Here is a 143,754-nt window from a genome sequence, read left to right on the forward strand (position 1 = left end):
TTTAAGACCACGTGACTTCCTTATTTTAGTTCTCTCGCTTGCTATTGGCGGATGTTAATCTCCACGCCCATTCCACGCATGCATCTCTTTCCCGCGAAGTGGATCACCTCGCGCGAGCCGAGCGTGTCTGTTTGGGTGAGCTGCCAGGTGATGCTACGAGATACGACATCGTCTGGATTATCTCTAAATAGACACAGAATAGCCTTCCTTTCAGACAAATGGCTAAGCAAAGCTCAATTTTCAAATTTTTCACCAAGTCTCCACCACCGGTTTCCAAGCCGAAGCCCAGTCCTTCTCCTACCGAAGCAGACCTGCCGTCCTCCGTGCAGAAGTCCAACTCTTCCCCGAAAGAGGAAGCTAAACATGAATCGCAACAACAATCCACCAAAAACACCAAGGCTAAGCCAAAAAGTACTTCAAAGTCTGTGAAAGGGGGATTCAACAAACTCTTTGGCGACAAGGCCCCAACAACAAAAGAAAGGTAAGGGTGATGATATGTTGGAGCGGTGTAGCCTAATTGCTGGAGTCATTGTTTTTGCATCGTGCTCCTTCCCTCTGCTGCAGGATATCTGCAAGGCCCGACAAAGACTTTAGTGTCTTAAATTAACTAGATACAAAGCATTGGAAATACTTCAATACTATGAAACATAGCCATTAAGTCATATATTGCGTTTTGGATATCTGAAAAAAATGCTGCGGTTTGATTTGTTGTTCTATTTACACGTTCACTTCACTGGCGAAATTGCTCATGTATTTCATGTATTCAACCTGGCATTAAAAGGGTCTTAAAAAGTCTCAGTTTCAACTTGATGAAACTTGCAGACAGACTGTTATGTGCCAAGCTAGTCTAGCGTGGCCAGACCATAGGGCCAGCCCCGTGCTGAACCGTCCTCCTTAAGCATGTGAAATGCTTTGGTTCAGAATGTAAACAAGCAGTCATTCAAATGTCATGACTGTTATGTTAATGTCTGTTAATTTTGTCATATTTTTAGACGACCTGGGCTATTTCCCATGGCCGCCCCATTTGCCTGCGTGGTGATGGCTGTGGTAGTAGCTTGTGTGGTTTTGAGCATGGCACCAATACAGTCAGGGGGGTTCCAGTTCCCACTCGCTCCACCCATGATAAAAACGTATTCAAGTTAACAAATGGGATATGACCTGTCATGTTGTGGGCCAGGAAATAGCAAAGTAGCCGGCAAATAGCCAACTGCTAATCTGGTACTCCATACTGTCCTGTCTCCTTTTGTTATGTGATAGGTGTCTCCTGTTTGTTTTTAATGATTATTTGTACATTTAATTGCAAAATGTCCATGTGGGTTAAATAAAGTTGTATTGAATTGACTATCAATTAAATATTAGGGATTTTGGATAGACAATTTTGGCAGCATAATCTTAAACCAGGTTATGACATTATTCAGACTCCTGAGTGTAACAGTAAGTATAAAGTTTGAGTGCTGCAGTATGATGCCATTTGAACAAAACATGCAATCTTTTTTCCCTAACCCCTGATACCAATGGGAAGACTGGCTAGCCATGGCAGGGAATATTTACTGTAGAAGAGTAGCAGAAATAAATCTCAACATCAGCCATTTCACATTGTACACAGAGGATGATGCACCTTTGATGACACTTTCACTGGTAATCTAGTGGTATTGCAAAATGTGTATTATTCAACAATTTGTAACATCCCAATGATAGTTCTTCTAGTTGGTGATATTTAAGATATAACACTGATCACTCAGTTATCAGTCCAACTCAATACATGACTTCCTAAATGTTTTGTTTTTGTTTTCCCACCAGCCCCCCATGCCCTTTCAGCGCCGGTGCCCTTGTGTGGGCAAAACTGGAGGGGCATCCTTGGTGGCCATGCATGGTTGTACCCCAACCTCTGAGTGGACAGCAGATGAGGGGCCGTGGTCGGGACCAACGCTTGCATGTTCATTTCTTTGATGAGCCTCCTACTAGGGGATGGGTTAGCACCAAATATGTTCGAGAATACCAAGGTGAGCTAGAATTAGTCACTCAGTAAATAATTTTAGTCATAATTTGTAGAAACAAATTGGCTATTTGTTATTGATTTGAAATGTTATGTGCATTGCCGTCACAGTAAGCTATATGACTGTTGATTATTATTTTTGTTTATTTTTGTTACACTTTAATGGTGTCTTCCCTTGTCTCCTTTGCCCTCTGTTGCAGGCTCTGACAGCAGTGATGCTAAAACTGGAGGCGTGTTCTTCAGTGGCAAGCCTGTAATTCGCCGTGCGATGGGGCTTGCTGATGGCTTCATGTCTGACAGCCCTGAGAAAAGACTGAAGATGCCTCTCTGCATGGATCCATCTGATGAGGAAGAGGAGGATGACGAAGAAATGGAGGTGAAAATGTTTATTATGTTGACAATGTGACCATTAAAAATGTCTGCATTTTACCAAAAATTCTTACCGTTGAGTAATTCTTTACACTTTTTTTCTTTCATTGTCATAGTAATAGAGTTCATGTTTGATGGATCTAGACAGGTCAATGATTGGTTTCATATTGTTTTTTCACGTTTGTATCCTTATTTGCGCTCTCTCAGCTTGACAAGTCAACAGTGACTGATGAAGAGGCCACTGATGAGGAAGAACAGGAAGTTAAGTCATCCAAGGTCAGTCGTCGTTCATCCCGTGCTTCAGCGGAAAATGGAAATAAGCCCAAGCGCCGTCGCATTATTGTAGCCTCAGACAGCGAAGGATCAGATGAGGAATTTAAACCAGAACATGCTACGGCCAGCAGTGAGGATGAAGAGGAAGACGAGGCGGTGTGCAGTGAAGAGGAGGAGGAGGAGGAGAGCGAGCAAGAGTCTGAAGTAGAAAGCCCAATCAAGCCTGTGAAACGCAAACGTCCTGCAGAGAAGTCTGCTAAACCAAAAGCCAAGATGCCTACTACCCCTGCTAATGCCCCTAAACGAGCTCCGCCTGCCATCGTAACTGACACCAAGTCTCGGCTGTCGGCCTTCTCTGCCCCAGACAGCTTTGAGAGCCAGGTGAATGGCTCAGGCGCCAGTGGAGGCGCCACAGTTTGGGACCACGAGAAGCTGGAGTGGCTGCAGGATGGCAGGAGGAAAGACAGCCGCAGGCGGCGACAGACAGAGGATGACTACGACCCTACCACCATCTATGTGCCAGAAGACTTCATTAACAGAAGCACTCCTGGTATGCGGCGCTGGTGGCAGCTCAAATCTCAGATGTTTGATACCGTGCTCTTCTACAAGGTGGGGAAGTTCTACGAACTCTACCACATGGATGCTGTGATTGGAGTCAACGAGCTGGGTCTGACCTTTATGAAGGGGACCTGGGCACACTCAGGCTTTCCAGAGATCGGATTCGGACGTTTTTCAGACGGACTGGTCCAGAAAGGCTACAAGGTGGCCCGGGTGGAGCAGACGGAGACCCCAGAGATGATGGAGGCGCGCTGTAAGACCATGGTTAAGCCCACTAAGTTTGACCGTGTGGTGAAGAGAGAGGTTTGCAGGATAATCACACGTGGCACCCAGACCTACAGCGTGTTGGACGGTGCTCCCTCAGAGAGTCACAGCAAGTTCCTACTGAGTTTAAAGGAAAAGGCTGAGGAGGAAAGCTCAGGTCGTTGCCGTACCTACGGGGTCAGCTTTGTTGACACCTCTGTGGGTTATTTTCATGTAGGTCAATTTCAAGATGACCGTCACTGCTCCCGCCTGCGCACCCTGGTGGCTCGCTTTGCCCCTGCCCAGGTGCTCTTTGAAAAGGGAAACCCATCTGTTGAAACACGCAAAATTCTGAAGGCCTCTCTGGCCTCTGCTATGCAGGAAGGGCTTAATGCAGGTACTCAGTTTTGGGATGCTCAAAAGACTCTTAAAACTCTTGCAGAAGAAGATTACTTCAGAGAGAGTGTTGGGAAGGATGAGGAGATGGGCAACAATCTCCTTCCCACTGTCCTGAAAAAGATGACCTCTGAGAGTGATTCACTGTGCCTTACCCCTAAGGAGTGCTATGAGCTGGCACTCTCAGCGCTGGGTGGATGCATTTTCTACCTGAAGAAGTGCCTAGTGGACCAGGAGCTGCTCTCCATGGCCAACTTTGAAGAGTACGTCCCTGTCGATGTCGAGATGGAGAAAGCAGCTGGCCCTATCAGCTTTTTTGCCCAGACTCGTCAGCGCATGGTCCTGGATGGAGTGACGCTGACAAACCTTGAAATCCTCCAGAATGGGTCAGGAGGAATAGAGGGGACACTGTTAGAGCGTCTGGACACCTGCTCTACCCCATTTGGCAAAAGGCTCCTCAAGCAGTGGCTCTGTGCCCCTCTCTGTAACCCCACATCCATTGGGGACAGATTGGATGCAGTGGAAGACCTGATGGGTGTTCAAGCCCAGGCTAGTGAGATTTCAGAGCTGCTGAAGAAGCTCCCGGATCTGGAGCGACTTCTGAGTAAGATCCACAGCATTGGCACTCCTCTGAAGGGCCAGGACCACCCAGACAGCAGAGCAGTTCTCTACGAGGAGGTCACCTACAGCAAGCGCAAGATAGCAGACTTCCTCTCGGCACTGGAGGGCTTCAAAACTATGCAGGAGATCATTTCTGTCCTTGCTCCAGTTTTAGGTGAATTTCGTTCCACATTGCTCCACCAGGTGGTCAATCTGAAAACTAACAGTAAGGACGGCCTCTTCCCCGACCTCTCTACTGAACTCAGGCGCTGGGAGACAGCCTTCGACCACCAGAAAGCCCGCACCACTGGCGTCATAACCCCCAAGGCTGGCTTTGACCCAGAGTACGATCAGGCTCTGACCGAAATCAAGAACTGTGAAAGAGAGCTGCAGGAGTATCTGGACAGACAGAAGAAGAGACTCGGCTGTAAGAACATGGCCTACTGGGGCACCGGGCGAAACCGCTACCAGATGGAGGTGCCTGAGAGCGTTTCAGAGAGGAATATTCCCGAGGAGTATGAGGTGAAGTCTACAAAGAAAGGCTGGAAGCGTTATGTGACCAGGGAGATTGAACGCCTGTTCTCAGAGCTACAAAGCTTCGAAGAGAAGAGAGACGCTGCCCTTAAAGACTGCATGAGGAGGCTCTTCTACAACTTCGACAAGAACTACAGAGACTGGCAGACTGGTGTAGAGTGCATGGCTGTGCTTGGTAATTATTAGAAATTTTATTATGCTTGTCGGTCAGAATTCATTCATGATTTTTAACAGCGAGCATGAAACAAATTTGGCAACAGTGAGGTAAAGTAGAATACAAAACAACAATGCTTTTTATCTGGTACTCAGAAGGCAGTTTCCTTAAAAAAACACTACAGAGAAATTTGTATGCTTTAATGTGCTAGTGAAAAAGAATTTAGGTTGCAGGTGTCTCCTTATCTGAATGCATTTCCTGCAGATGTTACTGATATACCTGCATAATGCATATTTAAGATTACTGCTTGTAAATGTCTTGATGTCATTGTTTTGAGTAATTATTCCACATAAAACCCTTAGTCTTGGATGATTAGTTATTTTTCACCATTATGAGAAGTGTGGTGCGCTGAACAGAGGGAGAGATAATTACATAGTTAATTACTGTTCTCTGCCGCAGTAACATAATGTGCCTATAATGTGTTTTTCTACCACTGGGCCATTCCTCAGCCAGGGATTATGTTTTGTTTTGTTTACAAGCCACACTGCAAAAAACACATATTAAATATTAACACTCAGAGAACAGGAAGCAGAGGATATATTTTCTACATTTTAGGATGTCAAAGGATGACCTCAAAAGTCTTAATAGTTTGATTGCTACACTATTTAATTACGCTTAATTTTTATAACCAGTGCAAACGTCACATCTTTGTTTTCAGATGTGCTGCTGAGCCTCTCGCGCTACAGTCAAGGTGGAGACGGCCCAATGGCCAGGCCACAGGTGCTGCTCCCTGAGGGAAATGACCAATCGGCACCCTTCCTAGATCTCACTGGATCCCGCCACCCGTGTGTCACCAAGACCTTCTTTGGAGATGACTTCATCCCTAATGACATCTTCATCGGCTGCCCCGGTAGCAGCGAAGAGGATGAGGAAAAGGGGCATGCCTCCTGTGTCCTCGTCACAGGGCCCAACATGGGTGGAAAGTCCACCCTCATGAGACAGGTGGGTAATTTATGGATGAATATTAATTGGACTGTTTTTTGTATTGAACATAACACCACAAAAACTGAAAGGAGTAAGTGAAGTGCTGGAAATCATTTCATTTTCACATAGACAATTCAGGTCAATTTCAAGCCTCGTTACTTCGCCCATGGTGTTGAGATACTGTACTGTTGTTTCTGCTGTCTGTGCAGTGTGGATTAGTGGTCATCCTGGCTCAGCTGGGTTGCTATGTTCCTGCTGAGAGCCTGCGCTTCACGCCAGTGGACAGGGTCTTCACCCGCCTGGGAGCCTCAGATCGGATTATGGCCGGTAACAACCCAAATACCCAAAACATATCTGTGAAGATGTCCTGAGCATCCACTTTGTGGCCTAAGCTTATATTACCTGACCTTGTCCAATGTGTCTTATCCAGGGGAGAGTACCTTCTTTGTGGAGCTAAGTGAGACTGCTAGTATCCTGCACCATGGCACTAAACACTCGCTCGTGCTCCTGGATGAACTAGGTAAGCCTTTGTTGCAGTTGCAACATGATGAGGCTTATTCATAGCTTCAATGATCTTCATATGCTGAGTGTAAATGCAGTACCTTCTTGTTCTTGTGGTGAAATGAGATTCAATTGTAACTCCTCTATTTGTAGGAAGGGGCACAGCCACATATGATGGCACAGCGATTGCCAGCGCTGTTGTGAAGGAGCTTGCCGAGAAGATCGGCTGTCGCACCCTCTTCTCTACACATTACCACTCGCTGGTGGAGGACTACGCCAACAACCCCGCTGTGCGGTTGGGCCACATGGTGAGTAACTTCATGCAACACATAGATGTGCCAATATACTGCCCTACAAAGGCAAACAGCAGTAACTAGTTTTGTTTATACTTTTAAAAGTCAAAGACCATGACTTTAGAATTTCAAATTGTCCATAAAAATATTTTGTTATGTTTGATTATTGCATCTTGTCTGTTTTAACTCTACTATAGTGGAGCCAGAGGCAAATTTCCATGTGTGGGAAATAGTTTCTATTCTGTTATACCCATAATTGCTATTCAATGATGCAGATTCCACTTCTGTACTAAGAATACTTTTGTTGGAGCAGGAGATTAATTTACATAGTCATACTGTATTTCTGTTTCACCCGTCACGCAGTTAATGCTCTTTAGCATTGTAGGGCAGTAGACCGTTTGTCCTAACTGCACCCCTACTTTTCAGGCAATTCTGCATATTTGCATTATATAGCGTGGTGTCCCAATAACTGGTATTTGCAGAGGTATAAACATGTCCCTGCTTTGTCTCCTTCAGGCATGCATGGTGGAGAATGAATGTGAGGACCCAAGTCAAGAGACCATCACCTTCCTCTACAAGTTCATTGCTGGGGCTTGTCCGAAGAGCTACGGCTTCAACGCCGCTCGACTCGCCAGCTTACCAGAGGAGGTCATCCAGTCAGGACACAGAAAGGCCAGAGAGTTTGAGCAGAGCACCATCAGCCTCAGAGTCTTCAAGTATGTATTAACATCGCATTGCATCAACAAAGCTTGCTGTGCAGCTCTTGGGTGAAAGACTTGCTTGCTGATAGTGTTTTTTTCCTCCTCTCACAGGAAGCTCTGCCAGTTTGCTGCAGACCCCACATTGGACAACACACACTTCGCCTCTCTTGTTCAGATGATCAACAACCTGTAAAAAAAAAAAAAAAAATGCTGTTCTTGCTTGTATTAGTGTATTTTTTGTAGTTCATTGTTCTCAGCACTAAAAAAAAACACTACTGTAATGATCTAATAAAGTTTATTTTTAAAAAATGACAATTTCTCATCTAGGAAATTAAACCCTTTTAATTCACGCTAGCGCCTACATAATGGTTATTGAATACTTCACAATATATTAAGTCTAGATGTTATGATACATGCATACATTTCAGTCTGTATGAGAACCCACAATCACCAGTACACATGAATGGGGGAGGGAGGGGGCAATGAAACCATATAGCGCTGTATAGATACTTGTCTCAGCTTCGGTAGAGTAAAAGCCTTTGAAATTCTCCAGCAACATTGGCAAACAAGGAAAGTTTCAGGTCATCAGAATTATGGGCAACTGAGCCAGAGATGCTTTCATAAGACTTGTCTCTTCTATTTCTTGTTAAATTTGAAAAATGATTCAACAGTCAGTATTATCTAAACAGAAAATGTGTATCTTTACAAGGCCAAGAAACAGCACTTGTCTTGACATTACCATATCATGGGGGGGGGGGAAGCTTACTAGGCTGTACATTCATTTAATACCAGATTTACATGGATTATGTAATCCACTTTGTTTTAATGGATTAGGCACAAAATGTAAAACAGAGCCCAGCCTGAGAAGGAAGAACTTAATTTTAGTGTCATTACAGTTCCATAACCGATGCATTAATACCCCAACCCTAACCTGACTACAACATTTTTTATGTAATGAGGAGGCAGAGTGTGTTCTGATTAGAGCAGCCTCTTTTGGGATCAAGAAATCATGGGTCACTTTGATATTGCTCATCTGTCACCTCCACTAACTACCAAAGGCTGAGTTCAAATTACAACCCCAATTTGTCATATTTCTCCAGCCTTGAGTTAATGATTGATCAGTCATTTAACCCTAATTCCTCCTCATTAGAACCTGCTGTAAGTGAAGTCTTCCTGGGTAGGTCAATATCATCAGCAAATGTATACAGACTATACAAAGATGTATGGAATGAAATTTCAGAAATGTTCATTTTCAGTTTCCTTACAAAGATAAACATTTGTATGATGCTACTCCAAACAGATAAAGCCATAGCAAGTCTTGTGAAAGCACAATATTAATATTTTTTTGTATTGCAAATGTAAATTAGTCAACATTGCTGGAGAAAATGTTTAGTGTTTCCTCTCTTTTCTCTGTTCTCTTTCACAGAAAGAAGTTAGATACTGCGACATGAGTACAATTACAGCAAGTCTAGGGTGTAATAACCAAAAAATAATAACACATTTAATAAAATAAAAAGACATTCAAGTACAGTAAGATTTTTGCATGAAAATACAAAACTACACAAAAAGCATTAAAATCAAATCTCAACAGTTTTCTTGAGAAAAAAAAAAAAAAGCTGAAGTGCTAGGTCATTTTTCCCGTACATAATATACGAGCGCATCGGTTGCCCAGTGATGGAAGCATTGTTGTATCGGGGCCTTTGCCTCCATTTGAGGACGTGGCGCCTCTTCTGACTGGGCGTCTGTCCACAATGGGTCTGTACACGACTGCAGTATATGATTCACCCACTTCTCAAAGGCAGATGAGCCCTGGTGGCTTGTGTCCATCTCTCCACAGCTTCACTTACCTGACCAACCCAACATATCCCCAAACCCTGAGTCTTCAACTGCTTTTCTGCTCTCTGTCCCATTGATGTCATCTTTTTGTCAATTGCAGGAAAAGGGGAAAAAAGCGAGGCATCCATAGCAGAACTTTTTTTTTTTCTTTTTTTAAATATGTCTCCTTTCAGCATATTCATGTCCAAGTCTTTTTTTTAAAAAGTCACTTTATATGCTCTGTCAAAGTGAATCTGTAATTTAAAGTTTGGATTTCTTCCTCCAACGTAGAACTGAATAAACAAAGTGTCTGTATCCATCACTGCTGAAGCGCAAAAGGACCCTGGGTCCCAAGCTCAGTTGTGCTGCAGTGTATTGGACTCTATAGGGGGAGCAGAGTCATACAGTGTGTCTGTGTCATGAGTCGGCTCTCCAGCTAATGTGCAAGGATTTGACAGTGTCCCAGCACCACAGTCACAGAAAAATCTGCAGGGGAGAGAAGAGAAAAACAAATTACTACTTTCAGCTGAACCTGACTGAACCAGAAAAGGGCAACAAGATTGGTACAATACCTTCTACATAGAATCACAGTATTCATATGAAATCACGTTATTTGATCAGGGTGTGTGGGTTGATAAGACTGACCTATCATGCCTGATGAACTCCACATCATGTCCTTGGTGGCACTTCTTGATGCAGTTCACACAGATGGCGTTGCGGTCTGTTGTGTTACAGGTGTGACACCTGTGGGAACCCAAGTGTGTCAGTCAGAATCACAGAACAGACGAGGAGTTGAGGACAGCTTGATGGTGAGGGTAAACAGATAATTTACCTGTAAAAATCGTGCATTGGGTAGCTGGTGTAACTTGAAATCTTGTACAGGCACTGACCTCTGCTCACAGCCTTTTCAATGGCATCTTGATTGTTCATTATTTTATTATCTGGAGGAAAAATTGCAATAATTGATAAGCTTGGTAAGCTATGGGTGGATCATTTACATTTTGGACATGGAGCAGGCAATTCAGGGTTTGTTTAAGAAATGTGTGTGAAAATACTTGTGATCAAGGAAATGGACACTGTTCATTAAGAGGGAGAGTACCTTTCATTGTAACATTGACACCAGATGCAAGAAACAACCCCCCAAAGCGGTTGTTGAAAATCTGATTGCCCTCTAGGGTCGCTGTGGCGTGATTTGTGATCTCGATACCTAGTAGAGAAAACCACAGTTCATTCACATAGTTCCTGGTTCCCATTAGAAATATATACCTCATTAGGCAAAGCAGTTTGTTTACACTGACACATTTGTACGACTGTCAAAAAGCCAGAGCAATTACATAATAACATCTAATTAGTTTCTAAGTCAAATAATGACAGATTACAGCCTATGTGCCGGCACTACCCACCTGCAGCGAAGCCGTCAAATATCCTGTTTTTCCGCAGTATGGGGTGGCTGTTGGTGCTAATGAGGACTCCAGCTTGGGCATTTCTGAAGATGTCATTTTCCTCTAGCAAACCTGAGGACAGACAAAAGACTTTGTCAACCCCACAATGAATGCTTACTTGTGTCACAAATGATAAAACAAGAATGACATTCTTCAATCAGTCTACAAATAGATATAATGCATAATAGACATAATTCATTCTGTGTCACGTTTTTTCTTTAAGGAATGTGCTGATATGCCAAACAACTGCTGTATTTCAGTAACACTTTACTAGCCTTTCAGTTGAAGAAGATAAACATGAACTGACAAATAGTAATGCCTTAAATTGAGATAAGTGATTTTCTATTTATATGTGCTTGAAGTTTGCTGCTTGAGAGGTTATTGGAATGAGCCAGGAAAGGCTTAACTTTGCTGGACTGTCAGTGAAACACAAGGAAAGGATTTACTGAAAACCAACTTCAATAGACCCTACAGAGGAAACACAGTGACCTGCTTCACTAGAAAACAGATATTTTTCAGTTTTTCTAGCCAATTATTTTCAGAAAGCTAGCTTCAGAAGTAAAAGAACAAATGTGGAAAAAATCCAAGTGTAGGATGTTATGAACACAACATATCAACCCAAACTAAAGTGCTGAAGAGTTTACAAATTAGTCCACCCCCTCCCAAAAATCCAGTCTCAATTCTACCATGAATACAACTTAATCCAATAGGTGTTACCTCTTCCTCCATTGAATATACAGATCCCGCCGTCTCTCCCGTCGTGGATTTTATTCCTCCGCAGTGTGGGGTTGCTGTCCGTCTTGATCCACACTCCTGCCATAGCATTGTCGAAGATCTCGTTGTCCTCGATAAAGCCTAAGCCTGAAAAACGTGAATTCATGTTTCAGCGTCGGGGGAAAAGGAGAATACTGTTACGTCATACTGTCAGAAGTGATATATTAGCAGATAACAGGGAGGCCAAGTGTCACTGTAGACAAAATGAAATAGAGAGAAGATAAAGTCTGCTTCTCACCTGAGTTGTAAACCAAAATGCCGCCATTTTGGCCTCCCCAGATCTTGTTCCGTCTGATTTTGGGATTGCTGCCAGTTCTGTCAAAAAAGGGCACATGAAGGATACTTGATTTTTAATGCAAATTCTGAATGTATTTCCCTAACCTGCCAAGAGGAAAACAACTGAGTCTGACTTAAGTCTGACTTTACCGTGACATGTTCAATGATTTTATTTATGCTTAATTAAGTCAGGTATTCACAAAACACAAATTTGAATGATTATTATTTCAAGGAATGCTGCGAAGATTTATATATTATTGTAATTTTTCACAAACCTAATTTGAACTCCAGAGTACATGTGATTGTAGATGTCATTGTCTTCCAGCACACCATGGCCATTGTCATAAAAGTAGACCCCAACCTGTTTAAATGGCAGCAAAAATGTGTTAGGTTAGTATGTTTGTTCAGTAACATGCATTGTGCACATTTCTCAGTTAATTTTGGTGACACCATGTCACCCCACTAAAGTCATGCATGGTATTAATTTATGCCCGTACAATGTCATTCCACACTTGACAGGTGTGACAAAGAAAACAATTTCTGTTCATGTGACCCAATTAGAGTAAAGTGATTGCTGTTGAACAAGTGATTGTTTCAAAATAGCTTATGGAACATTAAGCCTGTCTGAGTTTGCAATTTTTGTTTACATTTCACAAAATTACATCAGAAGTTTGGTTCTGCATAACACACCCAATCAAGAGACAAGTGCGCAAGTGGAAATTCACACCTGGGCAAGTAATTTCTCGCTCTCTAATTTCTCTTCCCTTCATCTTTGTACAACAATTAACAGAAATGTTAAGTTTGCATTTTGTAAGGGAACAAGCAATCACATTTTTTGTGTGGATACAGATGCACTTCTAATATATGTAATGTAGCTAAATCATATCAAAATACAATATGCATGTCATCAAGGTGTAAAGGGGGCTGATGACTTAGATTAGAGGCTAGATGATGAGAAATGAATGTCAACCTAGAAACTAAGTACCTGCTTCCCACTGTGTATCCTGTTCCTCCTCAACACCGGCGTGCTGCCTGTCGTCACCCACACTCCAGCCAGCGTGTTGCTGTACACCTCGTTCTCCTCTATCACACCTTGTCCCTTTTCATGCTGCATGAATGATACACAAGTGTCATACGTCACTACTGTGGGTCCAAATTATAGTGTGTGAATATTGAAAAAAAACGACACCGAGATATAATACTGTATTATTGTAATAAATTACAGTAAGAAAATACAGGTCAAACTCTACAATCTTCTCTTCAATTGACTATTAGCATAACTTATTTAATGGGTTTGGTGTGTGCATATGCCTTAATAAGTAAATATTCACCACATATATTCCGCCATGCTGGCCATCATGGATCTTGTTGTGTCTGACAATAGGGCAGCTGTTTGTCCTGATTTGGATTCCTGCCAAGGCATTACCGTAAATGTCGTTTCCTTCGATGAGGCCTCGGCCATCACCAAAAATGTAAACTCCACCTTGGTTACCATTAAAAATGGCATTGCCCCTGTATTTGGATAAAACAGAACATTTCAGCACCAGATGCACCTGTACACTGGCAAGCCTTCAATTCAATACCTTGACCCACACGGACCTTATTGTTGGGTCACTGTTAGACGTGATCCACACTCCAGCAAAGTTGTTTGCATAGATCTTGTTTTCGATGAACTGGCCGCGGCCCTTTTCGTGCACGTAGATGCCCCCGGTCTGGCCATGATGGATCTCACAGCGAACCACCGTGGGATTGGCGTATGCCTTCACCTCAAAGCCTGCTATACGGTTCCTATGGATGTTGCAGCTCTCAAAGTAACCCTGAAAATGGAGAGAAGAACAGACACTTATTTTCTACCAAATACCTATGAGTTCATGAGCGGTGACTGACTGACTGAAGTAGTAAAACCTTTAGACAATTTTCACTATATTCACTAGGGATGGGACGATATATCGAAATTCAATATATCGCAATACAAAAATGTGACAATACGTATCGCGGGGCAGAAAAATGAAACACGATATTAGCTACATTTTATTCTGCTGTAGTAATCAAAAATAAGTTCGCTTGACCATCACAATTTCACAAGCTGTCCATCCAAATTATATTATTTGTACTTTGTAATATAATGACATTTTTAAATTGCAGTTTACATTCTAGCAAGCCAGTGCTATCGCTAGAAAGATTTGTGGCTCAGAAATAAACATCATTCTGTAAAGTCATACTTTGTTGTTACTGAACTTTTATTTATTACATTGTATCGTGGTTGTATTGAATCATGAACCCCATATTGCGTATCAAATCATATCGTGTGATCATCCCATCCCTAGTATTCACCACACTGAAGAAGATGATTGGACACTTTTAAACCGACAAAAATCAAAAAGAAAGCAAGCAAATAACATCCCTAATGGATAAACAGGACAGGATATCTGTGGCTGACTCCTCACAAACTCTGCCAAAACTGCCAAAAACTACAAACCAAAGTAAAATTCTTAGACTTCAGGGGTTTAACCTGAATCTGCTGACAATACTCCAGCTGTCTGGAGAGCCAACAACACATATTTCAACAAAAACAGCTTAGACAAACACCAGTGAGTTTTAGCTTACCATGCCATGGTCAAACGTAAAAACACCCACGTCTCTGCCATGGTGGATGTGATTCCGTCTGATGATGGGGTTGCCATGGTTTTTCACCCAGATCCCAGCCAGCGCATTGTTTGAGATCTCATTGTCTTCGTATATTCCCTGAAAATGCACAGTATTCATGTTAGAAGCACAACGCGAATGTAGATGTACCAGCATGTAGCTTGTGTACATTTGAACAATTTTAAGCCTCTTATCATTTTCATGTCCACTTTCTTTTTCAAATTTTGCTTCAACAATTTGTTTTATTTAATCACAAGTTTGTTCTTACTTAACACTACATGTATACAGGCTGAGCCGAAGCTGCAGGGAGGCTAACTGCTAGTTACTTGGTACCAAAACAAAGCACAGAAATGCTAGAGATGGATTCTTTTGCTCCTGTTCAATTAGTTGCTGTGAAGGTGTGAGACTATTTAAAATAATACAAATGCAGACGTATCCCTTGAAGTGTTGATGCAATACCTAACTATCATGAAAGTAAGGTGTATGTCATGTTACCTGTGCATGGTCGGTGATGTAAAGGCCGACATTTTCACAGTCACTGATGTTGCAATGCTTGATTGTGGGACAAGCACCCTGGCCACTCACACACACAGCTGACCCAACTGAAACAAGCAGAACGATCAAGATTTAGTAATGCACCAATATCTGTTCCAAAATACTCATTCTTCACTGTAATATGATGGAAAAAGTCACCATCAGCATTGACACTTTCAGGAGTCAGAACATGGATTCTAGCTATGCCAAGATACAGAGCAAACAAAGGCAGCAGGTATCACTTTATTTTGATAGTCTACTGTTGATTCTCAAAACAGTGTATCACAGCAGTGCATCAGCTGACTGTCAACAAGAACTGTTTCAACAGACTATCCGCTTGGTATTTTCAGATGACCATCAACAAATGCTCAACAAACTATGTAATTTCTGTCAAGTACCTGTAAACTGATTGTCAGGTACACCTGCTCAAATTTCTATCAATAGACTGTTGGTAGACTGTCAACTTAAGGTTAGGCTTAAATTCAGGCACAAAACAGAAATGGGTGAGGATTAGGGCTAGGGATCTGAAAGAACTTTGTAAAGGTTAGGGTTAAGATTAGGATTAGGATTAGGTTTAAATTTAATCACATAAAAACTTGGTTAGTTAGGGTTATAGGACAGTAAGGCAATTGACTCATGAAACAATTCAGAATGTAGGAATGCGTTTCTTGCTAGCTGATAGTTGATGAAGTCTATTGATCAGCACTTGAGATGCCCCTTACAGTCTACTAGCGGGCGGTTGAATACATGTTACTTGTCTGTTGAGACAAACCTCGTTGACAATCAACTGACATGTCGTAGAGAGTCAAAAGAGGACTTCTGAAATAAAGTGTTACCGGTCAATACAAGCATTACCTGTGCAAGTGCTGCGTATGATGCAGTGATCAATGATGGGGCTGCAGTTGACTGTAATCTCCAAGCAGTGATGTGCATTGTGGTGCTGGGCGGATTTATCATCAGGATTGAACTACAGGAGACACATAAACATTTATCAATAATTGTGACAACAGTAATTACAACTACAACTACCAATAATTCTCCCCCAGACTGGGTGTGTGTGCAGGTAAACAATAGAGATGATTTGAAAACAGCAGGATATGCATGTGACCTATCAAAACAAAGAAAAAACAGAAGAGACTGGTCATCTCACCCGTATGGTCATATATCCCACATATGCATCCTCTGAGCCTTCCATGAATACAAATGTAGAATCTCTGGTATTCTCAATGACCACTTTGTCAGCTACTTTTCCCGGAGCTATAAAATGAACGTAAAGGTTAAATTGGAGGCTAAATCAAACACATGCACAAGGAAACTGGACAATGACTTCAGACACACATACCGGCTCCGATCATTGTGATTGGTGACTCAATGTAGATCCATTCATCTGTGTAAATACCAGAGTGGACGAATATCAGACCATCAAAGTGGGCCTCCTGACCCCCTCCAAGAGCATCCTCGATGGTGTCATAGTACTAAGGAAAACATGAGCAGTCAGGTGAATGACTTTGGAGTAGTAAAATAGAAACAAACTAGAAATGCTAAAAGCAATTCACTTACAAGCATGTTCTCCCTCCCTTTGTATCTGGCAGGATTACTGTAGAAGTGTTCTGCAAAGCCTGGCTTAACATGTGCTCCTTTATACTGTAAAAAATATATTAATCACATAAATGATTTATACAATTAACACAGCAAAGTAATTCATATGGAACATTTTCTCAAATCAAAGATCTTGGTCTGACATTACATCTTGAATGAGATGGGGGGGGGGGAAAGAGTCATCATTAGAAACATGCCTGAAACATTTCTGTGCAGGGAAAACAGCCCCCAAAGGTCAATGTATCACAGGGGAATACAATTTAAACACATAGTTCACCTCTACACCCAGCATACTGAATGTCAACATTATGGCCTGTGGTGTTGCCCTTTAACATGACATTAGCCATCTGTACACAGAGGATTTATGGCTGCAAAGAAGCAAGTCTTATGCAACAAAAAATTCAGTGTAAAATTTAAAAGCTAGCAAAGAGAGTCTAATTTATGTCTGCTCTGAACCACCTTTCAGGTTAGTATAAATACCATCCTGAAACAACATCATTTCTATATATAGCAGCAATTTGATTTGAGCCTGGTATCAAAACATTGCCATTTTATGAATATATTGACGTTTCAATCATCTAACTGACACCAACAGTCCAAGCACTTCAAGAAAGTGGTAGTAAAAATGATTTATTATACTGTTGGGTCTTTTTCAAATCATGACATTATACCTTAAAATACTAACCAAGTAGAATAACAGCTGCAACATACAGCACATTTCATATTCATTCCTTTCAGATTTGGCAAACATTGGACATCCTGGTGTGCTATCTCATCAGATGGTTTATGGGCAGCATAGTAATTTAAAACATAGACTACTTAACAACGAAGCAGTTGGAACCAGGAGAAGCATGTGAATGAATGGAGTTGCATCAGCTTCTTGGCACACCTCCTTCATTTGGGGTCTAAGCTTTGGAAAGCCTCATTTGCCACCTCTAGTGTAAAGTAAACGCTACTGCATTGCTACCATGAAGGCCATGGTAAATATCAAGGGCAGTGCAATATGTCATCAGCTGTGTGCCAGAGTTTAACTTGCTTCACCCCCAGATGTTCCAAATGCAAACTCAAAATGGTTACTTTTTCAGTGGAAAAACAAAATGCTGAATAAATGGCAATAAATGAATGTCAGATGTATGCCAGAAGACTTTAGTGAGGTCACAACTAAAACATCAAATTTAATGAGCAGGAGTAAATTAGTGGGCACACAGGAGGTTCCATACCAGCTGCTGAAAACTTTCTTTCCACGGGTTTGGCTGTTCATACTCTTCTGGGTTTATCTGGAAGAACTTTCCTGCCTCGGGGTGCATCATGGGTCGTGTGTATTCAAAAACCTCCATGTATAGCCTCTTCCTGAAACATAAAAAAAAACATCACAGAAACTTTAAGACTATCTCTCTCATCTCACTTATATCAGGATCCCCTATCTTAGTCTACAATACAGAAGCTCTTGGCCAATTAACTAAGAGAACAGTTACAAGTTGTGCTGTCTGGGTCATGTTCAGTACAACTATGATGACCGAATAACAGAAAATCAAATCTATCTGCTGACCAACATTTAAGGTTAATACTTTTTCAGAAGTCAAAGTCAGGGGCATTTCAGGCACTTGGATTGTGGAGGTTTTCTACCATCAAGCGGTATAATATTCCTTTCTTGTGACAGAAATACCCCTTTACTTGGGATAGAAATGACACCACAAAAACAGTGTGTTAGACACATGATAGACACAGCCATCTTATGATATGGGTCATTCCAACTGACCTGTTGAAAGAAACTTTGATCAAAGTTATTTTCACTTTTCAAGATGTATTATGGGGAGATGTGGGCAGTGTACCACAAATATGTAAGTAAGTATATTTCTTGTACAAATTATATTCAATCTGATCTGATTCTATCTGATCTTTCTTTTCGCAACCTGCTATTGGATGGAGCTTTGTCTTCCGTCCTCCAGAGGCTGTGACCATGTTTCTGTCCTCTGCCCACCTTTCCTCACACACCGAACCGCTCCCAGTTTCCCAAACCTTATACTAACTTATAGCATTAACTGCTATAAAAAAAACTGTATCATCAGAAAATATAGGATGCAATCGTTTGAATTATTCTGCACAAGCATAATTTGATGGACATTTTATTATTTTTTTGGACCTGTAATAAGAAGCCCTGTTAACCTCAATAGCTGGGGAAAAGACATGAAAGACTGAGATGAAACTATGGAGGCTAACCCGCTGTGTGTTTGGTGGTTCTACGAACTTCAACGGAGTTTCAACTGACATGGGGCCGTGTAGATAACCGAATTTTCATTTTGGGAACACCGCTTCTAGTGGTCATCCAGAATTCATATAACCGTTGTTACTTTCGTTACCTAGTTACATTTGTTCATGTACTTTTGGTCACAACTTTGTGCAACAATCTCAAATGAATGGCACCAGTCATAGCACAATAAGTTGCAAACAAGCAGCTATTGGATTGTTATCACAACTGCCCACAGAATAATGAGATGAAGCATTTATTGGGCTAAAAAATGGAAAGCAGCTGTTACACCATTTACACACATTGCCAAGAATAATACAGGGTACATCACTGATTTTTTGGCAAAGTAGTGATTTTATCAGATTGCCAATTTCTAATTGTGCCAGCATTAATGTTCCAAAAATCAAGCTCCTCTAACAACTGACTTGTGATTTAAACACTTTTCTGACCTTGAAAATACCCAATCAAAACTTAAGCACTTTCAATGATTTAAAGCAGCTGTATGAAAACAAAACATGAAGCCTCGATGAACACAGCCATGAGACCACAAGTCTCACCAGAGGATGGGGTCGTTGGCCAGCTCACTGAAGCGCTTGCACACACATGCAGCACGGCACAGGTCCTGCTCCAACAGATAGGAGAAGATCTTCAGCACCACCTCGTCCGGAAGCTTCTCCTGCAGATACTGCTCTGCTGGAGCTGCTGGGAGGACAAAGGAATACCCATGGAATTAGAATAAAAACTTAGTAGACTTTAAGGCTGATTTATGGAAGGCGCTCGACACCTCTGATAAGCGTCGCTCGACAGAAATGACATTTTTTCAACAGAGAAAATTGTCTCTCGACACTTTCCTTTCATGTCGCGCACCTGGAGAATTTTGTCACGCAATGTGATTGGGTAGTCACATTGGGTCACACTAACGTCGCCATGGAGATTGTAGTTTTCACTGAACGTTCTTATTGATATTTTGGTCTGTAACTTTTTCGTCCTTTTTTAATTAGTTTAGCTTAGCTCGTAGCAAATATGGAGGGTATAGATGAAAGACTGGCAGAACAAGTTAGACAGTATCGCCACCTGTATGATTCTTCAATGAAAGAATATAAAGATGTGCAGATGGCATTAACGTCGTGGAAAGAGATTGCCTATACCCTGAATATCAGTATGTTGGACTGCAAACGTCTGTGGAAAAATCTACGGGACAGGTAGGCTATGTTTACTATCCTTGCTATCTTTACTGGTCAGACGAAAATGTTACAGTAGGCTAAACAATAACCACTCTGTGGTCAAGAAGATTATTCTGTATCATGGAAGTTTAACGTTACTTGGCTTGTGTCTTAACAGTCAAATGAATCTCACGTTATCTATTTCTAAATTTAAAATCTCTTCCTCTTCAATTAACTCACTGATTTCATCAAATCCCTCCATTATCAAAATGCAGAAGGATACAAAGTAGCACAAATATAGATATAAAACAAACAAGCTGTCAGAAGGATAGCTATACACCGATCGGGATGATATAATGTAACTAAACAAGCCGGCTGGAGGATAGCGTCTGGTTACCATGGATACGGCTGAAACCTTTCGCCGAAGCGCGGCTCTTTATTTTCTGTCGAGCGACACTTATCAAAGGTGTCGAGCGCCCTACCATAAATCAGCCTTTAGACTACTAAGTTCTCATAAAGGGACTAAAAACATCCCTCCTTGAGTATCTAGAAATCTAGGGATTTCTTTAGAATTAATATGGGCTGTATTGAGATGCATACGTAATGGTAGCTTTTTGACTTGCTCAATCTTACTACAAGCATTGACTGCTACCTAACTAGGCAGGGGTTTTCTAAGTGAATCAAGAAAAATGTACTGTATCACTGTAATATCTCATAATAACAACAACACATGAATTTGTGAATACAATGGAGTTCCCCTGAGGGAAAGAGTTGTAGATATAGGTTGATATTTGCCATTGTTGGCTGGCTTCCCCAACTGCATTGTACATATTCCCATGTGTACAGCATAATCTTATTACCACTGTGCTCTTAAAATCCAGAGAAAATCCTGCACTAGCTTGTAATTTACATTTGGCCCAGTCAGCTGCCCATAGAGACTGAATGGACAGAATCGACTCTTCCTAGTGTATCGTTGTAATCTCATTTGGCACTGCTAAAGTGGAAGGTTTGACACAACAACACCTGGAATGTTCAGACAAATGATGCCTTTGCCTTGGTAACTAATTGGCTTTTGAGTCTCATGCACTGTACAAATGCTGTAATCCGTTTCAGTTCTGTTTGCCTGTCCTTTCATGTTGTGGAATGCACAGTTAATATCGCATGGTCACTTTAGTGATATAAATGCATCCTTGTGGAAAAGACACATCAAGTCACATCTCAAATAACTGCTGGATTGTGTAGGAAAAAAAATTGTTCCTTCATTACCTGGTAAATCTTGACACTTCCCTGAAACTCTGGGGCGCTTAGCTCGATGCCCAAAGTTTTCTGTGGTTGAAGTGGAAGCACCCTGTAGATAAAGAATTTTGTTTCAAAATCAGTGTAAACATTTAACCCATCCTTTGGGGGTTAAAAAAAGTTGTGTTTCATCAAATTCAATATGTAGTCTATCTTTGAATTACTCCTGTTAGTTTTTCCAATCATTTTGCACTTCTCAGTGATAATTTTGTAAAATGTACCTCCATGTTTGTCTTCGTCGGACACACTGTTCTCTTGGGTAATAGAGACTTTCTTCTAAGTTGGTACGGACTATTCTGAGCTCCTGGACCGGATTCTTCTGCGACCATATCTGCAGGAACGTCCTCATCTGCAAATGGGGGACATCAAGAGCTCAAGAACTTTGGTTGGTATTCACATTACTAACCCAAAACACTGTTAATACTTGAGAAACAGAACATGTGTTTTTAATATGTTGCCAGCAGCATATCCATTCTCTCCTCAAGAACCTTTCACTTATGATGTAGCGTTTGAAGTCTGCTAATTAGGAAAGTCAGCCGCTCTCCATTTGGATATTCTTGAGTTATCACTCGAGAGAGTACTTGCCCACTTGCTGTCCTGTGTGTGGTATAAAATACTCTGCTGTGGAGCCCTGAAGCATGCGTACCTTACTCTACAGTACCATAAGTTGCATGCATGTTCTCTTAATTACACCATGTTTCATCTTAGTTACACCACATTTATTACAAGTACTGAGGACGACACAAGCATTTTCCTGTGAAAAAAAGCTAACATCCCAACATGTTGTGTATTTCTTTCTACAAAAGCGCACACAATATTTATAAGTTATTGACACAACGCTACAAAGACCTATGGCATGAAATGCAAGTGCTGAGCAAAATATGTGAATTTAAACCATCCATTTAAACCACTAATGATGATGTGACTTTCAACCACAAATTTGTCAGTAATATACCACAATACATTGTAACAGCTTTCCAAAAGCAACTGACAATACAGAATTTTTCAAGATGAAAACCAAGGACAAACAATAATGCAATTGTGTTAATTACCTGCTTTTCACTCTGCAAATTGATTACAGATCCAATCAAGAAGGTGATTCAATCAACATAAAAAATCCAACCATAGAATCTACCGTGAGATAAGACATAGTTCTATTAATAAGGCCTATTCACCATGGCATGATGAGTTGATAGCTACCCCAGATGAGAGATACAAACTCTGCTTGTTGCTCTGGTTGCACGGATGACTCTCCCAGGCTACTAGACATGTAACCACTACAAACATCATCTGTATAGCCAACTCGCCCAGTTAAAGCTACTCTACAGTTGCACCCTAAAAACAATGTAGAGCTCCATCAACCCTTGACTAAACAAACAAATTTAAAGAGAGATGCATACATCAATTGCATGGGCTAAAATTTGAAAGCACAAGAACTGCTCAAGGATAGACCCAATAAGAAGAAGCTGTTTTGTCCACCATCCTGAAAACGAAAGCTGAGCTACACGGTTTATGACCCATACTATGGATTAATAGATAGTAGGTGTATGGTAGTTAATCATTGTGTGAATAAATCGAGATAGGAAGGAGCATTACAGAATTCTTAAAAGCAATTATAAAGTCCTCAACTGTTTTTTCTATGTTGACAATCATTCGCTGTTATGGGAAAACAAAAATTAAGAGCTAACCTCTGTCGATTGCCATCCTGTTTATACTGAGAGGTCCATTAGCTATCATTTGTCCAGCTGATAACGTTACTTTAAAATCAAGTTCAGCAACCATTATTGATCACTGCCCCCCAAATGACTGGGTCTCTAATAAAAGACTAGCTTTTAGCCATGCCAACCATGATTTTGGAACATTACTGCCTGGTGTTTACTTTTGAAAAAAAATTGGCGATAGACCAGAGTAAAAAAAAACCACACACAGTAATGAAAATGTAACTAGACTAATGCATGCATTATAGCGGTACAACCTTCTCTCAGCGGTGTAAAGGATAGGAGAGCTGAGGCTTTTCAGCCGTCAATTTGCTAGCCAAACATGCTAATAACAGCTAGCATTAGCTAGGTTACGTTAGCATGCTATGGTAGCTAGCAAAACCACTTTGTGTAGCTAACGTTATCCTTCCTTACGTTTGTCACCAGTGAAACAACCTAGCCGTTATCTAGCACCAGTTGTTTTCGTTAATAACATAACATTGGCTGACTAAAAACACACTATTGACCAGCAGTTCGTGATCAGACAAGCAAAGGAAAGGCTGAGACGGGGCAAAAAGCAAGCCAAACAAAGCGCGGCCTGAGTGCTAGGTACGGACACAGAAGCCTCGGTGTTTCCTAAGTGTCCTGCCACCGTGCAGGGCTGGCCTTACCGACTGTTATTCACACGAGCCAACGTCATTGGTCTGTACGCACCACCTTAATAAGCAGGTCGCAATGCCAGGTAGGAAACAAAAACGTTATATGCATCCTATTCCGACGCAGAGTTCAACCCGAATGTCAGCTGCCTGGCAAGCCATCTACGAATGCTAACTATGTAGCTAACGTTACCTCTTTCCTGGTGGTTCCTCTCCGGCTGCACCGGGCGCGGCCTCGACACTCGCCTAGGTCTTCTGCTACTTGCTCTGACGGAGTTCATTTGCGGTGTTGTTAATCTTGAAGAAATGTCGAACCCTTCACAGCAGTAGAGGCGACGTTAAGCACATTATCTAATATGTCTTTTTCTTGAACATTGCGCAATCCGCCACCGTTCCCCGTGACTCTATAAAAAAACAGATATGCTTTCCTGTACCCTGCGATTCTTCTTCGTCTAGCCCCGTTCTGCTGTAGCAGGAGGAGCCATAACAGACAGGCACAGTCCGTCGGGCCTCAACCACATCACATGGGAGGACCTTCCGCCGTCACGTCGCAGTCCCCGATAAGCGAGCTGTTCACGGCTGCTTGCATTGATCACCAGTGATTGCTCTACTTAGTTTTAAACCTTTATTTATCCATGGAAAGTCGACTGAGCACGTGTGCTCTTCCCCAGCAACGCTCTGTCTCACATTCATCCCTCGCAGCTGTTCAGTGCAGCCACAGTCCTCCGCTGAGCAGCTCAGTGGAGCAGCTGGGGGTTGGGTGCCTTGCTCAAGGGCACCGAGACACTACTTGTTGAAGAGAGGAGGACATTACATATTCATTTACCCACATCCTCAGAGCTGATCCAGCGATTTCAACTGGCAACCTTCCAAGTTGCTCACCCCTCTGACCTAAGGACACCACCTAAGGATACCACCAAAAATATATTTGTGCATTATTTTTGTCTTAACTTTGGTACCAAATACCCAATGATCAAACTGCAGTTTGTGCAACTGCCTTATCTAGGCCTAGGCCAGTGCATTAATAGCATTTAATTTCTGCCATGCTATCAAAGATAGAACTAGATTGCCTGTAGCCCAAGGATGTACGACCTTGAACAGAATGGACATAATATTTTCAACAAATTGCTTTTAGCTCTATTTTTTGCTGATAGAAGTGTGTGAAGAGAAGCTGCTAGAGTAAACATATGTCTTCTGGGTAACCCAAGTTCAATAAACTTAAATTAATAACTTATTTTTGCATCATCTTCTTCTGTGAGGACAGATATATATTCAGATTGGGTGCAGCAAGGTCCACAAGGAGTTAGAGGGACCGTCCTTCAACTGGAGGACCTGTTTTCAAGCCCCCATGTTGGCAAGCATCCACACTGCTGAAGTGTCCTCGAGCAAGACACTGAATCCACACCAGCTCCAGGGGCGCTGCTCTGTGCTCTGGTCTCCTTGTGGGGAGATCAATATTCCTCTCAGGCCCCCCGCCACATCCTGAGCTCTACTAGGCTTTCTTATCCTCTCTTCCCACCTCATCTACCTCAGCTGACCCACACTCTTTTGGCATTCCCTATTATCCTTTATTTACCCAAGGACAATTTGCTTACCTTGTATGCTCTTTTTCCCTACCACTCTGCTTCATTCTCATTCATTTACAGACATTCACACCTTGCAGTGCACCGTACACAGAATCACAATGTTGTGCAATGATGCAAAAATAGTACAACTGGGTAGAATCCAAACGATTGATGAAACTGGTCGACTGGAGGCCAGGTATGCTTAGGCTATATGATCATGTCTTTGATAACCCCACCCATCCAAACCCAGGAAATCATTTTGAGGGCATTTCAAGGAAACATCAGCAGTATTCCATGACTGTTGAACATAACAAAAAATCTAATACAGTATAGAGAATGGGAGTGATACTCACTTATCAATGGCAACACACTGAAGAGTCAAAAACAATAAGAATATATAACTTATTGTTGTTTGACTGGAGGGACACTGGCATTCGCTCTCTTATGGCACACAATGTGCAGGAGGCTCCTGTTGGAAGCACCACAGAGGCAATTTCGTGAAATTTAGGCTTCACTGGTTTACAGGATTTGGGACACATTACACTTCTGATTTTATGTTCATGCCACTGAACTGTATTCAGTGGTCTACGTAGTATGTAGGCCTAGATTTCAAGTAGTATTGTTTCATAGCGGGGGGGTGGGCATATCGCTGTGGTTCAGAATTCTTGTCCACATTTTGCATGGTTTTTCTCACCTTCAGTGCTGGAGAATAGGTAATGCATGCAGCTTGTGTACAAGCTTAAGTACATTTGTCAGTGGTTTAGTGGTAGTTAACAAAATTAAAATCTAGGTTGTTTTTCCAGTAGTCATCAAATTTTAATAGTGAACAGCATTTTTCCCCCAAAAGAAAGTGATAGGCCTCACTCTTCTCTCTCCTGGTGTTATCCTGAATCTTTCTCTACATTGTTCCTGTGTGTGTATACTGCCTTACTACATAACTACATACATAAGCATATAATATATTGTATTAATGTGCCAGAGCCACCGAGACAAATAAAGTGATTTGGATTCATGGGCTAATGCAATAAGAATAAAACAGGTAAATACAAATTATATAACAGGCCTATCTGTGAAAACGTGCTTTATGAGGTGATTTAAAGATAACACAGTCTAAGAGAGAGTAACTGTGATTGTGTGTGATTCTTCTGTGATTTTTTAGTACAGTCTGTGTGTTTTTTTGTTAGAGGTTTCATTTATTACTCATAGACACTACCCAAATAATTAGAATAACCATATTTCATTTCCACAGCATTTAATATTGCTTATAATGTGATTTGTGGTCAGTGTGGGTGGAGTTCTTTTAGTTGAGAGATGAATCATTGGCAAGAGCACAGTAACTATAAAATCCTGCAACCGTCAGTGAAAGAGCTTCACTGTTTTGTTTCTATCGAATTAAGTGTGACGACATGAAACTGTGTCTGTTCTGGGAAGAATAATAATGGAGTATCCTCTGCTTGTCACAGAAGACAGAGAGGGAGACAGAAAACTCATATTAAGAATTGTATTCCAAAATGTGTTTGATCATTCTGAATGTTTTTGTTCATAAGTTTAGGTTTATTAACAGTCTTCTCCATTTGTTAAAGAAAGAGACAATGGGTATTTTGAAAATTGTCTGTAGTTGCACAGCAGCCTAGATGTCCACTAGGTGTCTCCTCCTATCTATCTGTGAGTTCACCTAACACTGTAGGTAACATGAACACTACATGATGCTTTATCTCCATTGTCTGAATGATGCTCCATCTCTCTATATGCCAGCCATTTATTCTCACTGATACTTAAATTGCCGTTCTCGTTTTCCGACACATCCTGAACAGTCACTCCTGGCAGCCGCACAACCAAAGGAAACTATAGTTTCCTTTCCAGACCCTTAGCCCGAGGCTGCTTCCATGACAACGACATTGTTTGTCGTACTGATAATGTCAAACTGCCAAATGCGCTGAAGAATGATCCCCTCTTTGTAAGCCTATACTCAAAACAACCATGGTACTTGTACTTTCCACAGAACTAAAAACTTCAGTCTTTATACACTGCTCGACATTGTGATTATGCAAATGTTTGTTTGGAGGATATCAATATGTGGCTGTGGTGACAACATGATAATTCAGAAGCATTTTTTGGCTGGTCCAGAGGAATGTTTTTCAATGACTAATTAACTACCAAAATGAGTCACAATATTGAGCGGCAAAAATACCCTCCAAATGCCTTTAGGTGGCAGCGTCATCACAACTGATTCAGTGGGCCAAGTCCAGCTGGACTAGTATTCCTGGCCTTCTTACATGTCTACAGTATTCATATTTTCTGCATATGCATCTGTTTGCCTTCGTAATGTATTGTTTCATGCGCCGGTGCCTGCCACCAACTGCAGGCCCAGCAGTAGGGCCATCTGTGCTTTGTCGCTCTCTGGTCATTGACCCATCTGTGGGTTTGTCTGTCTGTCTGCTGAGGTTAGTGGTCATTGACCTTACGAAGGCAGGAATCAAAAGTCATTTGTTGAGAGCATTGTGTTGGACGTTGTGTTGCACAAAACAATTTGCCCATCGTGGTTGGTGTTCCACCACGGGGTCATGATTTGTATTGAAAGAGTTTGTGTCCTAGTTCCTATCAATTACTGTTTGATCCACATTTATGTTGTTAGCTATCTAATATTCTCACTTGTTTTATATAATGGAACTGCCTTTGTTAACTGCTTTGCTGTAACTGACAAACCAACTGTTTATTTTTTATTTGGATGTATCATGCACTGTTTTGCGGTTTACTGTTTGCATGTAGCCTACATGTTAGTAGCCAGATCTACATGAACTCAGCCAGTAAAATTGCTGTCGACATTCAGACACTTCACCTTGAATAAAGATGCACCAGCTGACCTCTAGAGCACTCCCATCTTCATCTGCCTTCTGATGATAAACTAGTTGGGCTCAATGTTGCCCTGGCCAGAAGGAACACTTTTTCACATCATCTTATATAATCTGCATTTAGACATGTCTTTCCACCTCCATGTTTTATGAATCACCAGCAAAAATATATTGAAACACATCACTTCACCTGAGACTGAAACATAGAGATCTTAACTGTCAACATCTCTTTTGTTTTAAATACTAAGCTGTTGGCAATATGATAGTGAGGCACATGTGTTGGCTTGGTAACCAATCTAGTATCCAGTGGCAACAGAGGTCTATTGAGTACTGAGTGGCTCTGGATTGGCTGGTGTGCCCACCACTCTTCCATGTCACCAAGTCACAGAGGCACATCCATATAGCAGCAGTGAGGCTGTATAATATTTTGTTCAGCGGTCAATATTGTGTGTGTGTGTGTGTGTGTGTGTGTGTATGAGAGAGAGAGAGAGAGAGAGTGATTGGGGAGGGGTCATCCCAGCCGCTGATCTTACAATTGCTCTTTGTGTTGAACAACTTACTGTACTGACCTGCAGGTGGTAGCACTCTCTCTCTCACACACAAACACACACACACACACAAACACACACACACACACGCACGCACACACACATACACAGTCAGGGTCTATGTTTAAGTCCTTACTTCAAATAACCTTCTCCCTTTACATAACATGCTCCTGTGAAAACACTGAGCATGTTTCAGGAGTGTCTCCATTCTTCATCATCACTCTGGAGCCCTATCCATGTCTGAAGGCATCCACTGGGACAGAGGCAGACACAACAGGATAAGCGTCTTTGTCTCGGACTCCTGTCTGTCAGAGACACCCCCTCCGAGCCTCTCCCCTATTTGGGCGGCTGTTACAGAGAGGGCAGATGGCTCATTACCATAAATAGGACAGAGAGAGAGTGAGTGAGTGGGGCCGCGCACACCGACCAAGAGGACCATGCCGCCCAAAACCAAGGAAATGGGAGGCCGTTGCTAGGAGAGAGGGAAAACAGCTTTATGGCAACACAAAGCTGATTCCCCCATCCGACCTCATCTCGGCTCCCGCCCCCTCGCTCCCTACTCAGGGGACCGAGCCTGAATCTGCTGGTCAGGGACAGATGGTCGATGGGCCCCAACGTCTCTACAGCTGGACGCAGGCTACGCCAACACAGTCAGACCTGGCAGGAGTAAATCACACCTTATCCTTTCCAACCTATGAGGAGCAGGAGCAGAAAGTGCTGAAGCCCAGGCCATCGGCTAAGAATAGATCCACACTTGTTGCCCACAGGAAATGTGCGGCTGCTCAATAGATGATAACATGTTAAGAGATGTCTGTGTAATAGTCTAATCCGCTCTGTAGGTTGAACATCCTTCACTGAGGATAATAATCAAAGGTTGTCTCTTCCTTCTCTGATTCTGCTACGTCTTTGTTTCTACACAGTAAATGGCAGTGATGCATTTTGGCTAAAATGACAGACACAAATTCACAAAATCACCACATCAGTTTCTGGTTGAGTCTGGTTGAGTCTGATTTTTAATCCCTCTTTCTACTGCTAATCCGAGCAACCCAATTTGAATCTTTCCACTATATTTTTTAATGGCTGCTATGTTTATTTAATGTATCTTTCTCTGTGCATCATAAAATGCTATTCACCAAAATGGGGTGGAGCGAGGTGATTCTTCCTACATAAAGTATTCGAGTCAAGGCATCACCTCGGAAACAATAGCACATCTGCTGTGGCTAGACCTCTGGTTGAAAGGGCATGTGCAGCCAACTGCCTCACAAAAGGAGAGGAAGAGAAATCAGTTGAGGAAACAAGAGAACTCCATTTAAATAAATGAAAAATGTTAGATATTAATATTTTAGTGTGGAAATTATTGGAATGTTATTACTGTGACGGATCATTCTAATCTGATTTGACAGTACATTCCAAATTTTGCTCAAGTGAAACTGGTTTGATGATTCTGGTTTGTCGATTAGGTTTGAGACCTATAGAGTTGTCCTTGGGGAAACAGGCATGGAGCATGAAGTGTGATGCGGATGTTTGACAGCATCACCTTTTATGCGTCACAAGAGGGGAGGGAGGATGGCGCGAGGGAGAAAAGGACAACTGACCAGAGCGAGCGGAAGAGAAGTGCGGCAGCAGCATGACAAGAAAGCAGAATAGAGGCGGTCCTGCATCACCTACCCATCCGCCCCGGTTGCATAGGAACACGAGGGCCGTGCCGTACCCTGCAGACACACTCCTCTCCTCTCTCCTCTGCCACGCTTCATTACCCAGTGCTCAGCCAGGCACAGAGAGGCAGTGCACCACTTTCTCCACACTACAGCCGTGTGCCCGCTCACAGCCAGGCTCCCCACAGACCCGGGCAGGGTATACGCTTGGCCCTCAGGCAGCGGGTCACACTCACTGCTTTATATGCATAGTACAGAGAGAGACGCTGGGAGATCTGACCTCAGCATCACACAAAGTGTCCCTGCACCCATGCAGTTAGCCATTTTCATGGTGGTCCGCAGCAATCAGAGCTGTGCCTGTCACATGATGAATTTGATGAATTTTTCATCTGTCACATTGAAACTGTAACTTGTATATTTAATACTTTGGATATTTCTCTTTGTTGCACCATGTACTTAAAGATTCATGTAAAACCCTCATGAGTTCAGCAGGGTGCGATTCATATTACAGTGCAGTAGGCAGCTAATAATTCTGTACATAGATGAGAAAACACACTGCACATGCACTGCTGGAGGAACAATAGCAAACCCTCACACGCGTCATAGCCCACTATGGAGCTGATGGTGCCAGACAACACTTGCCGGGCACAAGACTACTATTGTCCCACAAGATAAAGTGCGCTTGTGACCAAGGCGAGGCGGGGCGGTCGAGACGCTGTGAAAAGATAGGGGTGTGTGTGGAAGAACAAAGCGCTTGGTGTTGTGTTGTTGTTTACAGTGAAGTCATCAGTCTAATGTTCATATAGACCTCCTGACCTCACATCACTGACAGGACATTTTAAATAGCATGGATAGGTAGGGCATAACATGTCAGAGTGGGTTGTCTTTCTTTTATCCTCCTCCGCTTCACAGTTAATTGACTTTTAGAAGTGTTCATTTGCCTGCAAGGAGCAGTCATTAAGAGTGAATAACAAAATTTAGCCGGGCAATAGAACAGCCTAGGATCAATGGACTAATTCAATTGCCCCTGCATGTGGTGTATTGTGTAGCAGGGCCATTTGAAGGCCCTTATACGGGAGTCATGCGGGTTTAGTGTGCTTAAAACAGCAAAGAGATTGCATTGATATTGGTCAATAATAGAGAGAGAACAGGCATCAACACTTCACTTAACAACACTGAAGGCAATGGCATAAAAAAGAGCAAAGTTCAGTGCTGTAGAGTCAGGTGAAAACAAAACAGTCAATCAATTGCGAATGATTCAAAAGGCAGTCAAAAATCTTGTCACGATCAAGTTTGGGAAAGCACTTTCAAAGGATGATCAGTTACAAATGACTGATTATCTGCTTAAAACTAAGCAGTAATGTAATCAAGTGGATAACTCAAACAGAGTAACGTAATTTCATTACATTACAGATTCAATTACTTTTGGATTACATTGCCCCCAAAACTGACATTTTTAAGAGACATTTTATTTGAATTTACTGCGTGTAAGTTGAATAACGTTGCTATCACTATCTACAACCACTGTCAGCTGTTATCTCCATACGTGTAAAACAGTTTCTTGATAATCTTACAATCAAAATTCCTTTTTCACTTCAAATGTTTCTAAGTTATGCAGTGCCAAGTAATCACATGCTTTATCTGATCATTGTGGGGGGGGGTTCAGAACTGCAAGTAATCCATTACTCTACAGCCCAAGTTAAAATGGATACTCAAGTCATACTGCCCTGTACTGAAACACTTACTGAAATCATACTGAAACACTCTTAGGTTCCACTTGTAGTTCACATCATTTCTGATTATTTTGTATGGACATCAACAGATTTCACTTTGATATTTGGATATTTCATTTTGTTATGATTGCAGTTGTATGTTTCAGCTCCATATCCCTGTGTGAGTTCATGAGCCTTCAGCCACAAACACTGGCATAGTAACCTGGCCCATACTTGGTCCCAGGGGTGCTGGTTGTGGGAGAAAAAAATTTTGTATTTTAAGGTGGCCCCAAGCAAGAGGGGTGCCTTCAGACAGGAGAGGTGATACTGTACTAAATTAGATGCATCAAGGTGGGGGGCCCAGTGTCACATCTTGCCAGGGGGCCTAGAATTCCTGATAGTGGCCCATCTAAATTAACAAATTGTCCCTATGGTTATGCCTCCCCCTCAGTGCTTAGTGGATGAGGGCTTTTTCTTCATTACAAGGAAGTAATACATGTTTTGCAGAGAGTGAGTCTCATGTTTTCCCTTGTTCACTGAACACTAATATGGTCGATAATATGGTAAAAGCTGACTGCTAACTAAAATGGCTTACTAAGCAGCTAGTCTCACAGTCCTGTCTCTCTAAACAGTTTTTCATTGAGCCCTGGTAAGATTTCATTTACTGTGCTCAGTTCATGATACTGGCATTTTTGTTCCTCCACTGGAACGAACTGACACCTCAGACTGTTTATACAACTGTTTGCTCAATCTAACCTGAATAAATAGACTGAATCAATACAGAATTACAGGATATTTGTTTGGCTGTCGCAAAGATCATTCCTCTTTCCCCACATGTTGAGTATTTTATTGCCTCTGCATTAAAGGGGGTACTTATCAACTGACTGATAACAGACAATCGGCAACTGCTGACACAATTCATAAGGTCTGGTTAGCAGAAAGGATTGTCAAACAAAGGGCTTCTGTCGGCAAACAGACTCTTCTATGGAGTGTAACTGCAGGCAAGAGAGGGGAGAACCTCTAGGGAAAACAAACCTGAAGAACAAAGAAAGTGTTGCATTTAAAACAAGTTGACCACGCCTGGTTGCTCTACTGACAGTTAGAGGGCGTATACAGCAACACTGACACTATTTTTTATGGCAAGGAAATAAATGTAGCAATACGTTTTTACAAAGGAATCTTTAAAAATAAAAAAGTTGTCTCTGTTCCTAATTTTTTTTTTAATCTCCCTCCTCAAACAACAGTGATTTGTTCCTTCTGGAGAAGCAGCACCCATGTATGCTGTGACTTCTGTTGGAGCATGTCTTTACACAGCAGGTGGCCTCTGACAGCTCCGCAGACATGCAGTTGCCTTCTCATCCTGGGGAGAATGCAAATACTACCTGTTTAACCAGTAACCAGTGTACACTGCCCTTGCCTATCTATGAAAATGAAGGTAAATGCCGTGGAGCTTTAGCAGCACTGTGTGTGTGTGTGTGTGTGTGTGTGTGTGTGTGTGTGTGTGTGCACGCACGTGTGTGTGTGTGAGTGTGGTAATCTATTTTACAATTGTCTCCGATGACTCCACCACTTCGCATTTCAAAAGAGGTTCAAACTAATTAGCTCAGGTTGCCAGTAGTCAGTTGGTCTGGGTCCCCTAACAACTGCTGGTGATTGTCTCAACATCTGGATCCGCTGAAAGCACCTGGACGTCGCAGTCAGACAGAGTGTGCTGTCCTCACATGTCCAAGGGGCATAATTTGGAACCAGAGAATAACATGGGTCAAGTCCTCCTAATAGTGCACACATATATTTTAAACTAGGCAATAGCAGTAGTTAGTTCCATAGTCAGTAATATTAATAGTCCCATATGTCAGGGAGAACCTGGATTGCATTTTTCAAACCAGTATGCAAAAACATCCCTTATTCTAATAGAAGTGTGTGTGTGAGAGAGAGAAGGTGGGAGAATGGAGTAGAGATACCTGGGTTGCATGTTTCTAACCAATATGTAAAAATTATTTTTGAGTATGTGTGAGAGAGAGAGAGAGGGAGAGAGGGGAGAGAGATAATTTTGAAGTGAGAGGATAACTATATGGTATGGTAATCTTAAGGACTTTGAGATATTTTAGCAGAGAGGCTTCTTCTGAAAGCTGATTTCTTTCGACGGTTTCAGCGCTGGAAGCAGGCGAACCCAGCTCCTCGCTGGCCGGCCACCAAAGTGTCCGTGTCTGTGTTCCCACTCCAGAAGTAAGGTGTAATGAGAGAGAGAGAGAGAAAAAAAATGGCGAGAGAACAATAGAGGGAAGAGAGGACAGATAGAATGAAGAGCGGCATACAAACAAGGGTTGTCACTAATAGAGAGTTTTATGAGCTCCACACCAGCTGAAATGGAGTGCTGTGCGTGCGCAGCGGCTCTTATCGGCTCGCTGGCAGTAGGGGAGGGTGAGAGCTTCAACACTTGCGCTCCGTAAAAAAACGGTCTGATTCATTTTCCGCATGAGAGGGTCTCACTGGGGCGGCATCAGACCAGCCAGGCCACACAGATTTATGGACCATTAAAGCAGCAGGCCTCCTGACCGCTATGCCACCACAGGCTGCCTGCTAAGATACACTGCACCCTCATTCATGATCACTTACTACTCTCCATCACAGTCTCGCCTCCTCATTGTTCATCCCTTCATCCCTACCACTTTTACTGCTCGGCACGAACCCCTCTCATACTCCGTAATCCAATTATTCCTCATCAGACTCCCTCTTATTCCTCAGTGTCTTTCCTGCACTGATTTCAGCGTTCTCTATCTAAGCCGCTTCAGTATTCTTACCTCTGCATCTACCTGTTTTCAAGTTAACACAATATACTGTCTTCTTATTCCCTCATGTCACCAAATAAATCTTCTTCGTCAGAAACCTGTTATATGGTCCAAGCTATGCTCCAATAGGGTTGTGAACATCTCTGAAGGTGGTCAGTGGGGCATGTTGCTTTAGCCTAACAGTTTTAAAATCAGATTAGCACCATTGCAGGCACACAGACTAATGGGTCTGTCTTTTCAAGGCATCCTCAATCAACTCCGTTACCCTGGTGATTGCTGCATCTTGCTCTTCCCTCTCCCATTTGCTGGCTTTGCAACTTCATCATCCCTAGGAGTGATACTGGAAGGAAAAATGGGGCACAGTCTATGCTGCTTGCTGGCCCTAAGAATAGCTCAGTGTGCAAGAAAACGATGCCACAGCAACCTGAGCAAAGGCTGCAAAAGTGAATGAATGAATATGACGGGATCCAGAGTGCTCTGCCACTGGTGATAAATCACGTCACACTCTTCAAACAATCCCATAAACCAGTTCTACAGCTTTGATGCAGCAGGTATGGCATCTCTCTGCGGTGTAAATGAATAACACCGTTCTTAATGCCATTCTTCATCTTCATCTATTTGTGTAGAATATGCATTTGTGCTTGCATTCACAATGTACCTGAACAAACTTGGGCATGCTCCTAAAGATAAACAAGGAATTTGCTTGTTAGAACTGATTGTAGTAACATTAATGACAAGTGAATCACATACAAAGAAAAATGTCTTCCAGAAAATCAGTCAGGCATGCGCACTAACACACAGCTGACATTAACTCACTGCAAAGCCTGTTTGTCAAGTTAAGAGAAAACAAGGGTGTGCATCAACAGCACCGCAAAAACATTTACAACACTGCTGCATGGCACGCATTTCAGTTAAGTTTATACACAGCAAAAACAAACAGAGAGGCTATTAGATCGGTCCACAGAGAGCTACTCGTGTAAGCCTACAAAATGGAGTGGCTGAGGTGAGTAAGGTATCACCATTCTGTGAAAGTTACAGTTTGGTGTGAAGTCACTGTTGGCCAGTAAAGCTGCACTCAACAGATAGCCAGGCAAAGACACAAATTTGACCTGCAAGCTCTCCTGCACCACCCATTGTGACTATAACTCTAGTCATTTTTTTTTTTAGCTATAATAGTGCATCTATACAGCCCTGCCAATAACAAGAATATGTGCTTTTGCCAAGTCCAGACAAAACATATGCATAGTGAATGAGTTTTGTCTGCAGCTGGGAAAGGTAGCCTACTTTTCTGATGTTTTCATTGCCTGGATCCTTAGCACATTGCCTGTGACTAACTGTATGTCAACACTCCATGTTAGTTCCTTAGTATCACCGTTTACTCTAGGAGGGGCCCCGCTGAGGGTCCTCAATCGTCATGGGGCTGGGTGTGGTGGCACCGCCGGCACATCCTTTATCTCCGCCCTGGGGTGTTTGTGTGAATACGCGTGTTTATGTGGCACTCATCCAACTTGATGTCTTACACCTTTTATCAATTTATGAAGCATCCCATTACTATTACACACCAAGCATCATTTACTTTTCAATAAGCTTAGTTGTTAAAAAAAAAACTACACAACCTATTTCCTTGTTCTAGCTACAAGCAGCTGGTGACAAAAAGTGAAAGCAGTGCACATTGCACGTTGCAAAATAGGATGGCGTGCGCGCTCGCGGAGCTCCTGCGCTGCGGCAGTTGCCAGGGGAGATAGGAGGGGAGGGGTTTTGATTGGCTGAAGTGGGCTTGTTGCCATGGAGACGGCAAGGGGTTTGGTAGCGTTGCCGTGCGCTGTGATCTGCGCGCTGCGTGTATGGAGGAAGCAGCTGCTGATCTGATCTCTGACATTGTGTGAGACAGACATCTGAATAAACTGCGCACACTTTTGTCTTTAACTATACTGCTTTGAGGCACGGCGTGCATGATTGTGAGTATTAGAGCATGTTTTATTTATTAGTAAATTATTAACGTTGGTAAAATGCGGTGTGTGTTTCGAACAAGCGGAAAGTAAATGTGGTCAAGTGACTTTGCTTAGAGCAGCCAGCATGGCAGATCAAGCGACAGCATGTGGCCAGCTAGCTAACGTTACTTCTCTCGTTATGTTCTTTAGGTTTGAAGCTTGAACAATCGAGTGGAAGATTTATAGCTTTGCGATTTTATAATACCAAAATGGAAACACTATATCCTAGGTAGTTTACACGTATATTTATCGCTAGCAGTAGATTTACCTCCACTGACCCAACGGACGACTGCTAGCTAAAGCTACTTTGCTTCATGATTCGGGCTGGGTGAGCTAAGGTTGGTCTAGTAAACTTGCTGTCGTCGAGCTAAGCTAGCAACATTTAATTAACAAAGCAGAAATACTTCGAAACGAGTCCTGTTTGTCAGGAAGTGTTGTGCGATAGTCGACGTCATTACGTGTAAGTTAGTATTGAACATTTTGTTTGTGGCTGTGAGCTTTGTGAGCGTGTGACTATACCCCAACTCCGTGGTGATTAATGCCACAATGTATCTAGCTTTAGCTACAAAGCTGTATCCAATTTCCATTGTGTGCGATTCGAAATGTGACAAGCACGTAGACAAGCCGGGTTTGTTCCGGAACTTGTTTGCTTACAGCACTTTCAGTTTATCTTTTCCACAGGCTAAGAGTGTCGACCCGTGGTATTTAATTTAATTTAACTGACGTCGGTAAACTCGAAATCAAGTCATATTACAGAATAACGTTATGTATTGTTTTATGTGGTTGCTGTGGGGTTAAGACGCATATATTGCCCTCATACCCATAAATAGTCCAAAGTTACATGTTGTGTATCGGCGGCACCAGAGACTAGGAGGCTGCACTCGCTAGCTAAGCACATGATGTAATGGATTATCACAAGATTGTCCCAGATACAGAATGCTCTACAAACAATGTCTGAGTGTCGGAAAAAAAATCTCTTTAATCCAGTTGGGTTTAACTATATTGTTATTGAATAGGTCTTCACATAATGGCTATTATTCCTAATTTGTCTGGAGTTGCCTGCCCTTGTACTCTCTCTGCCTGTTCATTTGCGCATGTGGATGGTGTATATATGTGCTAGACTGGACAAACCTCAATATATATATATATTTTTTGTTGAGTTTGAGTTTTTTGTGCATATCTGGAAAAAGTGATGGAAAAGTTCGTTTTTCCCGCTGCGAGGTCATGACATGCATGTAGACTGAAATTGTTCTCTCCTGGCTGACAGTTATTTAAGCCCTAGTGACAAATGGAAAACAAAGGCGACAGGAGATTAAAGAAAAAAAAAAACAGAAGTGATCAATCTGCCATTATTATATTGCCAGAAATTCATGGCCATATTGTAGGTCGGAACCATCTGTTGTTGTTGTTGTTTGTGGTCTTAGCATGTATCCAACTCTGTACATGGTTGAATGTACAGAGGCCTCTGAAGGGTAAGTATTTTTGCCTCCCAGAATAGACTAGGGCATGCTTACTTTACTGACATTCATTACTATAAATAAGACTCCTCATAACCCAGTGATGCTGTTATTGCTGACATGAAATGGTTTTCTGAGCACATGGTGCTAAAATGTTGTCACAAGCAGAGTTGGGTCATCTTCCATTGTGCACCATAACAAGGTTATTTAGATTGCTGGCATGAGACTAAATTCAGTGATTGACTTGCAGTGAACACTATTCCATGTGTTGAGGGCCTTTTCTACTTCATTAAGAGGTGAAAAAGAAAGCCAGCTGCTCAATCTTTGTGGGTATTCTGGTCTTTTCTTATGGGGCCGCTCACAGAGCAGGATGGTTGAAATGGGAACTTGTATATCTTATTTGTGAATCAGCTGCTGTAAGATTACATATTTTATTTATGTTATTTTGATTTAGTCAGCCTTGTTTCATTTCTGCACAACTGTGTGAAATTTACAACCAGTTAATGTTACAATTGATTACATCAGGCAGAGTATCATTTGGTATTGTCAGCAGTGCCCCTGCATAATTTTGTCACAAAATCCTGGGAGAAACCCCTGTGTTGTTGGCCTGCTTGCTAAATCATACTAATTAGATAAGATCAAAGTCAATGCCTTTTGTTCTTATTTGAAACCTTGTCTCAAAATATTTAATTGTGACATTGCCTTATGTAACATTACATGTTCAGTCATGGTCATGTATTGACCATACCAATACAGTGTTCATACAGTTTGTTTTTACATTATTGAGATATTTGCTGTCTATTATACACCAGTTGAGCGATGTGATAGGCTTCCAGTGTATCAAATACATCTCTGATACCTCTAAAACCCTCGAAAACGCCACACTTCATCACCACAACCTGTTAAACTTACTGGTGCGACTTTTCTGAAAAGTTGCTCCATTGTTCTCTACCAGTGACTGAAGAGGAAGATCTTCCTGAGAGGATGTATGATATTACAATGAAGCAACCTGACAAAAACAAAACAAGACCACCATATTCAGCACAGCATTTGTATCCAATGTATTTGTGAAGTGTCCAAGGTACGTTTGAGATATACCAGATATACCAGAATGGTGTTCAGTCATATATTAAATATGTCATAGAATAGACATGGATACTAATAGGGCTGCAACTAACGATTATTTTCATTGTCGATTAATCTGACGATTATTTTTTCGATTAATCGATTAGTTGTTTGGTCTATAAAATGTCAGAAAATGGTGAAAAATGTCGATCAGTGTTTCCCAAAGCCCAAGATGACGTCCTCAAATGTCTTGTTTTGTCCACAACCCAATGATTTTCACATTTAAGGAGCTGGAATCAGAGAATTTCGACTTATTTTTCTTTAAAAAATTACTCAAATCGATTAATTGATTATCAAAATAGTTGGCGATTAATTTAATAGTTGACAACTAATCAATTAATCGTTGCAGCTCTAGATACTAAATATCTCAATAAAGGGAAAACATGACAAATAATGGTTTGTAGCTTTATCTCTGTCAAAGCAAGTTTGACATAGAAGCTGCTCTTCAGAAATGGTGTTGTTGCCCTGTAATCAGCCTTATCACAGAATTGTGTACTCTGACCCAGAGTAATGAAAGGCTGTGTCCTCTCAAAGCCACAGTGTTCTTTGTAAGTATGAGTGACCGTGGTTTTAACTTCATTGAGAAAGCGACCCATGTGGCAGAAATCTTTGGGATTGCTAAACCAGTAGAGTTTTCTCATGGATAGGCTAAAGAGAAAACCTGCTACTCATAGCTTTGTAACCTACTGATCTCTGAAAGTCCCATGACTCAGTCACATGTGACAGTGTAATTTTATTGACTTTTAAATTTTTGGGCTGGTTCAGCCATTTTATCACTGTAAATTGAAGAGGTGAAACAGATGGATAGAATGTCAGAATATGGAAGTTGATGGGCCAGTGACCATATTTCCATAATTATGCTGTTGTGTGCATATTGTCATGGTTTTACATGTACAAAGTTGAAATGCTATTAAAAATGAGGCAATATAGTCTGTATTTTCAAGGAAGTGAAAGAAAACAAGCGTAGTGCAAGCAGTAGGCTAACTTCTGTGTTTTGTATTCACAGCGGGCTTATGTCCTCATTGTGATATCTGTTGTATTTATAAAGAGTGTGTAGACCTGCTTCTATCTTTTATGATGGCCTCTGTTCTTAAATTGAACAATCAGGCATCCATCTGAAGTCTATAAACAATCAAGGCTCCAATTCTGACTGCTGACGTCGGCCTGCTGACGTCGGCCTATCTTGCCTGTGGAGTTGACTGCTTCTGAGGCACCAAACGCAGTTTTGTGATGGTTGACTTAAATGACTGAGGCTGCACACATTTTTCACCACCTGCTCACAGCCATGTTCCTGTTCTGCCCAGAACAACCTGCTAGACGAAGGGACATCCCCAGGAGTCTGCAGTGACTCGGTCGTCTTGGTTCCGTGACATTCAGAGTGCACTAATCAAATATAGGTGGTAGCTCTGAATTTGGGTTGCAAATGTGTTCTTCTCTGTAGAGGTGTGTTGCCACCCGTGTGTCCCCTCCCTTTTTTCAGCCCCTAATCATGAAGATTTTATTCTGTCCTGCTTGGATGATGAGTTTGTCATGGCTCTTATGCATGTGATTTTGGACATCATTTTGCATCGCCAGACGGAACTAAATGGCTAGCATTGCTATTAGTCTGTCTCTATGCCTGTTAACATTTCGTAAGTTAATAGTTGTCACTATTTTACAGTCTGAGGACAGCCTAATATAGTTAATGTCATGACACACCAACAAAAATGCAAAATAGTGGTTTAGATTTAGTTCTCCAACGATCTGCAAATACATGGTTTGGATGGGAATGTTTGAGTGTGAGCCTCAGTTTTTTCTTGCTTTTTTTTTCCATGCCATTTACGGAAGTAACACATGGGCAGCGTGAGTATTCCTGTTGTGGCGCCCGTCAGTCTACTCCATTTCTTGTTTTACATGTTTAGATTGGTCACAGCGGTTATGCGTTGAATCTATCGGGAACAGCCCCCCTCCCCTTTCCCCTGCCCCTCTAACCCCCTGACTGTCCCTCTGCCTGTCTCATTTCTGAGGGCGTGGACTCAAGACGCAGCCCCCATTAGAGCCCGCCTCATTGAAACCAGTGCTAATGTGACCGTTTCCTTGATTGAGAGAGAGGAAGAGGGAAGCACGGCTGTGTCCTGTGTCACAATGGGCCTTTGTCTAGTCACTCCTGCCTGAATTAACAGGGTTTATTTAATTGAGATGGCAGTGTAACGACAACAACACAGGCTATTGACCAGCTTGTGTGCAAGAGATCAGGATCTTTTAGCAAGGGCAGGGGTGAATGGGGAATCTGTTAGAATGTGTCAGTTTAGCAAAATTTTGACTTTGGAACCACTACCAGGCCAGGTACCACAGAACTGAAACGATAAAGCATTGCTATATAATACAACATAGTCATTAGAACAGCACACATGGGCTTTTACCTAAAATTGTCTGGAGGAAAGTGCTCTGGTAAAATGCTCTCTGGTAAAATTGAAACATAAATTGAAGATAGAAAATCTGTAGTATAAAACTGATACACCTTGGTGTGAGAGCGGACAGACATGCTCTTTAAATTGGGCTCTGTACTTGAATCAACTCCATCCATGAGAAATGGAGCCCAGTTTACTAGAGCATGTCTAGAGCTTGGCTATTTTTAAAAGTCCAGCATTGCCATCAGATCACCATGGTGACTTATGGGCACATAGCAAAAAATTGTAGTAAGGCTTTCGTTGTAATGCATCTGGGTTCCATGCTTACCGTGATTCCATTCATAAGCAAGTATGAAGCACAGTTTACTGGAGCAGAAGACGTAAGGGAATGCTGGGATAGGAAATGCTTGTTGTTCTTTATGATGGGTAAAATAAAATTATTGGCTGATAGCGCATGCTGCAGTTCCTCCAGGGTTTCACCAAGTTGTCTTATGATTATTGCAACTAAATATGCATGAAATTTGCTGTGGCTTCTCTGGAAAGTTGTGTGTTAAAAGTGCAGGGATTTGTAAAAACTGAGTTTTCAAAAGACAACATTACAGTGATTTCTGTGTTGACACAATGTACAGGAGCTTGTCAAAATTGCAAGCCCTTGCAAAATCTTGTATTTGCAAAATTGCTAATTCTTGGAAGGACTGATGTTGAAACTAAGACTGAAATGTTAAAGGTACATTCAAATGTATCTCCAGAAATGAAGTGATTGGGCATAACTGAGATGATGTACAGTAGGTCTAAAGAAAATTATCTTGTAATCACTGCTGTTTTTGAAAGTAAATGAGACTGCTGCCACGTTGCTCATGTTGAGTGATGGTGAGTGGTGAGTGTTTGCACATTAAACACTAACCACATGACCCCATGAGATAAGGTTTCAGAGTTGGCTAATGGCTGGCCTGTACTTTGGAAGGCCTTCACCTCTTTTGACCATCCAAGCACAGTCCTGTGTGTGTGTGTTTGTGTTTGGTGAAAATCAAGAGATGTTGATGTTAAGTAACCTTAACACACATTCATCAGTTAAGTCAATGTAGACTAAAAGACTAGACTAAAAACTTCACCACATCATGGTGGTGGAATGTTAATTCATAGGTTGCCTTTTAGACGAGGCCTAATCAGGCCTGTTAGCTTCATTGACGTGTGATGAGCATTGCAAGTATCAGAACCTATATCCTGTGAGGAGCCTGCGCCATCTCTACACAAAGGAACACCTAGTTACCCTTATTTCATAGTGATTTCATGAGCGCAAGTAATCACAGCCTAATCACGGTCTCACACTCAAAAGAACAATTCTCACTTAAAAATCTATTTCTATTTATTTTGGCTTTCCACTTGTGCCAAATCAGGTAATTCCTCAATCTGCTGTATTAACTTCACCTCTGAAAGAACTGACCCCCACTTACCATTTGAGAGCAGTTGGTGGGGGTCTAAATGTCTTGTCTAAAAGTGCCATTTGACTCTGTGCTACATGTTGACTTGACCAATAAAATGAACAGCAAAGTAAATACTGCTACCTCAACAAATGCTGCTGCTAGTCTACTCACTGGTCGAGTCCGCTGTGTTGGTCTAGAGTAGGCCTAACTGTCTCTGTGTGAAGTCTGAATTTGTTTTCTGAAAATGAACTTCCTCAACAGGCAGGAGGTGTTTCCTTCCCTCCCGGTCCTCTGTTTGAAACTGTGAGGCGAATACTGAGCACTTCTGAAACATGACTAGAGCAAAAACAACTGCTCCTTTGTATGAGGAGAATGTGGGGCCAATTGTAATGCCTTTGTGTGAGCTTTTTCGTTTGCTTTCACCTCGGGCGCTGAGTAGATCCGTTTTTATCCGTCGAGTAGTTTTATTCGAAAAATGTACCATTTAGAGGTTGTGCTGGAGCAATAGCCTGATTGGCCCATAAAGTAACTGATGTCTTTTGGAAATTGGATAAAGGACCACCACTCTGGGGTGCCCTGGTGGCTCACCGAGTAGAGTGCGTACCATAAGGCTCAGTCCTTCCCGCAGTGACCCGGGTTCAAATCCGGCCCGCGGTCATTTGCTGCATGTCCTCCACTCCCTGTCTCTCCCATGCCTTCCTGTCTCTCTCACTAACTCTGTCGAATAAAGCATAAAAATGCCAAAAAAAAAAAAAAAAGGACCACCACCTTCCCTCTCTCTCTCTCAATTCAATTCAATGGTGCTTTATTGGCATGACAAAATGTACACATTTGTATTGCCAAAGCATATTACATATGTATAACAATATACATATATATATAATATAACTGTGTGCATCTCTCTCTCTCTCTCTCTCTCTCTCTCTCTCTCTCTCTCTCTCTCTCTCTCTCTCTCTCTCTCTCTCTCTCTCTCTCTCTCTCTCTCTCTCTCTCTCTCTCTCTCTCTCTCTCTCTCTCTCTCTCTCTCTCTCTCTCTCTCTCTCTCTCTCTCTCTGTTTTTCTCACAGAGAGAGTAAGAAAGAGGTGAATGACTACCCCAGACTGGCTAGTCACCTAAATATCAGTTAGGGTTTCAAATAACAGCCCTTGCCATGGGGTTTTGTGACACACCTTTGTGTATCTATTACAGAGGTGTAACTGGTTTGTGTCAACTGGTTTAGAGGAGGGTGTGGCGTGACTACACCTGTGTATGAGCTCTTGGCAGTTAGACAGTCTCTAGAGTTCTTTGTTTTGTTCTCAAATCGTGTTCTGCTGTTGTTTACATAAACAGAGTAAGTTGTACACAAGATTCTACTTACAAAACAGAACTTTTTGGTGTAAGATACAGACATTGTGCAGCATTCCTTTATGGCACTCACTCAGCGCTGCCATGACATCCAGGTTGGTTGTGGCCTTTCCCAGTGCTCTTTGTCAGACAGGTTTGTGGAGAATGGGGGTAGACTGCTGGCCTCAGCACTTTCCGCCTGTATTGATCTCCCCACATTAGGCTCTCTCTTCATGCACAGACATGAGCACAATTGCTTCCCTTACAGCGTTGGCTGCCGTGGCAACTGAGTCCTGGTCATGAAATGTGCTCCCAGAAAACATCTTAACTAGGACCTCATCATTTGGTGCTGCTATTATCCATCACCTCCTTCACATTCCAATGTAGCCTACATATTTGACATATAACGGCTTGATTTGCCACTAAAGGCTATCTCCATATGTCTTTGTGTATTTTTGAATAGGCTAAGTGCTTAACAGGATAAAAGAGCAGTTTGAAAGGGAAAAAAATGTGCCTTGGCACCTGCTGTTAGCGCCTGCCTGTTTGCACATGAATATGATTGGGCTGGCGGTGCGCTGGGCTATTTTAACTTGCAGATGAGCCATTGGGTCAGCAGCAGTGCAGCTTTGGTGTATTTTCAAGGATGAGCTGCAGTCAACAGGCCAGTCCAGCTCATTAGCTCCCTCTCCCCCTCCACTCTTTACACACTAGTGTCCCATTATCCAGTGCATCCCCAGCCGCCTCTCGCTTTGATGCCTTTTTATAAGAGCAATGATAACGGCGATAATCGTAACAGCAGTGATAATTGACCGACCGCAATCATGGTAAAACACTTCCTGTGTTTGGATGGACGCGAGGCAGCATTTTCGCCTGTCCACCCTGCCTCTGTTGATATTCAAATAACAGTGTTCTGGAGGAGCTACTCAGAGGAGGATAAGTGCTCTCTAGCACCCTGGGGCCCCAGCTGAGAGGTCAGGGGTGCGATGATGGACTGAGGTGAACGTCTCTGGTGCCTTAAGGTTAATCAGTGGTCTGTCACTTTGCCCAGGGCAAGACTTGATCTGAACTACAAGCAAGAGAACTGAACCAAGGTTACGGCAATTCATGGTTTGCTTAAGGAGAAAGGGGAACCAAGTGGGTATTTGCAGACGTGCTGCAACAAATGTGTTTTTTGCCACACCTGTGCTGGCATGGGGTGTGCTTTAATCTGTGACGTAAATGCTTGTCATCAGTATTGAGTAACGCAGTCATGGATCTAGACAGTTACAAAGAAGAGCCTAAATGGGGCTTACTGGTGGCTCAGGTGACTAGATTGCCTGCCATGTAACGTCTGCAATGTGACCTGTCTTACAACACAGAAATGCCATAAAATTATCATTTTATCATTATCATTTTTTAAAATAGCCTTAGCCATAGCTTAACCATTTTTATGCTTCTGCCCCTAATTATGGCTAAAATTTGGCGTCTTTTTTTGGGGGGGGGGGGGGGGCTGGTGAATGGTGTTTTCTTCTGAAAATCTAGACCTGTCTGTCTGCCTTGTTCCTTTTCTAATTCTAAATTCATCTGGAGTAGGAACCTGTCATGTCAAGGGATATCTATTTGTGTTTTGGGCTCTGAGTGGAGCTTTTCTTTTAACACAAATGGGCAGTTCTCTCGCTGCCTGACATATCTGATTGCTCTACTTTGCTGAGAGCTGTGATTCATCCTAGACTGAAGATAACTCATATAGCCTACCTCACTATTCAGTCTCTGCTCTTTCTCTTTCTCTTGCTCTCTCTGTCTCTCTCTCACTTACTCTCTCTCTCTCTCTCTTTTTTGCTCTCTTTCTCTCTCTCGCTCTCTTTCCTTCCATAAAAGGACTTCCCTATTGTTTTGTCTCTTCCTATGTTCACTCTTCCTCTCTCCTATCCCATTCCTCTGACTTTGGCCTTGACTGATCCCTCTGTGTTCTTTTTTGTGGATGATCAGAATCATTTTAACTCACCAAGTACAACGGGCGTACAACTAAGTTGACTTAGTTGTTGCTGACACATTACAAGACATAATACAGGACTGACAGACTAGATTCAGGACAAAATGTAGCGAACATGACCCCATGTATAGAGCAGACAACACATGCTGTATGACAGTAAACTAAACATAAATACACTACAAGTATGCATTCGAAGCTGAAGAGTTGATGGCCTTAGAAATCGCTCTGAACAAAAATGGGATTTGTCTGCACTATATGTTTATCCCTCATTGAGAGTTGAGTGGTCATTTTATTAATGCACTAATGCCTCCTTTTTCCCTCCAATCCTCACTGGCTGGCTCTGAGAAGCTGTTCTACGTGTGTGTGTGTGTGTGTTTGTACTCCCTCTCCTGTCTCACTCACTCTGCAAACTCGCTCCAGAGTTTGACCCAATTCCTGTCTTATCACAGCAGTGAAAAAAATATGCCTCTCCACCCCACCCTGTGTGCCTTTCTCCCCCACCATCCAGCCCCACTACATCCCGGTCCTGATCCAAAGCATCCCAGACCGTGGCATCTGGTGTCCGCACACAGTACAGGAGGAGCATTTCGTTACAGGGTGGCTGCTCAGTGGTTGTCTGTGGCAGAGCAAGCCAGGATGGATTACTTATTTTCTTATTGACTCTTGTTTGGCGGATTTCTGCTCTTAATTGAAGGGACGGCATGGTTGTCATGGTGACACCGAGGACTTAAAGCTTGTTGTGAGCTGAGCCGAGGAGTGATCTCTTTGTGCTCTTGGCCTCATCGACCAGTGTGTGAGACCAGAGCCTGCCTGTTATGGCATTGCAAACTCATTCAGATTTATTGTGCCAATCTGATGTTCAAATATATTGTAAGTTAAGGTGTTGACAATATTGATACAGGTATAACATAATCAGAAAAAATAAACGGATATTAGGCTAAGTGTAGTTTTTTATTTTATTATTTTGTTCCTTACCAAAGGAAAACATGGATTTTCGGTTTGTTGAGGCAGAAGGAAGGTGCTCAAAGTGTGGTCAAACAATGGCTACTACTGGGAAGACACAGTTGAGTTCAACTGTTCATGTCAATTTTTTAAATTCCAATGAGACAACCAGATGGGATCATTGTGTGCAAACCTGCTTACTTTAAAGGGAAGGTTCTTGATTTTCAGAGACCTGTTCTTCTGACATTCGAACAAGACAATCCAAAAGGTTTTGATGCCAGGAATTTAGTTTTCAGAAACTGGCAGCAGCCCCCATTTAACATTGCTAACACTGCTTATACTACACACTTTGTACAAAGGACAACAAGACACACACAGTCCGAAGAAACACAGACAAACCACAGTAGACTGTGTACATCACTCTGCATGTATACATTCAACATGCAATTGCTATGTGTGTATGAACAGCTGGGGATACAGTGCTTATGAAGCTGAAGTGAGTGACCAGTAGCGCGTTGGTCCAGTGTACTCCAGTAGAATGAGATGCATGGCATACTGTGAGTGTTGGAGAGGCCACATGCCTGTGGCTTCCAAGTGCCAGGTCTGAAGTACACATCGCTGGGCAGTAGTACAAGTAGTTGATGCAGTTGGTTACTAAGCTAAATGTTGATGAACAGGGAGTTAGTTAGCCTGTCTGTTCTTTTCTCCTGTTCATTCTTACCTATCTACTCTGAAGAAAACTTCTCAGACTGCACACTTGGGTTGGTCAGTCTTGCTTAAACACACAAGAGGTAATTGGACTGACTATGGGTGCTTTGGGATAACCCAACAGTACTAGGCACAAGTGCCTCATACGGAGACACATCTTGTCATACCCATAATCGCATTCATTGCCCTTTTGGGCATTTTTGTAGTTGTACAACATAGCATGCTGACAGTGCTCATTCTATACACTTGTTCCAGTTAAAGGTTTAACAGTGTCCCACGTCAAAAAGCAGTCTAGTCACTTATCAATGATATAGGTCTACTGGTATTGTTGAATTTCCTAGTGCTATTAAATGACTGACGACACCCAGGTCTGTAGCCTCTCCTCGCCACTTCATCTGGCATGTGACAAGTTGAGCCTTGCCCCTGGCTGAATGCAGATCTGTGTTTAAGAGCCATCCACTCTGTGAGATGGAGGCCCTCCACTCATTGCTGTAGTTTTGGCCGTGATTTTTTCGGATGGTTTCATGCTCATTTACACATAACAAGCAGCTGCGTCTTGTCTAAAATGAGGTGGGCGTCAAGGAGTGGAGCCTTAAGTCGGTTCAGTAGCTCGAGAGGACCTCCTCGAAGGTCCTTGGCTGGAGTCAAGAGGGGAGAGCGGAGAGCCTCTCTGTCCTTGCGAGGCGTGTAGGAGAGGGACAGTGAGAGAGAACCAGGAAGTGCAATGGAAGCAGACAGGCACAGCTACAGGGGTTGTGCCCCCAGGGAAAACTTAGGAAAACAAGTTCAGCGCTTCGAAGAGCACATCATTCCAACGTGTCGCATCCAGTTATTTCACACTGCCAACAATGTTTTGAAATCGGCTCACCATCAAAATCTGTGGCTTTGTCAAGTCTTGTGTATAGCCTCTCTGTGTTAGCTATTTAACATTAATGACCTCTTGTTCTTTTTTTTCTCTCTAGACATCCTTGATTTAATGGGTCCAATCATTGGGATGTCGCCAGATAAGAAAACGGAAATTCCGGGTATGCAGGAGGAGCGGACAGGGCTCAGAGGTGCATGTGGTGCGGGAACGCTGCCTGAGGCGGAGTGTGCATCCAGTCCATTGGCCACCAGTGTCGATCGTACCGGAGGCTCCGAGGACGAGGAGCTGACCAACCTCAACTGGCTTCATGAGAACCTGCTCCAGAACTTCACTCTGGGGGGACCTGAAGCTCAGCCCAGCGGCAGCCCCCTCTTTGACATAGAGGGGGACCACGGGGCCAACCAGGGCCCATCATCTTCCTCCTCATCTTCATCACACAGCAGAGGCAGAGAACGGGACTCATTGAAGTCCAAGCCCCCTTTCTCTTTCTCTCTCCTCATCTATATGGCCATTGAGCAGTCGCCCAGCAAGTCTTTGCCAGTCAAAGAGATCTACGGCTGGATTCTTGAGCACTTCCCCTATTTCTCCAATGCTCCCACTGGCTGGAAAAACTCAGTGCGTCACAACCTGTCCCTGAACAAATGCTTCCGCAAGGTGGAAAGGAGCTTGGGAAAGGTAGGTTGGCAAACTCACTCTTGGCTTTCATACACTTCACACATGCAACACTGGAAAATTGCAGTATTTAAGTTTGACTTAACTTCAATACTTAGTGGGTTCTAATAGGAGTAGTCTGAAACCGTGTCTACTTTGTTAAGCACATTACTGTTGGTGAACAGCGCGTTGCAGTAGAGAGCTGCAGTGTGGCTCATGTGACAGTGTCTGGGACTGTAACACAGCCGCAGGGACCTCTGACTCTGCTGCGATAAGGGTGGAATCCAGTCAAGGTCACAGATACTCCTTCAGAGGAAATGCAAACACAGCACACTCAGATAGGACTTTATCTCTCCAAGCACAACAAGGTAGTGCAACTGTTTCACCAGGGAGAGAAGCAGCCCACAGTTGGAAACCTCATCGTCAAACTGAGAGGGCAGCAAACATGACCAAAAGTGTAGAGACGAGTGGGTAGGAAGCTGCTCCGTCAGCCTGTCCTGGCACAGAGCTGTTTGTCACCCATGCTCATTTCTGTTGAATTCCTACATATGCACATTGAGGAAAAAATGCAGAAGTTGTCTCATACGTGCATGACAAATGCTTGTGCATTGTGCATATCCTGCACAAATTTCTAAACATGCTTGTGAAATTAATAGGAAATGAGTGTGTAGCCATGTTGGCTTTTCCACCCTTCATATTTGAAAAAATATATGGTTGGGAACAGAAGAGGTACAGAAATTAAAAAGGTAGCTCTCTTATGAGACCATTATTGACTACAACAGGGCTGAGGTGTTGAACATGTAACTAGTGATATGTTGTAAGTTTTTTTTCTTAATATCAAATGCAGTATAGTTTGCATTTGTTACTTACTTTTTCGAGAGTGGCAGAAAAGGAAGGACAGACAGGGATGATGTGAAGTCATGAGGCGGATTCGAATACGCAACTTTATGTGCACGATGCACCTGACTACACCGATCCATGGAGTGACATGTTGGTTGCCATTATGAGCTTCAGTATGAGGGCTGAGTTGTGGCTGGTAGAGCCCGTGGTGCCAAGACTGTGCCCGGCTGAGAGCTGATATTTTCCCACCATGGGAGGGGATGGTGGTTAGCAACACGGTGCGGTGCAGGCCGCGCAGCACGCAGGTGCACAGCGTGAGCTCTTCGTCTGCTGAGAGACCAGCACCAGTTTCACATGACACTGCCTGGTGGTTTCCGTTGCCATGGTGACATTTCCTTCTTCCTGCATCGGAGCTGGTTGGTAATCTGAGTCAAGGTTATTCTCCTCCCTCCCTCCCTCCCCTCTCTCCCTCCCTCCTCCCTCCCTCCTCCCAGACTGGGTAAGAATACACCGCCATGAGATAAGGCGACAGTTTGCACACTCCGTACGCTCACCAACAGACAAACTCATTCCTCAGATGCTGCCCTAGAGCGATTGTTGCCTCCTTTTGCTGAGCCTGTTAATGACTCTGAAGGAATTTCTAGTATTGTGTATGCTATTTTACACTATTTTGTTGATTTCCCAGGGTTATTCAAAGAAAATGTGCCTTAAACTGTGTGCCATTCAAGCAAAATGAGATTTTATGTAATTGAATTTGACAGAACAGCATGCTTTCAGTGCAGTCTGTATTGTACTATATCAAATTTGTTGAATCCACAGGACTCAGTCAATAATATCAAGACTTGGATTTAAATACAAATTCCTGTAACTGTTTGTAGCCACAGGCTCCTCACTTTCCATTTTGTCTCACGTGGGGTGAGAAGTTTGACTGTGCCTTCTCTTTACTGCAGGCCAATGGAAAAGGTTCTCTCTGGTGTGTTGACCCTGAGTACCGTCCCAACCTGATCCAAGCCCTTAGGAAGCAACACTTCCCTGCCGCACATGCCTTCTGCACACCACCCGCCTCCCCACCCAGGTGGACCTTTTTTACCACTGAGTATTGGCTTTGATACAGTAGGAAATTATCAGTTGATGTTACCAAAATTTGTATGAAAATGTCTAACAAATCCGAATCACCTTTGTTCACCAAGATTTGATGTGTGAGGGATTTTGACTTGGTATAGTTAGTGAAGATGAGCACCTTAGCAAGTTTATATTCTATATTTCTTTGAACTCTGATATGATTGAGAGGTTTTCAGGACCACAATTGTGTCTTTTCTTTGCTGCTCCTTTGCATACTCAAAAGCTGATCCTTCATGTCCTTTGTTTGCCCGCTGCAGTGCCTCCTCACCCCCTCGCCACCTCTTCCTGCAAGGCTGTTCATTCAAAGGTGAGACCAAAGCAATCTACCTGTCTCACTCCTTCTTTTGTGTCTTCTTGGAAAAAATGAACAAGAAGCTTCTTTTAAAGTTCAGGTACATCATATAAAAGATGCCTGCCCAATACGAACCTTCAGATGCTTAGAAAATCCAATCGGTGCAATTTTAGCTTCTGTTTGTGCGGTATTTTGATTATGTTGCTGTTGCACATTTCAGTCACAGGACATTCAGCATCACTACGCTTTAATCCTCAACACTTGGTTTGCCTTGATGCTTTCAAGCCATCGAAGCCTCATGTAGACCATAATGTCGAGAGCTCCCAGTCTATGTCTCAGCCCCCTCGCTCCCCCTTAGCCTCCTGGTTTTGTAACCTTGACGACAGGCAGAGGTTCTGCTGATGCTGAGTGTGGAGCACTCAGTCTCACTGTAATCATTAATAATTTAGAGCCCCAGAAGTGAGCTACGGGGCTTTTAGACACTTTGTTAGATCTGAAAAGATTGGATGCACTGTAAATATCTATAGCTTGATTTTATCCTCTGATTTGTTTCGGTGAATCTTTCCCTCTGCATAATCCAATCCGTTGAGTAAGTGTTAGTGGGGTCACAGTGTTTCTGTGCTAAAAAAAAACATTGGAACAACCCCTTCCTCCTCCTAGAGAGGCGTCCCTGCCCTGCTTTCACACCTCAGTCAGGACTGACCATCAAGCATGTTCTCTCCTCTTCCAGAGTCTGACATTGATGCTGCCACTGCCATGATGCTCTTAAACTCTGCCCCCGGGCACCATGTCGACCCATGTAAGAGACTCCACAACCAGCCATGCTTTCACCTCCCTCCCTACTCTGTCTCCTCACATACTACCCCACCACTGCTTAAATCTTCTGTTATTTTGTGTGCTGTTTAATTTGTGCCATGTCCCTCACCTTATTTTCTTTTAAAGCATGCATTTTTGCTTCTTGTCAAAGACGGTTTTCAAACAACACTAGTGTGAAGGTCTTGGGAACTCTTTTTCCTGTAGCCACAATTTTAGTACATATTGTATGCTTAGAGTAGTAATGAAATGAAGTGATGAAGCATTTCATTTCCCGTGTTTTAAATGTGTTGATTAAGTAAGACTCTCGTGCTGTTGCTGTTATGAATTTTTATGAAACTTAACTGCTGTTATTGTCAAAACACACTCTGTTGCCTACACTTAATTTATTTAAAGAGGACTACAGAAGCCCTTCAAATTTCTTCTTGCTTTTGAATATTTATCTCATTCCTCTTTGCATCCCCTGCTCTCTGTAGGCGATTCTGATAGTCCTCTGGACCTGTCCCGACCCGACGCTGTCCTGGTGAGCAGTGATCCAAAGCAGGACCACAACTACAGCAGCATGGCCCTGCAGCGTTGCTCCTCCCGCTCCTCCTCCTCTTCTCTTTCCTCCCTGGACGAGGGAGGCTGCGACCGTGGGCAGACCCGCCGCGCCGGCAGTGAGGGCTTCCACAGCGACGAGGACTCCGATCTCTGGGACGAGAGGGGCGGCCACCACACTTCGCGACGCGCGCCCTCCATTAAGTGGCCCGCGGGCAAGAGGGCGCGACGCGAGGCCAAGCCGGAGCTGGACGAGGAGCTGAAGGAAGCAGCTGGCTCTCTGCTGCACCTCGCCGGTATACGCAGCTGCACGGAGGGCTCAAAACGCACTGTTAAGAGCACAAAACTGAACAGGAAATGAAGATTTCTTTTTCCCATCAGACTCCTGACCCTGTGAACCCTAACCTCTGACCCCTGATCGTGTGTCCCGGTGTGCCTCCTTCTCCTTATCTGATCGCTGATTGGCCATTTTGAGCCTTTTTTGTTTGGGATATTCCTGTCCAACAAAACAAATGGCAATAGTATCGTTCACACAGGAGAACAAAGCCATATAGAGACTTTTGTAACTCGGGGGTAACTGCTGGGGTGGGTGTTTGGGCAATGGAGAAACATCATAATACCTATCCAAAATGACCTGCCTGCTTCTGTTGGATTAGATGATTGTGATTCAAGGGTTTTTCTCTGAGAGACAAAATGGGAAAAGCTGAAGGTTTTATAACTCAAAGCGTTGCATGCTTCCTCCTCAAACCTGTATCCTCTTCCAAGTGAATCTATTTATGAAGCGAATGAGTGCATGTTTGTAACAAACAAAATCTAACCTCCTGGTGTAATCAATTTCTCCTTTTTGTGCTGAAGAAAAAAGCCACTGTTTTGAAAGGAATTCTTGGTCTACAAATCTTCTTTTAAAGAGAGATGCAATAATTAATCCACAACCTTAACTTTTTGACGTTATTTAATGGTGGTATTTTTCAGAGTTGAGTACGCTGGTTAAACTTTACAATTAAGAGAATGAATGGAGTAGTATTATGATCTTGTTATCAGCTAAACTTATTACACATGAGCTCTGGCTCTATTTCAGGATTAGCAAGATGTGGAAATAGTGTTAGCCTATTCTGCCACTGCCAAATTTAGTTGCAAAGTTAGCTATACTACTTTTGCTAGGTTTTGTGAGGCCATTCCAGTGCTATACAAAGGAAAGCTATTCCATTTTTTGCAAACTCACTCTTCATCCTGTCCCTTTCATTCATCAGTATGTTTTTGACGTCTAATGTGCAAACACACATCACATGTATTGTATTCATGTTTCTGCGCACAACCTATGCAAAGTGAAGCAACTAATCTGACCTAATGGCAGATGTTGACCGTGTGCTAGCATAGGTTACTCATAGATTTGTGTGTGTGTGTATCATACATGTGAGACGAGGTGCATGTTGACTTGAGCCCAAGACTTAGATGATGGCTGTGACAGAAAAGTGTTTGAGATGGTCAAACTAACTGCCACTGTTTCGATCGAAATCTCACTGACAAAGTAGTCCTACTGCTCGAGTGAATATGATTGGTGTAATGAAAGACCCAACTCCTCCTTGCTACAGCTTCACTTTACATTGGTTATAAGAGAGGGTAGGGTTGCTTTGATGCTTGCCTCCTTGTGAGCACAGATAGTTAATAGTCAAGAGCAGGAGCAGAGACAACAGTAAAGTACCACAGCTTCTGGCCCCATCATTTGGGTTTGTAGTTTGATTATACCCCCTGTGTGTTCTCCTTGGTTTTTGAACCATATACGTAGAAATATTACAAAATTATACAGCTAATTTTCTGTTGGCTGATCTTGTGGCCAAGTTAATTCACTACTTAGAGGAAGAGTGTGTCTGTTTTGTTGCAAATAAAGGAAATGTAGAGGGCAGATTCGAGTGTGAATAATGAGGAGGGGACGATGTAGTAATGGCCAGAGAGAACTGGAATTTGCATGTACAGTGCACCTGTGCAGTCGCTCGCAGGCGAGATGTTGCAGACTTGTGCTGCACTTTTGTACCCCTGGTTCTGACTGGCCAGCGTTGTCTCCTCCTTGTTCTTTCTCGTAGAACAAAATAAGGAAGTGCACACTCTCTTCTCAAGCTGTGAAATGGGCTGTTTATTGTCAGTTGATTGCATGCAGTTCAGTGAGGGGAAGTTGCAAGTGACTTATGTAAAAGGCCACAGTCCTCATTTGAGCTTTTATAAAGGCTGCCAACAAGCAGCATACAATACAAGCAAGCATGAAAGTGCACAATGGTAACAAACTCAAAAAACCCCAAAAAAGTATATAAATTCTTCTCACATGGAAAAATGTTAGACTAGATCACATGTTGTGTCGCAACAACTGTTAGTATAGCTTGCATGGCCAGTGCCAAACATTTTCTTGTGCCACTGATGTGAAACTGCAAAGGCCACGGTCACCATGTTCCCCTGTTTCCACAATGTAGTTATGTGATTTAGAGTAACAGTGCCCTAGTTTTCTGAATCATTCTAACAGGAAATGGGAGAAGACTCTGACCAGTATAGTGACTTAACCAATCGTTTGGTTTATTTTTGTTGCTTTAGAGTGGGAGCTGTTCTCAGAAGTAAGCTGCAGTTCTCAGAAATAATATTTGCATACACTGGTCTTGTTTAGCTGTGAAAGAAAGAACAAATTTTTGTTCATTAATCATCACCTTATTTATGACGTTAATTTATGGGATTATTGAATGCATACTCTATCAAATATTGGTCATTCGAAATGAATGACTTCTCACTAGGCACATTTACTTTTTTTCCCTCTGTGAAATCCTCCTGATAAGTGTTTTATTTTTCTTCTCATTTTATTTTACAGCAATACACCTTTTTCTTTCACTGTTTTATAGTGATTAAGTATTTTGCCAATGTCTATTGTCTTTAGAGCGGGTGTTTTCAATTTAACCATGACTGCCAGGTTTTCTTGATGTTTTGTTTTGCTTTTTGTTAGACTGGATACAAGACAATTGATTAACGTATTGATCCTGAAACCTTTTGTTGCCAAAATTGATGTACAGCAGGGGTAGACATTTCAGATAAACAAGACATTCCCCATGTAGAACTTCTTTGAAGTTGATTTAATCATTTTTACATTTATCTGAAGTATGGTTTATATTTAGATATTTTGACTAAGTCAAAATATTAGTAGTCACAAATTTGAAATTCACTGTCAACCTCATCACACATTAGGATCATTATCTAAAAGAAATGTTACACTCACTGCCACTGATAACTCATGCTTCCAGGTATTGCTGTGTGGTGTTAAAAATTGTTTTCAACACCTTTTGGAAACTGGAAAAGACTAACTTAGTCCCCCAGGCTGCTGCTGTGTAGTTTCAGACCTACGTTAGAGTGTAGGGAGGACTGGTGAGGAATTATGGAGAGACTTCTAGAGGAAAATCTTACTCGTTCTTTCTGTAGCACTTGCAAAAGAAAGGTTCTGTTTGTCTCAAAGTGACGTTGATTCAGACTCAGAGTCGATGTTGATCTGTGGATGAGCTACCTTTATAGTTATGGGGTCCTGGGACTTATACAACCCGAAAAGCTGCATACAATTGCTTCATTGCTTGACAGCTGTTATTGAATATTGATTATGTGATTTTACAAAATTCTGTTGCAACTATTATGGTTATGATGAACATTTTGTTGCATTTGACTAAGTAAAGCTGCCAACCCAGTATCAGTTTGTGTCAGTCGTCTGCCATGTCTGTTAGACAGACACACCTTTTGTTTTTTGTATGCTAACCTCTGTTGATAAAATGTTTATAAGATTTATTTTCGCCAAAGATATGCAATTGCATTATATATGGTATTACAAAATAATAATAAAAACCTGTTCTTGTTATCACTGTGGGCATCTTTTTTTCTTTCTGAGCTTTGCCTCATCAGATAAAACTTGCAGCATATTATCAGTACAGATAAGACATGGTGGATTTCTGTGGCTGCACTTGCCACATTTTTACCCTCCAAACGCTCCTCCACAACAAATGAATGCCATCACTTTATTAGTACTCTTGCTACATTTTTGATCAACATTGCCACCTACTGTGTAGGTCACAAGATTAAAATGATTGCTAATAATAGTCCATTCTTTAAAATGGCTAGCTCTCCATGCTGCTGGTTTCTCAATTTTCACATAACCATGTTACAGCTTGCAAATATTTTCCCACCAAACCCAGCAGTTCAGCCCTGTTGTGCCTGAGCAGGCTGTGCTCAGCAGTACGTGTGGTGGCTCCACCGCGATTTCCCTCTTTCTTCTGTATGTCTTTTTGAATGCATCTACATGGCAGGTTGCCAGAAATGCACCTTTCACGAATGTAGATTCCAAGGCTGTGCCTGTGATGGATGCATCATCAGATGTCCTAACGACACTTCCCTGTAAGTTAATTAGTCATGGAGGACTGCGGGACGAACACAGTGTGACCCTGAACAAGGGGTTGTCTGACTAGCCTCGGGCCCATTGGCACAGCTCTATTGTTCAATGGAGTCCTGTGTGTCTACTGGAAGAGGGGGGCTTCTCCCTACTGACTGCCTCAATTCAGCTGGAAATCAGAGCAGCACCACCTCCCCCCTCTCCCACATGGCCCTAGCAACCACGCCACGCCGACAGTTGCCAAGCAACCAGACAATGCTGGAGCCACTGGCTGTGGTGTGCGTGTGAGAGAGAGTTTGTATTTTGCCTGTATACGTTTAAGATCAAGAATGGTATATCAGTGACAGAGGATGTGCTGTTCTTTTTGTTTTTTTGGTACAAAACAGACAAGCAAGCCTTTTCTTTGTGAATGCATTATACATTGCAGAATTAGCATCTGATAAAATAAGACCTATATAGTTGTGATTCATTTAAAGACATGATGATACTATGATGACTGTGGTGTAAATTGAAAGGGATTATTGATGAAGTGAAATGAATCATGTGTAGGATTTGAGTAATGATAGTTGGAGTGAATTCTCTGAGCAACATCTCACTGCATTTCTATGCTAAATGAGGTCATCTGCGTTTTAAAGGGAAAACACAAATACCATCCTACACAGGGGTATAGTGACCCACTTGTGCTTTAGACCCCACACCCTGTGGGCAAACTGCCAACATAATCAAACCAATCCATAAAATGTTAAGTCATAAAATATTAGTAAATAATTTATCACTGATATCACGACACTTGATTCTAAATGCCATATGCTCCTTAAAGGAAAGCACAGAGGCAGGATGCTTGGGACCCAGTACATTTATCTGGATTCATTATTCTCAGCAGCACATTATCTGAATTTAGTCAAATGATCACACTCAGTCTCACTTTACTCTCATTTAGTCACACTCTACATAATTAATATCGGCCGGGTGAAATTTATGCATGGCTGTTATTACCATCTCCATTTTGCATTTAATATTTCTGGTAAACTGTCACACGCTAGAGGGCGCCATATTTAGACGCACTCACCAGCGTTCTCGTTTGTGAACTTTGAACTCTGAGCTTGTGTCTCCGGTCTCATTCGAGGGTTTCTGCAAGTGAGGATTAGAAAATGAAAGTATTTCGAGCTAACTTTTGGGGGAAGTGTCAAGGCTCGTATTCAATTTTAACAGCAGTTACACTCTCTTAAATACAATTTCCGGGGCATTTCGGGTTACACGACTGCTATTTGTTAACGCTAGCTGTCACTCAGTGTTGGGATTTGTTTTGCTACATAGCCGTTAGCTAGTTAGCAGGCTCGGTTACTGCTAATAGTGTTAGCTGGAACCACTTGCTAGCAAGTTGGAATAACATCCGGCTTTACAAATTAAATCAGATGATCACCAACCAGTCCTTTCTCCATGACTCAAGGCCGTCCCTCTGTCACAATGTATCCGGGGTCAGTCACATCAAGTAACGGAGCAAGCCAGCCCAAAGAAATGATAACAGTGAGCTAGGTAACCTAAGCTAGCTAGGTTACAGCTAACCTTATCCGTCGTCAACATTTCGAGCAACTGTCACCGTGAGAAAGCTGTTGAGAAGCTAACGAACGTCAGCTAGCTAGTTAGCTGGTTAGCTAGGATAACGTTATCTATCATTAGCTAACGGTTAGCGAGGGATAACGTTATTCTGACTCCAGCAACAATGGCTGCAGACCTGCAAGCAAAATACAGCAAGTTGGCACAGGAGTATTCTAAGGTAAATTGCTGTATTTGTAACGCTGTTGTTCCAAACGTAGGCTAAAGCAATGCTAATCTGCCCTAATATACTGTATATCACTGACCACACACACACAAACAATATTGACGAGCTAGGAGGACAGAAGCTGCTAATGCCTAATTACAGTCTATTACAGAATACAGCAGTATGTATCCATTATCAATGAGTAATGCAATGTACATAACTGGAAACCACCAATATGAGGCTATTAATGTAGACCTGTGGATTCTCAGTTCAGGATGTTAACGTTAGGATGTTATTGTTGCTTGATGGGATCAAAAGCAACGTGCTACTTTACTTACTGTCCCTGACAAATCAGCACTGACAGCCGTGCAATCTGGACAAGTAGTCAAACCTGACTGAGTGGTCTCTTACTGAACTCTTTCTGGACACACTGTCTTGGATCATGGTGCTCAAGCTTTTTTTTTTTTTTTTCCACATGAAGCAAGGGCTCATAGCTGGACTTTTATCATTCACTGATGTTGGCCTGGGTCTACTCTGAAATTCCTACATGTCTAACAAGTGATCACTCTGTTGAGTTTTGATGGAGGCTAAATGTCGGTGATTACCCCATCCTTAAGTTCCATAAACGTTATTAAGACAAAATTTGTTAATGAACGACCAGCTCTGCTTTTAGTGACAATGAAGCCTGTGTGTCAGTGTTTTCTCTTGAGGGCGGTTACTGAGTTTTTCTCTACCCTTTGTCTCTGTGTCAGCTGACAGCACAGGGAGTGTGTGTGATGTTTCCTGTTGAACTATGACAGACTCTCCGTTAGCCAAGCACCAGTCCATATCCTGTTCAGGAAGTGCTGACTGTGTAATTTTCACACACACTGCCATCGTAGTTAAACTCTGTGTGTAACGGCCACAAGACATCCAGTCCAGAACAATGAGATTGAAATGCTACAGTAACCATTCAAAATATGTAGAGAAAAGACAGGAACAACACAGATGTGCATATGAGACGGATGCTGTGTGTATAAGCCAAATGTGACTTCAGCGTCAGATGCCATCACTTTAACTACCGGCATATATATCATCAAATAGTGGCCTGCTAACAGCTAGTGTATCCTAAACAGTGCATAGTAGTTATTTTCCCATTCAATACAGCTCTTCATGATTAGTCTATAACTGAAGAATTAAAAAATTAGGAATAAGCCGCTTGTCTTTTTTCTGCAATTTTTATTTTATGATTTTAACACTAATAGCTGATAACATTTTTCTTTAGGAGACTGTGAGTTTGCACGTCACTCCTGACCTGGGATACTGTTTGATTTTGTTTATTTCTCATCATTTTCTCTCTTATGTTTTCACAGCTCCGTGCCCAGAACCAGGTGCTGAAGAAGGGAGTGGTGGATGAACAGGCCAGCTCTGCCTCTTTAAAGGTAAATTAGCATTCAAAATAATCAAGAGACTTCCCACAGCTCTAATGTGCACTTGTATTCCTAGGCTTTTATTGCTACTAGTTGTATTTAAGCCACAACTGTACTGTTGTTTTATGGACTATTGGGGGGGGGGGGGGGGTGGACTGTGGACTGTGGACTACTATATTTTCATATTTGCAGAAGGAATCCAAACAGCCAGTCCACACCCACGCTAACTAGGACTGGTGAAAATGTTGCAATTTCAGTCATGCTGGAGTTGCAAAATGACAACCCAGACATTATCTCTAGGTCTCTCTCGCTTTTTTTTATTAAAGCAGTACTTGAATTTCTCCCTACAATCTCCTAAAGCTTGTAGAGCAGCAGTGCGACGCCTGACTTGATCACATGTCAGCGGCAGCGATTGATTTGCTCAGCCTAATGTGTTGGTCCTTGAGAAAACATGTCTACTTGCTGTAAACTTCAACAGCAGTGTTAACCCTGGCTTGTGTTATTCATCGATCCATTTTCTCCCACTTCAGGAGCAGCTGAAGCAGAGGGACCAGAGCCTGAGGAAGGTGGAGCAGGAGATGGACAGCCTCAGCTTCAGGAACCAGCAGCTGGCCAAGAGGGTGGAGCTGCTGCAAGAGGAGCTGGCTGCTGAAGCCAAGGGCAAAAAGGGGAAGGTGAGCGTAAAGGAGAAATACAAGGGAGTGGCGAGGGAGGTGGATTGATGGGGCAGGGTGCAGGGTGGATGAAAAGCATTACGTTTTTGTGTACTATATTGTATACTGCTACATGGATTCTATAATGGTCATGAAATTCATCTGATTGCAAATGGTGCCATATTTCAGCTAGGGCTAATATGGCTAAAAGCGTAATCCTGATTATTTTGCTACTGTGATGCTATTTATTAATCATGATTATTCACCTTGATGATTTGAGGGTTGAGGTTATTTTGCTGCACTTTTGGGACCTTATATCAAGATCTTGACTACTTTCAACCTTAGCTGAAATTAAAAAAATAAATGAATTGTTTCAATATTGCCAAAATGCCCATTTTTTATGATTATTAATTGTAGAAACTAGAATTGTGACATGATTACACACAATTAATTGTGTAGCCCTAGTTTCATAATTAACATTTCATTTTTACGTCCTCCAGAATAAAGGAGACTCCCCCTCGCAGCAAGGCCTGCAGACCCAGAGCGTCTTTGATGAGGACCTGCAGAAAAAGATCCAGGAGAATGAGCGCCTTCATATCCAAGTAAGCAGCTCTGCCCTTTTTATATCACCACGCCATTGTTCTATATATTTCAGGCCAGTGTACTGGTAAGGCCATGCATGTGATGGGTCTGTTGTTTGGTGTCCTGGTATGTTCTGGTTAGTTCTATGAGGCGGACGAGCAGCACCGGCAGCAGGAGGCCCAGCTGAGGGCGCGGTTAGAGGAGCTGGAGAGAGACTCTGAGCAGCACCAGGCCGTGGTGGACGGACTCACCACCAAGTACATGGAAACTATTGAGAGGCTGCAGAGTGACAAGGCACGCATAGAGGTGAGGGTGAGCAGGAGAAAAGGCAGAGAGGAGGAAGAGAAAGAGGTTGATTAGAGGTGTGACTGTCAGTTTTAATTGAGTAAATCAAGATGCATTCATATGTTTCTGCTCTCCTCTGATAGGTGAAAGCCCAGACTCTGGAGAGGGAAGCAAAAGAGTGCAGAATGCGAACAGAAGAGTGGTACATCCTACTTTTTTAAAATTATTTTATTCAGTTTGAGAATAGTCAAATCCATTAATGTGGTGGTCTCAAAAGTGTGCATTGCAATATGTAGCCCAATATGACTTAAACAATTACAAATTTACTGTATAAATGCAGTATACTTGAGAATGAGAATTTGATCATGATTGATTTTTTTTTAACTTTCTTAAAGTGTATCTCCCTTTTAGACAGACTTAATTTCTATGTCAGTACATGTTTTTTTTATGTAAACCTGATGAACACAAGGAAGCATTGTTCATGATACATTGTGCTGCAATAGAAAAAAAATGACTATTTTAACATGACTTTTGGTCCTAGCTCTCAACTTAGTCACAACTTATTGCAGTTTTAACTCTTTATGATTAACCACAAGAGTTAATGTAGTAAACTGTGTCTCTTGTTCTCTCTGCAGTCAGCAGCAGTTGAGGCGGTGCCAGTCAGAGCTGAACAGACAGGTGAAACAGAGCAGCAGCGTTATCCAGGAGAAAGTGCCCTTCAATGACACCAGTGAGTATCTGGCTCTTATCCACTTAGACAGAAACAAGGGTTAGGTCTGGTACAGAGCAGCCATCTATAATAGGACACTCACATCTGAGTCTCAGTGCACCACTGATACCGTAACAGCACTCTACTCAGGAGCGAGTAGTGCGATGTTACACCAAACTGTAATATTGTGTACAAAGAGGAAAGAGGCTATACCACTTGAGCAATGTTTGTCGAGTCAACAAGGTTCAGTGCAGCGGCCGAGGATCTACTTGGGTTTAACTGCTCTTCTCTCCCACCCTCCAGAATTTAGTGACTACAACAGCCTAAATGTTCCACCACACAATCGAAGGCATCAGGTGAGTGTGAGGAAACGCACCCAATGTGGTAATGTTTGGTTTGTTGTGCACCAGTACTTACTTGATTAAAGGAAAATACCGGTGTCATTTAGAGTTACAGCCCATTTACTAGTCTACGTCTAGTTTACATTTCCCCAGTCATTTTGCAATGCATGCAATATGTAATTAGATTTTTTTAACAAGTACTAATTTTTAATCGTTTTTAAAATACAGACTCTATGGTGTCAAACCTAGCTTGAAATTAACAGCTGTCTCAGCTAACAAAGACACCCCAGATAAGAAGACATGGATGTGACAAAGTTTGTAAGGCGACATGTTTTTGAGGGATTATTTCCTGGCGGAGGCTTCCATTTCTTCCTGTGGGTGTCAGGTGATTGACAGTAAATAGAGCATAATGTAATGCACATACTGATATGAAAACACTCAACTCGGACACAGTTAAATAACGATAAAACAGAAACTTTGACCAAACCAAATTAAGGCTTCATGTTTGCTGTGATTATCTAGCTTGGGCAGTTTTCAAGTCTAAAGAAGTTGTTTTTCATACTGAGCAAGAATGAATGGCAGCAAATTGCTTCCTCTGAAGGTAGTAAAACAAGGTTTCTCCCGCTTTGTTGACTGTGTGCAGGCTCCAGCAGGAATAATGTAAGAGAGGGGTGACCTTGGCGATTCGCATAAAAAAAAAAAAGACACTGGCATTATCCTTTACCTTTAATTAACTCTGTGGGGAAATTGGGTTGTCGCAACAGCAGAGAATAGGATACAGCTAATAATAAAGTGTACTGAAGATAATACACAAGAATCATTCATACAGAGTCATATCTTAGAGAGGGGACTAACGACAGTTGTGTGTGGCCTCTGTGTTGTTCCTCTGGATTCAGCTGAAGGCCCGGGACGTGGCTGGTCAGGCCCTGGGGTTCGTACAGGATCTGGTGGCTGCTCTGTTGAACTTCCACTCCTACACAGAACAGAGAGTGCACATCTATCCCTTGGACTCCTCCATTGAGCCCGTCTCCCCTCTTAACCAGAAAGTGAGGCAGCCATGCACAAGCAATACAGATTACCAGTGATATACTACATTATCTACAATGGCTTAAACTATGTATCACAATAACATTAGTTCTACATGTAATGGTGACCTCATACGTACTGACCTCATATGTTGATAGTATAAACTTACATGCAGAATATTGCCCTCCACCCAGTTTTCCCAGTATCTACATGAGAATGCAGCCTATGTGCGCCCCCTGGAGGACAGCTTAATGCAATTACACCAGAGCATCACAGAGGACACGGTCACAGTGCTGGTGAGTGTTTTTTGTTACAGAGGCAAAGTGGGGGCTTGTTTATGATGGATGATCAACCACTAACTGTGTTCTGTTGAATTGAAGGAGACTGTGGGCAAGCTGAAGAACTTCGCTGATCATTTCTCCTCATACACCCACTTTCTGCAGAAGATTCTACCCTATCAGCTAAAAAGGTAAGCACTCACGCGCGTGTGTGTGTGTGAGTATGCTTGAAAGAGAGAGAGAGACTGGTTTTCTTAATTGCTACCCTCTCTTCTACTCCCAGCCTAGAAGAAGAGTGTGCGGCACCTCTTTGTACCACTGCCCTTGCTGCTAAAAACCAGGAGTTGCAGAATGACATGAAGAGAGTAACGTCCGTGTTCGAGAAACTGCAGAACTACATAAACTTATTGGCCTTACCCAGTAAGTTACCAAAATATCATTTGAGTTTTTTCTGCCTAAAATTTCTGTCAATTATCATTGGATCAGAATTGTTATTTCACAAATTTACATGAAGAATTGTAAGGTGTTTGTTTTTGCAGCCTCCTCTACTTTTAATCATTTGGAATTTGCCAGTTTTTACAAGAGAGGGGGTTGTGAACTGATATGATGTGCTTGTTGTTTTACAATGTGTGTATAATGTGTCTCAGGTGTTCAACAGGATCCCATGCCACAGAGCAGCACCTCTGCTGTTTTCACCCAGCTGGCTGCCTGTCTACACAGCCTTCATGATGCCATTAAAGGTGAGCAGGGCTGCGGAGACACATGCGAGTCCCCGCATTACTGTCATTCATAAAACTCTGCCCTTTTTTCTGTATTCACAACAATATCCACCAGCCTATTTCCTGTAGAATAAATACCCAGAGGCTTCAGTGTAACTTCTGCCACAGTGGGACACCAAATGGAACTATAATTATGTGGTCTCTGGCAGGGACGAGTCACTTTTGTACAACTGACACATTTGGCAGAATCTCTTTGTGTGCAGACTGCCTTTGTCTCTTTGTTTGTGTTGCTACTCTTGTGGGCACAGTATGGAGCCCCTGGCAGCATGATCAAATGTACTCCAGCGACCTGTAGTTTGCACTGTTAATGTGTAACTTATATCCATAATGAATTATTTTGCCACGTAGCTCTCTCATTCAATAAGGGAACATCCCAAAACAGTAGTCCATTGAGTTTATTAAATCTGATAGAAAATGTCCTATTTAGCTGGTGAATTTGAAGAATGCAATAAATACAGATGAATGAGATAAATGCCTTTCCTGCTGTTCCCTCCCTGTGTGTCCAGAGATGTCAAAGCACTACAACCAGAAGGCCGGCTTGGAGCAGGAGCTGCCCACCGTCACCCAGAAGCTGCGCACCACCACAGAGTGTCTGCTGGGATCCCTGGGCTCGCTGACCAACAGCACCGGCAAGGTAAAGCCAACAGGGGGCAGGCAGCAGCCGGGCTCAAGTCTACTTTATCGTGTCGGTTCAAGCAGAGTGTCACTTTTTTTGGTTATAAAAGCATAAAAAGGCTTAAATGTAAGTAGCAATGAGTTTTGAGTGCAACTGGATCACGTTGGTAATTTTCCATTAATGCGACAACACAGAATGCAGGACTCAGGTGGGCAGCAGTGAAACGTTCAAAGATACTGACCAAATTGCAGTCTCTACAGCTGCTCCCTGGTCAATATGGGGGATAAATGATTTCGCTTTGTTGATCAACTGAACATTGGCAGAGACGTGTCTACTGATAGGAGGCACAGTCCAGTGGGTGGCAGCAGTTAGTCTTGGTCTCCTGGTGCTGTGTGAAGCCTCTTGGGGGTAGCGGTGAATAACGAGTTGGTACATGATCTGTAGAGTGAGTGTCATATTGTGAGTGGAAGCTTAATAGCTCGGACATTTAACATCTTGGTGGAGTCATCTTTCTGTTGGCCCAGCTGTTTTAAGTCCTCACTGGAGAGGTCTTGAGCATTCTCTCTAAAGCAAACGCACTGGTTAATTTCAGGCTTAACAGGCTTCTTGGACAGCGACTACACTTGAGGAACGTAGGCATTTGAACAGTGTCTCTTTGGCTCCAGATGCTGTTGAGATCTCTTGTCTTGTGTGAATAATAAAGCGTATTAACTCTGTTTTCTTGCAGATTGCCACCTTCTTCAGCAACAACCTAGACTTCTTCACGTCGTCCACAGGTTACGGTCCAAGAGGCGGCACAGTAGCCCTCAACCCCTTGCAGGCAGAGAGTATGTTGGCTAACAAAAAGAAAGCAGCTGACTATATCCATGCTATCAGAAAGGTCAGTATATGCTTGACTGAATAAGCGTTGTTCATTGATAAATGTCTGTTTTCACGCTATTTTACTTGTCTTGTTTTGTATTCAGCCTAGGCCTCAGTCTGTTCCGTACAGAGAAGCCCTGTCAAACCGTCGTATACTGACCAGCTCCACAGAGAGCAGAGAAGGCCTCACTCAGCAGGTATGCCACTATTCCTATTGGTTTAGAAGTGATTGATTGAAAGATTTCACTTTTTCAAGCAAGGTTAGGTCTGGCCAAAAGCTACATTGCAGACCTTTTAACCCTCTATGAGCCAGTGTGCAGCCTCAGATCCTCAGCAACAGCCGCTCTAGTTGTTCTAAAGGCGGCGGTGTACTAACACAGAAGTTGAACTTGCTCAAAATAGAAACACAGTCGCAAACAGCACCGCATACAAATTTGTGTATACTCGTTGCGGCTTCGTATTGTTAGTTTATTTACACTCCATGCCAGTGGGGGCACATGAAGATTAAAGAGGTAACCATAACCTAAGGAAACTGAAAATAGCGGTGACAAAAACAAAAAGAACAACAATAACAATGGCTGCGGTGAAACGGTGACAAAGGCGGCAGAGGGAATATGAGGATTTACAAACCGTTTGAACGGTTATAAAGGTGCAGATATCCTCTAACAATCTCGGCAAGCTTAACCTCAAAACAATTCATTTTGAAAGAGTTGACCGTGAGTTGTTTACACAGAGATGTAAATAAAGGCAATGAAAGGGAAAACTAAATGGAGATGGTTTTCCATAAGGCAACACAAACAATCGTGTTATTTACTGCAGACAGTCACACACTGGGGGCTGGTGTGTTTGTCCAAAGCCAATGTGTCACAATTTTTTCGCAAAAGTGTCCTTTTGTCCATATGAACCTGCTGAAATTTGTTTCTGCAGCAAGTGTACCTTGGTTATTATACCAATGTATAAAGATAAAGATTACTGGGCTTTTGCCATCAGGGCCCCCACATTTTAGAATGACCTGCCTGAAGACCATAGGCTAACAGAATCAATATAATCTTTTAAATCAGTTAACTTATTTTTATAGACTTGCTTTAATGTAATGTCTTTTGTCGTATTACTTTTGCTGTTGTATTGTTTTTACTCTTGATTCCTATCTTTTTACATAGTGGTGCCTTGTTTTTATTTATTTTAATACATTGATGATTTTGAAGGTTGCTTTTATTTGATTGTTAAAGCACTTTGTAATACCTGTTTTTAAAAAGGTCTATACAAAGTTGTTAATTATTATTTCAAACTGCCTGGTTATGTAGTTTCCCTGTCATTACCCTGTCATTTTCCCCAACGCTGGCTCAGCCCTCTTCCCACAAGCTCACTGTCCACTCCTCTCCTGTCCTGCCTCCCCGGCCTCCTGCAGGTGCAGCAGAGCCAGGAGAAGATCGCTCGGCTGGAGCAGGAGAAGGAGCACTGGCTCCTGGAGGCCCAGCTGGGCAAGGTGAGGCTGGAGAAGGAGAACCAGCGCATTGCGGACCTGGAAGCCCAGCTCGCAGCGGCTCTCGGGGGAAGTCCGACCTTACACACGGCCCCAGCCAGCGCACTAGTGCACAGCCAAGAGGATGCAGAGACGGAGCAGAGAGCCACAGGGAAAGAGGCTACGCTGTGCACCAGCCTGGTACAGTCACTTCACTGCCTGTTTTACTGTTCGTTCTGCTAGCAGAAGAATTTTTCTGCCCAGAGCATGGGTGTCTATTATTTGCTTCAACAATGGGAGTATTATCATTCTCTCTGGTAGCTCCCACGCTAAGCATGTTTTCCTTAATAAAACACAGACTTCCAATGTGCTGATGTGACAGAATTGGAGAATAGTGTTGTTTGTGCAAGTCGGTACAGAGTTCAGGCTGCACACACACAGTCACTACACCCTGTTATCTATTTTAGACTTAACTACCTGTTCTGTAGCTTTTATTCTTGTAATGTCTTCCAGGGATAGCTTCTCCCAGCAATGTTAGAGGCCCATCTGTGCTTGATATTTGATGCTAGATGTGGATTTTACAACCCCTGGTTCTGTGAATAAGTCCCTGACATGTTTCTTTGTTTTGTATTGTTGTCACCAGGTCGGCATGTTGTGTACAACACCTACAGTTGAGCATGTAAGTTGCCTCGTAGTTAACCAATTTACAAGTGAAAGTTAAGAGTTCTTAAATAAACTAAAAAAAAACTAAAAAGACCAAATATGCATTTAAAATCACAACATGTCCCTGAAAAAAAGCTTCATCTAGCTGGATGTTGTGTCTGTGCGTGCAGGTGGGAGACGAGGAGTCCAGGGAGCAGCTGATAAAGACTCACTACATGGCCAGAGTGGGAGAGCTCACCACTCAGCTCCAGATTTCGGACAGCAAGGCGGTGCACTTCCACTCTGAGGTGAGGCTGCATGAATATCTTTCCTAGCTGCTGCTCCTTATAGCACAAGACCTGACCTTTTCATAGCACACAGCCTTTTTATCATTATGTGTCATCTGGCAAGAGATATGGAAACTTGCAGTTCTGGCACTGTTCAAATGCCCAGATACATTTAGCGCAGAGTAGGCACCCACCCTCTTCCCTCATGTCTTCCTTCCTCTAATCATTCCCCCACTATTTTTGTCTGCTTCTTCAATATGCTCAGAGAGCAGTGGGCATGGAAACGGCACCACAAGTAAACACTGCGTGACCTTGTTTGTTTCCCTATTCCTCCCTCTTTCTCCTTTGCATCTGCTGCTCACATCTGGATTAACATGTATGGTGAACACGGCTCTCAACTTTCTGTCTTCCATGTTACCATTACTAAGTGTTTCCCATGTGTTTTTTCCTGAGAAACATAATGACCGACACCTAATATTTATAGTATTACTGTGAGGCTTGATGGCTGAGGCTGAATGTAGAGATTTGTCCCTCTGACGTCTTATTCTATTGTGACTAACTGGCACGTCAGTCATGTGCGTCTTGTATCCTAGCAACAGGAATACACCTGATCTTGAGTCAGTGTCTTAGGCAGTAAACAGTCACTTTTTCAGGCTGTGCATTTCCCCTGACAGTCTTCCAATACACCCATTTCTCAAAGCAATAACCCTTTTTTTCAGTTTTTGAAAATGATCTATAAAGTGTGCTACACATGCATAATCCCTTTATAGAGACAGCAATCTTCTATTTTGCTATTTCCCTTTCTAGTGCCGTGCTTTGGCTAGGCGTTTAGCCATTGCTGAAAAATCACGGGAGACTCTGAGCGAAGAGGTCAAACTGGCCAATCAGAACATCACACGCTTGCAGGTAAAGTGCACAGCCAAATCCCTGAAGAGCGTCTTGGCTAACTTCTCCAGCCTTCTCCCACAACTGTTCAGTCCCATGCAGAAGACATCCCCACTTCATCTCATTGTCTCTATGGTGTCCATGCAGGATGAGCTGGCCACGACCAAGAGGAGCTACGAAGATCAGCTCAGCATGATGAGCGACCACCTGTGTAGCATGAATGAGACGCTGAGCAAGCAGAGAGAGGAAATCGACACGCTCAAACTGGGCAGCAAGGTAAAGCTCTGAGGCACATTTACGATGTGTGTGCTCCTTTGAAGTTAACAAAATCCAAATCTGGAATCTAGCGTCATCAAATTTTGGTATGTACATAATGTTCTTAAAGACTTTGACTATTGTTTACAATGTTCATAACCCATCATAACTGAAATTACAGGACTGTTATAATTCAGGGTGTATAAACATTACCAATGTTAACAAAATGTTGAATGAATACCTCAACAATGTTGAGGTATTAATTCAGCTGTGGGAGAGAAACATGAAAAGTTGTAAAGTTGTAAAGTTTCCGTCAGTTGTGGGGTGAACACGCAGGTCAGTGGTGGCAGTGGGGTTGCTCCCCGGTCTGATGGGAAAAGCACCTGCTAGAACCATCTGGAAAAGTCATTAAGTTAAGGTTGCAGAAGTGGAGAGGCCTGTTAAAGTGCATGTGCATGTGTATGTGTGTGTGTGTGTGTGTCGGGCAGTTGCAGGACAGAAGGTGTTGGTGGTCTAAGGGCAGTGATTTTCTGTCCTAGTCCAGAAACCAAGCACAGCCCTTTTCTATGTTTTAAAGTACAGTGTCGAAAAAAAACAACAAAATCCAACTTATCTCAACTTAGTGTATTTTTTATTTAACACTATGGGAGTGGGTAGTTTTTTTGATTTACCATTTTTTCTACTGGGTTGATACTTATCTTATTGCCTTCTCCTTTCTTCAGGGAAATGCCAAAAAGAACAAAGGTCGCTAGGGCTGTCCTGAAGCTGGCTCCATTTGGCATCACAAGGGCAACCTGAGGGAAGATCTGGACTGTGGAGCCTCCCAGCAGCGTCCTGTCACTACTACTACACCATCACCAAAACCACCGGATGGAGAAGCTACATGAGCCTCAGATTTCTCCACTATCAGAGAGTGGTTATACAGATGGACTGGGAGATTAAAAATGTCTCTGACAGAGGAAGCGTCTTTTCTTTCCTTTCCTTGTCAAAGCACCAGTTACAACAGTATTTGTAAAATGCTTCCTGAAAACTTTAAAGGAAGCTGCTGCTTGACCTTTTGGCCGAAGCAGGGTGGGAGAAAGACAAAGCTTTTCCCCAAAGGGACGGGTGAAGATAAACAGTTGAAGCCTTGGTAATGCTTACTGAAGTCAAGACTTGAAGACCAAACCCTGTTGATTAGTGCATGTGTTTTTTTCTGTTTAATGTACATGTGGGACAGAAAAAAAACCTGAAAGAGTGCATTCTTACTGCTTAGCTGTGGGAGAAGGCAATCAGAGTAAATATGGTGTGACTGAGTGCGTTTTCATTATGCAAGAGAATGTGTTTGTCTAATTGTGTGACTGTGGCACCAGGCTTAAGAACAAATGAGTATTGTTTTACATTTCGATTCTTTTTTTTTCTTCTTTTTTTTTAAGATTAAATTGGAGAATATCTGTGCAAGTGGCTGCAAGGGCCTATATGGCCACATATAAACTCCCTTCTAACACTTGCATACATTACAAGCTTCTGTAAAGAAGGGCTTTCCACCTGAATGAATGAACAGCTAACACACTTGAATTCATTCCTCATTTTGGAATCCTTTCTGTCTTCAGGAAGTAGAGAAATGGAAAGGTGTCTGCCTTCAAGCAGTGCTTAACTGTGTTTACCTAGAGGAAAGGGTAGGATGGACAGGTTAGAGCTCATGAAATGGTGTCAGTCTGTCTCTGTGAACTTGCTCTGTAACGTTAGTCGTTTTATCACCAAAGTACGTATGGATGTGCACTTAGGAGACTTGTGTAGCACAATAGTCTAAATTCATGTTCTATTATGTATGGATAAAAAGGGTTAATGTGAATATTACACTCCTTTGAAATCATGATATACATTATTGTACTGTATAATTTTTAAAAGGAATATAAAACAAAGGCATTTATTCTGAGGTTACAAATGTTTATTTTCCAAGAAATTATGAAAAATGAAACCCAAAAATGTACTTCCATGCAACTAAGATTTTGGGGTGACTCATGGATGAGGAGTTTACAGGCGGGGAGGGCCCTAAACTGTAACTGTTAGTCACTGGTGGTTGGACAGGCTAATCTATGCCTTGTGGCAGAGTGCAGTTCAAGTTTACAATTTACAGCATACCACTCTGGCTTGTAGTGACACTCTGGTGAAGTAAACGAAACGTGAGCCTAACAGTGACTGTGAGCAGTTCATTGGAACCCCGTGTTTGCCAATCTACACCTGCCAGCAAACCTTTTATCACAAGGATTTGCCAACACCCCCTAAAACCTACTAAAAGTAATACTTGTATCCTCACAATGTAATCTGTTCAAAAGCACATATAAATATGTGAAAGAAATAAAGAGCTTGCTCAGCATTTGAATGTTTCATGTATTCAGATTCACTTGCAGTATTAAAGGCCCATAAATGTGACTGACCTAGCCACAGGTTAATGGTACCTTTATTCAACTGTTTTCTATTGGTGCATGTCAGTGTCACTGAAGGTTTGACACTTGTGACAGAAGTTATGAAATTGTGAGATCCCACTGGGTCCAAAACACAGCATTTGAGTGTATATGAGTGTTAGAGAAGAGAGGGATTGTAAATGGCCTATAATTAGAAATGAAAAAGATTGTAACACACCCTAACCACTTGAAAATCGGGGTCAACATTTAACTGAACACATTCAAAGATGACTGTTCGATGCCTTCATTTTGTTTTTCACAAGAGGCAAAACATTTTTGTGTGGCTTCAACCCTGCTGTTGCCCGATCAATTAATGCTGCTTTCAAGTGCTCCTCGTAAGCTCCTTCTTCCGATTTCGAAGTAGTAAATACCACTTGTCGGTGCATTCAAGTGCTTTTGATCTGTAAAATTAACAGAATGGATACTGTGACAAAAGTATATTTGGTGGCTGATTTTAATTTTAGAAACGAAGCGGCACAGAGCAACTTTGGCTGTGGAATGCAGCGGAGGAAATATTCAATAGACATGTACTGGGGTGTGGAAACGTACCGTAATATCCCACTTCAGTATTAGTAGGCTACTGTTACTTCTCATACAATGTAAAAAGATGACAGGACAGAGTTCAAACTAGATTATTTAAGAAAAACAACAAAATAATTGTATTGTATATTTGTAAGTGTAAACCTTCCAAAACCCAGGTGGCAGCTCCTTGGCCATGTAATTAATGTGTTAATCAATTTATTAGCTAAAACTTGTTGTATGTTTGTTTGATGTATATTCGCACTCTCCACCGTTTTCTCTCAAAACACGTGACATCCCTAAACGTCACATCTCCGCAACTCGGGTATCATATACAAATTCCTACTTCCCCAGCCATATTCACCACTTTATTGTGACGGTCATGTGCGCCCATTTTCCTGATTGCGATATTCCCGACAGCACTTGAAGGCAGCACACAGCCTCCTCCGTTCATTCCTGCACTGTCCCGTTGAGAGACGGTCTGAGCTCGGGAGGGGAAACGGTATGCTGCGCTGTTAAAACTCTCGAGCTTTTTTGCTCTGCCATTTTGAGGAAAACCGGCCGACATCAGAAACCTGCAGACAGAAGTAGCCATGACCTGATTTTGTGAGCTACAGTTGTTTATTTGTGAGTATTTCTTTATCTCGTCTCGTCTCATCTGTTTTGGAGAGCTGTAATACTTTGAGTCACGCTACAAACGCCAACAAAAAAGCTGTTTCGGTGCACTCGTCAGAAATGTTGGCTCAGTGAGTCAACATTGTCAGTCATATTGTAGCGCTCCTCTGTGTGAGTGACGCATGTTGTGTTAACCGAGACACGTTCAAAGTAAAAGTCTGACCCAAAAGTTTACTCTCAGAGACTTCGCATCAAAACAATGGAGCGTTTCTGTGCCAAGAAGCGGGCCTCTGTGTGCGGGACGGGGCCTGGCTGAGCGCAGTATGACAGCTTGTTATACTTTTTCAGTCTCTAGTGCTGCTATAGGCGAAACTCTGTTTTTGTCAGTCATTTCTTTTCTTTTTTTTTATATCTAGAGTAGTGTTGGATGATTTTGGTTTCTATTAGTCGGGCATTGATAAACCTCATGCCGCAAAAATACATTTGATGTAAACTATAGCCTACTTCAGAATATGTTTAACATGTTCCAATATACAAAAATGGACAACAGTGTATTTGTACATGTAGATGAGATTCATTTGAAATATTTTTTTGACATTGGAAAGAGAATTCCTTCCTCTGCGCTGTTGACAACATATCTGCAAGTATACAAAATATATTTCAAATGAATGTCATCTAATGAACAAATACATTTTCGTCAGTTTTTGTATATTATGAAATATTCCTCTCAGCATATTTTGACGTGTTTGCGAAATGTATGTTTCCCACACGGATCCAATATGAGTTTTGCCCTCAACTCTTGAGATCCAGCTGTCTAATAAGTTTTTGTGTGAATGAATGCAGTGCAACAGAGGATTAGGGTTATTTTCAGGGCTAGAGCTGACATAATGCCTCCCATCCATTTTCACTCGATTTTTCCAATCATGCCATTCTTATCTGGGCCAAAACTGTACACTATCCTGCAGGGAAGCCTGGGAGCAACTAACTAATGTAACCTACATTCATACGGTGCATTTCAGCAAGATAGAAACACAAACAAGCAACACCCAAAACTTTGTGTAGTGCTTCCTCAAAACAAGATGACAGGACAGGGAGCTCAGTTTGCAGACAGTCCTGATAGTTGACCCACTGGAAATGGGTCATCAGATCGTTCAGCTCTGCACTAGATTACAGAGTCTCTGCGGTCACAGCAGGAAGGCTTTCCTGTTCATTTTTTAAGCAAAATGATGTAGTCATGATCACGAGGAAGCATGGAGAATCAAACAGGAACTTGGCTCATGTGTCCAGGAAGCATCTGTCTTCTAATTTCAAAGTTCATATGTTTTAATTCAACACCATTCTATTTTTAAACCATCATGGTTTCCTCTCACTCATCAATTGTCAGGCGGCTGGTTAAAATAGGTTCAGATCATATGAGAGTCATTATATTAGTCAATAATAAGCCTGAGATATGCTTGTCTTTATAACAGTACTGTAACTGTAACTGTGACTGCAAAGCACAGTACAGTCATCTGGGGAAACAAAACATGAGCAATGCTCCTTAAGGTTATGTTTTCTGTTTTTGCATCACATTGTTGGTGTAACCTTGTGACATTTCCTTGCATCCCCAGCCTCATAGATTGGGTTAAAATGCTTTTATAAATCCTTAGTAGTAATTTAATTTGTTCCTATGTACACAAATACTGTAATGAGCCTCTCTTGATCCTCACAGTTGTCTAGACTCATTCTTTGTCACTTTTGTGCTTAGTTTGCCAAAGATGATGACAGGAGAAACCACAATTTCGGGACCTGTTAATTTGCTACATTTCTGAAAATTGATAAAACAACATCAAGATAATATTTGTTGTCAGTTCTCATGAATAGAGTTGGTATTTCCTGTGTGAAAAGCTGCTTGTCCCCAAGGAATGTGTGGAATGTCTTCTTTTGTCCTCTGTCGATTTAGCAACCTCTCATTTCTCTGCTGCCTCTGCTTCTGCTTGAGAAAGCTGGAAGAGACTGCAGACTGGAAGTGAGTGTGCAGGACTGTCAGTTCTGCGGATCACAGCTATATCCCCCGTGGAGGACTCGTCCCCCTCTTTGCCTGCCTCTCTGAACCAAAGCTCAGTGATTCCATAAAGCGAGCAGAGAGGAGGGATGAGTGGAAATGTCTGTGTGTCGTTGCAGACATCCTCTCATTAGAATGATGTTCTCCAGTGTTTGACTGAAGCCCTGTCAACCCATTACCCAGAATCAGAGCCCCCGGTTCCCTGTTTATTTATAGCTAAAGGAACTTGCCACTGGTTGTCGTCTTCATGCAAGTCATGGCTGTGATCATGAAGGGAGGAGGGAGGCTGTAATTGTGGCTTTCTGTTTTCAATTATTTTTTCTATATCTTTATGGGGAGATGTGGCTTCAACACATTGAACGTGGCTTCTCTGTGGCCTCTGTGTCTGCTGTTGGCGTGAGAAGTGTTGCCAGCACATCAAAGCCAGATTGTTATTTTGACTTTGCAGCGATTGACTAGCAGGAAAATTAACTGCTAGATTGTATATAGATTACAGCATGTTTGCTCGCTGCCTCTTGGGGTAATTGGCCTGAATGACATCATAGCTTAGTAATATTACCACAGTTTATGATAGGTCTTAGTATTTTAGCACTGATGCGAGTCTAAATGATCACTCTGTCAGAGTGTTCATGGGTATTTCTTTTTTGTCTATAAATATATGATCCACACAGCCCTTGAGGATGAAACATTTATTTTCCAGTGTTGTGGTCAGTACACACAGTGCAGCAGTGCGTCACACATTTAACCAGCTGTGCTCCTTTCCAAAGCTCCATGCAGCACCAACTGCTGTGCCACATAGCCTGGTTTTCACAGTTGACTTCATGCTGGTTAATGAGGCAGGATCTTTGCTGCCATGGCTAACTTTCTCACACACATTTTAGAGTAGGCTTGCTATGAAATATTTAGGCTACATTCATTGCATGGTATGTTTAAAATATGACATTTTACCTCTTCAATTTGCATTACAAAATCTTTGAACAGTAGCCAACTGATTTTTATCACTTCTAATCCTAGTAGAGCCCCAACCTGTGCCTTTTATTCAAAGGTTACTGATTTTTTATACTCCTCCACTGTTCCAGTAGGTGTAGGGATGTGCTAAAATGTAGTATCACCTCAATATATCACAATCCTCTTTGTTGTATTTGTTGTAAGTTGTACAAAATATCAATGTATTGTTTCGAATTACAATAGGTGAAGAATCACAGTACTGTTGTATTGTGGCCTTTTTGGCCTCTTTTTCTGTATTGCTTGTAAAAACAACAGGAACAAGAAATGAAAAAAAATATCAGCTGGCATTTAGGGAGTTATCTCAAATACAATCTCTGTTACATGACTATGAATTGTTCAATGACAGGATCAGAATAAACAAAAAATGTGATGGTTCAAGATGAGGCCACTGTCTTCACAAAGTAAAACCCTACTCTAAAAAGAATGTCCATGCTATTCCTATAGTGTAATCCCAAGACAATTTGATGAATAATTGTTTGTATGAAGCTCTCTCCAAATCTGCTGCTCCACTGACACTGAATTGACTTTGCAGACTCCTAGGATGCTTATTTCAGCTGTTACATCACATGAGCCTTCATTAATTGTGGTGTTAACAGCTATGAACCAGAAATATGTCCATATCCTGTAGAATCACCCTGGGTACTGTCCCAAGTTCACAAGGTCAGTCTCTCATTAAGTGTTAATGGATAAGATTTGTTCATGCTTTCAAATGAAGACGGAGCTGTTTAAGATAAGTGCTGCGTCTGTGGATTGTCTTTAGATAGATTTTCCCTAACTATAATGAACAAATGGGAATATGATTTTCATGGTTGTGTGCCTGATTCTGACTGGGATTGGCATGAAATCTGGAATAACATATTCTCATCATCAAAGAATCTTGCCCACCAAGCGATTCACTTTAAGTTTGCCCACAGAACATATTTGACACCTGATCTTAGACATAAATTAAATATCATCAGCAGTGATATATGTGATAAGTGTTGTGCCTCTGCTGTAGGAAATATCTCCCATATGTTTTGGTTTTGTAACCCGGTTAGGCATCTATGGGCATCTGTGGCTAAATTGTTGGGGGAATTTTTCTCTAAATCTCTACCTCTCTGTCCAGCCTAGTTTCTGTGTGGTTATAATCCTAGTTTAGTTTTAACCTATCAGGATAAAAGAATATTACTGGCAGCCTCAACAGCTGCTAAGAAAACAATAATCAAGAGCTGGTTTGAGGAAAATCTTCCATTACGGGAGACCTGGAATACAGTCGTTATTGATATATTACAGCTTGAGTTGTCCACTTCTAAGGTTAATAATGCTCACAGTAACACCATTCACAATTGGACCTGTGCTATCACTCACTTCAGTACTTCGTTCTAATTTTCTTTTTATCCATCTTAACCAAGGTTGGCATTCTTTGTTATTCTTTGTTGTTATTGTTGTTATGATTGTTTATTGTTTGTTACTGTTTTTCTTGTCTTTTTTGGGGGTTTTTGTTTTTGTTTTACTTTAATTGTTTGCCATCACTTTTATATTTTCATTATCCTTGATGAGGATTATACTGTTCCTGCTTGCTGCTTGTCATTAACATGAAATTTAAAACTCAATAAATAATTGTTCAAAAAAAAAAAAAAGATAGATTTTCCCTCTAATATCTTATATACAGAGTGAAGTATCCCATCGCAGGAAATATTGGTGATAAGATATTGCTAATTTTGATGTTGTCTAATTCTGCCAATTTGTTTTCTTACAGAGGAGAGGGTCTCTGAAGTGGGGGGCAATTCAACCAACCAACCAATCAAGCATCTGTTGTTTTGAACCTGGTCACCAAATATTCCCAGCTATGTGTTCTACGAATAATTCAAACTGGGTGACATTTGAAGATGAGGGCACGCCGCTCTCATCACCTCAAAAGCCCCTACAGTCATCAAGGCTTATCGAAGGATCAGTGCCTCGTCCCAATGGTCTGAAATTGGTACTTCCTCCTGTCAGAGATCCTTCCTGGAGCTTCAGCAGTTCCCTGGAATCTCCTCGAAACCACTCGAGTCTTAATGGAAGTTCCTGTGTGCCATGTAACACTCCCTTTTGCACTCCTGTGAGTGGGGTTCCTACTAATGCATCCCCATTTCACTTCGGCACATGGGAAAAGAATGACTTTTCCCGGAGTTTTTCCAGCACATCTACCACTTCTGTCCCCTCCCCAGGCCCAGAGGGCACCACACAGGCCCTGAATCAAACCTCAGATGGACCAAGCCCTTTCCCTTCTTTCCAGGGGGACTCGGGACACTTCAACCCGTTCTGGGAGGGATCCGGTCACAATGCAGATTTGGGAAGCTCCTCCTCAGACTCAGAATCTGAAGTTAGCATACCACGTTTCTTTATCCGGACCAAAGATGGCAGTGAGCCACCACGTGACCAACTCCAGAGCTCCTACTCCTACATTTGCCACAAGCTGGAAGGCCTACGAGCGGAAAAAGACCATGAAGCAGAGACAGAACGAGATGGAGTGGGACAGTTAAGTTGCAAAACAGAACTGAGATCCAGGACAGTGAGGGACAGTTCATCGCAATATGTTCCTCGAGGTCTGTTTCGTAGCCAGAAAAGAGATGGCTGGTCATTGATGCTCAGGATTCCAGAAAAAAAGAACCGCATGTCCTCTCGACAGTGGGGCCCGATCTATCTCCGGCTGTTACCAGGAGGGGTGCTACAGATGTACTATGAGAAAGGGCTGGAGAAGCCATTCAAGGAGTTCCAGCTTCTCCCTCACTGTAGACTCTCAGATCTTAAGCTGGAGAGCTATGGCGAGCCCCGGAAAATCCTCACTGTCAAGGTGGAGCATTTCTCATACACAGAGAAGAAACGCTACCATCCTAAGTTGGAGGTGACTCATGAGGCAGAGATAGAGCAGCTGCTCAAGTTTGGCACCACAGAGCATGGCGATATGGAAGATCTGTTGGTCTCCATGGAAGAGGAAATCTTTAGGTTGTGTATGCCCCACCAACAAAGACGGCATTACGAGGAGCAGGAGCTGTCACTGCAGATCACTGATCATATTTGGGTACAGCTGGATAAGGCTGGGGGAGTCACGGAGCGGGCGGCCTTCACACAGATTCACTGTCTCGCTTTTCTAAACGGAGAAGGGGATTGTTTCCTGGCCCTTAATGATCTGGGGCTGCTCCGCTTTGACTCCAGCTATGGATCTGAGGAGGGCAATGAAGTCTGGATGGAGATCACTGACTGCCATTTCCACAAATGCATCAATGAGGTGGAGTTTCAGAGATCTCGGCTCATTAAGTTCTCACCTCCTGACGCTTGTAGGGCGGAGCTGATGCGATATAAGACGATGGTGTTGGGTTGCACAGAGCTACCCTTCTCAGTCAAAGCCACGGTCACAGTACAAGGTGCCTATCTGGAGCTCCAAGCCTTCCTCAACTTGTCAGCGACCTTCCCTTCCTCCGCAGGGACGTCTGACACACAGCCACTCTGCGAGAACATCGTGATCCGAGTGCCAGTGCCAGGTGACTGGGTCAAAGTGTCACAAACAGTGGCCTTACTGCGGCAGAGGTCACTGAAGGCCCGTATGAACAGAAACGCCTGCCTGGGCTCTATCAGCACTGCAGAATCTCAGCCCGTCATGCAGGTGTCAATTGGCACAGTCAAGTATGAGAATGTATATTCAGCTATTGTCTGGAGGATTGACAGACTGCCTGCAAAGAACACGGGTAACAAACACATTTCTGAAAGATTAAACTTAGCACTACAGGTCATGTTCTCATTAGCTTCTTGGCCATGGCTTCTTGTGCTATCTCGGCCACAGTATGTGCGCCACTTAGTGGCGTAATATGCTAACTACAAGTGCTCTTTGTTTTCTTCTCGGCAGCAGTGGATCATCCCCATTCATTTTCCTGCAAGCTAGAGCTGGGATCTGATCAGGAGATCCCAAACGACTGGTATCCTTTTGTCACTATGGAGTGTGAAATTATGGGGGCAGTTGTGTCACAGACCAGGATTAAGTCACTGGGCACTGTAACTGACATCCAGCCACAGAAACATGTGACCAGTTGGACACGCTATCATTGTCAGGTAAGATGTAATGAGACATGTTTTCAGTAGTTTTTTCATATCTTATCCAATGCATGTGTCATCCTCAGCGCCGCTGTTATTTATAATATCAAAGGGGGAGAAACAAATCTTCTATGACTAGTGATACTAACCTAAGTCTGTCCTTTTAGGTGGAAATAGAGAAGAAGTGGATTGAAACAGAATCACAGAAGCAATCTGGTTGCATGACACAGTGATGATTAAAGAAGTTCTGCAGAGGGATTCCTTTGGCCCAAGATGTTTGCCAAACCATCTTCCCAATGGCAAAAAGGGCTAACATTTAATGTAATGAACATAAATGAGGGTGATGGACTTTCTGCTTGTATATGGTGTCAAATTCATAACACAATTACACATAGCCTGGTAGTATTTCTCATGGAAATTAACAGATTTTGTATCCTTTAACTGAGGCAGAATTAGTCTAGACCTATTAAACAATATAACATGGTCCTTTTGCCTAGCACTTTACATTTAATGATTCTATTAATTGTAAAAGTAACAGTTTATATTAATACATAAGCTTGCATTTGTATCACATGCACTCCAGAATGACTGGCACCCTTAATAAAGAGGATTTAAATGGACTGTATTAGATAAACTTAAGTAATGAGCAATATTCTATGATCAGAAATTTGCGAAAATTATAATCTAATATCCAGTGACAGTTGATCAGAGATGTTTATTTTCAATATATATTTTACTTAATTCGTAAATAGAATGGTGTCACAATCACTGGCACAGGCCCTTTGTTGCACAGCCAGTTCAATTTCTGTTAATCTTAATTTTGTAATTCCACATTTTTAATTCTTAATTGCACATGCTTGCAAATTGACTCATTTAGGTATGGCTCCTCTACATTTATAGTATATTCCTTGTGGCAGCGGCATGATAGTTGTAGGGTATTTTGCGCTCTGAAAGTCTTAATGTTTTGCAGTTTATTAGTGAAATGTGGTTCACACCATGTTGCAGTGAAAAGCAGATAGGTGAATTAACTTGTAATGTGCCATGCTAAATGCTTGACTGAGCATCTCAAAAGAATATATAAGAATATATCTTGAGTAGACTGGCCATTCTTGAAGCAGTTATGCTCCTTAGAAGTTACATTTGACAAAAACGTGTTAGGTCTTAAGTAAAATGTGCAACATAGGGTGACAATTTTATATAAAATGCTGCATTTGAAAATTTAAATTGATTTTCTACATTTTCTTAGCATGAAATATAGCTCATTACTTGTGTTGCCTTTAATAGACTTTTGACTATTTTTTACCATGGTTGTATTCTGGAGGACTGTAATTTTATTTAAACTAAACTAAACTTAATTATTTGATCCCTTTCCCTCTATGATTTGCCAGTAGGTTGGGTCAAAAAAGAAAGGTGAAGCCTCATAGTGCCTACAGTGATGACTTGCATGTACGAGGTAACTGACAAGTGGCAACTGGATTAAACTGGCTATAGTGTATGTCGAGTAAAAGCGGAATTAAATTGAATGTCTTATATTACTTCTTCATAGATAATCATAAGGACTTGAAGAGGCTGTCAAGGTTCCTCACTCACTCTCCCACACACACAGTAAGCCTTAGCTATAATCCTCTGAAGTCCCACAGTATATGATGGTTATACTTGTGTTTTAAAGTAGCTTTTTGTTGAATGGTTTTCACTGATAGTAGGTACTTCTAATCATATTTCAGCATATTAAAAAATCTAAAATTCAAATGCTATCAAACTGCTGGGGACTTACACATAACTAATGACCGTCATGCACAAATCAGCTATATCTCATGAGTACTGTACATAGGTGTGTGCTGATAATTCCACCCTGAAAGCCCTAGCCAAAGCCCATGCACCCATACTTTGTGATTATTCCCTTGAAAAATAATGGTATATCATAGCGATGATTGATTGATTGATTGAACATGTATTTAAACCTCAGAAACACATTGAGGGAAAACCCTAATTTTCAATGAAGATGTGACACTTTAAATAATCCCCTTTGGGAAATTCTCTTTTCACTTGTTCCCCTCCACAGGGAGATCAGAGGTCAGGGTCAGATACAGAACAGCACCCCTGGAGCTGGTAGAGTCGGTATCTTTCTCAAGGACACATCAGCAGGGCAGATGCTTACTGACACAGGGGCTTGAACCTGGTTTCTCTAGTTGAAGGTGACCCCCCCCCCCATATTTGATATCTCAGATATAAAATATGTTGGATTTTTTTCAGTGCTTTGTAATATTCAGCCTTGATGATTCTAAGTGTGTATAGTGTTGCCAAATTCAAAGGCAAATAAGGGACATTACACTGTACGAGGTGGGGGACATGCTTGTTTTATGGTTAAGCACTTTGACTTAAAGTGGAATTATAGAAAACAAACTTACAGTGGAACTTGACTTAAAGTGGAATACCGCTGAATTTAAGAATGTAAATTCATCCTATTGTCTAGGTAGGCCAGTCATTATGTGAACATACCAAAGCCAGAAACCAAAAAACTATGACTTGATATTTGGATGTCATTAACATGTACAGTACTGTAAAATCTGAAATAGACAATGAATGGGCCATTAATGTTGTGGACCCACAGAAAGTTCGACTGTTTATACCTAATTGATCTTTTTTCTACAGCTGTGTTATCAGTTCTGAAAGTATCCTTAACCTAACGACAATCCTCCTGGTACCAGAAGCACTCTTAACCTCGCTGTATTAAAGATAATTCAGCACTTTCAATCATTCATTGGCTGCTTGAATTGCTAGCTTGGCTGCATTAATACATGAGTCATACAACATGTTTAGTGTTTTCTCTAACAACCTTAGAGAGCAGCATTTGTTAAAAACCTTTCTGCAGTGTTCCTTGTTTGGCCATAATACTGATGAAGCCCCCCACAGCTTTCATCTGTGTGCTGAAAGCAGCTGGTGTGATTGGACAGATGAACAATGTATTCTCCTCTTCTCTCCACTCTCCCTTCTGCAAGGGAACAAATTATTTTGAAACAAAGAACTCGCAAGAAATGTCAAAATCTGAGAGCACAAATTCAAAATGTTGTGATATTGTAATCATATAATTGAGAAGTTGTAATCAATGAGTTGTAGTGTGTGTGTTTTTATCATGGCATATTCACCACAGCACTGTGTTCAGCAAGAAGCAAATGTAGCTCAGTAATGGTGAGACACTTCACTCCTCTATATTTATCAAAATTACAAAATCATTTTCTATAAATCATGTATTTTCTTCATTTTGCAGTATCTAGTTAATTATTAACCTTTACACCTTATTTGCTAATTTTCACACAACTTCCAAAATCCTCTTTTTGTATTCAACTTACTTCTGGGTTCTGTGTCATGATTTGTTTCCATGGGCTGCTGCAAAACAGTAAAGTATGGCTATAGCTTAATATTTTTATGATCGTACGACAATTCATTCTCTGGCACATTATAATGTGCCAGAACCTGTAAATTCATTCTCGCCTCATGTGACAATATCTGAATTTGATCTAAGGATTGTGAAGATTGTGAAAATGTCTCACTAAGCTGTCAAGTTTTACATTTTCATAATAATTTTTAATTAATTTTATAATTGAGCAAAAAAAGACATTTTTTTCTCAGGTGCAGTACACTGATAAAGTTTGATAGCACACAGGTATAGAGGAGTTAAGTATCTCACCCCTGATTGACTGACTGCAACTATCATTATTACTTGAAACGAGAAACTAATTTGCACATTTGTGACTCTCTTTTCTGTAGGTTCAAATTTAAAACACAGGTTTGTAGGTATTTTCTGCAAAAACAAATTCCATAAAACAAGTTCAAATCTATGCTAATATTTAATGGATTAGAAAATTTCAAATATTGAGTATTTTGTAAAACTGTCTGTTTACATATTCAGCTTTGTCTTCAACCACAACATTATGTTCTATGTTCTGCAGGTGATATATCAACTGCAAATATACATGTACTCACAGGATCTTAATACACAAGATATGTATAGAGTTTTTACCTACATTAACACTGATTATTTACCAAAGAGGTTTATCAAATAATGTAAGAATTCTATCATGTTTTACTGGATTTCTCAACTCTACCAAATAGATGTTGATATTGGTTCATCACCATAGGGGGCAGTGTTTGTAAAACTATAAATAGACCTTAGTTACTGTCATCCTCAATGGGTTCTGAGGCTTAAAAGGCTTATATACATATACATACAGTATATTTATTTTCAACCTCTATAAAAACTTGATGTGAAATATTCTCATGTTTTGTTTTGAGAGAGAGACAGGATGAAGGCATACAGAATTTGGGAAATGAGTAAGGGCTAATAAAATAGACAACCCATTATGAAAGGTCACAATATAATATGGGTTATGCTATATATGGGTACAAAGGGAATATGACCTTCTGATAATAGGCTTCCCTTCAAAGGAAGATTCAAGGAGAGCTTCTCTCTGAGTCCAGCGCAGCTTTGTTGTGCTGCGACAGGTCAGCACCTTTTGGCCTGAACCTCAGCAGCTCAGGAGCGTCTCATCTCGCTGCTCTTCAGCCTCTGCGCTCTCATCCTCATCAGAGGGTTCGTCCTACAAAGTTGAGTGTTTTTGTAGAGAGCTTAGCCCCTGCGTCCACCGGGCATTTAGTTTTTAGCCAGCAACGGCGAACAGACGCTTGGAGGACTGGTTCCTGCTGTTGACACTATTGAAAACCAAGTTCAAAACGCAGCTTTATTTTTCTAAAAGTTGAAATATTTTGTAACTTCCAAGCACTGGGCGCTCTGAGTGCTAAAAGCATGCTAAGCTCCTAGCACTGCTGAAAATGAGCAACAGTGTGGCCTTTCCATTGAAAATTATGAGAAAAAGAAGCCAGAGCTGCGAAGAGAGGATTCTGGTGGACAGGAAGCCTTGTGTTTGGGCACAGATAAGATGACCACAGGCTTTCCTAAACCACAAAGCAGCTTCTATAATATGGTCTGAAGCTGGGTTGTTGAGAGCTAAGCTGTTGACCTCTAGTGGTTATATGTGAAAATATGGGACTTGTATACAGTGTGTCTGTTGAACACGCTGACTTTGTGTCTTGTAAGTCCATATGGGCTGGGCACCATGTGGTGTATGACAAATAAAATCATCAATCAATCAATCAATCATACAGGTCTTATTATTTATTATCTTTATTATCTTATTATCTGGCCTTTGTAGTTAGCCTAGCGACAAGATGATCTAAAAATCATAGTTGGCTGGTAAAACACTATTGGGTAAAACAGTGAATGTGGCAGGTGAAATTTGGAATCAGCCAGCCACAGTCAATCAACCATCCGCTGGCTGAAAGGGAATGTTTCCTTTCCTTGACAATACTTAAGATATGTGAGCAGCTGATAATGTTAAAGTTACAATATCTCCTCTGCCTGTTTGTTCTCAAACTGCCTAAATCCGCCTAACGTCCTACAGAAGAGAAATAAAAGAGGTGTCAGACTGGCACATATGGCCCACAATGAACCCAGCCTCCACTGTCTAAATACATGCACACACATGCGTACACACATTCCATGCAGGGCATTTCACTTCAGCTGCAAAGTTCAGAAAACAAATATACATACAAAGTTTTACTGACATTTTCACCAACTAATCACCAACTAGCTCTCCTCATGATCAGCATATTCATGCTGAAATATAAAGCTCTGGGGCTGCAGTGCTTGGCAACTCGAAGGAAGTTATTTTCTCAGTGGACAAAACTCTTCCAGAGGCTTCAGGCTATTTGTACCTTCTGTATGAGCTCATCCTTGTTTTTCAGCCCTAGCTCATCTTCATCCATTTGGTACTGAAGAACAAACCACACAACAATTCAATGATGCATTTTGTTACTGTAGCCGAGTAATAACAACATTATGCACATGAGCTCCAACTGTGCAAGACAGGGATTTACAAGAAAATAGAGTAATTTGTCTATTTTGTTAATGCTGTGGTATTTGATATTAATTATTACTGTTGCTAGCATCAACTATAACCAAATTGTTGGCAATAAACACTTTTATACTTTTATGTTATGCCAATAAAGCTTTCTGGATTGTATTTTATTGCCCAGAGAGAGAGAGAGAGAGAGGGAGAGGGAGAGGGAGATAATTATATTGCTGGAAGTGGAGGGTGTGCAGGGTGTTACCTGAAGAGCCTCCACTTTAGCCTGGAGGGTGTTTGTCTTCACCTCATCCCTCTCTGTCTGGGTGTGGAGGCCGGCCAGCTGAAAGAGAAGCGAGTCAGAATGAGAGAGGAATTTAACACCAGCCACCAGCTAAATGCTGATAAATGTTGGCTGTGGTTGGTGTCCATCGACTGCTTCTTTTCCATTCCAAGAATCATATTTGGCTGGAAAAATAGTGAAAATGACTTTTGCATTATGCAATTTATTTGCCACTGTAGCTGGTGGATGAAAACATAAGTTTTGCACTCTGGAGAGAAGACACATAGCAGGAGAGAAAAGATAGATAAGAGTACATGGAAAAGCTGTCAGGGTCAGAGGTCATACAGTACCTCGGCAGTGTTCTCCTCCTTGTGCTCCCTCAGGACCTTCTGCTCCTTGTTCTGCACAAAACAAAGACATGCAATAGATCAGGGAAAGGGATGGGAAGTTAACACCAGCCAACTGCTAGTGAGCTCTGGCAGTGGCTGGTAAGCATGGCTTCTCCTCAAGCCACTCTGGCAGCAACTATAATTTGCCTGTAGGTAATTCCAAGTGTGTTTCAGGTTTATTTTATATATTTTATCTATAGTTTTATTTGATATAATACAGCAAGATGAGAGACATAAACTAAAAAGGAGAAACAGATGCCCATCAGGGTGTAAATTACCACAAGCCACCAACTAAAACCTGGTAAAACAGTAAAAGTGGTTGGTAAGTCTACCAGCCACTTTGGCAAGTAACCAACCACCATTTGATGGTTCTTCTCTAGACCAAAATTGTAGCTGGTTGGAATAGTTCACCCAAAAATGAAAATTCAGTCATTATTGAGTTAGTCCATATAACACTCCCGGAGCTTCCCAGCATGTCAGCCTTCTCCAAAACAACTGAAATCTTTGGTAATCGGAAGCTAAATACAATGGAGGAAGACTCAATTTGCATTAAATAATGGATACAATTTTGTTTTTTTCCACTCGCAAAGCGATCGCATGGCGTCAGAAGGATTATACTGGATTATGCTGCACGAGCTGTATGAAGTAATTTTATGGTTGTTTTTTGTTATTTTTGGAACTCTAACGATCAGTCCTCAAAGATTTCAGTTGTTTTGGAGAAGGCTGGGGGGGGTTGTGCTGGGATGCTCTGAACTAACAAACTTCACTCGTGTTTCAACTGGCATGGGGGTGAGTAGTTAATGACTGAATTTTCATTTTTGGGTGAACTATACCTTTAAACAGTAAAAATTACAGGTGGATTTTGTACTCCTGTGACAACAGTATGCAAAACAGTTTCCAGGATGTATACTGCTTGGAAAACAAGGAGTAGGAGTACTTAATGTCCAGTTTCTTACATGTCCCCGTAATTGGAGAGACTGGTGTTCAGGCAGCACTTTGGTCTCTTGTGCCACAACCAAGTCATGCGCATCTCCCTCCTCTTCATCTCAGCATTCAGCCCAGGGTTCGAGTTATAATATGAGTTTTGTGGGGGTCTGCTAACTAACGTTAGGGGCGGAGATAAATAAATAAATAAACTAGAAGGGCACTCGGAGAGCGCAGACCTCCGCCAAGGTTCGTGCTATTATTGCTTGTTCGTCAGTTGGATCCGGATCCGCTCCAAAATGTAATGGGTTCTTCCTTGGCCATACACTCTTCCACGAAGTTGCATGAAAATCGGGCCAGTAGTTTTCCGTAATCCTGCTAACAGACAAACAGACAAACAAACGGCACCGAAAACATAACCTCCTTGGCGGAGGTAGGCCTAATAATATCCTAACGGGTGTGCTTTTCGTGAGGGAGGGAGAGAGAGAGAGAGAGAGAGAGAGAGAACATAATTCTTCCATTGTTAGGCAGTCCAGTCAATATGTTAACATAAACTCTGATGTTATTATTTTGGCTAATTATCGATTAAAAATAAAAGACTTATTGAACATTTGCGGCGTGTCACCGTCTCACTATAAAGCAATTCAGCACTTGACACCAACGTCTGTTAGCTTTCTAAAACCACTGCCGCTTTAAGGCTGACCTGTAGAGATTGATTACTCTCACCTGTGTGCAGTTCACCTCAGCTTGTGGCAAGAACGAACTGACTTTATTGCCGTTAGCGACGGTTACCCAGTTGATAGGCTATTTTAGTCGATTTCTCACAGGTCTGCCTTTATTTTTGTACATTGAATAATGCTGACCAATACAGGCCCAGTGGTAAGCAGAATATAATTATTTTAGGTGTTCAGCGGAAGTTAAATGCATTCCCATATGTCCAAAAACTCTTTCTACCGCCCGCCTAGCTAACGTTGAGTGCCAGTCTCTTGTATGGAGAAAAGATCACGCCAAACTCCATTCAGAAACCTGGTAATTTAATGTGGTGTATTATATCGCTACAAGGAGATGGTATAGGAGAACACACACACTATAAAATATGACTCAAGACAATTCCGCATAGGCATAACGTTACATATATAATCCATCAAGCAACATTTTATTTCAATAACATTCCCACAGTCTTCCCCCATCGAAATGCATATTAGTGGGGCTGAGGCAGTAGAGAGCCGTGTGAACCAATTCTTAAAGTTGATTTTTATAGGGTAGCCTATAGTAAGGCTAATTTTATCCTCTCAAATTGTAAAGTTTGGTTCAAACTAGCCAGCGTTAGCGAAGTCTGTTTGTAAGCTAGCTTCTGATGCATTATTCTTGTCATAAATTGCCAGGCTAAACTGTACCTGTCCATAATTGATGATGTGATCGAGAGTATGCGGGAGCTCTTCTTGGATGAAGGACTTGAGGACCGTGTGCTTGACGATTTAAGGCATGTGAGTAACATAACACTGCTCAATTTTTCAGGTAGGCTGCAACGCGCTTGGCTCAGCAAAGTTAATTGCAATAGGTTATGCGCGCTCACCGGGTTAGTGAGCTTTGCCAACACCACAGGCTACTAGGTGGATATGAGGTTTCTTCCTTTCCAGCTATGGGAGTCAAAGATGATGCAGTCAAAAGCAATGGAAGACTTCAGGAAAAACAATATCAACTCTTCCAACTTTGTGCTGCAGCTCCCGGCCAACTACAGCCAGACAGATCAAGAACTCACAGGTAGACCTAACTATAGTGTTGGAAACTACTGCTTCTCAACGAAGAAATAAGACTATCAGATCTCAGTGTACAGTATAGAAGTCATGGTGATATGAGGAAGAATAGTGTGATGCAGTCTCAAAGCTATACCGATTGATATGTCATTGCAGTGTTTATTGACAATGACATTTTACAAATGTTGCAGCTCCAATAATACATAAAAACATATTTAGCTGTCAGTTTATTTATGTATTCTAGCTAAAAACTATTATGGGAAGGTTTGGCATTAATTCCCTAAGATATAAGGCTATTTTAATAACTACTTGAACAGACTAGTAAGATTTGAATTTACAACACCGCAGGTAGGCTAACTAAGGAAAGCTTTAAAAAGTTTGTCTAAAACACGGATTTGGTTCAGAAAGAAGAGACACAGCCTATTATTTAGCCTATTCTTTTTGTAATCCTCTGACTACATCCTTTGTTGGCTAGTGTATCATCTGCTTTGTTCCCATTTCTACCCCCAGCCTCAGTTGTGATCCCCACAAGTCAAAATATACACCGTATCCCAGTCAAGGCAAGTGTCATCTAGATCTAAATCCCTTACCTGCCTTCATATTTTGTACACTGGGCACATTCACCTCATTTGTCTGACACCAGTTGGTAACATGACAGGTCAACATGACACTAAAGAGTGTGGGACAGACACATTGACTTAAATATAGCACATAAATGAAGTCAGTGTAAGTGTTTTTTGGGATTGTGGGATTTGGACACAGTCAAGTACATTCAGAAAAGTCTGTGATGTATAATTGATGAGTCTAATATTTATCTTAAGGTTTAGATTTGGGTTCGATCTAATCATCAGCGTGTTACAGGATTACTGCAAGTCATATTGTAAGAGATGCAACATCATATTTTCGTTTTCACAAAATGTATAAATTACAGAATAGCTCAGAGACCCTTGCTACCTTCTCTCTCCCTGCTGGGCTGGCCTATCCTGTGCAAATACCAGCTGGAGTTACTCTACAAACTGCCTCTGGTAAGGCACAACTTAGGCCTAAACACTTTTTTTTTTGCCTGGGATAATATGTAGAAATATAATTTCACTATCTTGATTTGTCTCACTAAGGTCAACTTTACAAGGTCAATGTTCCAGTGGTGGTTACCCAAGCCCCTGCAGGTCACCAACCCTTCTCCCAACCCACACAGAAAGTAAGTGAATGGGGAGACGCTCCTGCCCCTCAGTCAGTCATCGTCCCACCCAACACGATTCCTCCTCAGGAGACGGAGTCAGCTATTTCTGTCACCCAGCTGCCAGAGCCAAAGACCCAATTACCCCCGACTCAGGAGAGCAGTCTTTCCCAGCAGCCCCAGGTTCCTGTTGCTGAGGGCCCACAGCCTCAAGGATCCCAGTCTGAGGAGTTCAGTCTGGAAGGGGATGAGCCCAGTCCACAACCTGTGAACATGAGTATGGCCGCCTTCTCCTCCAATCAGCTGTTAGACTTCCAGATCAGCACTGAAGAGGCATTGACACAGACACAAAAGTTGAAGGCCAGTGAGATGGAAGAGATCCTGAAAGAAGTGATTGAAGAAGAGAGAGACGAGGCCGTGATAGCAGGGAACCTAGCTCTTCCAAAGATTGACAACCAGTCTGAAGCTGTTGACAAGGTAATTTGGAGGAGCACTCCCTCCAAGACAATACCTGAAACAGAGATATGGAAAGGCCAGGTGTGGAGGTGCAGGCTATTCTGCTCTTTTGTGCGCCTAATTTCTTAAATTAATCCATCTGAAAAGGATTTCCCATGTGTGATAAAGGTGTCATTCATGCTGACAAGTTTTCTCAAGGCAAAGATTATGATTATGGCTTCCTCAAGTTAAATTGCTTTCCAATCTGAAACCCCTGAGTCCTGTACTTCATAGCATGATAGACTGCTATGCCGCCAATCAATCCAATTCAAGCATGTAATATTGAATTAGTCAAATAGTATTTCTGCCATAGGAGTTAGTTTCACAGACTTCTCCAACTTCATTATACTGTATATTACCACTGCATAACTAATACATGTTTCTCCTTGCAATTTCTGCCCAGCTGGACTTGGACTACAACTACAGTGAACTGTCAGACATTGTTCAGCTGGATGGTCCTGCAGACAACTCCGACATTGAGAAGGAAGATGGAGTTCCCCTGGAAGAGAATGACTTTCTGGGCATGATCAATGCAGAGGCCATAAAGGCCCTGCAGGAAGTTGATGGAAGCAGTGATGGCAACAGCATCTCCTCCAGCAGTGACAGTGATGGAGCAGATGAGCTTGCTAATGTAGAGGAAGAGGTAAGAGAGGGTGAACAGTGAAGTGAACAATGCCCTGATATAAATCTCCACGAGAGTCAGTTGATCGGGTTCTTGTATAAATAATGGTTTCATATTTTTCTTGCCATTAAAGCATCTCCAAAAGGAAATCTACAGCTATATTGTGCCTTCTTTCCTAGAAATTAAATTTTGTTTTGTTTTATTGAAATCACAATTCGTAGGGAACACTTGTTTCTCACTTGGGCTTTTTACCTACAGCATGAATTAGATTGTATGTGTTAAGTGTTTCTGATGGCTGTTTCCCACAACACACTTTCTCTCGAATAGGATCCTTTGAATTCAGGAGATGATGTGATTGAGCAAGACATCCCCGATCTCTTTGACACAGACAATGTGATTGTTTGCCAGTATGACAAAGTAAGAACATCTCAGTTTCCTGTTGGCTGTTGTGTGCCTCTTGAGAAAAGCAAATGCTGAATACTGGTGGTTAATATTTTAATGATATTCTCAATTGCAGATTCACCGCAGTAAGAACCGTTGGAAGTTCCATTTGAAGGATGGAGTGATGTGCTACGGAGGCAGGGACTATGTGTTTTCTAAAGCTGTTGGGGAAGCAGAGTGGTAATGAGCTTAGTCTTTAATTCTTCTCCACAGATCAGATCACCATGCTGACAGAGGAGAAACGCAGGATACATTTAAAGGAAAAACACTGAGTAAATTCAGACCTCTTGGTGGTTTAATTTGGCTCAAAAAGCAGGCAATTTAGACACTGCTGTGCAAAACCATTGAAATACTTTTGTTCATGTTTTTATTACTTATGTAAAGTAGGTATTAGAGCACACTGAAAGTCTACTGCAAGTCATTTAGGATGTTACAACCAATTACTTGCAGCTTTGCTTGCAAATTAAATTAATTGAAGCACTGAAGCAATGAGCAGCATGAATTTATGTTTCATAATCATTTTTGTGTAGATAGTTTTCTTTATTTCTGGAGCAAAACATTATTTGACCTGAAATGCGTTTTCTTCTGTCACGGTTGTGTTGCTTTGATTGTAGCTAATATGCTGTTTGATTTCTAAACAATGACATATTTTCTCTTTCATCATGCATCAAATATACTGTAAGAATTCAACCAAACCTTTTCTTTCTGTTGAATCCTGTACCAAGCTTATGTTACCTATTTCTGGTGGTGTTTAGAATTGGCCTTCATGCATTTGGATTCCTGCATGGACGCCTGTTACTCAATTTTATTCTGAATATAAATAAGGCTGCAAAATAGGCGTTGCCAAAGATGTTGCTGAATTTGAAAAACAGTCTTTACTCACTACTGAAGCCACATCTCGTTTGCAAAATATGTTAACTCTCATCTACAGAGGGATGATTTGTTATGACACCACCTGAATGTGAATTCCAGTGTCCAGGTCGCCAGGTTATGTAAACCAGAGGCCATTTGCCACCAATTAAAAGTGCTGAGCAGGGCCACGGTGACCCCAGAGTACACTGAGCAGACACAAATCTCTGTCTATAAAGCACCTTCCATCCTAGGCACTGTTTTGGGAGGGATACTGGGTTAATGAGGTTAGCCACAGCAGAAATGAAATTCTCTCAACCCTCTCTGGAAAATGGGTTTATGCAGGACAGGGCAGAATATATGATGGTAAGTACTAAAATGAAAACTACATCATTTTATATGAGGGGTTTGAAGAGTGCATTTATATGCACCTGGTGTTAAGCAGAATGATTGATCAATTGAGACAGTGTGAATGTAGAAGTTTGGTATGGTAGTCTTGACAGCAGCTGTGACTAAATGCCAACAAGAGGTACTTGATCTTCCTAATGTCCGCAATAATCACCATGATAAATTAAACAGCCAATTATGCTAATGAGTCCATTCATTAAGCTAATTAATGCATTAGTTAGCAAATATTTCTATGTCAACATATATGTCTTCACATAACACATGGGTGGTATTAATATGAACTCTGTATCATAAAGCATTAAGCAGTTACAGTAGTTTCAAGAAAAATCGTTTTTCCTCATTAATATGCAAATTTATGCAGGAAGGTGCTCCAAAATCTAATCAGATCATCTGCTCTTTAGGGGGAACCTGGTGGACCCCAGGAAGAGTAGTTGCCTTGGAAACAGCTAATGGGGATCCAAATAAATAAATAAACCTTTGGTCTAAGTATGAAGTTTCTATCATGTATTCTTGAATTGTGTGTCGGCACAGCAACATGACATAATGTCCTGCACACCATGTACCACGGTGGCAGGACATAAACATTAGTTAAGCAAAATGATGGTTACTGTAGCAGAATGTAATTGACCAAACATTTATTTTTTCTACCAAATTATTTTATTACAAAACGTTGAACATACAATGAGCAGTAGGTACATTTATTGTAAACCAGACAGCAGCTTTAATTCCACTGAGTTCCAGTGGCCACTCGGTGAGTCTGCAGTCTTCTAGTCTCTCAGTAGGCTACAAATGTCTCCTGAGTGCAACCTCCCAATAGATGGCACCAACACTCATCAGCCTGCACTGAACAGCCTAGACAGACGAGCTGAGAGAGACTTCCTTTTGATCATGTTGGAGTCAGCATTGAGTTCAAGCTTAAGATGCTGACCACTATATGCTTCAAATAATAAATACAGTTATATTTATTGATCTTTACCAAAGGAAAATGTCTTTCCTTGGAACAACTCAGTCTCACACAATTGGTGTTTTGATCTAATTTGATTTCAGTGACAAAAAAAATACTTTAATATGCTTTTGGATGGTTACACATAATAACTGACTAGTTTTATCCCTTTCCTGGTTCAACCATCTGCTATTTCGTACCACATTACTGTACAGAAATGAAAGTCGTGGCCCCCAGTGTGACAGTTTCTTCAACGTAAGGTTTCATGGTCCTGACTGATGAAATTCTGGCCTTGTAAACTAAACTAGATCAAATCTGATCCGATGCCTCCCACAGACAAGACTGCAAATCTCTTCTTCTTGACATGAGTGTCGAAGAAATATGAGTATTTTATTTTTAGCAAGAGGACGGATGCTGCCGTCGAGTTCATAATACAATTCTGCATTTATATTAAAGGTCATGTGGCTCCCTTGTTGAGAAAGCAGCCCTGCATCTTAATGTGGTAGGCATAGAAACTAAGTGAGTGAGATTTGCTGGTGGAAATTTTGTTGTTGGTACAGGGGATGTGCGCAGCCAGGCTGTGTGATCTGTAGAAGTTTGCCTTAGCGCTGCAGCAGCCACAGCGACTCAACAGCAGGCAGACATCCCTCCGGAAGGCCCGAGTGAAGATGGTGTACAAGAAAGGGTTGCACAGGGAGTTAATGGGATAAAAAAGGACGAGCAGGATCTTTGAGTGAGACACTGTTATGAGGGGCATACGCAGGGCTGCTGAGATGGCAAAGAATGAGATTGGTGCCATGCACAGGAAGTCAGTGAAAATGAGCACAGCCATGCGCTTGGCGATCTTGGTGTCTCCATGGCGCGTGGCAAGGTCTGGGTTGTGGACACTTAAATAAATGCATATGTAGCAGTAGCAGACCACCAGAAAAGCAATCACATTGAGAATCAGCACAGCCACCACGTAAACCTGGGCGCTCAGTGTCGCGATGTCCATGGGCAGACAGATGCTCACTTTGCTGTAACTGCTGACCCCCACCAGAGGGAGTAAGGCAACCAGCAGAGAAAAGCCCCAGCCTGCCCCCATCATGGCTGTCACATGCCGCATCCGCAGCATCTTGTTTAAATGCATGGCATTGGTGATGGTGTGCCAGCGTTCGAGGCTAATCACAGTCAGTGTGTATACAGAGAGTTCGCTGGCAAACACTGTCAAAAACCCTGCTATGCCACATCCTGTGCCTGTCTGCCAGTCGGTGGCGTGGTTGTAGTACTCCTGGTGAGAGTGGAAGTCCATGAAGGCAATGAGCATCAGGTAGAGCCCCATGCACAGGTCAGCCAAGGCTAGGTTACACATCAGAAATCGGGAAATGGTTAGCTTGTGGCGACTAATGAGCAGGATAACCAGCACAGCCAGGTTACCGCTCACAGCAAAAACTGTAATTATCCATGTGAGAGAGCGCAGGGAAGAATAGCCCAGCAGGTCCTCACAAGGGTTGAAAGCATCCGGCGTAGGCGTGCACTTTATGAAGGGGCTGTTAACACAATCCGACTCCAGGTCTGGATACTGGAAGTTGATGTCGTTAAAACCATGCACACCATCCTCCGTGGGTTCTCTAAAGAATACATAGAAGTTAACATGATCATAACAATCCCTAGAAGACGGGACAAGAATGCAAAGGAACTGATTAAGAAAAACTATCTGCATAAGTGTATTTGGGTAATGAAATGATAACTTACATAATGTCTGTTTCACTGACATCGCACAGCTTTGTGAAGTTCTTAAAGGCATTTTCCCTTCAAATGTAAAAGAGGGAGGCAAACAGGTTAGAACTCAGAAGAATATATTCAATCTAATTAAATATAAAGAAAATTCATCGTTTTCTCGCTTTCGCATATCAAATTCACTGTTTTCTCACTTCCACATGAAAAGCTGTTTTTTTATTCGCTGGAGAGCAGTTTTATTCCTCAGGTGTAGCCTTGAATGGATTTGTTACATGTACCTTTGTTTCCGACGCCACGTGTGGAAGGCACAGCAGTGGCTGGGGTAGGTGAGCTCAGCCTTCAGCAGCTCAGCTAGGCTTTCCAGAGGGGGGAGGCTCTTCAGAGCATAGGCTGAGCCCGCTTTCAGAAACCTCACCTGCCTCAGCCCCTTAGGGGGGAGGGAAGTTAAAGCCGTGGAGGAAACATCCCTGCATCACACACACACACAAAGAATGTAGACAGGCATTTCAGTTAAAGACATGAAAGCAACTACCAAAGTAAATGAAAGTGTTTTTACAGAACTAGAACAGCTGCAGTCCACCTTGTCATAGATTTTACATGTATTTTAAACTCTGTTGGGAGGTTTGTGGGGAACCATTCTTCCCCACAAAAGGCCATCATTTAGTGTTTTGTTGATGGTGGTGAGAAATGCTGTTTCAGACTCCTCTACAGAATCTCCCATGAGTGTTGAGGTCAAGTGGCTGAGACAGCCTAGGCATATAATTAGGGGTCCAAGCATATAGTACTGGAACCCTATTGTATTTGCTGGAATTATTCTGCTTCTTTCTTTCTTTCTTTCTTTCTTTCTTTTTCTCCGCTAAAAGTATCTGCAGCTCAGAAACATTAAGTCCTACAGCAGCCATATTTGGCAGGTGGGTCCTACGGCCCACCACTACTCAGGCAAGGCAGCCCATGCACATTGGCCAGATGGTGGCGCTATAACAAGCAATTTACATTTTGGCCAATAACTTCTGAACCATGTGTTGTAGACTGAAAATTCTTGTGTTCCTAGATTCTTTGGAATGTGCCGAGTCCACACTTTCAATGTCCACCATATTGCATTGTCCGCCATTTTGAATTTCTTAAGAAACACTTTTTTCACAACTCCTCCTAGGCCATTCATCCAATTCACATGAAACTTGGTGTGGAGAATCTTGGGACCGTCCTCTTTCAAAGTTGTATAAAGGTTATTGATAGCTCAAATGGTTTGGCTTTTATTGACCAATAACCTTTTAACGAAACACAGGAAAAAAAACCTGATTTTTGAAATCGCTATACCTAAATTAGTAAACAGCCCAAAAATTATAATATGTTGAAAACCGAGCGCACAGTAGATGGAAATGTGCAGCTGCAAAGAGTTTGATAAATTAACGATGTGATATGTTCAAGATAGTTTGATCAGTCTTCATCAAACTAAATACAAATGATGTCTGGACTGTCAAGATTATGTCTGTAAAGCCATATGTAAATTGATTAATGTGGTGCGCTAGCCCAGTTATAATATTCTTTCTGAGGCTTTCAATATGGTTTGGACTAGCACCTGTGACCTATCACTTGTTGCTTTGTTTTGTTTCCCAATTGTGACACACATCTAAGTGGAAGTTGGTAGAGTGGTAAAGCTCTGCCAACTGTTGGTGTGAGTGATAAATCCACGCACAGTTTTATAAATGAGACCCTGGTCTTTGGACCACAAGGTTGTGAGTTCAAGCCCCTGATGAACTGTGACCATTTTGAAGTTTCATAAAAAGTAAATCGACACTAAATCACACAGTGCAGAAAACTCCAAGCAGGTGTTTGACATAATCTGTCAATGGCAAAATACCTGAATGGCATCACTGATTGGGGTGTGGCCAGACCTTTCAACCCACAGAGAGCAGTGCAGCAGCAGTTTTCTGGCCCATGTGACTTACTATTGTTTTATTTGTTAATGGAGAGCACTACAATGTTCTATAAAGTGATTAGCACTGTCAGTCTGTCAATCATAGGCTGCAGTATCACACTACTTCTCCCTTTAATTAGTTTCTCCTCACTAAACTGATAACAGGTGTTTGGCTCAGTAAGTAAAGCATCAGCCTTTCATGTGGAAGGTTGTGGGTTCAAATCCAGACTTGTCCTTTTCAAAGTCATTAGTCATCAAGGACAAATAATAGAAAGTTTGGCCGTTGTGAACAACTCCAGCAATGTGGTGAAATGAAAAGATTAACTTGACAGAAGTCATGGGCCAACACAAAAGCCGGTGTTAGACTGCATGTTCGATCTTCACGTCAGTTTTTGTGTGTGTCTTTCTACCTTCTGTAATGTTTTGTCTATCTGTCTGTCTTATCAAATTGTGCTTGGACCCCGCAATCACCGCTTGCAGCCATATTTTACATTGTTTTCATATTCATCAAACCACTGAGTAACTCTGAACACATTATCACTGTCATTGTAAAGAAATTGCTCATATAACAATAGAAATGTGTCACGATAGAATAGAGGTTGTAATTACTGGCATTTTCTTTGCTCACTAAGGAGCGAATGGATTTCAGCCCTAATAAGATACACATTCAGTTCACTTTGCTCCCTCATGTACTTGGATGTTTCCTTTATTTGGGCGATCACTTTGTAGCCTAATGTTTATCTGATTTAAAAATATCCTGAAGTACACACATACTGTACTAAGAGGACTTTTTCCAGTGTATCAGTGCATGTCACAAGCACTAGATAAAAGGAAATATATCTACATTACTGGTTGCTTGCAATCAGAGACCTTGTGAACTCTATGCTCCTCAGACTTGGGTATTTGCTTACTAATCAGTATTCAGCAGCCCTGCCTTGTTGGTTGTTGACACAGACAGGCTGTCTCATTTTGTCACCATTTCTACCCCACTGTTTATACAATAAAATGATAAACATTGTTATGAATATTAAATATCGCTTCACTGACCCACTTCAAATATGATGGCCTTAATACTGTTGGTTTTAACAACAAGACAGGGACCACGTATGAATTTCCTCTCACATATTTAATTTAGCCACAGTCGTAATTTGCTGCTGTTGGGTGTAAACCTTGTATCTCTAAAAAGTCAGCCTGTCAGGGACTGAGAAACAACTTAATTTCAGAAACATTTCAGCTCTGTAGTTAAATGAAGTTCTCCCTCTGTGGTGGCAGCAAACACCGAGCAAGATTTACATGTCTATTTGAATTTCCGATCACTTACAGAGAACTTGGTCCTGAGGCTCCTTCAAATGCATCTTCTTGAATTTTACTGAGATATCTGTTGTCTCTCAAAATTCTATAAAGGAAACAATCACAGGTGAGCAATCAAGTAAATTAAATTTACTGTCATTTTTGTGTAGTCATGTAATTTTTTGTAGTTAACATACAATAAAAAAATGTGAGAGGACACAGTGTGGGTATTAGCCCACACCGTCCAACAGCCTTTTTTCATACATTTCTTGTTTTCTCAACTTGACACTGAGGAAGATGAGCATTATTTTTGGACTCCGGGGTGTCAGGACATATCGTGTCTCCATCAACACACAGTAGTATGGTGCAGAGTAAGAAAACAACAGGACATCAAATCAGTGTTTTGTCTTACGTAACGTTTGTTTACTGGTACATTCTGTTTTTTGATTAAAGAAAGCCTTCAAACTGAACAACAAACTTAATAGCAACAATCTGGGCCTGTTGAGGAGAGTGGCAGTTTGACTTTGATTCGGCTTAGTGTGGGGGAACTTGAAAAATCTTGATTATCAGTATACTTACAATGTGTTCAGCTTCGTTCCATTGAATGCATGAGATTTTATTTCCCTGAAACTGTTTCTAACCAGGTTCCTGCCAAGGATACATTGTCACACATCTTAGTTTGCTGTCAAAGGCACCTATCACCAAGTTCACAGGACTGAACATTCAACTATGTAAGCATAGTGAGACATACAAAAAAACATGATGACAAATTGTTGTTACCAGCTCAGATAAAGTGGTAACAAAAAGAATATGGCAGTTGTACTCACATGTCGATATACTCCTCTGTGACACCCTGGAAACAGTTGGCAGGAATGGTGTCAATCCTCATGTTGTCTGCCATTTCTCTGTGCATAGAAGAGTTGACATTTACATAGACTGTAGAGCTAAATTATCAGTTATGCTCGAGACATAATTATTGTTCTACAGATAAAAGGGCAGTTTGATGAACTGTGACCCATTTGGAGAATTTAGGCTAAGAGTTGGCAGCACCGTGGCATTGATAGATAAAGGTAATACCGGGCTTCGACTCAGCAGCCTGAGCTCCATTCAAAGGCATGTGGGACAAACACGACGGTGTGTGAGCACAGATGCACACTAGATCTATTTTAGAACCTGCAATTTTAAATGGGCTTACTTACAGGATGAAATTTGGTGCCAAGGAGGAGATAGTTGTGAAGTCTGGGAAGTGCATCATCCCAGTGTTACAGATGCTCCTACAAGGACAAGAGTTAGAGAGAGATGGGCATAAGGAGATTAGGCCAAATCTTCAAAGTGCTAACAAAATGTCAGAGTTGCAGATTCTGTCAGTCAGTAAGAGAATCCAGGTTTCAGTATACAGTATGGAAAAACAGTCCAGGCTTAATGTGGCTTATTACAGTGCATCATTGCCTGCTAGTGACCTTAGACACCTTGACACCTAGCTTGTCTCAATATTCATTCACATTTAACTCGCAGCAATGCAAGCTAGGATGCAAACTGTGATGGACAACATGAATGAGAAATGTCTCCAGGTTGACAACTCCATGACTAGGAGCACAGAGGAGCACAATAAGGTGTAGCTGGATAACTAAGCCGTGACAGGACCCCCTAGTCCCTGTTCACCCCTCCTATTTCAGAACCAGGCAGCCGCCAAAAATTCTACTTAACAAGCATCTGTGTTCTCCCCTATCAAGACACAAGGACAAAGTCTTTTCAGTAGAAACTAGCTAAATCAAAACTGTTGGAAAGTGAGGTCTGTCTGAGCAGCTGAACTATTCAAATGAGTGAAATACATTATGAAAGACCGGGACAAAGCTTATTCATAATATTCCAGAAAGACCTTAACAATCTAATTTGCAGCTGAAATAGTTTCAACTGTGTCAACAGATGATTGAACAAGAAAATTACAGCAATTTTGCCTAATTAACAGAAATATTTTCACTTTCTCACTTCTGCTGTTTATAAGGCTATGCCCATTCGGTTAACTGGAAAGTTTAGATGTTTGTGGTTTTCTTTTATTTTCTTGTATCTAGGTTGTGTGGTGACACATTTCCAGACTGGGGCTATTTCACTGAAACTTTAAATGTGATTTTGGTTTTCAGAGTCAATGTTCACATATAGAAAAGTAGGAGGGCTCATTTTAGATGAGTATTTATACTGAGAAATGCAGTAAAAGTCCATACAGACGAGTGATTGCAATAATAACAAAACTGTGAAAAGACTGCTATTGATACTGCTTGGTGATGATGAATGTAAAAGTGAGTCATAGTCTTACAAGTATTCAAGCTTGGGCAGGTCAGTGAAGGCTCCTTTTTCAATAAATCTCAGACTGTTGATATTCTGTACTGAGCTACAGGAAAAAAAAGAATGAGGAAAATATTAGTAATTATAATATTGTGAGGAGATTTCAACAAATAAGGAGAGCAAAAACATCAATAGACCAGCCGCTCTCAAAGTCAGGGATTAAATACGCAGTTTTGTAATTTGAGAGAACTTAATCCTATCAAGCTAACATGAAATGCAAACCAAATAACAACTGTTCAAATTAATCGGCCATCAAAGCCTCCATTGAATTCTTCCGTCATCTGATTTGAATGCGACTCGTGTGATGTGTTAGTGATTTTTGGTGGAAGCTGTAGTGTCACTTACATTTGAGCCAGGCTGTGGAGAGAGAGGAACGCATGTCTTTGTATCTCAGTGATGCGGTCGCTTTGGGAAATTTCACTGCGGCATAAAGAAAACGCTCTACATCAGGCAACAAATTAACAAGTGACTGTAAACAAAATTAGTAAAAACTCTTTGAAAATCTCAGAATGTAACGGCTCTCAAGCTGAAGCCAGTGACTGTGTTTAATATTTTGAAGTATGGGTTTACAAAAATCAAGAGCAACAAGAGTGTCTGTTTTGTATTTCATTCCTTACTTACTTTAATGTAGTTTCTTTTAAAAAATAGGACAGAGTTGATTGATACTGGGATACAATGCATGAGGGAAATATTAAAATGCCCCTACCGACAATTCATACTTCTAGGCCACTACACACACACACTCACACACACAAACAAACACTCACACACACGCACCTCACCTCACCTCACCTCATGTGTTTGGAAGAGCTTAGAACATAGATCATGGATGCATCTGGGCCAAGAAGACTAAGTGCAAATGTTTAAAAGGAGGACACAACAAAGACCTTTAGAGACAAACAAAGTCAACAAGACTCCTTGATCTGTCCTTGACTATGTTTTCTGATGGAGGCGTTGCTATCTTCTGCTCTGAGCCAAGCTGTCACTCCCCTCTTCTTGTAATTATCGTTGTTGTTTATGGACACCCACTCTACTGTAATCAACTAACACTTTTCTTAGATTATCATCATTCTGATTACATCTTAAACCAGGGGACAATTAAACAACTCCATCTGTATTGCTTATATTTTCTTTTATCCTCTCCTCTGATTGCATTATGTATAGTATCATAATTACCACTTGCGGCCCATAAAAAAGCTATTTCAGTTTATCATCTGGAAGAGGTTGCGCCACAATTTCCAGTTTGCGTCATCAAAGACAAAGCATTCAAGGCTCTTCGTGTCACTCTACCTCCACACACCGTGACACAGGTTAGATACAACAGGGCAAACAGATCAGAACGCAGCCTATGCAGCTTTCATGTTCTCTGGAAGGTTTCGTATACCAAGAGGTGAAACATTTTGATGTAAATCCAAATTCGGTTGCATGTGATTCAAAGCAGTGTAATGAGCAGTTGGCTGTGGCTGGAAATGGAACAGGATCACAACACAGCTTTAAGAAAGACTTCTCATTAAAGCTAGAGTGTGTTTTGTTGCTTAAAACTATTTTGTCAACCATGAGAAAATGTAAATCACCCACTGTATTTGAATATAATTAACCTATCACATGTAGGTATATGAGACTGATAAGGCTTGCCCCTGAGGAGCAGAGCAAAGTCAAACACACTCAACACACACCAACTGAACCAACTGATTCTACCATAGGCTAACATCATTTCAGCTAATACCTGCTTAATAAACTGTAACTGATACATCTATCAAATGGTGAAACCCATTCAATTTAAGAATACAGATCACTCAGTGTTTGTAAACATGATAACTATCCCAAAGTGAACAAGTACAGATTCTGTACAGTCCCAAGGTGCATTTGTGGCAATGAAGGCATGGATATGTAATTAATTAACAATTAATTACCACCACCAACAAAGTCTGTTTGTCTGTTAGCAAGATACGATATCTCAAAAAGTTACTGATGGATTTGGCTGAATTTTGGTGGACAGATAGCCGTTGGCCCAAGCATCAGTTGATCAGATTTTGTTGGTGATCTGGGATTTTCGCCATTAGACGATTTTCATTTTTTAATCAGAACTATAATCCTGCTTTCCAGTATTTGGAAACTCAGTAGCATTTAGCTGTAATCCCAAACAAAATGCCTGTTTGAAACCTGATGACACAAGCATGTTGGTGAAACCTTTTGATAGAAAGTGAATTGAGTCTATGCTTGCATCTGCATGTAGCGTAGTTATCACAGTGTTATGGACAGTAAACTCCAGGTGAAAACTAATTACATTATGAAGTAATGACTGATATACAAATGTTCACCTCTTCCACTGCGTGTAATTACTGCAAGCTGCTCACTGTAAAATCATCTGGTAAATGCCTATGTGTTTATTGTAATAGTCAGGTTTTTATTAGTCAGAGTTCATTGGGGTATAACTGCTCAATGTTCACACGGAGAAATCATTTGAGAATAAGTGCAATGATCCTGCATAAATGCCCTGTAATAGCCGACTGTGATTAACACATCTGAGTCCGCAGTGCTCATCCAGTCAGGAAAAACAATATATTCTCAAGGTTTTTGAATGCCATGTGATAAAGCATACATACTAGTGAATACATATCCTTAAAACTGACTACTTTCACAGACTATTTGCTTCCACATGTACATGAGTCTTTCAAAATAATTAAATAACTTCATTAAAAATGTTGACTAAAATGTTTTTTTTTTTCAAATGTTATTAGTCTTCTCATGTCACATAGTTTAAACCATTATAGTGACAATTAATAGACACTCAAACATGTTTCAAATGATGTAAAACACTGAAAGCCATCTTTTGCTTTTCAAAGGATATTTAGTAACAAATGTCCCTGACTGACAAAATAATAGCACAGGATTCTCTATATATTAGAATTACTGAACTTTCATTTGAAATGTTTTTTTAATATATAGAGTATAATTTGGCACATAAAGAAGTTCCAAAAACAATCAAATATGTATGCTTGTGCTGTGGCTCCCACAGTGACGGGCTATTGTGCTATTCAGTGTTTTCTTCAGAACATCAAAATAGTTTTCGTGCTTCTTTCATGGTAGACACTGTACATATTCTGTATATATTGCTTATAGGAGGTGCTACATCCTCCCACATATCAGGGCACAGGCTACTATACATGGTTTTATTCAGCACCTTATATAAGTGTTACAGTTTTCACAGTTCTAACAGTGAAGGATATACTGTGATACTACTGTACATGCTGTGTACACATGGCCAATAGGTGGCGCTACAAGCTTCCACAATGAATGGCTACAAATATTTGAATGTTTAGAATAAGTGAATTTGCATATATACCAAACTTCTTGGTTCTCTTCAATACTATACTACGGAAGTCGAGAACGGCCGTGCTTGCAATTATTTATCTCGAGATCACAAGTTAATTATTTCGTTATCTCGAGATAACAAAGCTTGTTTTCTCGAGATAACGGGATAATTTATCACGAGAAAACGACTTTTGTTTTCTCGAGATCACGGGATAATAATGGAGAACTCGAAAATGAGTGTCTGGTTCATTTGATCACACCTGATTTCAGCCTTCAAGATCACTGTCATGACTGTCGGGGAGGATTCATAACTGAACAGAAAGTCAAGGCATAAATGCTGCAGTTACGATTTTCAGTTTAAATCAGTTGCTACAGTTGTCAAGACGCCATCTATGCATGATGGCATGGGACTCCTGATCTCTGATAAAAATTCTAAGTAATAAGAGGAAACGACATTTTGTTTTCTCGTGATCACGAGTTAATTATCTCGTGATCTCGAGATAACGGCATTAAAAAAAAATAATTGTAAGCACGGCCATTCTCGGCTTCCGTACTAGCCTACATACATCTGCTGTACAAATTGTTTGTTCGCACCATATTGACCAAAAGCACATCATTCATTTCTGTAACAATGAAATTTAGATAAAATAAACTAAACTAAACCCATTCAATTGCCCTTCCTTTCTGGCATTCAAGGTAAAGTCATGGAGTTAATAAAGTGTTTCCCTGTAATTGCTGATAGTCACATAAGTGAATAGGAGGGGAAAAACTTGTCACATTTGAAAGATGTCTGCTTTCAGTTTTCCTTTTGGACTCTATTTAACCATTTATCCATAAGATTTTAGAGTGAAATGTCCTTTAAGTCGATGTAAATTCGCCTATATGTTTCTTACCCCAAACTCCAATAAATAAATAGGCACAAGGAACTTACATTATTGTAATGTTGATCAGCTCTTTGAAGGCATGACTGGGAACTTCTCTCAAGGGCAGATGGGTGAGTCTTCTGGAAGATTCACAGATGAATCGTAAGTTAACTCCGGGGATACAATTTATACATTTCAGCTCATGGGAATAGGCTACAGGCCTGAGCCAATACAAAAAGTTTTTTTCAGTTGTATCCCTCATGAAAAAGAACTGAAGTAAGCAATCATATAGAAAGTTTTATCAGAGTAAAATATCACAGAAAAACTCCCCATGGGAATATTATAGTGAGGAGACAAAAAAAATACAATTAAGACATAAGGTCAATATTAACCCACTAGTGAGTACCACAGCACACTATAAGTCCCTATAGGAATACTGAAGTGACAACAGGAGAAAAAACTGCCTAAAGCATCGATGGAGTCACTACTGAGAATCATAAACACTCTATAAGTCCATACAGGAATATTATAGGAATATTCTAGTGAAACTTGGGATACTTACAGTCGAGTCACGAAGGGTGCCGGTGCCCGGGAGGCCAGCTGAGTGTCTCTGGTGCAGTGAAATGAGTCCACACTGCACCGGCAGATGGCCGGACAGGTATAAGCCCAGCAGGAGCGCAGAGTCAGGATACCGAACAGCGCAACCAGGAGCCATACCGCCCGGGGAGCCATGTGTGACCGGGCCACTCACACACAAGAAAAAAAACTCTGCTGAATCTCCTCTGTACGAAGGTGAAGATAATAGTGTGGAAAATGGAGCTGGATATTGTGTCTTAACTTGTCAGGGCCAGAAGCAAGAGTCCGAATAATCGGCGGGTCTTTTCACCTGCGCTTTCAGTGAGCTTCCTGATCCGCCGCTGCCTGCGCGTGCTCCCGTCAGGACGAGGTCAGCAAGTCTGAGCGACCCAACCAAGTGGAGAACAGGCGGATTTTTCTTTGATAGCCGCGCTGCCGAGATGTGACGTTTAAAGGGGGGGGAGGGGGGAGGTGGAAGCCATGCCAACGACTGATGTTTAAAGTGATGTGTTCAAGTGATGCTGTCATACTTTTTTCTGTAATAGCCTACATCAATTTAAACGTCATTTACATGCCCTGATGCACAATTTCTCCTAGTCGTTCTGCTGCTGATGCTCTGTACTGCTTGATTTCTAAAATAAAACAACAGCCACCCAAAAACTACTTTTGCTACAGAGTTAATTTTTCTACTATTTGAATGCACCCACAAGTGATATTTACAACCAATAAATATGGAAGTGGGAGCTTACAAGGAGCAAATGAAAGCAGCATACTTACAACAAGGTTACCCTCCTATTGTGTTAAAATTAACAAACGTCCTTTATGTTTGGGGTCAACTTGACCCCAGCAATTTAAACCTACAAAAAATTGTAGCTGAAAGTGTTACCCAAGTTTACGCTTCAGAACATCAGAAAGTAACACATAGGAGTTAGTCAATAATGTAAAAATAATAATAATGATAATAAAAAAACAATTAAAAGTAAATTAGTCACCAAAATAGTTTTTCAAAGAGCTGTGACAGGACCTCATTGGCAGAAAATCTTCAGGTGAGATAAAACTCAAAGAGAAATGGTGTTGAATGGGAAAGTTCCCTTAGTATGAGCCAAAACAAAGAGAAATAAAATATGTGCAAAACTTTTAGATTTTCTCTGGTTTTATAAGGCTTTTGTGTTTGGGGTCAAAACGACCCACCATACAACACCGTTGTGTATTAAGTGTGTACAGGACCTTGAAACCATATCATGTTAAATTTGATGTTTACCAGTTTTCCTCATGAAATTAGGAAAATTCATCAAGTATCAAGTTGAAGTTGATGTTAATCATGCTTTTAGAGACATTAAATGTTGAATGGGGTCAAATTGACCCCAAACATAATAGGAGGGTTAAGCAGTCCAGAGAGGACCAACATCATATAGTCTTCTTACTACACATGTTGAAAACAAGCAACAAAAACTACATCTATTCCAAAGGCTCAGTCATGAAATGTAGCCCAAAAAAGTGGCAGCCCCGTCACTGCAGAAATAAAGCATGAGGGTGGAGAAATTGATAACTGGAGCACCGACAGTCGGCTATTCATCTGTGAGATTTAGTTTATCTGCAGGTTGAAGCTGCACTTTTATTTATCTTTGCTGGTAGCCTACACACTGCTGCAAAACAGACTTGTATTTTGACTTATGAATCTGAATATTCATTCAGTTGGGGGAAAACTAGATAACTGGGACTTTAAAAGATAAGGGTATGGATGTATGTCTTTGTATGAGGCAGTTCATTGATTGTTATGCAATCCAGCCTGCAAATGTAGCAATGTAAAGGCTTTATTTCAGAGGGTTATTTCACAGCGGTCCTGTATAGCTTGGTGATAGATAGATAGATAGAGCAGTCACACTACACATAACATAACATGTTTATGGATTTTGATTCCCATTGCAGCCATCCATATGTTAGAGATAATATACTTCCTATGAATCAGTCCTCAAGTAGTATTTACAAGTAATCCGTTGTGTTTATTTCAGCCTGATTGGAGTACCAGATGGGAAACAATTAAGTTAGCGTCAGGTATGTTTTCAATCACAGATGTCAATCACAATTTACTGAATCAACTTCCCTGTGACAGTCTGAAGTCCCTGGTTCTCATTGTATTGTCCCATGCAGCATGCCCCACCCATTTGGTACCCTGAGCAGATTGAAACAAATGCGAGGAATTGTTGGCAAATTGCTATTCAACCTGAGTGCATGCCAGGGTCCTGTTTTTGTCATTATTTAGGGTGCAAGAGGGATTTCCAGAGACTTAATATTATTGCCTTCAGTGTTTTCTTGAGTCCTCTCAATTTGGCATCATTCTGTTGGCCATCTGTTATCAGTAATATCCCCAAGATATAGCTCTCATTCAGTGGCTGCCTGCATCTACAGTGTAGTGTACAGTCATTTAATGAATACACAGGGTGTGATGTAACTGTCCCCTTGTGCTATTTTGGGAGAGAATCTGTATAGAAACCTGTCTTGGATGTTAGAGGAAAGAGCAGATATGTGATTGGGGTTATCAAGTGAGCATGTCCCATCACAGATGTTTCCTTAAGCCCTTAACACCTCATAACTATTACTCATCTACGCTATCCCACTCCCTCTTGGTTTCAAGAACAATAGGCTAAAGGGACGACCGACCCTTCTGGCTTCAAATGTTGCACCCAGCAGTTTAGTGTGGGATAGGAGGAAGGAAATAAGGAGTGAGTTTTCATGACACTGATGCTAAATTCCTCTCATCATGCAATACATGGCACTGTGGAAGAATGAGACAAATTGAGACAAACTATACTTTACTGTAGTTTAGTGCAGGAATATGGTCACTTTCTCTCCTAAATGCATGTAGAGTATAACCAGGAGGTGGTAAGGGGGCGGCATCTCACTAATGATCAAATGCAACCCCCTTGTGTGGGAAATGGCAACTTGGCTGCCCACTATGACCCATGTTAAATCTGAGCAAATTGCCCACTGAGTACACCCACCGAGTCAGCCTAATTACCACCGACTTACTTTGTGTGAGAGGGTTACAGTATACCTACGTCCTTCCTCAACTATTACTACAGCACTGGATGAAATAAACAGATGTGAGTGAGCAGGGGACTGTGGAAACTAAGGGTGCAACACTGAGTCTATTTACCTGGTATAGTGCAGGTGCCACAGCCCCATTTAGGCGTAGTTATAGATGAAGGTGAGGCAGCGGCAGGATGCTCTTGTTTTTTGTTCCACTGGAAAACCCCTTTCAGGCCAAGAGCCTGTCAACACGGGAAAAGGTGAAATGTGAGTGAAATAGCGGTTTTAGGTGAAGGAGAGAGAGAGAAAGACAAGCTTTAAAAAATTTATTTTTTACCAATCCACGCAACCAACAATACAAAGGACAACAAAACCTGTTTGTTGTAAAACTGTACCACAAACAATTTTACAAGAACCTATATCGCACTTACAAAGATAGCGTTAGCACCTTGTTTTTTATCAGGATGCTCCCAATTTACCCCCTACACCGCAACAAGCTGGGGTCCAATTTACAGCAGCTTGTAAAAGGAAAAGCTCAATGTCAGCTCCTCTACTTCCAGTGACCCTGACCCCATTTACAGCTTTCTCTTCCTGCCTGCTCTTCCAGGCTTCCAGTGTAAGCCGTGTCAATAGATGGTTTATCAACAACTTCTTCTCACTGCTGCCCCCCCCCCCCCCACACACACACACACACACACACACACACACACACACCCTCCCTCCCATGTGCAGCTCCCTGGAGAAGTTGCTGTCCAGTACCAGGACTACTGCATCCCCGCATCCCCCTATGTTTGACCCATGAAGTGAAATACCACACATTCACTTTGTGTGTGAGAGAGAGAGAGAGAGAGAGAGAGAGAGAGAGAGAGAGAGAGAAAGAGAGCGAGAGAGAAAATGCAACTGGACTTATATGGCATCAACAGAACTACTTATCATCACACACATACCTACATACAAACCACCATTCTGTGCATCACATCACACTTTGCAGGTCAAACACAGCAGGTGAAAAATCTCACTAAACAGCATGAAGACCTCATTTTAAGATTAGATTTTACATTAAATTATAGTTGGAATTCCATCATTACTTGACAAAATGTGAAAAGTGGTTACACCCGACTCTAATAGCTGTATTGAGTAGATTTTTAGATTAATGCTACTTTTCAAGCACTAGCTGTGCATTATTGCCTGCTATGCCAGCTAGCAGTGCTTTATGGGATTTATCAGCACAGTTGGGACACTTCTCAGATTGCTCAGCTGAAACTACCCTTTGTGTAATACACTGTTAAACTACAGCGTCTTTGACTAAGGTCACACCGAGCATATTTGGAGCAGTTTATACAAACTCTGGAGTGTTTCCTCCTTTAGTTTGATTTGTTTGGGCAGGTGAGAGCGCCATTTGAACCATTTGAAATAGACTCACAGGTAACTCGTAACTGGCAGTTTTGTTGACCTGTTATCTTGTGATATTTTAGAGAAATAGTTAAATATGAGCATCAGTCGAGACTGCAGCTGCACTTCATATCCTGTGGTTGGTCCGTGTTGCGTTCTCACCACAAACGAAGCGCAGCTCTGTTCTACTCGTTTGGGCAGGTGAGAACTCGAGTGGGACCAAATAACTGCCTGAAAATGCAACACTGTAGGTGTGATCGCACCCTAAGCTGTCACCTTCATGCCAGTTATTATGTTGTGAGAGGTTTCTTTTTTGAGAGTTTCTTCTTCCCTCTTGGTGGGAGGCTGTTGACCTGTCAGTGTCCTGCTGATAATCACAGCCCACAAGGGGGAGGGGTGGGGGGGTGGGGGGGGGTGGAGGAGCACAATATAACGCAACACAACACAACTCAACAGCAACGCAACACAACAGCAACACAACACAACAGCAACGCAACACAACAGCAACACAACAGCAACACAACACAACAGCAACACGACACCGCAACACCGCAATGCAATGCAATGCAATGCAACACAACGCAACATAACAACACAGTACAACATAACACACAACACAAAACAATACAACACACAATACAATACAAACAACAATGCAACGCAATACATTACAATACAAACAACAATGCAACACAATACATTACAATACAACACAATAAAACACAAAACATTACAACAACACAAGAGTCAGACTGGAAGTGCTGTCATTTCTCAAAGTGTGGAAGCAGTCATTGGTGTCAAATGCTGTTTGCTTGCTATTCCCACATAAAGTGACATTTTCAGAGCGGGAGTTCAAGAGCGAACACACATCAGTGTGGCATTTTAGGTAATTGGCAATAGGAACAATCAGCGGCTGAGAGTCTCTTTTGTTTTGTTCTCACTGTATTGTAGCTCAGTGGTTCTCACTTGGTGTACCGTGACATTTTTCCTTCAGTGTTAAGGAAATTATTGTTCAAACAAAATGGTTACATTTACCTCATTAAAATTTCAAATGAACAAGTTTATAATTCAGCTTTTTAATCCAAGTTAGTGCAATTTAGACAATATCCAGTAGCTCATTGTATGTTCCGGTACTCCCATGAGATTACACTGTATAAGGCTTTGTATGGCATTTGTGACAGTAATTGGAAATTTGTTTCACTGATGTCTGCTTGACACCACAATGTTGAGACCCACTCACACATAGCTCATACAGTTTGCTACATATACATCTTTCCCCAATAACTAAAGAGAACTTGAGTTATTAAGAAATTTGTTTCACTCTTCCTGACCTCACATGGGTTGATAGTGATGTTGTAATTCCCAGCAGTAGTGTACCTTGGTTCATGTAACCGCAAGGTGGGAAATCAAACATTTATTTGGCCACAAATTATAACTTCATTCATATTTTGTATGTTGGAAGATGGAACATAATGTTTGGGCAGAAACAGAAAAACAGAATTATCGTTTTGGCTTTGAAACGTCAAAACTCAAGGCTCTACACTCAAGGGCACCGCTAGAGTCTGATATCATGAACAAGTGATGGCCATGGAGAAAGTGAGCCAAGAGAGTTCAACATGACAAAGCCAAGATAACAGCACAGATACACACACACACACACACACACACACACACACACACACAAACACAACGCACACATACAATTACACAAAACACTATCTACTTATATAATCCTCCATGTTATGAAGGGGTGTGTTTTTGAATGTTGTGGGTGTTGGGCACTTTAGCAGGTTATAATTATTTCCATATGCCCTCTAATCATTCTCGCTCACTCCCTCTCAGAAGAAGTCCTGCAGTAGGAGCATCATGAGGCTGGCATGTTAATGAATGTGGGATAAACAAGCAACCAACAAACAGGGGAGTCATTATTATGAATTATTAGGCTGAATTTATGCAGTCTTGTTTTTAATGGCATATAACCTTGAGGCTGTCCGATCTCTCTCTCTCTCTCTCTCTCTCTTTCTCTCTCTCTCTCTCTCTCTCTTTCTCTCTCTCTCTCAATTCCCAATTACCCACACATGCACGCACACACACATAATTTGTGGATGGGGCAACGCTCCTGACACCTTATCAGGTCAGGAATGCACAGGTCCTTGGACATCCAAAATGCATCACACAGATACCGCATTAGCAACATTAACCCTTTCATAGTGGGACCAGGAACAGAAATTTACTAACTGTAAAGTCAGCCTCGTTACGATCATCGCACAAATAGTATTTGAAGAAAAATAGGTTCAAGCCAAAATCCATTACTGTACAAATAAGCAGTGTCCTGTTTTATTTTAAAGGCTGCAGTGAGTCAGAGCGGTCACACTCACACACTATCACCTCTTCTGCCAACATGTTTGACCCTGCATTGTATAATACAGTATTGATTCCTCTCGCCTCAAGAAGTTGCAGTTCTCCTATTTAATCAACAGTTGTCAGAAACCAAGTTTCTATTATATCGTCTGGGATTACGGCTCTGGATCTCCACTGTGAAAAGCCATCTGGTCCTTGATCACTAATTCATTCAGATCCAGCTAAAGAATAATAAATGTTCTGAAAATGGGACATGGGCTCAGTTACAGCTTCAGTGGAAGTTAGCTAACTTAAATGTGATGTCAGGAGAGTTACAGAGATGGTTATGTATGAGTATGATGGATATGAGAGTTCTGGCTGGTGAGCACAAAATAATTGACGAAAGTATTGGTATTTTTAGAGTGAAGTCATGCTCCTATATTTGTTACAGTGATGTAAAGATAGAAGGAATCAGTTGTCTGAGCACCTTTCCAACTGACCTTCATCAGAAAAATGTACTGATAATGGCTATGATTTGATTACTAACTCATCTTAACCAGAATTCTTAGCATTGAGCATTTATTATGCATCTTTTTGGTACAGATGGGGAGAAGTCTACTTATTTCTTTCATTTGAGTTTAATTACCTATTCACTGGATGAACACAGATTATCACTCTTGCTTGCTCTTGCCAAAACCATGTTTTTGGACATTCAGGTCTTTTGAGATTATCATCGATTTTCAGTTTAGCTCTTTTCAAGAAGTAGCTGCTAAAAGTCAAGTTTCTGTGGCCAGATCAGTAAATGATTTGCTGGATGTCTTGAGGCTCATTTGAAGAACTAAAACATGAATTTGGTGCAATTTTGTTTACCCAGACACAAACGCTTGAATACAAAAAGTCCTCAACATTTAATTTTTGCTATCCAGTAATACTCAAAGTGTCCAATCTTCTCTGTCATGAATGGAGCTCCAAATGACAAACACTTTGTTACAAGAAAGATATTGTGAAACCTCACAGTCTTTTGAATATTTTTGTACCAAATGTATACATATTGTCTACAACATGAGCTGCAAAATATTTTATGCTTACTACAGGAACATCACTCACAACTTCTACCCCTCATGTAATTGGCAGAATCTATTTTTGGCCCCTACCAACATCAAAGTATCCTTTTCCTGGCCAGCTGGACTGTAATGGTAGTGGTGGGACTGGCTGAGTATACGTGTGTGTGTGTGTGTGTGTGTGTGTGTGTGTGTGTGTCTATGTGTGTTAGAGCGGGGTGGGGGAGTGGGAGGCTTGGACTAAGGCCCAGGCCTGGGCATATTTGTGGTGATAAACACATCTTAGCACACCTTTTTTCTGGCTATCATAGTGTTTATGAAGAGGAGGAGTGTTTGTCACACAATGAGTCCACTGAGAAAACTCACCACTGATGGATACATCTGTTCCTCGGTTGGCCGGCGGATCAATCACCTGCTTCTCCCAACCAATGGTTACTGCTCATTCTCTACAGGACATCTGAGGAAGGCACTGTGTGTACCTGGTGAGCACGATCAGAGCGCTGCGGGCGAGTCTGGCCCTGGGACGATCAGCGCCTTGGATGTATTATCTGAATGGAATGCTCTGCTTTCTTCTAGATACGTTCACACTCCACCTACTCTAAATTTAGAGTGGTCAAGTCGACCATAGAAAGTATTTCTGATATTCCTACTAGTCCACTTTGCATCTGCCGTAAGGTTGTGAAGAGGTCTGACTGCAGGATGTCTTGAGAGTGTACTGGTGGTTCTAGGAAAGAGGAGTAACACAAAGACTGGAGAGAGAGTATGACAGATAGAGAGAGACGGAGAGAGAGCAACCTACGATTGTGCAGTGGTTACAGTTACATCTGTTCAGTTGCTCAAGTAGTAATACTTTGTCTTTGAGAGAGTTTTAGATATAGTACTATCTTTGTCCATATTATGAATAATTTAGTATTTGGGTGCTCTTTGAACCTGAATGGCTTATAAAGCAGGAATCTATCCTCTGTTTCTGTGCAAGGCAGTTTTCATGTGCAATTTTGCGAGGACAGCTGGTGGAGCCCATCAAGATACACAAGCAGCTGTGACTCCTGGTGGCCACCAAATATACTAATTAAAAGTCGAAAATTTGAAAGGCTAAAACTTTAATGAGCTATGAACCATTATACATCATTTAATCCTATAACCCTTCTAATGAAACTACTGGAAATAGTATAGAATTATATTCTGGCAAAATATTGTTTGAATAAGAGGTAAAATATCATGTGTCAAATCAAAATTTGGGAAATGTCTGCTGCATAGAGAGAGCAGCTGTATAGCTGATATAAACATTAAAGTACCTTTGGTGCATGTGCAGTTTAAAAGGGTTTCTTCTAAAATACTTTTTATGTATTAAACACTTTATTATGTAGCTGTGGACTGGAATTTGTTATCATTACTCACATTTGTTAACATGACTTTTTATCAGAGGTAACCTCCACACAATAAGTGTAACTGACACCAAACTCGGTATGCTGGTCGTAATCTACAACTTTACAAATAGTTATTTTATTGCACAGTTGTTGCTTGTGCTTTTATTGCAAAAACAATGATTACAAATGATAGCACGAATTGAATATCAGAAGCAATAGCCAAAATGAGTTGAGGAGTCATCTTACGTACCCTTCTTAGGAAAAGTAGTCATTCTGTTCTGCCTGCGTTTCATGAATATTTGTATTTCACCTGATGCTCTTCATTGAAGAAACCTCTTTTTCTAACTGCAGCTTTTTGACAGGGAGATTGTGATTTTTTCTTCTGTGAAAAGATGGGTGACTGTTGAATGGATGAGCTTTTATAAATGTTAACAAAAAACGCTCAATCTAGTTGGAATAGAACAAAAATATTTACAGTTCTTGCAAATGTACCAGACTTTTATCATCTTTGCATCAAGGGACAGTGTTGAAAAAAGTAATGATGGCAGACCAAGAAACATTCAGCAATATGAACATGCTCCATTCAAAGCCGCCCAACCTTCTCAGGCATACAGAGGCGTCAGCCTTTGAGGCGACACAAAAGAGGTCCATCCATCCAGCTGTCACTGAATAAAAATGTAATTAATTGGCAGAAAGACACGGACACATACTGTAGATTAGGGGAAACATTATCTGTAACTTTAGCACTCTAATCATGTTTTACCTTGCAATTCTATTTCATCTCAGATGCTTTTGAATTTTGGCTCCTGCAATGTTCAGCATGAAATTTGTATGGATTGTGAAGCAGAGAAGGATAAGCTCGCCTGCTTTTCTGTAATTGAGGACCTCTGTAAGTGGCTACTTGCAAAACAAAGATGAAAGTGAATGTGGTTGCCTTTAGTGGTTTTCTGAATGTCTCTACAATTTGCACATAGGAGCTTTCATAAATTCATAGACTTTATTTTGCTGTCTCTCTGAGTGATTTGGCCTGGGAGGTGTTAAGGCGTCTAGCTGTTTCAGTGGAGTGACCATCTTATCCAAAGATCAATACCATCATCTTATATAGTGTGTCTTGCAATCAGGTGCACCAGATTCCTTCACTGCCCTCACTGCTGCTGTCTATATCTTTCAATTTTAGTCTGATCCTAATTTTGTTGATGAAAATACCAAATATTTTTTAGTCTAGTCAATGCCATTTATTCACAGTGTTTAGTTCTTGTCTTGTCTATAGCTCATGATGTATGTGAGGCATTGTTGATGATCGCTTTTGCCAACAATTACCACCAATTATGAACAGTATTTTTTTCATCATGCTGTACAGGGCACCACACTGTCTCACTTGTAAATCTCTATCTAAACCAGCCGGGCTCCATTGCCTAGAAAGTTCCTTATATACTGCCCCATGTAATCATAAAAAATGCTGTTGACAAACATATTTAGTTGTAATTCATCAATGAAATTACCAAAGCAAACACAAAGACACACACATCCCCACATTCGTAGCCATCTGCGCAGTACAGTCTATGATTGTGACACAGTTGAGCGGCCTGCACAATTGGTTACACAGGTGTGTTAGCTGTTTCCCTCAGACGTACTGAGGCAGGATGCTCAACTGGCTACAACCACACAGCTGGGCCTACTGGTGGTCAGCTATAGTTAAGTGACTTGGACAGCAATCAAGCAGCTGCAGAGCAAACCAATACACACATTGAATGTTGGACTGGCAGTCCCCTGGTTCAGATTCACAGTCTGTTGCTGTAGAGTCATCCATCCAGCAAATCTGTTCCCCCCCTAATTAAGTTGAAAAGGGGGAGTGAGAGGGTCATTAAGCACTTATTTATTTGGCAAACCACTGGTACAGAACGGCAATCGTATTCCTCTCGCCGGGTCATATAATTGGTCTGAACAATGATAAGCTTAGCACCATGCAGCATGATGGGCAAGGGCACTTGGAGGTGCTGTAAATTGTGCAATGTCTGTGGCACTCAGACTTTGATCATTACATCCTCAGTGGGGAACAGCGCTGATGAATACCCGTGTTGACCTCAAAACCACTGAATGCACTTTTGGAGCCGTTGCTAAAGTCAGCTCACAAATGATACTTTATTGTTGGAAATGAAAAGAAGGTAGGTGTCCTGTGAGAAGTGCTGCGATTACATCTCAAACAAAAAAAAAAAAAAGAAAAGAGAGAGAATTCAATTTGGGAAGAGGTTTATCACGCGGGCCGAATGGCCCTTGTGCTTGTCAGAGATTGGGAGTGAGGACCGTTAATCACGGTGCACAACCCACATCTCCAGAGCTCAAGCTTTGGTTGTTGGAGCACTCTGCAAACTGAAATACAGTCTGTGTCAGTGAAAAGGTCAATGACATTGTTAGGAAGCCCTGTGAGGGACAGCTGAACAGGTGCTCTATATTTGACAACTATAAGACATTATTTCCCTCCACCTCTCTTTTAGGAAAACCATCAGCAAGTCCTTCTGGTCAGAACATGTGAAGTTGATTCAACCATCCTATTAAATGTTTCAGATTTTTCAAAACATTAGTTTAATCATGAGTTTTAATTTGCTTTTTCCACTTGATAGACATTAAGCAATAACCTATGTGGATTCAGTGATGAAAGGATTAGAAATAGAGTATTGCACATTGTTTTTCATAAAAAGAGGATTCAAAATAATTGATCTTTTATTTGCAAGAATGCAGATCATAACCTTTGTTAAGCCTGATGCTGGCCAAAGGCTACTGCAACTTGCTAGTAACCTTTGTAGCCATGAGTTAATGTCTGAAATGCTGAGGCAAGCTAGCTTATTTACGTAGTTCAACTATTTATGCATAATTGTTGTAAAACAGTATTTGATGGCTTATATGGAACTAGTTTTTCTTAGCTGAGAACATGATGAATGTTTTGTTTTCATGACATATGGAGAAGCCAGTTATGATAATTAGCAGGCTGGCTAAGCGTAGCTGGCTAGTGTTTTCTAATACAGCAGGCCAGGCTTTCGGCCAGGAAGTGGTCTGCCTAGCTGCTTTAGTTCATCCAGCGTCCTCCCACACATCATCCCACCAACAAATAACAGTCGGGACCCTTTCTGCCCAGAGAACTGTACTGACCCCTCAAATGTCCAATGAGTCATCAAGACTGTCCAGTAAAAATCCTTATACTATAATAGATCGATCTTGCAGAGGATGGAGAACTTGAATTGTGTGGTAGGTTATGCTGATGATGACTTGTGCAGAATAGAAAATAGGATAGGTATGTGACTTGCAAAGGCACACTCATGATTGTTGTAAACCAATGCAGGGAATGAAAAAATCCTTTCCACCGTCAATGTGGTTCTGAATGGTCGGGATGAGTTTGACCACTGCAAAGCTTCCTGCAAAAATGTTTGTTCCTGCAGTGTGGGTCTGCATAGCATATGTGTCCTCACCCATGTTTGTTTCCTTCTACGGCGCTTTTGATGTAATATTTAATGGCTTTAAGAATGAAGAACAAAAGAATGAAGGATGAAGCCACATCAAATATCTAAGGTCTATAATGAATAAATTCTATCATTTCAGGGATGAGGTCAGTTTATGTATATTATTATCTATGTCTAATTTAATCTTAATCTAATATCTCTATCTAATCTTAAGTGATCTTTTGGGGCAAATTTCTAGCTTTGAAGAGAACCTTATTTTTTTCAGCATTCATATAAAAATGTTGCCACATGTCCATATCATATATGTTTGAGCAGCTGTTGATAAAGAAAATATTTTCCAAGGGGACTTTATGGAGAACCATTCTGAGACATTTGCATGAAAAAATAATCAACTTCCACTGAGAACCTTGCCCTTTGTATCTCATCCTTCATCTGACAATGCAATGCAACTTAGGCAAGCATGCATGCACTTGCTGTACTAGGACATAATGTATTATATACAGTATGTTCACACTCTGTACGTTCATTATATGAATTTCTAAGGCTTTGAAAGCTTTGATATAAGGGCCTCAATGCCACCTGTGACAGTCACAATCTCCCAGGTTTTTGTTAACTGGCAGTCAATTTTTTTTCTATGGGACACATTTATTCCATGTGATTTCAGGTAAAAATGTGTGTTGGAATCCAAAAATGTGGTGTGACTTTAAATCTAGATTGTTATATATAATATTGGCTTCTCAGGCTCTGCTCTCCGCTGGTTTGGGTCCTGCCTCAGGGAGATCCTTTAGAGCAGGGGTATTCAACTAGTTTGGAATTGGGGCCAGATAATTAAAATGTTACCAGTTGAGGGACCATAGATTTTCGATTTCTCATTTTTTTAAGTACATGTATGTTCACAAGTACAATTCACAAGTGCAATTTGGTCTTCTCATCTAGTTTTCATTATTTTTTAAACAAAGTATAATTCCAAAGTGGAATGCAAAATACTGCATTACGCAATCTAGTAGGCCTATCTTTAATGCTGCATTCCACTGTGCTCGGAACTCAGAGAAAACCGACTTCCAACACGGAAAAGTGCAACAGAACGGTCGTTCCCAGTCGGAAACTCGGACAAAATTATTTCCTCCCGAGTTGTCCGACATAAACACAGCTGACGTCACAGCATCAATCTGTAGGCTGATTTTACTTGATATGTAGTTTTTGTGTTATGAAAACCTGTTGTAACAACTGTTTGCATACTGTTTTCCCGAGAAGACGCACTGGAACGCATTCCAATGGAATGCACCATATTACCGTGTGAACCGACCCTTAAGTTGTATTCCTTAATCACAAACCAGTTTCACTGCACAGTAAGCACACAGGCTTCAAACCAACTGGCACAAACAAGTACTTGTCAGTCCACTCACTGTTAAACTGCCAAATTTCTGTGTCGACGTTCCTCTTTTTTAATGTAGAAAGCGACATTTTGTTGACGATTGTGTTGCTAGTGAGCTAGCCCGCTGTGCAGCAGGAGACAGCAGGCAGGTAGTGTTTTCTCTGACCCTGCTCACTATCGACGTTTAGTCACTGTAGCTACTCCTATTGGCTGTAGGACAGGACAAATGGGCATTTGCAGGAAAAGTCCAATAGTGCATACAGATGAAATATAATGGATGAAAAGTTTTTCTCTGAGTTCATGGGAATTAATCAAAGGGCCAGTAAAAAATAAATTGCGGGCCGTATCCAGCCCACGGGCCACCAGTTGAAGAGCGCGGCTTTAGAGTGTCTTGGAGAGGGGGAGTGTCTAAATCCCACTGCTTGTCCACAGGGGTACCTCAAGGGTCAGTGCTTGGACCCCTTCTCTTTTCAATATACACCACCTCACTTGGTGCAGTCGTCCGGTCACATGGCTTCTCTTATCATTCATATGCTGACAATACCCGGCTCCTCCTATCGTTCCCGCCAGACGACCCCACAGTCTCGGCGCGGATATCGGCATGCCTCGCCGATATCTCGGCATGGATGAAGGAATGTCACCTTCAGCTTAACCTGTCAAAGACTGAGCTCCTTGTCATCCCAGCCAGTCCCTCTGTACAACAACAGATCAGTATCCAGCTCGAATCAGCTCAGCTCATTCCCACAAAGTCTGCTAGAAACTTGGGTGTCATGATTGATGACCAACTAACCTTTAAGGAGCATGTGGCTTCTGTTGCTCGGTCATGCCGATTTCCCCTGTATAACATCAGGAAGATCAGACCCTACCTGTCTGAGCATGCAGCACAACTCCTAGCACAGGCGCTTATAATATCACGCCTTGACTACTGCAACTCCTTACTGGCAGGGCTCCCGGCGTGTACGCTCAAACCTCTGCAGATGATCCAGAACGCAGTGGCGCGTCTGGTCTTCAACCAGCCCAAAAGACCACATGTCACTCCGCTGTTCATATCCCTCCACTGGCTCCCAGTTGCTGCCCGCATCAAGTTCAAGTCCTTGATGCTCGCCTACAAAGCAGCAACCAAAATGGCTCCGACCTACCTGAACTCCCTCATTCAGGTCTTCGCTCCCTCCTGCCCACTACGCTCTGCCAAGGAATGGCGCCTGGTGCTGCCACCACAACAAGGCCCTAAGTCTCTAGCCAGACTCTTCTTCTGTGGTTCCTCGGTGGTGGAACGAGTTATCAAACTCCATTTGATCCGCAGAGTCCCTCTCAATCTTTAAGAAAAGGCTAAAGACCCAGCTCTTTAGGGAATACCTTCTCACCTGATGGACTGTGTAACCAAAAAAAACCCCCCCAAAAAAACCCTTTATCTGCCTCTATGCACTCTATGCTCTCTATGCATTGCCTCTATGCACTGCCTCGTAGCACCTATGTCCTGTTGGACCAGAACTTAGCTTTATGGCACTTACTCTCGTTGTTCTCTCCTGACTAGAACCTTGCTTGTGTTGTATTAAAAACTCATGTGTACGTCGCTTTGGATAAAAGCATCTGCCAAATGGGAAATTGTAATTGTAATATTCCCTTAAATATTATTGAAATATCATTTGCACATCTTTGAAAAATGCTGGCAATGCATATAACTTCCAACTAGAAGTTGAACATGATCAATTGCAGGCAGTGTTGATGCCAGTTGTATGATACTGTGATTATAGATTACGACTTTAAGTATGATTATAGATTTGGTGTTCAATGTGATGCTTTATCCTGAAATCATTGTATAATCAGGTACAATAAACAGTCATGCCTCAAAACGGTGATTTTTCAAGCCGCTTCTCAGCACAACTGACAGCTGTTATGGTATCAATCTGCAGCAGCATTATTATTAAAGATGAGGAACTAATGGCAGTCCATGGAGGAGTCAGGAAGTGCCGCGATCAATCCTGATTGGGGTAGACGTGGAGAAGAGAGGGACGCCGGCACTGCTGATATTTAAGGGGGTCAAGTGCCATCGATTGTAGGCTTCTGTGGAGACACTGTCCTGTCATTGATAAGACGGATTAAGCTCTCAGTGCCGGCGCATGTTTCTCCGCTGCCTATCGCATCCTCACATCCTGTCTGCACCGACGGCTCTGTGTCGTCTCTCTGACTCTTTGTTGGTCCGCTGACTGCTCTGGTGATGCACTCTGCACACTGTCAGAGGTATATGACATAGAATTTGAGACATTTTAATGGAGAGATGCGCTCTATTTAAAATTAGACTTATGTTGTTTTCAGACAATAAAGCTTGTGTGAGGCCTAAGCAATGAAGAGACTCAATTGCCCTTGAGTGTTGATTTTATTTTCTAATAGAAGCATACCATTCAAAAACAGTAATTTTTGTGTATATACTGTATGTGTTTATGTTTGAGTTTATATGTTTGGTTAAGTCAGGTAATTTTGTTAAATCTACTCAGTCTAAACTTTAAAGGGGAAAGATGCATGTCAGTGCCAAATATTAGTTCTTTATCCCATAATGGATGTACTTTTGGTACTATATACAACATCTTTTAATTTGCTATATAGACCAATTCTCACTTCATAGTTCTGTTTGAACCAAATGGTTTTTAAAATCACAATAAAACCGTATTTTGAGAGCAGCTTGCTTCATTACTATGATGTATTTCCTGTTGAAACAAGATATTGGGGCAGGGACAGTGCAGGGAGGGATCATTCAAAAGTGTAAACCAATGAGATATCAGTTAAGGAGAAAAAGGCAGTTTTATTTGATGGGAAGGGTGGAGGGATTGTTCAAAAATAGTAACAGTAATAGTTTTATGGGTTTGTATTTTTAGGTTTCCAGGAAGTAAAAATAATGAGATTTTGAAAAAAAAAAATACAAGAAAATATTTTTTGTCATAAATTTTGAAATACATGTATGATGTAATAGTTTGAATTGAATTTGAGCTAAAAAGGTAAAAAAAAAAAAAAAAGCATCTGTTTAACCAGATGATTGGACAGTTTAGTAGAACCACTGAAGAGCCTCTTGGTTCTATAGGGAGACTGTAAATGCTCACAGAAACAAAACATTTACAAGTTAAATTGACTTTTCTATAGTGATGGCTTTATAGATCACCATTATGCTCTCAAAGCCATGTTTTTTTGTTTTGTGCAGTTGTGGAGAGGTGGGACTTGCTGTAGACAAGATACAGAGCAGCATGCAGCAGTCAGATATGGATATGTGAATTCAGCAAACAGCTGCTATCCCACTCACGAAAGGCTGGCAGTGATCCAAACTGACAAAAGGGAGACTCCAGGGGCTTTACACAGTCTTCCTCAGTGGGCTCTCACTTTCATCTTGCTAATGTATGTCTCATATATATGGACAGATTAACTCATGGGTCTCTCAGGCCATAATCTCTCCCATATATGTATATGTACATAACAAGTCCTGAATGACTCATGCCTTATTTGGAATCATACACTCTGTTTCCTCCAGGAACAGATTTTTTAACAGATATTGCCGATGTTTGTACATTCAAGCATGTGCTTCAGTGAATGTGTTTTTTTTTTTTTTAAACTGACCTTATTGCTATACATTTAGAGGTGACAACACGATACAGAAACAGGGAGAAAAATGCTTTCATTTTGATAGCTTATAAATCCCCCCAATTAGTGCATCAGCAAGACTCTGGAGGAGCAGGCTTTGCTGTTTTTTAAGGGTTTGATATCTCACAGGAAACAGTCTGTGTATTCAAATTTCCAGTATAATCGCCATGGGCTTCCCTCAAGTACAAATTGTCAGTGGATTGTGGACTATGCACACGTGTTTGTCCTGTATTTGTGCAAATGTGTATGTGTGTGTGCGTGCATGTGTAGCACTAAAGTATAGTTAAATGCAGGTGTACGTAGACAAAATACATAATTTCATCATTTGATATTTTGTACATTACATTACTATTGTAAATAACCAACTATTTGAAAAGGTTACCTAGCTGTATTTCCACTTGTTTCTATGATGATATATTGAGTTTCACCTCTTTCCTTTAGAATATAAATTAGTAAGTTAGTCAACCACTAAAGCTATTCCTTCTTCCTCCCAACATCATCATCTTTTTGTCCATTTATTTTACCTTTATTGTGATGTTCAAATTCTCACCAGCAGATGTCAGAAGTGTTCCTAAAAAACCTGGGCTTTCCTCAAAAGACTGAGAGCCATTATTGTCATCAAGCTTGCTCCCTTGCTCATTTTTCACATGGAATATGAATGTTATGTCATACAATATAGACAAAACACAAAGCCCCCTCTTTTTATGCTTTCATAGGTGTAAATTATTAAGTTAAATCAGGAGGTGCATGTGTGTGTAGGGGAGGGGGGTTAGTTGTATTTTACCAATTAATGCATGTTAAGTGGGAATGAAAGCAGAAGACAGAATGGATGCAGATAAATGTAGTACTGCAGCTGTGAACTAGATAAAGAAGCAGATGCAGTAAATGAATAAGTGACAGAAGAACGGCGCTGGGATCGAGCAGACGGAAAAAAAGAATAGAGCAGTCGAGAAGACAGACTTGCAAAGCGGCAGATAGACAAGCAGGCAGACACACAAAGAGACAGACAATCCAGCTGGAATGCACAAATAAACATGAGTACCTGTACTGTATGGTTAATGACATGGTTTTAGAGATGAAAGCAGAAACAATGCAAATAGCCCTCACTCCCGGCAGTTACCATGACGACCGTGTACCTGAACTTGGAGGTAAGTCCCGGGAGAGGACTGCAGGAGGGAGAGGCAGGACAAGAGAGGTGTGTGTGTCCTGGTTTACAGTTTGCCAAGCGCTCCAGCATCGCTTCACCATACAGAAGTCGCCCCACTGTACTGCAGTGATGGCTCCACCGGGAGCCTCAATTTAAGAGATGCTTTATCTGAGAAATGAAACAGCTAAAAAGGCTGGGGAGCACAAAATGAAAAATTCAATATCAAACCTGCTCAGAGTTTTAATTGCTTGTCTTTCCGCAAAAGTGTTTATTTATTAAAGCCTCTGGCTCTATTGCCCTCTCTCGTCAACTAGCCACCCCACCTCTCCATGTGCCATACCTATAAAGGATTCTCTTTGATATGGCTCAACTCGGGTTACCCAAACTCAGAATGTGATCAGGTATCCACACTGGATCTCACGCTGCCGTCATCCGAATGCTGTCTTTTGTTGTTGGTGGTGACGAAGCCAGCAGGATTTCTCACTTCCAGGGGGAGTGGTTCACTGCTGATTTATACACACAGAAACCTCAAATACTCAGCTGTGCACCAGGGGAACAGCTACTATCAGAAGGTAGAGCCAGAAAATAACTTTTACTGGGTTGTGTTTACTGTTTAGGGGCACTGTTGTGAGTGTTGATGGTCACAAAGGAGGTCTATTCTCAAAATGCTTATTGTTTTAGAAGAACAGGCAAAGCATGCTTTATCATTTTTATGCCCAGACACACACGCACAAAATGCACACACTGCTGCGCCAGTCTGGGATTTTTTTTTTTTTTTAAGATTTCTAGACGACAACATCAATTAATGATGAAAAAAATAAACTTAATTTATATAGCACTTAATTAAAAGCAGAGTTTACATACAGTAGTGCTTTGCAGGAAGGCTTAGCAACAAGATGCACTATATTCCTTCACTGTGCCAGCAACAATGAGGAAGTAAAGGGAACATGATTTGACAATAGCCTTACATTTATATCGTTTACATCACTTTTCTATAATGTATAGTATAATGTTTCTAGTTTATAAAAAGTTAATGGCCATATTAACCTCTCCACCCACTCATGCACTCACACACTTTAAAACCCTGTGATATACAAATACTTGAAGTCAGTGTGCTATCACTACATGTAGCCTAACCACTTTTTGGCAAGGGATCTCGTAAAAAAAGGAGAATTTGAGATTTTAGGCATGGCAATTAATTTCCAGTCTGCACCTATCGTTATGAAGCTAAATTTTAATTACTCATTTCAGGTTAGTTAACGTTGGGGCCCTAGCACACTAAAGATAATTCGCCTATTCGTTAATCTTGAGGGGGGGTTTATGGCAGCTATAGCGGCGAGTGCAGGCGATTTTGTGACAATCAGAGCGTAATTACGTGTGGGGAAGCAGCCAAGCGCAGCATGGCCCAATGTCATTAACTTGCAGCCCACCTCAGAGTGAAAGGGGCTGGGGGGTTGTCATTATTTTCTATTATTCTGAGAGGAGCACAAATCCAAATGAGCACAGATACAAACGTAACTAAGCTTGATGCCACAGGCTTAGCCAGCTGTTTGACATTCAGCAGTTAAACCTTCGGTGTAGTGAAAAGAGTGGGGTCACAGGGATAATATTGCTTGAAGAACAACGTGAAATTTCATTAGGTCTGCTAATGCCTCCCTGACATTAGTGATAAATCCTCCGTTGCCGGCTAATGGGTGCTAAGGAAGCGGATGTCTACGGCCTGTGGTTACTGTACTATGTCTGATGGCAGGTATAGTAGAGGGGTTTGGCTGCGATTCAGGGCTAGGCACTTATGAAGCAACAACAATAACATGTTGCTGCATACTGCATATGATCATGACAGCTCTGCCTCATTTGGAAACAAGATACTGAGGCAATGACACATTCTTCAAGCTCTGTACCTGTATCCTGGATAGTGTACAAATAGTCTAGAAATCCAGTTGGAGTCAGAATAACACTAACAAAATATTTACTACATAAAACAAAGCAAAACATCCCACAATGACGTGGCAAAAAAACCTTCGCACTCCTACGCTCTGCTGTGCTGCTGTTCGGGAGCCCGCTCTGTAGTGCAGTATTCATGACAGACATTTTGGAATTATAGATGAATATTTCATGGACTGATGGATTGGGATCCAGCCTGAAATGCTGTTGGTATTGGATAGCATTCATTCTATCACACTCATACCAATGCATTGATACTTCTCCTCCCCTTGAAATGTCAATGTGAAGTGATCTGAGATTCCGTCCATGTTTCCTGAAAAGGGAACGTAAGAAATCGAAACAGGGAGAGCGGAGTGATTGTCTTACCTATAAGTGCTGATACATATTTTAATCTAATACATGTTTCAGACATCAAGGGCAGTGGCAGTTGCACAGTGAGGTGGAAGGGGAGGGGTGGTGTGTGTATGTGTGTGTGTGTGTGTGTGTGTACTTCTACGCTCTGAAGTAGGCATTTCTGCACGCTGCACTGGTCATCCATAGATCAGCAGAGGGAGTATCCAACAGACAGACAGGGTTCACCTCTCCTCCAGCCCCCCGCTGGGCTGCAGCAGAGGAAACACCATCATAGAGGGGTGGGTTGGGGTGTCTGGTATCAGTGGCATATATCACAACAAGTGTCTGAGGCCATCCATTACCTGGCGCTGGGGGTTTTACCTTACTTCGTCATCTCTCTCTAGCGTTTCTTCCCTTTCCACTCTCCAGTCCACTACACAAATTGGCGCAGCCGAGGAGCTGGAGAGTGCCAGACAAGAGACCGCAGCTAAATAAAGGAGAACACACCGAGAAGATTTGGAATTATTGACTTAATTAGACCTACAGGGAGCACAGATTGAATGATTTGCCAGCGTGATGATACTTATGCACAGGTGTGAAGAGGCCAACTGAGCCTCTATGCACCTGCAAACTGTTCAGGTTCACAGAGTTCTTGCCATGTGTATCTTCCATGTGAACAGGCCACAGGAGAATACTGTTATTCTTTTTGCCCAAAATGAATGGAGCCTCCATTTCTCTATAGGAAAATAAATGGGGTGTTTGAATGTTTGCCCATATTGGATTTGGGCCTAACACCATTATGCACTCAAAGGAAAAATTGGTAGCAACCTGGCAAATGAAATATTTAATTTAAAAATTCTGTATTCTTCTTTATATAGTCAGATGTTTGAGGTTTGTTTTACAATAATTACAAACAATACAAATAACTTAGCATAGCATTAATATATGATATAGATTCCTTTATCTAAAGCCCTGTCAGTCAATTTTGGTGTGAAAAAGTTGAGGTAGTGCTGCCTTGTATATGTGTTTGGAAAAGTGTTCTGCCATTCTGATAAAATAAAATAAAATAAATAATCATAATAATAATCAAGTTCTGCATCTCAAAATCTATACTATTTTTTTAACAAACTAAAAATTATTTGCATTATTTATTTGGAATTATTGTAAAACAGACCTGTATTTTGAATGCCTCAAAAATTGGACTTTACTTTAGATGCTATTTAGATCAAAATGGATTTGACACTTATAAAGTGATAAAGTGTGTAATAAAGGGAGTCAACTGAAAGATCTGGGTTCAAGTCCCTCCCAGCTCCTTGGCTGCTGACTGTCCTGTAGTCGACCTGCAATCTGACCTCTCTGTTAGGGGGGGGGCAGCGAATAGAGAATTTTCCTATAGTGATCAATAAAGTATCACATTATTATTCAAATAAAATGTTGTTGTATTGCGCTCCAGGTATATCAGCCTGTAGGGGACAAATTAACATCCGTGTAAAGGAAGCCAGCATGGTGAAAGGCAAATTGAATGGGTGGAGCGGCCATATTCAAACACATAATGCAGAACCGCGTGCAGCTTAGACTTTTGATTAAGCCTTGCTAAGCCTGTATAATGGCATGCCGCTGCTATCATTATCACAATGACCAGGACACTATACATGCCAAGTCACTCGTGTTATTAGTGTTCGTGCATGTGCGTGTGTGTGTGTGTGTGTGTGTGTGTGCGTGCATCTGTGTGTCCACGTGAGAAATCATTCCCAAACACCTCTTGTAGTTTACAAGAGTATTTCCATGTCATGTTAGGCAGTATACTTACTCTTCTATATCTTATTGCACTTTTTTTTTTTAAAAGGAAAGTCAGCAGTCTGCTGACCCTCCGTATTTTTTTTATTTAGACAGTTGGAAAGCTGAGAGGGAGACAGAAGAGGTTTGTGGACTAGATCCAAGGTCAGCAGGGGTGCACACACACACACATACACACACACACAGACACACACACACACACACACACATAACCACTCGACTATGTCTGGGCACTTCTTATTGTACTTTTCCACCACTATATCAATGAGTCAATATCAGTAAGTGCTCGAATACGATGACAATGTATAAAATATGTACTGTCACTTTACAAGTATGTAGTTGTCAATTCAGTAGGAAATACTTAAATATTTTACTTAGAACTGAGAACTTTGAATTCATTGCTTTTTCTGTATTGTTACATTTTTACTTTTCTGCTTTTACTCTATTAGTGCTTGAGTGACAACAACATACAGAAGAGCTGAGATGAAGTAGATGGAGTATTTTTGTCTGTATATGGCCACAGTGCTTGTAAAATGTATAATTTAAAGGTGTGTTTAAATTGTAAATCTCTGATCCAGGACACCGCTAGACAAACCAAACTCTAATTAGACTCCTGCTGGAAAAAGGGAAGTCGTTTTTGAAGCTTCTTTGATGGAGATGACAGCTTGGAGTCAGTAATAAGGAGGTTAGCTTTCACTCTAGATTTGAACTGAGCAATTGTGAATCATTTTTCACTACCACAATGAGTGGACAGGACACCAACTACACCCGCTTCAATTCAGGTAATTTTTCAATTCATTAGGCATATTTATAACTGTAAAGAAATTGTCTTTTTTAGGGAGGCATAGACATAACAGAGTAACCTACTAACCGCTTTCTGTATCATTAAAAGTAATAATGACCAAAATAATGATCAAAAGAAATTTCCCTGAATAACTGAATGCTTCTATCCTTTGTTACATTGTAGTCATTATATCATTATGGTACCTTGTGGAGGAGAAGGTGTAGTTCACCAAGTTCCCTCAACATAGTTCAAAGGACAGAAGCTAATGTTGTATTAGAGGATTGAGGAGGCCGGCGCCCACAGCTCAGTAGGCAATACATAGTGTTAGAATCCATTGGGAAACTTGCATTTATGCAGACATTAGTGTCTGGTGTTTGCTTTCCAAATTGTACCGGTTCCTGTCTCCTCGGAGAGAAAGGTGTTGGGTCAGATCCTAATTTAGACCAATATATTTAGGACCCTGGCTGCCGGGGGAAGCGCTGTCATGGCAAGATTGATTTTATCGAGTCAGCACAGAGGTGTGTATGTGTGTGTACGGGGGACGAGAGGTGGTGTGGGGCCTTTCCATCTCTATGGGGAATTGCAATGGCTCTTACCATCTGCTGAAAACAGTCAATACATCCCAAAGCATCATGTAGGACCTGTCCATATTCTTCCCTGATCGACTCTAAAGGTCGCAGGAGGCATCAAGCATGAATAGCCAATCAACATGCATGCCTTCACAAAATACCAATATCTCAACTCTTTTTAAGTGGTCATCATGCTGGCATTATCTCTATAATTTACCTTCCTAAATAAGCAAAACAAAGGCTGTTTGAAAGGAAACTAGCAAAGATTTGCTCGAATTGCCAACCACTTAAAATAAACAGGTTTTAAAATCAGTTCCCAGAGGCACATGTAGATGTATCTATTGTGAGATGCAATACAGCGAAATTAGGTTTTAAGTCACCCACCATGTCCGCCCACTACTTTTGTCCTAAGGGACACTGAAAATGGAAAGACAAACACTGAAAGACTTGTCTCATGATAAACATATATATATGTATTTTTCTTTACTTTTCAGTGAATTAAAATGTCTAATGTATCATTTGTGAGGAAGTGTGACACGTGCGCTCTCATCAATACTAGCAGCAGTTTCTACATGTAGATGAGAGAGAGAGATATTCATCTTCAGAAATTTGGAATGAACGATCTCAGACAATAGATATGATATGTGATTTTTGTTTTAGAATAGATTTGTGCTTTCATGCCATTCAGAGTGTTTGAATAGGAATGAAAATTGGACAAGTGTTGAATCTGAACTTGCCTCTTAAATATCACTCAATTGTGTAAACATTCACTGGTTTAGAGATCTGTAGGAAGCTGCAGCTTATAATTGCAAGACGCCTTATCTCAATCTCATACAGACTGAGAATCCGTTTGATGTTATGATCCTATATGCCTGATCACTGAGGCACTGCTCTGCCTGGAAATTAACCATCATCTGTCACTCATTGGGATATTCTAAATGCTTTGTTATCTATTTCAGTGTTTCTCAACCAGTGGGCTGGGACCAAAATGTGGGTCTCAACCAAGTTTAAAATCATACACTGAAGCTAAAACGAAAAACAAAAGGTGAAAAAAAGGTGTAAGCAGAAATTTAAATAAAAAGCAAAGTGAAGTTACTATATTGCCTTGCTCCAAAAAATGCTTATAGATTATTATTAGTTTTTGTTTTGATCCAATCCCGAGTGTGAAGAGAGCAGTACGTTTTTGTCTTGATGGCAAGTTGGCCACTTATTACCATGAAGTAAACATTCCATGCTAATGGCCATTTTTTCAGCCTAATTGGCCCAAAATGAAAGGACTAAAAGGAAAATGAAAATAAAAACGATAATAATAAACAAAAATGAAATCGACAATACAGTTCAACGCCACAACTGAAATTGGATGTGGGTGTGAAACTCAAATAGAAATAAAAACGAAATGAAAAACATGAAACTATAATAACCTTGGTCACATTTTGGCATCGCTGCAGATCAAGAGCAACTCAGAAAGAGTTTGCATTGCGTTTTCTTGTATATTTGAAACTCGACTTCATGACCCGGGTCATGCATTGGGCTCTGTTGCATAAGTAATGCACTATACATACATACGAGGCACATGCCAACCGCTCTGGACACTGTCATTACTGTAGATGCCCAAAAGCAACAAAGCAAGATCAGTTCCGCATGATGAGGCGCGCGGATGATGCCAAACGTCTGGGGCTCATCTCGTTCAGCAGAGCATGAAGGGTGCAAGTATTAATAAACCAGCAGACACATAGTGAGGAACAGGCGCGAGGCTGAGAGAATGCATAGGAATGATTTATAAGATAGAGGAGTTGGTAATGGTTTGGGGGTAAACGATAGTGTCCCTCTGGCCTGGTCTGCATTTCATGCTGTCGTGATGAAGCTGTCATAAGCACCCACCACTCTGGTAATGCAATCCTCTGGGGGATGCTTAGTTTTAATTTGGATGTCAAAAGAAAATGATTGACTTTTATTGTGCGTGTGTGTGTGTGTGTGTGTGTGTGTGTCTATGCCTGCGTCTGTCTGTCTATCTGTCTGTGTTTTCAGGCGCACATGCATATCGCTGTCGTCAGGTGAAAACCACGTATCTCCAAAATGTCACGTTTTCAGGAGAGAGAAGAAAGAAAGAAAATTAGCCTTGCTCTTAGCTTGACCATCATGCATTTTTGAGTTTATCTAATTGGTTTTGAAAAAGTTTCATAAACCCAAGCCCAAGGGTTGTAGAATTTTCATGAAATCCTTCAAATTGAAGTTAAAACATGAAAATCACCAACAGTGATGAGGTTTTCACCTGACAGCAATGATATGTGTGTATGTTTATGTTCTTGTTCTATTCATGTGAGAACCAGATGGCACTGGTTAGGGTAAAGTTTGGGGTTAGAAATGGGTTCAGCAATCCACCGCAATGTCCTCACAAGGACACTAACACAAATGTGTGTGTGCCTGTGCATATACAGTATGTGTGTGTTTTCTGGCATTGCAGAGACACAAATGCATGTGGAGGAAGCATGTAAAAATAAAGGAGGTAAATGAAATTACTGGGATAAACATAGAGGGCGATGAAATTAATATGATCGCAATCGAATCACAGCAGGAGCAGCTCAGCAACAGTCCTAACGCTCTAAATAGATGTGGCATGAAGTGTATCATCAACAAAGGAATTTCACATCTTCCTGACGGACCACACCTCTTAAACGCAGCATTTCTTGTTTCTGTCCTCTCACATGAAATCAATACTCTTTGATAGAAGAGCAGACTATAAACTAATGGCATCACAATGTTTTACCAGAAATTCAGAGCCAAGTCATGGTGCCAGTAAACAGAATTCAGCTGAAAAGGATGTAATCATTGTTGTGTAGAATCTGCCCTGGAAGACGAACACAAAAAAGAGAGAGAGGCTTCTTCATAGGGCCTTTAATGTTGTTATTAAAGCTTCCCTGGAAGGCGTAAATATCGACCTCAGTGTAGACTCCTTCACAGACCAGTGCACTTTGCCGTCCCGCCCTGCTAGTGCCATCAAATCAATCAACCTTTCTAATTAACTGCATCCAAATGAGCCATCCTCTTCTGTGCCTGCAAAAGGACCCCCTTTTCCACCTCACCTCTCATACCCAAGGATGTTCTGCGTGCCCTGAACTTCCCGTTATTTCTGCCTGCATTTTCTCTGTAACCTCAAACTCACCACCATCACAAGGCATGCGATACTTCTCCTTGACCACTTTTTAAAAACACCCAAATACCAAACGTGAATCAGACCCAGCAATTAAATTCAAACGACAAATGAATATGACTTTTGATTTTTGGTGATTTCACTTGTTCCATTGTCTTTTAAAAGGGAATCATCATTACCAAACTTTAACTTCATCAATCTATGTACTCTGCTATTTTTGAGCAGAGTGGACAGAGTTTGGCGTGAGTTAAGTTCTCTGTAAGGATATGTGTGTGGAATCTCATCGGCGAGCAGTTGCAGATGAAAAATAAAGCATCTCTTTGAGAGCTGATGAAACAGTAAACTGTGGAAGGAACAGCTGCTTAACAGTGCAAATCAGAAACCCACCAGCCATCTCCCCCTCTCCTTCCTGGTCTCCTTAGGTGCTCTCTCTCTCTTTGTGCCTCCTCTGATGGTGCCGGGGAGGGGAGCTCCTCTCCGCTCTGCCCCCGGGGCACTTGGAGGGGCTCCAGATGTGCTCCTCCAAGAGCCGGGGACCGCAGCATCTCCAGCGTTCCTCCATGCATCCGGCTCCTGCTCACTTCATTTACAATCAGTTCGCATTTCATCGGCTCATATGTGATATAAAATCTGCTCCCCCCCCCCCCCCCTCAGTTGTAACATTAATTGGAAATGCAAAATGTAATCAGATCAACTGAATAAAGATGAGTGGTTTAAAGATGGGAGATGGGAGTGATGATTCACATGGCTCCGCATGAGAAGTGGAGAGGCTGGTTGAGATAATGGGGATGTGGTATGATCAGTGGATGAGCTGCTAATGGTCTGTTTTGGCAGACAATCTGGCTGGTACCCCGGCCTCTGACGCTGGCAGCAGTTATCTTATCAATAAATGATTGAGTTTCTTTGAATATTCTAATGCATCTCTAGAAGAATCCAGTAGTTATTAATTAGTGCAATTGCTTCGCTCTAATCTTCGGCTAAAGATATGCCTCCATATCAGGCGGTCTTTTAAATCACAGTCTACCTCTCAGGTCTGAGTCCTGTCAGACACCAAAACACACTGTCCTTCACAAAGTAACAGCTAAATTCCCAGAGTTTAAATGGAAGTTTTTATAAGCGAGCCCTATTGCAAATGTCAGTCATGGATAGCTTACTAGCCCATGGGCAGTACAATTGTGGAAGGATAAACAAGGCAAAGAACAGTATCATCATAAGAGTCAGAACTGGACTTACAACATGTGGATTCACAGCGAGATAGTCTACCATCTGCTCATTTTTTTTCATGGTGGGTAGAAAACGTTACACTCCCAGTCCCGAGCTCCTGTGATGGTCTGTGACAATAATTTCCTCTCCTGCTTTCTCCTTCCAGGTACAATTCAGACTGTGCCTGTGCCAAATTATCCTCACCCGCCAAAATTTGAATGGGGAGTAATAGAAATGGTGTGGGGTGACAGCCAAATAGACTCACTGGGCTGGTGCCCAAAATCTTTGAGTTCCATTACTGAATGCAATATTTTTTGGAAGTTTTTGGAATCCAACAGCTTAAAAAAAGTCTTTAACTAGTCACAATTCTGATCTCTTGTTAATAATGATTTGAAAATTAAAAGCAATCAACACATCTTTTTCTTCTGTGATGTTCGATGCATTCCAGGAGTGATGAAGTGTTGCAGTTTAGCTTTTTGTTGTACCCACTTTCCTTCAACCTGCCTCGTCTACTTCTACTTCAGTTAGTGATTTCCTATATTTCCCAGAATGCCTTTCGACATTCCCCAGAGAACTTGCCTGGACATGTAACTGGGTTTTACGTGTAGGAGGAGAGAGCAACAGTGATAGCGATAGTAATGGCTAACTCCTCACCCCTTACTTAAAACACAACATGTCTTGTAGCTGCATTGCATTCTGGTCTTTTGAGGCTACTGTGGGTAGAGAAATCGGTTTATCTGCCTCTTCAACGATCGATTTCTCCCTGTGTGATTGTTGAATTGGTGCAAAATGATGAGTCTAGAAAGAAGCTCTTGCTCTTTGATTCTGAGGGACTGACACCAAAACCTGACATTTACCGTTGATGTTTTAGATCATTAAAACATCAACTCCATTGCAGACGCACTAGAAATATCTCAACGTGACGTCATGTTTGGCGAATACACCACCAAACAACAAATTGGGCACAGAAACGTAAGGTACATCGCCAGTAGCTGCCTTTTCAACAGTGTTAAAGTGTTTTAGGATTTCTCCTTTAAAGCTCTTCACAAGTGCCACCATGTAGAGCTACATATCACAATTATCTAGGGCATTGTGGGTTGCAAGTAGAGCCAAGTCTAGAGCATCTGTCACAGTGGGCTGATGTGTTTATCTTGCTCCACAGCTCTCTCTCTCCCAACTCCCCGGTGCCACAGCGCCACAGCGAGGCCTTGACCTCCACAGTCCCTCTGCAGCTTCCACTCCGTCCTTCCTTTAGTCTGTAGCACCGAACAGCCAAAAGGTGAAGGTACGGACTCATGCTAATGACTTCACTGTCCAATTATAGATATCACAGTAAGAGAGAGACCCCCCCTTTCACTTTCATTTATGCGTATTGGACTTCCTGGCTTCTGATACCTGTGTTTACCTCATTCAACCTCCCGATAACAGGAACATAATGCAGCACGTCTGGCTGATCTGGCTACTATTAAGGGAAAAAGATTTAAAAAAAATAAAAAACACACTCAGAGACTTAAATGAGTCATTTTCTCAAGTGTTAGGCGAGGGTTGCTGTTGATTTCAAAGATATCATAAAGCACAATGTGAGGGTAAATCCCCACATTCAGATCCTTTATTGCATGACATTAAATCTAGATGTTATTTTTTTTCTTTTTACCTACAGCTGTTGTGTCTGTATCTGTGGAGGCTGCTGGATTTTCTTTCATTCTCTGCTTTGAGAGTGAAGAAGACATCTTGGCTTTATTTCACAGCACCACAGCTTGTGTCTTCATATTTGTCTCAATAACTCCTTTTAAGTACCTGCTGCTATGTGTTGTTTTTCCCTCGTTATTGGCAAATTACCGCTCTCTCCTTGTTTAGCATGAAATAGTGAACCTTATGTAGATCAGTAAACAGCCTGAGGCCCCCTACCCACTTGAGCCTGACTCTCTCTTCCTGTCAATCACATATAATTGGATAAACAACAGCAAGACATGGACAATTTCTGAATCATTTCAGGGAAAATGCTAACCAAAATGGACACACACACATACACACACACACACACACACACACACCTACACGTCCACCAATCATGTACGCAAGCAAGATAAAGACGGGAATAAAGGAGAGAGCAGCCTTACTAGAAACCTGTAAAACTGTTAGGGGAGACATCCTAATTTGTGGTTCTCAAAGCGTCCGAAAACCTGAAATGTGGAGGCAACTTATGTCACTGAAAGCAGATAAAACTCTTACATTGCTCATACAATCAGGAAAACAGTATTTGTACATTTCGGGAGCCGACAATAATACAGGGTTTTGATACACCAACACATTTTGTGCCTTTAACACTTGGAATACGTCATCATCAAATGCTTCTACATGGTTTCCCCCCCCAACATCTGGACTGAACCATGACAGACTTTGTGTGACTGGTGATTCCGCCCACAGCCACTCCACTTCAGGGCAGCAAATTGAATGAATTTCTGGCAATCGCAAAACACATTTTGGAATTACTCAGGAAATGTACAGTTTCTGCAAGGGGCCCTCACAGGGGAAAACTAGACAGAGTAGTTCTATATTTTGTTGTTGGGAAATAGGGTTCATTTGAAGCTAGACTCTATTTATTTATTTATTTTTCACTGTTTGATTGCAGCTTGAAGATGGAAAGACATATGACAGCACACTACAAACAAGAATCAAAATCATCCATGCACAGCACATGGACAGACTTCTAAGAATAGAGCATTAGTACACACAACTGGGACACGGGTATCTCAAGCATCTTCACAGCCAAAATATATGTAAATCCTGTAAGTTATCCTGTGTGTTATAATTGTCCAAAAGAAGACAATGGACACTATTTTATACAGATTTCATTCAATGCAGGAATGCAAACCACACCTTATTTTGGTGCTTTGCTATTCTCATTTAGATACACCAAAACATGTCAAATGGATTAGGGACTTATCAAAATCCAGCTGTAACAAGTCCGCTGGGACTGTCGTGGAGAATTAATTCTGTTTTAAACACGTTTAGTGTATATTTAGTGGATAGTTACATCAGCAAATACCAGCAGCATTGCTTTTCTAGGTTTCAAAACACAATTTGAAGTGGTTTAACAACGCCACGGAGTGTTACAGAACCAGATGCTAACCGCTTTTTAGGTACACCGAAAAACATATAAGCCTTCCTGAAGCTCATCTAGGAGGCATATTCTACCCATAACTTTCATTCCTCTAGGTCTATTTTTAAGTGAAGAGTTTCCATGGTAACCCGCGGTGCAGGTATTATTGGTTGTTGAAAGTGGTTTTTTGAGGTCTAGCCACAGAGTTGGAATTAAATAAAAATAAGAAAGAACCAGAAACAACAACCTCACCTCCAATCTTTCTTCTTAACTGCACACTCTGTGAACACATGAAAAATAAAAAAGTCTGAACTAGTGATCTGTAAGAGACAGGTGGGAAGAGGAGGTCAGTGTACCAAACTGTTGCTCGCTAGATGTAGGCTGAGATTTGGCAGCAGTTGAGTTAGAAAGCTTTGTGTCACTTTCACTGTTTACCGTCGGGGCATTTTCAAGGCTAGCCCAAATGTTCATCATGGTGTGTACAGCCAACCTCACTCTCCTAATTCATAAAGAGCCTTTGATGTTGACTCAGACACATGGGCTAATTTAACAGGCATATTGTGTTTGAGGCGAAATCGGAAAATGAAAGATTAATCTCCCACCATTGAAGTGCGTGAGTCATGTCTCTATCCAGAGCCTTCTTTCTTCCCTCAGAGCCTTCAGGATGAATAAGAATGATGACTTGACTGTCAAACAACGTCTCTTGACTCCTGCGATTGTGCAAAGAAATTTGTCAGGAGAAAAGAAAATTGTATTGATTGTATTGACTGCCAGCAGCGACAATGAGGGAGTGGAAGTTAATAGTCGGGGAAGAATCAAATGAAAAGTCAGTACCATCTCTACTGCCACCAGATAGATGGAGCGCAAGTATCCTTCACTGAGATACATTAGAATCCAAAGTCTTGCCTTAAAGGAAAGATCCACCCTCAGATCCACTATATCATCAATGTGTGATGATATCAGGAGTTATTCTGTGATGAAGTATTTTAATTTACTTTTTTTTTTTTACTTTCCCTCAAACTGCCTCCTCTTCTTCTACTTCAGTTAGCAATTTCCTACGTTTCCCAGAATGCCTTTCGACAACCTCCAGATAAGAGGTTCTCTGTGCTGTGTATGTGTAAGGTGGAGAGAGCAGCAGCAGTGGCGATAGCAGTAGCAGTAGTAGTAAGTTTTTCCAGTCGACAAAAAGGGAGAGTGGAGAGAGAACGTAATTAAAAACGTAATAAAAAAAAAAAGCCGTCAAAGAGGGTGTTGTGTTTCACACGCTACCGGCGGCAGATTTGCGAAGATGCGGGCTGTGGCTGCATTGCATTCTGGTCTATTGCACATCGGCACATGGGCGCATGCTCTGCTGCGACGGCACAGTCTGTACTCTCATCCACGTCCACGTCTACATTCCCGTCTGCGTTCCTGTCTTGTCTGTCTGTTTGTCAAGCCCTTCTTTGACTACAGCCAACCCCTACTGTGAGTAATATGGTCGGTATGGGGAAAGCGGTGTGGATCATATTTATTGCTTTATGGATCATCAATGATTTCACAAGTGCTATGCTATACCCTGGAGTGCGCGGCGGCAACAGACTTACCTACACCTGGGAGAGTCTTCTACTTCTCTGAAGCTCTGTCCTCTGCAGCCTCAATCCATCTGTTGCTATCCCAGCTGACATCATACCCCGGCCGAGGAAAAGAGGAAAGCGGGGAGGAGTGCGCACCAGATAAAGGAAGCGTCCCTTCAACCCTCCACTTCCCTCAGTTATACTGTCGAATGTACAGTCTCTCCGGAGTAAAATGGATGTACTACACGCCAGGTGCTTGGTAGAGAAGGCCTTTCGGGAGGCTTGTGTTATCGCCCTGACCGAGACCTGGCTGGACGACTCCGTCCCAGACGATGAGGTGGGCCTGGATGATTTCTCCATCTTCAGGGCGGACAGGACGAGGGAATCGGGCAAGGAGAGGGGCGGCGGAGTTTGCATCTATGTCAACAACCGATGGTGTAGTAACATCAAGGTTCACAACAGGGTCTGCACCCGAGATCTGAAAATGTTAACCATATCCATGCGCCCGTTTTACCTCCCGAGGGAATCAGCTCTGTGGTGATCAGCTGTGTTTACATCCCGCCCGGCGTGAACATCACAGCCGCAGCTGAGCTAGCAGCCCAAAGCGCCAAGCTATGCTAGGGAAATACCCCAAAGCTCCGGTATTTATTATGGGAGACTTTAATAGCTGCAGACTGGATAGTGTTCTGCCATCTTTCAAGCAGTATGTGAATGTCCCGACAAGAAGGGAAAACACTTTGGACTTATGTTATGGTAACATAAACGATGCCTACACGGCTCGAGTACAGCCATCTCTGGGCTCTGCGGATCACAGCATTGTACTCCTACTTCCGCAATACAAACAAGCGCTGAAACGCCACAAGCCCCAGTCATACAGCGTCAACCAGTGGTCGGAGGACGCAATTGCACAACTGTAGGGGTCTCTTGCATGCACTGACTGGAGCATGTTTGGTGGCGATCTAGACGACAGAACCGATACCATCACAGACTACATCAGGTTCTGCATGTCAGCTACCATCCCAGTCAGAACCGCAAAGAGGTATCCCAACTCAAAACCATGGATTACTCCCCATATCAAACTAAACTAAAAGAGAAACAACAGGTCTTTCACCACAAAGACTGGATCTCCCTCAAAGCCATAAACCGCTCAGTGAAAAATGACATCAGGAAAGCCAAACTCGAATATAAGGACAAACTCGAACAAGAATTCAGCAGTATGAACACCAAACAGGCCTTTCATAGGGTGAGAACAATCACAGGGAACAAAACTAAACCAAACATACCATCACCCACTGACCCCGCCTCATTCACCAAGGACCTGAACACTTTCTATGCCTGCTTTGACACCCACAATTGTTATAATGAGTGTGTGAGGCTGCTAGAGACGCTGCCCATCCCTGAGCAGACACACTCCGCCACTTTCACAGAAGCCGGGCAAGGCACCGGGTCCAGACGGCATCCCAGGATGGCTACTTAAGACCTGCACCATGGAATTCTCTCCACTGCATCTTCTGCGAATCCCTCCAGACAGCAACTGTACCCATTCTCTGGAAAACTTCCACTATCATACCGGTCCCCAAAAAACCCCACCCCTCTGAACTAAACCACTACAGACCAGTAGCGCTCACTTCAATAATTATGAAATGCTTTGAAAAACTGGTGTTGAACTCCATCCTTCCTGTTGTCAGCCCACAACTGGACCCTCACCAGTTTGCATACAAAGCCAAACGAGGAACGGAGGATGCTGTGTCATGTCTCCTCCACACCCTCCTACAGCACCTGGACTCCCCTGGCAACTATGGCAGGGTTCTCTTCATGGACTTCAGCTCTGCCTTTAATACCATCCAACGGCATATGATGATACACAAACTTCACCATCTCTCTGCCCCCCCCTCTCCTCATCCGTCTGTCCGAGTTTCCTCAGTGACAGACCCCAAACCGTCAGGGTGGGCACCACTATTTCATCAACCATCATCATCAACACCGGAGCCCCCCAAGGCTGTGTTCTGAGCCCCTTTCTGTACACCCTTTGCACCAATGAATGTCTCAGCCCCTCCCCCGTCACAAAATACTTCAAATATTCAGACGACACAGCCATACTTGCACTCCTTAAGGACAATAACTCAGTCACTGCCTATCGGCACTCCATCTCCCACGTCACTCAGTGGTGTGCAGTGCTGCTCCTCCTGTACAGGAGCATCACTGAGCCCATTCTCCTCTACTGTTCCACATGCTATTTCACCATGCTCACTGTCACCAACAGAAACAAACTCCTCAAAATCACACACATTGCCTCTAAGACCATCAGTCTCCCTACTCCCAACCTCCCATCTCTGATTGACACTGCCATCACCCGTAAAGCACTTATCATAGCACACGACCCCAGCCACCCCCTAAACTCATGCTTCACCCTACTCCCATCTGGCTGCAGATACAGATCCCTGATTTGTAAAAAGGCACGCTTCAGCAAGAGCTTTGTGCCCTCTGCCATCACTGCCCTCAATAAGCTATAATGGACTTGTGCCCATGTGACTTATTTATGCTCTTTTTCTCCTGTGCCCCCCCCCCCCCCCCCCTTTTTTTTTTTTTGTAGGGCTTTGTTCTGTTTTAGTGACTGGCTCTGTGCCCCTCCATGTCTTTGTATTTGTTGGATGCTGTTTTCAATTTTTGTATGTGTACAGGCTGTGGAAACAAATTTCCTCTAAGAGGACAATAAAGAATCTATCTATCTATTGAGGTTACTGTCAGGGGAGAAATTGGCCTCTCTGCCTCTTCTACGATGGATTTCTCCCTGTGTGATTGTTGAACGTCAGTGCAAAATGGTGAGTCTAGAAAGAAGCCCTTGCTCTTTGGGGCAAGAGGGACTGACACCAAAACATTTAAGATAAGATAAGATAAGGTAAGGTAAGGTAAGGTAAGGTAAGGTAAGGTAAGATAAGATATCACTTTATTAATCCCTGTGGGGAAATTCGGGTTTATTGACGTTTACTCTTGATTTTTTAGATGGGTGAAACGTTTCTCCTATCAAGCTCAATTGTAGCTGCACTGGAAATATCTCAATGTGAC

The 143,754-nt window shown here is 41.7% G+C and overlaps 7 protein-coding genes across 13 annotated transcripts; 5 read left to right on the plus strand and 2 right to left on the minus strand.

Annotated features, from left to right (window-relative positions):
* The first annotated feature begins 131 nt into the window (after positions 1-131).
* Positions 132-7,859, plus strand: msh6 (mutS homolog 6 (E. coli)). Its single transcript, XM_071527396.1, has 10 exons — positions 132-481; positions 1,801-2,003; positions 2,197-2,372; positions 2,573-5,144; positions 5,842-6,125; positions 6,317-6,434; positions 6,538-6,627; positions 6,762-6,916; positions 7,418-7,617; positions 7,714-7,859. The coding sequence occupies exons 1-10, from the start codon at positions 219-221 to the stop codon at positions 7,793-7,795; spliced, it is 4,143 nt and encodes a 1,380-aa protein (XP_071383497.1). The 5' UTR covers positions 132-218; the 3' UTR covers positions 7,796-7,859.
* A 1,217-nt stretch (positions 7,860-9,076) lies between these two features.
* fbxo11a (F-box protein 11a) lies at positions 9,077-24,195 on the minus strand. 3 transcript variants are annotated; one of them, XM_071527398.1, is made up of 22 exons: positions 23,942-24,195; positions 21,617-21,744; positions 21,366-21,447; positions 19,494-19,635; positions 17,909-18,038; positions 16,650-16,733; positions 16,432-16,564; positions 16,240-16,346; positions 15,945-16,056; positions 15,051-15,157; positions 14,517-14,654; positions 13,509-13,726; positions 13,241-13,421; positions 12,895-13,017; positions 12,185-12,270; positions 11,872-11,948; positions 11,577-11,720; positions 10,821-10,931; positions 10,517-10,624; positions 10,250-10,358; positions 10,063-10,161; positions 9,077-9,903 (listed from the first exon to the last, which is right to left on the minus strand). In XM_071527398.1, exons 1-22 carry the CDS (start codon positions 24,027-24,029, stop codon positions 9,774-9,776), a joined length of 2,637 nt encoding a protein of 878 aa, XP_071383499.1. In that variant the 5' UTR covers positions 24,030-24,195; the 3' UTR covers positions 9,077-9,773. The 3 variants fall into 3 exon arrangements, 2 of the variants coding, with proteins under 2 accessions (XP_071383499.1, XP_071383498.1); XM_071527397.1 differs by having other exon boundaries at positions 19,494-19,638; XR_011695651.1 differs by having other exon boundaries at positions 9,765-9,903; positions 10,308-10,358; positions 19,494-19,638.
* Positions 24,196-36,715: 12,520 nt separating this feature from the next.
* On the plus strand, positions 36,716-57,185 carry foxn2a (forkhead box N2a). 2 transcript variants are annotated; one of them, XM_071527413.1, is made up of 6 exons: positions 36,716-36,827; positions 49,165-49,742; positions 51,509-51,633; positions 51,938-51,987; positions 52,703-52,771; positions 53,262-57,185. In XM_071527413.1, exons 2-6 carry the CDS (start codon positions 49,179-49,181, stop codon positions 53,684-53,686), a joined length of 1,233 nt encoding a protein of 410 aa, XP_071383514.1. In that variant the 5' UTR covers positions 36,716-36,827; positions 49,165-49,178; the 3' UTR covers positions 53,687-57,185. The 2 variants fall into 2 exon arrangements, with proteins under 2 accessions (XP_071383514.1, XP_071383515.1); XM_071527414.1 differs by lacking the exon at positions 36,716-36,827 and adding an exon at positions 37,073-37,198.
* Positions 57,186-58,878: 1,693 nt separating this feature from the next.
* Positions 58,879-72,911, plus strand: ppp1r21 (protein phosphatase 1, regulatory subunit 21). 4 transcript variants are annotated; one of them, XM_071527404.1, is made up of 22 exons: positions 58,879-59,504; positions 60,842-60,910; positions 61,429-61,572; positions 62,052-62,153; positions 62,275-62,439; positions 62,562-62,620; positions 63,054-63,148; positions 63,431-63,483; positions 64,365-64,514; positions 64,689-64,790; positions 64,875-64,963; positions 65,056-65,192; positions 65,420-65,512; positions 66,058-66,185; positions 66,895-67,047; positions 67,133-67,225; positions 68,437-68,691; positions 69,134-69,173; positions 69,331-69,440; positions 70,227-70,325; positions 70,452-70,580; positions 71,282-72,911. In XM_071527404.1, exons 1-22 carry the CDS (start codon positions 59,451-59,453, stop codon positions 71,309-71,311), a joined length of 2,349 nt encoding a protein of 782 aa, XP_071383505.1. In that variant the 5' UTR covers positions 58,879-59,450; the 3' UTR covers positions 71,312-72,911. The 4 variants fall into 4 exon arrangements, with proteins under 4 accessions (XP_071383505.1, XP_071383504.1, XP_071383506.1 ...); XM_071527403.1 differs by having other exon boundaries at positions 69,134-69,169; positions 69,324-69,440; XM_071527405.1 differs by lacking the exon at positions 69,134-69,173 and having other exon boundaries at positions 69,324-69,440.
* A 1,107-nt stretch (positions 72,912-74,018) lies between these two features.
* On the plus strand, positions 74,019-84,278 carry ston1 (stonin 1). Its single transcript, XM_071527409.1, has 4 exons — positions 74,019-74,152; positions 78,931-80,899; positions 81,058-81,260; positions 81,410-84,278. Exons 2-4 carry the CDS (start codon positions 79,021-79,023, stop codon positions 81,473-81,475), a joined length of 2,148 nt encoding a protein of 715 aa, XP_071383510.1. The 5' UTR covers positions 74,019-74,152; positions 78,931-79,020; the 3' UTR covers positions 81,476-84,278.
* A 5,318-nt stretch (positions 84,279-89,596) lies between these two features.
* Positions 89,597-93,417, plus strand: gtf2a1l (general transcription factor IIA, 1-like). Its single transcript, XM_071527412.1, has 9 exons — positions 89,597-89,620; positions 90,127-90,228; positions 90,382-90,505; positions 91,009-91,058; positions 91,430-91,523; positions 91,614-92,152; positions 92,574-92,813; positions 93,120-93,209; positions 93,310-93,417. The coding sequence occupies exons 1-9, from the start codon at positions 89,597-89,599 to the stop codon at positions 93,415-93,417; spliced, it is 1,371 nt and encodes a 456-aa protein (XP_071383513.1).
* A 2,473-nt stretch (positions 93,418-95,890) lies between these two features.
* LOC139650669 (lutropin-choriogonadotropic hormone receptor-like) lies at positions 95,891-107,613 on the minus strand. The gene is made up of 11 exons (XM_071527410.1): positions 107,444-107,613; positions 106,950-107,021; positions 103,049-103,123; positions 102,675-102,749; positions 101,560-101,634; positions 101,188-101,265; positions 100,940-101,008; positions 100,392-100,466; positions 97,431-97,619; positions 97,168-97,224; positions 95,891-97,043 (listed from the first exon to the last, which is right to left on the minus strand). Exons 1-11 carry the CDS (start codon positions 107,611-107,613, stop codon positions 95,891-95,893), a joined length of 2,088 nt encoding a protein of 695 aa, XP_071383511.1.
* Between the last annotated feature and the right edge of the window lie 36,141 nt (positions 107,614-143,754).

Source organism: Centroberyx affinis, unplaced genomic scaffold (genome assembly GCF_046629955.1).
Source record: "Centroberyx affinis isolate AG114_WGS23_722 - 3 ecotype Tasmania unplaced genomic scaffold, CSIRO-AGI_Caff_v1 ptg001528l_1, whole genome shotgun sequence".
NCBI classification, from domain to species: domain Eukaryota; kingdom Metazoa; phylum Chordata; class Actinopteri; order Beryciformes; family Berycidae; genus Centroberyx; species Centroberyx affinis.

Coding starts and splice junctions, on each gene's coding strand:
- msh6 (XM_071527396.1), top strand. CDS start 219: ATGGCTAAGCAAAGCTCAATTTTCAAATTTTTCACCAAGTCTCCACCA. Junction 6,435..6,537: donor CTCAGATCGGATTATGGCCG/GTAACAACCCAA, acceptor TGTCTTATCCAG/GGGAGAGTACCTTCTTTGTG. Junction 6,917..7,417: donor CTGTGCGGTTGGGCCACATG/GTGAGTAACTTC, acceptor TGTCTCCTTCAG/GCATGCATGGTGGAGAATGA.
- fbxo11a (XM_071527397.1), bottom strand. CDS start 24,029: ATGAACTCCGTCAGAGCAAGTAGCAGAAGACCTAGGCGAGTGTCGAGG. Junction 13,727..14,516: donor TTACGTTTGACCATGGCATG/GTAAGCTAAAAC, acceptor CTCCATTTTCAG/GGTTACTTTGAGAGCTGCAA. Junction 13,018..13,240: donor AGCATGGCGGAATATATGTG/GTGAATATTTAC, acceptor TCATTCATGCAG/CATGAAAAGGGACAAGGTGT.
- foxn2a (XM_071527413.1), top strand. CDS start 49,179: ATGGGTCCAATCATTGGGATGTCGCCAGATAAGAAAACGGAAATTCCG. Junction 49,743..51,508: donor TGGAAAGGAGCTTGGGAAAG/GTAGGTTGGCAA, acceptor TCTTTACTGCAG/GCCAATGGAAAAGGTTCTCT. Junction 51,634..51,937: donor CCACCCGCCTCCCCACCCAG/GTGGACCTTTTT, acceptor TGCCCGCTGCAG/TGCCTCCTCACCCCCTCGCC.
- ppp1r21 (XM_071527403.1), top strand. CDS start 59,451: ATGGCTGCAGACCTGCAAGCAAAATACAGCAAGTTGGCACAGGAGTAT. Junction 60,911..61,428: donor CCAGCTCTGCCTCTTTAAAG/GTAAATTAGCAT, acceptor CTCCCACTTCAG/GAGCAGCTGAAGCAGAGGGA. Junction 65,193..65,419: donor AAACTTATTGGCCTTACCCA/GTAAGTTACCAA, acceptor AATGTGTCTCAG/GTGTTCAACAGGATCCCATG.
- ston1 (XM_071527409.1), top strand. CDS start 79,021: ATGTGTTCTACGAATAATTCAAACTGGGTGACATTTGAAGATGAGGGC. Junction 80,900..81,057: donor ACTGCCTGCAAAGAACACGG/GTAACAAACACA, acceptor TCTTCTCGGCAG/CAGTGGATCATCCCCATTCA. Junction 81,261..81,409: donor GGACACGCTATCATTGTCAG/GTAAGATGTAAT, acceptor CTGTCCTTTTAG/GTGGAAATAGAGAAGAAGTG.
- gtf2a1l (XM_071527412.1), top strand. CDS start 89,597: ATGCTGACCAATACAGGCCCAGTG. Junction 90,506..91,008: donor GACAGATCAAGAACTCACAG/GTAGACCTAACT, acceptor TTCTACCCCCAG/CCTCAGTTGTGATCCCCACA. Junction 92,153..92,573: donor AGTCTGAAGCTGTTGACAAG/GTAATTTGGAGG, acceptor ATTTCTGCCCAG/CTGGACTTGGACTACAACTA.
- LOC139650669 (XM_071527410.1), bottom strand. CDS start 107,613: ATGGCTCCCCGGGCGGTATGGCTCCTGGTTGCGCTGTTCGGTATCCTG. Junction 103,124..106,949: donor CTGATCAACATTACAATAAT/GTAAGTTCCTTG, acceptor TTTATGCCGCAG/TGAAATTTCCCAAAGCGACC. Junction 101,635..102,674: donor CTGCCCAAGCTTGAATACTT/GTAAGACTATGA, acceptor TTGTCCTTGTAG/GAGCATCTGTAACACTGGGA.